Source organism: Chlorocebus sabaeus, unplaced genomic scaffold (assembly GCF_047675955.1).
Source record: "Chlorocebus sabaeus isolate Y175 unplaced genomic scaffold, mChlSab1.0.hap1 unalloc_scaffold_95, whole genome shotgun sequence".
Classification (NCBI taxonomy): domain Eukaryota; kingdom Metazoa; phylum Chordata; class Mammalia; order Primates; family Cercopithecidae; genus Chlorocebus; species Chlorocebus sabaeus.
Genome location: NW_027328314.1, coordinates 189,134 through 332,287, shown reverse-complemented (window position 1 = coordinate 332,287; position 143,154 = coordinate 189,134). Strand labels below are relative to the sequence as shown.

The following is a 143,154-nucleotide window of genomic DNA, read 5'->3' as shown; positions in this document are numbered from 1 at the left end:
CATCATTTGAGCTGGCCCTCAAAGACAAGAGCTCAAGGAGCAAAAGTGCAGATTGGTGTAAATTGTCACAATGTCCTGGAGGGGGCCTCTGAGGTCACTTGGTCAAATGCCCACAGCGTCTTCTGGGGAAACCAGGAGTTGAAGGCTGTGCTGCCTGTGGGTCTCCCCCTCTGCTCTAGTCTCTTGGGGGGTGGGGTGGGGTGAGGAGGTTCCTAATCTGGGTCCTGTCTGGAACCTCTTTCCTTCTGATCACCGGACTCTAGGCCCTGAGTTTGACAGTTTTCCCATCCCGGCAGAGGCTAACAAGACTCCTGCATTCATTTCCACCCAGGATTGGCCTGGACAAGACCCTTCTTTGGTCTTTAAACTTATTCATGTCATTAAGCTCATTTATCTGTTCTCTGCTATGCACACACTCAGTCATGCCACCACCACTCCCGCCATGTCTGCCATCTTAGCAGGGCTGTGCATGCCAGGGCACCTGGGTCTGTGAGGGTGCGGGCACCTCTAGACCATCAAACTCAGCTGCATCTCCCTTTTCCCCACTGGGCTCATCCACATGGCTGCCCACCCCCAATGACAATGGATGCCCTGGCCCCACCCCCAATGACGATGCACGCCCTGGCCCCAGCCCCAACGACGATGCACGTCCTGGCCCCCCACCCCTGGGGGTTTCTTGGGGACATCCTAGGTGTGATCTCACTGGGTCTGGGCTGCCCCCTCCTCACTGCCTCCTAGGAAGCCCCAGTCCCTGCTCACTTTTCAGTCATCAGGCTCCGGCTGCGTCTCCCACACATTCGGAGCCAGCCTCTCCCCTCATCCGCCCGGGGCCCTTCCTCCTTCTGAAACAGTCTCTCCAGCCTGCACCTAGCGTGGGTTTGGACAAAGCCCCTGTATCCTTCTAAGCTCAGGGCCTGCACGGGCCAAAGCCTTGGCCACCCCCGAGGCTGCCCCCTGCTCCCTGCAGTTCTGTGCTGATGGGGCTGCGAGCGTACTGCCACGGCCAGGGTGCTACCATTTCACTCGGACGTGTGGAGGGTGGGGTGTCATCCTCAGGTGTCAGCTCAGGACCACACAGGCCCTGGGACAGCTCCAGGAAGGCCCTGCCTGCCCGGGTCACCCTCATGCAGGTCCCACAATGCAGACATCTGACAGTGACCACGGTGGATCTTGAGGAGACAGGTCGACCTCCCAGCACCCCAGAAACTCGGCCCTGGGAGTGGCTGTGGGTTAGAGGGGAGGGCCTTGCCCACGGGAACATCAGGCCTTGGACACTTTCCCACTGCAGTGCTCCCTGGAGGGCACCTGGGTGTGGCTTTTGAGGTCCCCAGAATCGCACCCACCCTCTGCCTGCAGGTGTTTCCCACCACCCTCCCACGAGCCCCTTCCCCTGAACGTCCCCAGTGCTGTCCTCAGCGGGGCCTCTGCTAATCCTCTCCACAGTCAGTAGGAGCTCCCACCGGGTCCTCCTGGGCCGGCCCTCGCTGCCGCCACGCACCTCACTCTCTTTACTGTCACCAGCCCCCTGCAGTCCATGCTGTTATTATCCCAACGTGACAGATGCGGACACCGAGGCACAGAGAGGCTGGCAGCCTTGCCAAGGGCAGCAGGAGGGAGGCTGGAGTAGCCTGGACCCCACTCCGCTCTCTCGTTCACCGGCACTAGATCTGTCTCTATGGCCACATCCCGGGCTATTTCAGACCAACACGATGGCACAGGTCACTTAAATAAAAAAGAAAACAAACAAATGTAAACACCTGCGCCTATCCCTTGCTGTCCGTGCGCTCCTCTGATTGGGATCGTGGCTCTCTGCTGCCCTCCTGTGGCCGTTGGTTGTCCTGGGTGGGGACGGGCGCTGGCCTCGGACAGCAGCGGATACTGATTCCTCCAGGGTCAGACCTTGGCGCGAAACGTGATCAGGACAGATCTGAGCCCGCGGTTATGGAGAGGCCAGCTTAGCTTTCATACGTGTCACAAACACATACACAGTCGTTCCAAATGGAGGTGTAGAGCAATTTTTAAATTTAAAATTCATGTTTTATGTTTATTTGTTCTAGAGATGGGGTTTCGCCATGTTGCCCAGGCTGGTCTCAAACTCCTGGGCTCAAGTGATCCTCCTGCCTCGGCCTCCCAAAGTGCTGGGACTGCAGACATGAGAAACCCTGCCCAGCTGAAATGGAATATTTCTAATTTGTAGAGATAGGCTCTGTCTGAGCTGCCCTGGCTGGCGTGCAGTGACACTGCAATGTCTGACTCCCGGACTCAAGGGATCCTTGCGCCTCAGCCTCCCATCTTCAGCTGGGATTATAGGAATGAGCTGCCACGCCTGGCTTCAAGCAATTTTTATATTCACACACACAGAACATGGACCTAACTGATTGCCATGAAGATTTTTCACGTCTATGCCCCCAAACTACCCAATACAATGAACGGACAACTTGATGGGAAAGGATTTGGTAAGGCAGTAGGCAAAAAAAACTGGCCTTGAGCATTTTAAACTATCAGTTATAAAAAATGTCAGGTATACACAAAAGTGAAGCAAGTAACAAAAACTCCCACGACCCCTGGCGAGATTCTTGCTGCTTCTACTCTCCTGTGCTCTCACGTCTATTTTCTTTTTACTTTTTGTTTATTTTATTTTATTTTTTTGAGACAGGCTCCTGCTCTGTCTCCCAGGCTGGAGTGCAGTGGCACGATCACGGATGTGTGCCACCACACCAGGCTGATTTTTGTATTTTTCGTAAAGATGGGGTTTTGCCACGTTGCTCAGGCTAGTCTCCAACTGCTGGGCTCAAGCAATCCTCCCACCTTGGCCTCCCAAAGTGGTAGGATTACAGGTGTGAGCTACGGCATCGAGCCCCCTTTCACACGTATTTTCTCTGTGTATATTATTTCCTTACAAATCTCTAACAATTCTAAATCTCTAAGTTTGCAGTCGCTCACACTGAGACTAGTTGTGCAACGCTTGTTTCATAAGGAGCATTGATAGTGAACTGAATTGTGTGCCTGGACATAAGAGGACCCTGTGGAACCTTTTTGTGATCTGGAACTTGCCACATTTCTGGGTGCTGGTAGGTGTTCAGTAGATATTTTTCAACTGAATGCCTGGTCCTTGTGCAGGAAGTGAATTAAGGACACAAAATCAATGCCAATGAAATGCAAGAAAATGAAATAGGAATTATCCCACCATGATTAAGGCAAAGGCTGGTAAAACTTTTGTTTTGGCGATTGTGGTCCAAAATCCTGTGTCCATGAAAGAGGGCTAGATTAAGTTTGCTATAAATTTTCTTCCAGTCTAGAGATTCAGTGGTTATAGATAAACAGTTCTGGTTGGAATACTCAAGATACTTATGGTTTGAGGGGTGCAAAATCCTAGAGAAATCTGAGTGGGCATGAGGTTAATCAGGGATGCTTCCTGGAAGAGCAGAATTTGGGGCAAATTGAAATTTGTACAAGGCAAAAATATATGATGAGAATGAGAATACACAGAAAGAGATTTAAAATTATAGAGCTTATGGCTGGGCATAGTGGCTCATGCCTGTACTCCCAGCACTTTGGGAGGCCGAGGAAGGAAGATCACCTGAGGCCAGGAATTAAAGACCAACCTGGCCAACATGGTGAAAACCCGTCTCTACTAAAAATACAAAATTTAGCCAGGCATGGTGGTGAGCACCTGTAATCCCATCTACTTGGGAAGCTAAGGCAGGAGAATCACTTGAACCCCAGAGCCAAAATCATGCCACTGCACTCCAGCCAGGCGACAAGAGTGAAACTCTGTCTCAAAAAAATATATACAGACAGCTTAAATTAATTTGGTAGGTTGGGCATTACCTAAGTGGTATCAGCAAGAGGTCACAGAATATACCAAGATGCATTTACACAACAGAAAATCTTGCAGCCCCGTGACTAAGGAAAGTTACTTCTATTTTCACCAGTCCTTGGAGACACCTCTTCAGGCAATTAAATGCCCAAGGGAAGGAGCCTCCTGCGAAGTTGTTTGCTCATCTCAGCTGCGGCAAAAAACCCGTGTCTCCCATGGGGAGGTGAAGAGGAAAACCGGATGATGAGGCAGGGACGTACCGATCTGAGCCGCAGCTTCATCTCCTGTAAAATGGACATCATATTTTCACCACAGAATGTTTTCTGTGAGAATTAAGCTGAGTGGACAATCTAAAGTCATCTCCCATGGTAGGCCCTGGGTGCCACCTCCCTCCGCTTCTCTAATGTCCAGCAAACACCTCCCTGGGGTTTGGTCTAATCCTGAGGCCCAGTTCTGGCCTTTTTTCTCTCTGCCTTCAATGGAGATAATTTTTTCCGTGAAAAGAGGATTCTACTGCAAATATATGCAAAGGACAGGTACAGAGCTTGGAAGCATGGATACAAGTCCTGCAAATAGTTCAAACCGAAATACTGAAAATCAGTTTTCAAATAGCAGATGAAATTTTGCCACCATGCTCCAGTCTTCATTCCCCAAAGGGGAAGCAGTTCAGCCAGTTTTCTCCTTACAGAGGCTGAGCTGACACAGAGCGGCGCGCACTGCTAGGGCGTGGTGAGGAGACAGCAGGCTTGGGGGATTTCCACTGAATACACAAGCAAGCAGTTACACAGTGTGAGGGGTGGACACTCTACAAAGAGAACGATGAAGTTTTATTTTCTGCCATCTATAAGTTGTTCACCTAAGACCCTAGTGCTGGGCTATAACTGGTGTGAGACATCATGTAAACAGGTGTCATGATCCTAACCATTAATGAGAAAACCAAGACTGAAAATAAGCAAATTATTCACCTGACAATCCAGAGCCAAGAGATGGCAGAGCCAGGCACTGGATGCCTTGGGTTCAGTGCTGGCTGCCAATCCTGCAGTGGTCCAGCCCCTTCCTCAGTGCCCCCATCACCTCCCGGTTCCTCAAGCTGTAAATGAGGGGGTTGAGCATGGGAGTAAGGACCGTGTAGAAGACAGAGGCCACCTTGTCATGGCTGGGGGCCCGGTAGCGCCTAGGCCTCAGGTACATGAACATGGCTGCCCCATAGAAGAGGGTGACAGCTGTCAGGTGAGAGGAGCAGGTGGCCAGAGCCTTTTTCCAGGCCTGAGCAGAGCGCATTCGCAGCACAGTCCCTAGAATGCAAGCATAGGAGGCCACGATGATGGAGAAGGGGAGGAGAAGCATGAAGACACAGCAAGCAAAGAGGAGGGTGTCAAAAAGGGAAGTGTCTGCACAGGCCAGCTTCAGTAAAGCTGGAACCTCACAGAAGAAGTGATCCACGTTCCTCGAGCCACAGTAAGGTAAGCTCATGGCTGCCACCATCTGAATCACTCCATCGATTATCCCAAAGGCCCAGGAGCTCCCAGTAATCTGGAGACGGACCTTCTGATTCATGAGGATGGGATAGTGAAGTGGGTGGCTAATGGCCACATAGCGGTCATAAGCCATGAGTCCCAGCAAGAGCCCCTCAGAGCCCACGAGAGAGACAAAGAGGCCAATTTGTATCCCACAGCCCACAAAGGAGATGGACTTCCTGCCAGACAGGAAGTTGGCTGCCATCTTTGGCACAATGTTACAGACCAACATGAGGTCCATGAGGGAGAGCTGGCTGAGGAAGAAGTACATGGGGGTGTGAAGTTGAGGGTCCATGTAGATGAGGAAGATGAGGAGGACGTTCCCACCGAGGGCCACTGTGAAGACCACCATCACTGCAGAGAAGAGGACAAGGTCAGTCTGGCTGTGGGAAAAGATGCCCACGAGGATGAAGCCATCTGTGTATGATTGGTTCACCATCTTCCCATGGCGTAGTCGTTCACAGTCACCTGAGAACACAGAGAAATTATGAGACTGAGAGACATGTCTCTATCGTGCTCCAAATTCTTCCGTTCAACAGCATATGCTCCGAGACATGCAGGAGGACACGCTCGTCTTCCTGTGACACAGGTGACAGGACCTCTGCCAGCTCTGGAATTGGACTCCACATGGTTATTCGTGCACGTCCAAACCCAGAGGGTAGAAATGGGATCATTTCATGTGCCCCAGGACTGTTGGACGATTCTCCTTCAGCCAGCAAAGCCCAGGCTTTCCACATAGCTGGGGTCACATGGGTTTGGTCCACTGTCTCTAACGGGCCTTGGACTATTTCATGCCCAAGAGATCATTTACATGTGTTACAAAAAGGAAAGATTATGGAGATGTGAGATGTTCTTTAGTCTTTATTTTGTTCAGGTCAAAAATCCTGGGACCATTTTCAATTTCTCTATTTCTTTAATTCCCTAGGTCCAAACCATCAGAAAGCCCTTTGGCCGTACCCTCAGTGTTTCTCAGAATCTAATTCGCTCTTCCCACCCCCACCTAAACTACCCGAGTCCCAGCCACCCTCCTCTCTCCGATGGGTTATTGGAGCCTCTTCCCCGGTCTCCCAGCTTCTGTCCTTCAACCCTTGAGTCTATTGTCGCAGCATTTGTAGAGAGTCTGCTAAACTGTAAGGCATTTGTGCAACTTTCCTAGTGAAAGTATGTCGATGACATCCTAAATTACTCCAAATAAAGCCCAGGTCTTACAGTGGAAAGTAAAGTCCTACATCACACACACACACTCAGAGACACACACAGACACACACACACATAGATACATATAGACACACAGACACATGGAAATACACACGCACACACATAGACACAGACACACAGATATACACACAGACATATACAGACACATGGAAATACACACACACAGACATATGAAAATATACATGCAGAAATACACAGAAACACACAGACACACACATAGGCACGTGGAAACACACACAGACACACACAGACACAGATACACAGACATATGGAAACACAGTCCCCCGCACGTCCCTCTGAGGTCCCCTGTGGCCCCTCCCTTGCTCACAGAGCTCCCGCGGGTCTCCTGGCCTGGGTGCCCATGCCCTCCGTGCTTTGCTGTTTTCCTAGGTCTTTCCCAGGTCTCCCTCCCTCCCTGCTTCCTGTCTTTCCTCAGACGCTGGTCTTCATAGAGAGCTGTTCTGTGGCAGCGGATGAAAAAGCTGAACGTCTCGCTCTCCCAAGCCCCTTTCTGCTGCCATTTTTCCAGGGCACCGGCGCCATCTGACACGCACACGCTCCCGTATTTGGACTGTGCCCGTCTGTGAGATCCACCAGAGTGAAGGCACCGTTTCCATTCGCCATGACCTTGGCAGCCCCCAGAATGGTGCCTGGCTCATAGCGGGACCTCAACCCATACGTGGTGACTGAATAAAGTCAGACGTGATGGAGTGACCTGTGGCTGCAATCTCCATTTTCTGCAGAAAGGCTCCCACTTCACTGGCCGTGGTCTGAGTGTCACAGGAGTTTGCTGTTTGAATCGTTTCTACCAGAGGACCTGCTCCACATAAGGGCGGCCATTTATCTGTGAGGCCTCTGCACGCTGGTGTATCCACGTCCACCTTACCTCACTGCAAGGCTAAATGCGGCTGCTCCACGGGACGCCACACTCTCTGTGCCAAGACCCCGGGGAATTTCCTAAACTGGGATGGGCCTGCCCAGGCCCAGGACCCTGCAGCTGGCTGCTTGATCTGTGTCCCTAGGTAAGGGAGCTGGTCCTGGTTCGTGCCCAGGAGGGTGTGCCCAGGGGTCCTTGCCACGGATGACCCCTGGAGTGATGTGAAGGGGATTTCTACAGGAGCAGATCTGTTCCCACAGCAACCAAGCACCATCTCAGCCATATCAGCCACAGGTTCCACCAAGCAGTGAAACAAACCGGGTCCCCCCAGATCCCCCAGCAGAAGGGATGCCCAGCCCTACCACCGTGTCCAGAGGCACCAGCCACAGGCACCTCCCAGGATGTGCACTCCCCACTCCCCCTCCCCAAATCTCTTAAACTGCAGTACTACGTGGTTGACTGATGCCATTTCTCCCTCCCTCCTGCGTGGTTCCCCTGCTCTCAGACTCACACCCGCTGTGCACTCAGCATCTCCCCTCAGCTGCCTCACGGGCTTGTTCCACCCGAAGTGGCTTCTCCCCCGGAGATGTGCCTGTTCTCCCCTCTCAGCTCAGTGAGTGGCAGATCTGTCCAGGTTCACAGGTCACAACACTCGCGTCATCCAGGACTCCCGTCCTTCCCTCCACACACATGTCCCAGACATCGGAAACCCCTGCTGGCTGCTCTTACAAAACACACCCCTGGCCAGCACGCACCCCTGCCAGCTCCCGCCTGGCCCCACCACCTCTAGAGCGTCCCTGGAGGGTGGCAATGATCCCGACTGCGTTTGCCTTCCAGTCTACCCTGGCACGCCCCAGCCTGTCCCGGTCTATCTGTCACATAGCCCTGGGGTGGACCCATCTCTGCAAGAATAAAGCCAAAGTACTTCCAGAGGAAATGCAAGACTCCTCAGCAGCCCTCCACCACCACCCACACCTTTCCTTCCCCTCTCCCAGGATTCCCTTCCTGCCCGTCTCCCCAGCCTCCTGGAGCTGCTCCCACGCTGCAGGACAAGGCCAGCCCCAGGGCCTGGACACTTTCTCTCACCTCCGTGCAGAAGGCTCTTCCCAGACCGGCCCTGCCTTGCTCCCTCACCTCCTCCTCCTCACCTTCTCAGCAAGGCCTTCCCTCAGCACCCGTTCAGAGTTGAAACCTTCCTCTGCCTCCCTTCCCCGCCTTGGTTCCCACAGCAGGTCAATGGGCACGGCGGGCCCCAGGCTGCTCACGTGGGTGTCTGTTCTCTGCTTTCCCAACTAGAACCCATGTTCCCCGGCGCCACGGGTGCTCGTGGCGGGATCCCTGGCTCCCGGAACAGTGCCTGGCACGTCTGTTATGTGCTCATTCTCACTGTTGCCCCGGCTGGAGTGGAGCGGCGCCATCTCAGCTCACTGCAACCTCTGTCTCCTGGATTCAAGCGATTCTCGTGCCTCAACCTCCTGATTAGCTGGGATTACAAGCCTGTGCCACCACACCTGGCTAATTTTTATATTTTTAGTAGAGATGGGTTTTGCCACATTGGTGAGGCTAGTGTCAAACTCCTCGCTTCAAGTGATCTGCCCCCTCCGCCTCCCAAAGTGCTGGAATTATAGGCGTGAGCCACCGTGCCGGCCACACTCAGTCAATACATGTTGAATGAATAATAATCGTGTTGGCTGGGTACTGTGGTTCATGCCTGTAATCCCAGCAGTTTCGGAGGCCGAGGCAGAAGGACCACTTGAGGTCAGGCGTTTGAGACCAACCTGAGCAACAAAGCAAGTCCCCGTCTCTATTGTAAAAATAGAAACAGTTATCCGGGCCTGGTGATTCACACCTGTGGTCCCAGCTACTCGGGAGGCTGAGGCAGGAGGATCACTTGAGCCCAGAAGTTCGAGGCTACACTGAGCAGTGATCATGCCGCTGCACTCCAGCCTGGCTAGCAAAGCAATATCATGTCTCAAAAAAAAAAAAAGAAAATGTACTATGAAATACAACAGAATTTATTCTTCCATCTCACTGGCTCACTTTCCTGCTCTCTAACTTCAGACCTTTCGTTTGGGTGTTTAGTTAACGGCTTCACTTTTCTTCCTAGAAACCACAACACAGAAGAAGCCACTGCGTCTCTGCAATATTCTCCCCGGGACGGGAGGACCCCATCCCTTGTCAGCCCCCTCCTTCCTACCCCTTCACCTTCGCTCTCCCCACACATCCATCCTTGTCTTCCTGTTGTGGACCACTCTCCACCCCGGGAACCCAGAGCCCAGTCTCCAACCCAGACAGAGGGAGGGGGACAGGAAAAGGGGAGTAAGACACCAAGGAGAGAGAGAGAGACGTGGGTCAAAGGAAGAGGACGAGAAGAAAGAGTGAGGAGAGACACCACACCAGCAGAGAGATGCCCCTCCAAAAACCCAGACAAAACAATTACACCCTGATGGAGGCAGACAGTAGGAGGAAGAGCAAGTGTTGATGAACAAGACAAATGGGGATGTGAACCAGCAACAGGAGCAGGAGCTGCAGGGAAGAGAGAGGAGGCAACAGGACAAGACCCTCACTCACCTGTGGGTGGGTCCCCTGCAGGGAAACATACTCAGCAGGGACGCCTGCAGAGGAGATCCTAGCATCAGAGTCATGCACTCATCCTCCTGTGTTTGCTCCCACTGGGTCAGGAGACGGGAGGAGCCCCAGCCCCAACCTCCTTCCTCAGCTCTGGCCAACTCCTCGTCAGGCTGCGGAGCCCATGGCACCCCCGACCTCTGGTGGCCCCTCAGGCTCAGAGAGTGTGGTTCACACAGACCACAGCCTCCTCTCAGAGGGAGAAATGGGCTCAGGGAAGGAGCTGGTGCTGGGCAGGAGGGCAGAACCAGTGGCGGTGCCCTGAGCCCACCCAGGATGCCCACCTCCCTACAGGACACCCTGGCTCTGGCCCAGGTGGCAGAACCGCCTCCCACTGCCCACACAGGTACTGAACCCAGACACGGGGTGAGGAGGGGAAGCTGACTTCAGACCTCAGCTCCCAGGGGACCCCACAGACTCCAGCCCTGGAAGGGGCACTCCCAAGATTACAATTAAAAAGACCCACAGAGGGGCCTGGGGACAGGAACAGGACCAGGGTCAGTGGGGACAGTGTGAGGAAACCCAGCTGGGGAAGGAAGGATGCAGGACACAGGAATACAGAAATGCAGAGGACATTCTTGGTGCTCCACATTGCCCCCCACACACACGTCCACTTCCCAGTGACCTCCAGCACCTCCCATGGGGTCTCCATGTCACAGCTGTCCCTTGGGCCCTTGCTGCACCCCCCAGCCCACACCTGTCCTTCACCTGCCCCCATTAAGTCAGCCTACATCTCCCGTGACATGCAAGGCACTGGGTGGGGGGCTCTGGACACAGTCCTTGCTCAAGGGGTTCACAACCTCGTGGGAGGGAAAGAACAGTCCCCCCTTCACGAGAGTCAGGTGGAGCGTGGGGGCCTGGCTGGGGTCATCATAACCCTGAGAGGCGTTTCTGCAGGGTCTGTCCTCATGGTCTGCTGGGGATGGGGCTGAAGTCCACGGTTCTGATGCTGCCACGCGTGCAGGCCTGGGGAGCCCTGCCTTCCACTCTCAAGAGCATTTCACATTGGAGGATGCATTTTATGGTCATCTGTGGCTTTATGTCGCACGGAAGCAGGTCATTTTCTCAGGGGCCAATGTGCTTGAAATCCCCTTGCCACACGGCTCAGACACCAGAGGCGTTTGTTCCTTCTGAATCTCCAGTTCCCCGGTGTCTTTCCTACCACACTTTTGGTGCGTGCCGTCTCCCTGATCCAGCTTCCAGCTACGGCAGGAGTCTGAGGAACATGCAGGCAAGGAGGCCATGAGGGAGACGCAGGAAGACCAGGGACAGACAGAGGTAGACTAGGGAGGAAGGGAATGGCCACCTCGCAGCTGGTGTGGTGCAGGCTGGCTTTTGAGGACTGGACCTGGAGCATCTCCTACTCCTCTCCCATGCCAGCCTTCTCCTCTATCCTCCTATGCACCCAATGCTTTCCACACTCACACTTTTTCTCCAGCCACTTCTCCCCATCAGCATTTCCTCTCTCTTCTTCCTCTGTTACTCTTCAGCCTTATCTAATTCCCCAAGACCCAGCTCAAGCCCACCTCCAGCCAGAATTCCTCCAGAACTCAATCCACCAAGACTTCCGCCTGCCGCGGCTTCCTGTCCGTTCCTCTGGCAGCGTATGTCCACGGCCTGCTGACAGCTCTTGTATTGCCTTTTATCGTATTATTCAGGGGGAACTTTTGATGACATGCAAACAAGGAAACACTTTTATTTTTGTACAGCCACTGCTTTTAAATAAGACATCACAATTCATTCTCCACATCTTCATAACATCTCATGCAGATCAAGAGTTTTCTGGTGACTTTGGGTAGTAAGACAAAGGCTCATTTATATATTCTAAAATCCAGTCCATTGAAAATCAAAATTTGAATCTCACATTCAATTCGGTGTTGGTCCCCTTGACACAGCCTAAATCAAGACTAACTTCGAGCTTGGAGACCCGCAGTAGGGAAGGGAGAAGAGTCTGCTAACAGCAATCATAGTATGCATCCTTTCAGATTTTAAGGGAGGTGGGGATACTCTTTGAAATGTCAGTTTTTCTCAAATAAATTACTAGGATGTCTGAACCGATTTCTTTTACTTGGAGAACTACTTTGCATAAATAGAGGCACTCTCTTTTATATGAGTAGCTTAATTTAAAAATGTTTAATCTGGCGTGGTGGTGCATGTCTGTGGTCCCAGCTACTCCAGAGGCTGAGGTGGGAGGATCACTTAAGCCCAGGAGGTCAAGGCTGCAGTGAACTGAGATCACACCCCTGCACTTCAGCCTGGGCAACAGAGCCAGACCCTGTCTCAAAAAAAATATATATATATATATATAGTCTAGGACATTCAAATTGTCAAACTCCCCTAATTTTTGTACTAAAATGAAAGCAGCAGCTGTCACATTAATATCCAGGAGACGTCATTATTGATGTTTCTCCGGTAAGAATTCTTAAATGCTCATCCTATTATTATGTTTTATTCTTGATAGTTTAGAGAAACCCACTGATGTATCTACTGAGGAAATTATATAATTTCTGAAATTTGTTTGTAGATAATCCAGCTGTGAAGGGGAGAGGGAGAGGTGGGTGGGGTGTAGACGTAACAGTGTTGACCCTGAGCTGCCAATTGCCAGCACTGGGTGGTGAGTGCAGAGAAGTTTATTATACGATGCTTCCAGGCTTTGGATGTGTCTAAAATGCTCTATAACGAGAACTTGGAAGGTCGCTGGACACTGGTTGAGTGAACTATAATGTATCCACATAACAGAGTGCCGTACAACTGTAAAAGGACATCGAGTGTTTCTTCTTCTGCACTGGAGTGATCTTCAGGAGATAATGAGGGGAAAAGCCTGGTGCAGAACAGAACACAGCCTGCTGCCTCCGGTGTGAGAAAGGAGGAAATCTATGAACAAGGCTTTTTTTACATTTTCAAAATCAACTATAAAAGGATAATTGCAAACTAATAAATACGGTTCCATGTTGGAGGAGGGAAGAAATGTGGTACGAGATAGAGACAGAAACTAGTTTTTTTTTTTAAGAGACAGGGTCTTGCTCTGTGGCCCAGGCTGGAGTGCAGCAGTACCATCATGGCTCACTGCAGCATCCAACTCCTGAGGTAAGGGCACTCTCCTGAGCTCCAGAGATCCTCCTGCCTTAGCCCCTGATTAGCTAGGACCACAGGAGCATGCCACCACACCTGGGTGATTCTTTAATTTTTTGTAGAGATGAGTCGTGCTATGTTGCCCAGGCTGGTCTCACACTTCTGGCTTCAAGCAATCATCCCCCCTTCAGCCTCCCATAGTGCTGGGATTACAGGCAAGAGCCGCCACTCCTGGCTAAAACTACACATCTTTAAGTGTGCTTTATTTTATAGTTGGACTTCAGTACATGTTTTGTACAATTAAAAATCAAAATTAAATCAAAAAGTAAAAAAATTTCAGCCACTGTGAACTAGTTTGTATGAGAACAACTTTCATGATAAGAACAATTGGAGAAGTTGGATAAAATCTAAAAATGAAAAATTTTATAAGAGATTATAAAGGTGCCAAAATAGCCACAACTCAAGGGTCTGAGACCCGGGGACATGTTCTCGGCTGAGCTGGACACTACATGGTGCTTTTCCTCTCCAGGCATTTGCTGACTCATCCCCAGCACAGGGCCCAGAGGCTGGGAAGCTGAGCAAAGCCTCTTGTCATCTCACAGATCTGGGAGGGAAAGATTGGGTTTAGAAACCTCAAAAAACACCCAGACATCCGGCTAGGACCCCAGGAACACTACACACTAAAAGTAATTATTAATCAGAAACAGACAGTTCTCACAAAGACTGAACCCAGCTCCACGCAGATCAGCCACAGGTCCACACGGATCAGCCACAGGTCCACGCGGATCAGCTGCAGGTCCACGCAGATCAGCCGCAGGTCCACGCGGATCAGACACAGGTCCACATGCGTCAGCCGCGGGTTCATGCACATCAGCCACAGGTCCACACGGATCAGCCACAGGTCCACACGGATCAGCCACAGGTCCACGCGGATCAGCTGCAGGTCCACGCAGATCAGCCGCAGGTCCACGTGCGTCAGTCACAGCTCCACGTGGATCAGCCACAGCTCCACACGGATCAGCCACAGGTTCACATGGATCAGCCACAGCTCCACGTGGATCAGCCACAGCTCCACGTGGATCAGACACAGGTCCACATGGGTCAGCCACGGGTTCACGCACATCAGTCGCAGGTTCACATGGATCAGCCACGGGCTGCTCATCTAGCTGCCCCACATAAGGAAAGGTAAATCTTCTCTAGAAGAAAAGGGTATTACCCACAGCTTCAGATTATTTGTGTCATTTTCTGCCATTCAAGAAAAAATTACCAGGCATTCCAGGGACAGGATAAAAGGACCAAATTCAAAAGGAAAAAAAGAAACAAACCTAAAGGAGATCCAGATTGGCATTGCCATTCATGAGCTTTAAATTAACTGTTATCACGATGTTCGAGAGAAAAACACCAAGATGAATCATTTCACCAGACATCTGTAACCTTTGAAAAGAATAAAGTGAAACTCTAGAACTGAAAGTATCAAAAACTAAATCAACGACTCAACAGATGAATTTGGCAGTAGTTTAGACACAGATAGTTAGTGAACTGAGTATGAGGTCAGCAGACAAAACCAAGGCTGAAACACAGAGAAAAAAGAACACAAACCATGGAAGGGAGTGTGAGAAACACACGGGCATAGCAAGGTCTCACTTCAATGTTGCTGGAGTCCCAAAAGTAGAGGGGCAGGAAAGAATAGGATGCAAACAATATTTTTTAAAAATATAGACGGAAGCCGAGGGATGGTAAAAGCCAGGTCTCGCGGCTCATGCCTGTAATCTCAGCACTTTGGGAGGCCAAGGCATGAGCATCACTTGAGGCCAGGAGTTGGAGACCAGCCTGAGCAAAATAGAGAGACCCCATCTCTACAAAACATTGAAAACTAAGCCAGGTGCAGTGGTAGGCACCTGTGGACCCAGCTACTTGGGAGACTGAGGCAGGAGGATCACTTAAGCACAGGAGGTTGAGGCTGCAGTGAGCCAAGATTGTGTCACTGCACTCCAGCCTGGGCAAAAGAGTGAGACCCTGTCTCAATTTAAAAAAGAAAAGAAAAGAAAAGAAAAAATATATGGGTGGAGCAATTTTTTTAAAGTGATGAAAGACATCAAGTCACAGATTAAGAAACTATTAACCAATAGCAAGATGAATACAAAGAAGTCCAAGCTAGGCTCACAATAGCATTACAGCTGATAATCAAAACAAAAAGAAAAGTTTTAGCAGTATCCAGAAGAAAAAACAAATTACATTATAAAGTGCAACAAGAAGACTAACAGCAGGCTTTTCAACACACACACACACACACACACACACAACAATGATGAAAGCTAAAATTCCACCTTTAAAGTCTAGGATTAAAATTACCACCCACGTAGAATTATAGTTTCCAACAGAAATATTATTCTAAAATGAAGGCAAATAAAGATGAATTCATGCAAAGAAAAACTTTAGAGTGTTTTCTTTCAGAAGATTTGCATCAAAACAAAACAAAACCACAAAAATGAAAAAAGGAACTGAAACAAAAAGCAAAAGACAAAACCCTAAAAGGAATTCTACAAACAGAAGCAGAAGGAAAATGATCCCACAGGATGGGCATGCAAAGAGGCCTGAAGAACGATAGAAAGGGCAAATGTGTGAGTGAATCCACCTGCATATTGACAATATCAAATCAGGTTAGTTAGGCTGTGTGGGGTTTAAGGTATGTGTAGAATCTAACTGCATATAAACAATGACAAAGAAGGCAGAGCAGTGGGGGAAATAACGTGTTCTAAGGTCCTCATGAAAGCCAGGAAGTAGCAAAAATACATCTTTATACGAGACACTAGTAAGTGAGGTATGTGGGTTGTAATTTCCAGGTCGCCACCTAAAGAATAAAGAAAATAACTAAGTTATTAGAGAAAGAAGAAATAAATGGTAAATACCACTTTTTTTCTTTGAGACAGAGTCTCGCTCTGTCACCCAGGCTGGAGTGAGTGCAGTGGTACAATCTCTGCTCACTGCAACCTCCACCTCCTGGACTCAAGCAATTCTCCTGCCTCAGCTTCCTGAGTAGCTGGGATTATAGGCCTGCACCACCACCCAGCTAATATTTGTATTTTTAGTAGAGAGGGGGTTTCACCGTGTTAGCCAGGCTGGTCTCAAGCTCCTAGCCTCAAGTCACCCTCCTGCTTTGACCTCCCAAAGTGCTGAGATTACAGGCATGAGCCACCAGCACCTGGCCAAATATCACTTTCTTAGTTCTTCTCCTAAGTGCCCCCAAAAAAGGCAGGGAGAGAAAGATAAGCCAAGTAGGACAAGTAAAAATCAAATAGTAAGATTATGGATTCAAACCTAAATATATCAGATATTGGTATGAGCTTAATTGTATCCCTCAAAATTTATATGTTGAAGCCCTAACCCTCAGTACCTCCAAATATGACTATATTTGGTGATGGGTGTAATGGAGGTGATTAAATGAAAATGAGGCTCTTAGGGTGGGCCCTAATCCAAACTGACTTGTTTCCTTGTGAAAAAATAAATTTCTATTATTTAAGCCACTTCGTCTGTGGTACTATGAAAAGTTAGCCCTGGCGAACTGATCCAGACATTATATATACATTAAATGTAAATGGACTAAACACGTCAAATAAGAGATGAAGATATCAGGCTCAATTGTTTTAAAAAGCATAAACTGCATACAAAAATTTCTCTTAAAATTAAGGATATTAACAGGTATAAAACAAAACAATGGACTAATACACACCCTGCCAATAATAACAACAAATGTGATGAAGTAAATGTTAAATTCAGGCAAAGCAGACATAAAAGCATTAAGCCAAACTGGAAAAAAAGGTATTTCACAAAAGGATCACCCACCAAGAAGATATAGCAAAAATATATATATACACACATACATATATAATCTCAAATATACAAAGGGAAACTTGACAGAACTAAAAGTGGAAATAGGCCAGGCACTGGGGCTCACGCCTGTAATCCCAGCACCGAGGTGGGCAGGTCACTCGAGGTCGGGAGTTTGAGACCAGCCTGGCCAACATGGTGAAACCTCATCTCTACTAAAAATACAAAAATAAACCAGGTGTGGCGGTGCAAGCCTGTAATTCCAGCTACTCGGGAGGCTGAGGTAGAAGAATTGCTTTAACTTGAGAGGCTGAGGCAGAAGAATTGCTTTAACCTGGGAGGTGGAGGTTGCAATGAGCCAAGATCACACCACTTCACCCCAGCTTGTGCGACAGAATGAAACTCCGTCTCAAAAAAAAAAAAAAAAAAAAGAGGGTTGGGCACGGTGGCTCACGCCTGTAATCCCAGCACTTGGGAGGCTGAGGCGGGCGGATCTCGAGGTCAGGAGATCGGGACCATCCTGGCTAACACGATGAAACCCCGTCTCTACTAAAAATACAAAAAAAAATTAGCCAGGTGAGGTGGCGGCGCCTGTAGTCCCAACTACTCGGGAGGCTGAGGCAGGAGAATGGTGTGAACCCGGGAGGTGGAGCTTGCAGTGAGCGGAGATCGTGCCACCGCACTCCAGCCCAGGGGACAGAGCGAGTCTCCGTCTCAAAAAAAAAAAAAAAAAAAAAAAAAAAAAGAAGTGGAAGTAGACAAGTTCACAATAACAATGTGAGATTTTGGCCCACATGTCTTTGACACACTGGGGCCTTGCTGACCCTGGAAGGACTGCCCCTCCCAGGCTGGCTCATTCTTAAACACAGTCACAGATGCTCGCGAACTCATCTTTCCTCTGCAGACCAACCAACCCAGAGCCCAGGCCCCAGCTGCCTCCTTACTGGGCTCTCATACTCTGGACTCTGTCCACCTGCCCTACTCACCCCAGGGCAGGTACCAACAGTGAGGAATTGCCCCTATGTCCCAGAGTCCGCAGAACAGTGAGGAACGACCCCATGTCCCAGAGCCCGCAGAACAGTGAGGAATGGCCCCACGTCCCAGAGCCCACAGAACAGTGAGGAACGGCCCCTATGTCCCAGAGCCCACAGAACAGTGAGGAACGGCCCCATGTCCCAGAGCCCGCAGAACAGTGAGGAACGGCCCCTATGTCCCAGAGCCCACAGAACAGTGAGGAACGGCCCCTATGTCCCAGAGCCCACAGAACAGTGAGGAACGGCCCCTACGTCCCAGAGCCCGCAGAACAGTGAGGAATGGTCCCTATGTCCCAGAGCCCACAGAAATTACGGACCGGCAGGTCCTAACCCTTCTTGCCCTGCCTTGCCCATTCCTCCCCACAGAAACCACAATACAGGCTCAGTCCACGTTTCCCAGCTCCCTCTGCCTCCTAGAGGACCCTACTACATCCCCATGTGGCCATTCATGGGGTGCCTTCCTCCCGTTTCTGGGGAATCTGTGAGTGTGCAAAGGCCTGTTCATGGGGGAAGACTGAACTGGGTCCTGGTACACTAAGGCCAACATCCACAGCTAATGATGAGAACATTAGGAATCTACTTTCTTAGCAATTTCAAAGAATACAATACATATATTATATATAATACAATATATTATACATAATATAGTGATTATTAACTATAGTCACTATGCTGTGCAATCGATCTCAAAAACTTATTCCTCCTAACTGAAACTTTATACTCTTTGACCAAAATCTCCCCAGTCCCCCAGCCCCAGCCTGTGATCCACCTTTGTATGCTCTGCCTCCATGAGCGTGTTTTAGATTCTGGATACGAGTGAGATGTGTGGAATGAATCCTCCTGGGCCTGGCTTATTTCACTGAGCATACAGTCCTCCAGGCTCATCTATGTTGTCATGGAGGAGCTCACAGCAGAGGAGGGGGCTGTGGATGGAGTCTTGGGAAGGTTGGAAGAGTAAAGGGGAATTTTAGACGTTTCCCTATAGAGTGGTTAAGTTTCAGTAGGAGGAGACAGAGAAGCAAAGTAAGTTCCCAGGAGAGAAGAGCTTGATGGAAAGTGTGGAGGGGAAACACCAGGCCCCTGCACAGACCCAGGGCAGAGCAGCTGGCTGTGCAGGGATAGCCCAGAGGGAGGCGGGACAGAGGGAGGCCGGGACAGAGGGAGGCCGGGACAGAGGGAGGCTGGGACAGAGGGAGGCTTGGACAGAGGGAGGCTGGGACAGAGGGAGGCTTGGACAGAGGGAGGTGGGACAGAGGGAGGCCGGGACAGAGGGAGGTGGGACAGAGGGAGGCGGGACAGAGGGAGGCTTGGACAGAGGGAGGCAGGACAGAGGGAGGCCGGGACAGAGGGAAGTTGGGACAGAGGGAGGCCGGGACAGAAGGAGCCCGGGACAGAGGGAGGCTGGGACAGAGGGAGGCTGGGACAGAGGGAGGTGGGACAGAGGGAGGTCGGGACAGAGGGAGGCTGGGACAGAGGGAGGCTGGGACAGAGGGAAGTTGGGACAGAGGGAGGCCAGGACAGAAGGAGCCCGGGACAGAGGGAGGCCGGGACAGAGGGAGGCCGGGACAGAGGGAGGTGGGACAGAGGGAGGCCGGGACAGAGGGAGGCCGGGACAGAAGGAGCCCGGGACAGAGGGAGGCTGGGACAGAGGGAGGCCGGGACAGAGGGAGGCTGGGACAGAGGGAGGCTGGGACAGAGGGAGGCAGGACAGAGGGAGGCCGGGACAGAGGGAAGTTGGGACAGAGGGAGGCCGGGACAGAAGGAGCCCGGGACAGAGGGAGGCTGGGACAGAGGGAGGCTGGGACAGAGGGAGGTGGGACAGAGGGAGGCCGGGACAGAGGGAGGCTGGGACAGAGGGAGGCAGGACAGAGGGAGGCCGGGACAGAGGGAAGTTGGGACAGAGGGAGGCTGGGACAGAAGGAGCCCGGGACAGAGGGAGGCTGGGACAGAGGGAGGCTGGGACAGAGGGAGGTGGGACAGAGGGAGGCCGGGACAGAGGGAGGCTGGGACAGAGGGAGGTGGGACAGAGGGAGGCCGGGACAGAGGGAGGCCAGGACAGAAGGAGCCCGGGACAGAGGGAGGCTGGGACAGAGGGAGGCCGGGACAGAGGGAGGCTGGGACAGAGGGAGGCTGGGACAGAGGGAGGCAGGACAGAGGGAGGCCGGGACAGAGGGAAGTTGGGACAGAGGGAGGCCGGGACAGAAGGAGCCCGGGACAGAGGGAGGCTGGGACAGAGGGAGGTGGGACAGAGGGAGGTGGGACAGAGGGAGGCGGGACAGAGGGAGGCCGGGACAGAGGGAGCCCGGGACAGAGGGAGGCTGGGACAGAGGGAGGCTGGGACAGAGGGAGGCTGGGACAGAGGGAGGCAGGACAGAGGGAGGCCGGGACAGAGGGAAGTTGGGACAGAGGGAGCCCGGGACAGAAGGAGCCCGGGACAGAGGGAGGCTGGGACAGAGGGAGGTGGGACAGAGGGAGGCTGGGACAGAGGGAGGCTGGGACAGAGGGAGGCGGGACAGAGGGAGGCCGGGACAGAGGGAGGCTGGGACAGAGGGAGGCGGGACAGAGGGAGGCTGGGACAGAGGGAGGCTGGGACAGAGGGAAGTTGGGACAGAGGGAGGCCGGGACAGAAGGAGCCCGGGACAGAGGGAGGCTGGGACAGAGGGAGGCCGGGACAGAGGGAGGCTGGGACAGAGGGAGGCTGGGACAGAGGGAGGCAGGACAGAGGGAGGCCGGGACAGAGGGAAGTTGGGACAGAGGGAGGCCGGGACAGAAGGAGCCCGGGACAGAGGGAGGCTGGGACAGAGGGAGGTGGGACAGAGGGAGGTGGGACAGAGGGAGGCGGGACAGAGGGAGGCCGGGACAGAGGGAGCCCGGGACAGAGGGAGGCTGGGACAGAGGGAGGCCGGGACAGAGGGAGGCTGGGACAGAGGGAGGCTGGGACAGAGGGAGGCAGGACAGAGGGAGGCCGGGACAGAGGGAAGTTGGGACAGAGGGAGGCCGGGACAGAAGGAGCCCGGGACAGAGGGAGGCTGGGACAGAGGGAGGTGGGACAGAGGGAGGCTGGGACAGAGGGAGGCTGGGACAGAGGGAGGCGGGACAGAGGGAGGCCGGGACAGAGGGAGGCTGGGACAGAGGGAGGCGGGACAGAGGGAGGCTGGGACAGAGGGAGGCTGGGACAGAGGGAAGTTGGGACAGAGGGAGGCCGGGACAGAAGGAGCCCGGGACAGAGGGAGGCTGGGACAGAGGGAGGCTGGGACAGAGGGAGGCCGGGACAGAAGGAGCCCAGGACAGAGGGAGGCCGGGACAGAGGGAGGCTGGGACAGAGGGAGGCTGGGACAGAGGGAGGCAGGACAGAGGGAGGCCGGGACAGAGGGAAGTTGGGACAGAGGGAGGCCGGGACAGAAGGAGCCCGGGACAGAGGGAGGCTGGGACAGAGGGAGGCTGGGACAGAGGGAGGTGGGACAGAGGGAGGCCGGGACAGAGGGAGGCTGGGACAGAGGGAGGCTGGGACAGAGGGAGGCAGGACAGAGGGAGGCCGGGACAGAGGGAATTTGGGACAGAGGGAGGCTGGGACAGAAGGAGCCCGGGACAGAGGGAGGCTGGGACAGAGGGAGGTGGGACAGAGGGAGGCGGGACAGAGTGAGGCGGGACAGAGGGAGGCTGGGACAGAGGGAGGTGGGACAGAGGGAGGCGGGACAGAGGGAGGCCAGGACAGAGGGAGGCTGGGACAGAGGGAGGCTGGGACAGAGGGAGGCAGGACAGAGGGAGGCCGGGACAGAGGGAAGTTGGGACAGAGGGAGGCCGGGACAGAGGGAGCCCGGGACAGAGGGAGGCTGGGACAGAGGGAGGCTGGGACAGAGGGAGGTGGGACAGAGGGAGGCCGGGACAGAGGGAGGCTGGGACAGAGGGAGGCTGGGACAGAGGGAGGCAGGACAGAGGGAGGCCGGGACAGAGGGAATTTGGGACAGAGGGAGGCTGGGACAGAAGGAGCCCAGGACAGAGGGAGGCTGGGACAGAGGGAGGTGGGACAGAGGGAGGCGGGACAGAGTGAGGCGGGACAGAGGGAGGCTGGGACAGAGGGAGGTGGGACAGAGGGAGGCGGGACAGAGGGAGGCCGGGACAGAGGGAGGCTGGGACAGAGGGAGGCGGGACAGAGGGAGGTGGGACAGAGGGAGGTGGGACAGAGGGAGGCGGGACAGAGGGAGGCTGGGACAGAGGGAGGCTGGCACTGTAGGGAGATTCTGTAAAGCCTGCTCTGCTATCCCTGGAACCAGCATGACCAAGGCCTGTTTTCCTAGGTCCGCAGCATCTGCTCCCTACACTGGCCCCTCTCCCCACAATCCATCTCCCCTCAGCCCTCTGATCTGACCGAGGTTCTCTGTCGTTTTGCCTCCAGCTGAAGCCCCCAGTAGCTTTGTACGGCAAGTGAAACACGATTTATTGCTGTTGTGAAAATAAAAGGAAACCAGTAAAATAAAACCAAACAGTTAAAAGGAACAGATGAGTTGGTGATTCTACCATTGGGTTTCGAATGAATTTGCCATTTTGGAAAGAGATCTGTTTCCATGAGACATAAAGCCATGTCCAGAGTGACTGTAAAATGTCTCATCCAACTTGGACACTCTTGAGTGAAAGGCAGCGCAGCCTGTGCCTGCACGGGTGGCAGCATCAGAAACGTGCACGTCAGCCCTGTCCCAGCAACCCACCGAGGCACTGGCCCTGCAGAAATGCCTGTCAGGGGCCGGGCGCGGTGGCTCAAGCCTGTAATCCCAGCACTTCGGGAGGCCAAGACGGGCGGATCAGGAAGTCAGGAGATCGAGACCATCCTGGCTAACACGGTGAAACCCCGTCTCTACTAAAAATACAAAAAACTAGCCGGGCGAGGTGGCGGGCACCTGTAGTCCCAGCTACTCGGGAGGCTGAGGCAGGAGAATGGCGTGAACCCGGGAGGCGGAGCTTGCAGTGAGCTGAGATCCGGCCACTGCACTCCAGCCTGGGTGACAGAGCGAGACTCCGTCTAAAAAAAAAAAAAAAAAAAAAAAAAAGAAATGCCTGTCAGGGTTTGGGATGACCCAAGGCCCACATGCCTCCACTCGACTCCTTTGCATGTGGTGCTGCTCTTTCCCTTCCACGAGGTATGAGATGGAGACCCCATGAGGGCGCTGGGGGTCACTGGGAAGGGCTGAATGTGGGGGTCCTGTAGAACACCAGGAATATCCCCTGCATTCCTGTGTGAAAGGAAAATAAATCCTGGGGCCCTGAGATCACTAAGCTAAAGAAAAGTCAAGCTGGGAACTGCTGAGGGCAAACCTGCCTCCCATTCTATTGAAAGTCACTCATCTGCTCACTGTGGTAAATGCATATCTGGTTGCCTCCTTTGGAGATGCTCATCACAAACTCAAAAGAATGCAACCATTTGTCTCTTATCTACCCATGACCTGGAAGCCCCCTCCGTGCTTCCAGTTGTCCTGCCTTTGTCCCGCCCAGACCAAGCCAATGTTCCTTTTACATATGCTGATTGATGTCTCACGTCTTCTAAAATGCATAAGATCAAACTGTGCCCTGACCACCTTGGCCACGTGTCAGGACCTCCTGAGGCTGTATCACGGGTGCAGGTCTTCAATCTTGGCAAAATAAACTTTCTAAATTAACCAAGACCTATCTCACATATTTGGGGTTCACATTTTGGTAACCATGGGGGGATTCTGAGTGGAGATGCCCCTGACCTTTGACAGATCTCCTATCAGTGCTTGATACCAGCATGAGCCAACTTCATGGCTCAAACCAATAGAACATGCTGAGGTCTGGGAGCATCTCCTCCAGAAAATCCCTGATCTCCCAAAATTTGGTCAAGATCTTAAGTTTATTTTCCTGAATAACTCTCCTTTTTTGGAGTTTTATTTGCTTCCAACAAGAAAGGAAAGATTTCCTGCTTCCATGATGATGGAAGGCAGGTAACGCCTTTAGGGAGCTTGAGCTCGCTCCCAGCAGGGAAGATGAGTTTAAGTTGTTTTTCCTGCTTCTAGGATGGTAAAAAGCGGTCTTCAGCCTCAGACCCATCCCTAGGTAAGTAGGGTAATACCTAACCTTGTTTTAACATGAATAGACTCTCCCTTAGCTACCTAACCTTGTTTTAACATGAATAGACTCTCCCTTAGCTACCTAACCTTGTTTTAATATGAATCCACTCTCCCTTAGCTGAGAAAACCAGACGGACTCCATCTGGCTCTGTCATTTGCAAGACATCAAGGGCTCCTCACCCACCGCCTTCCTCAAGGAGTTAACTTGTGTAAACTGACTCTCCGCATATCAAAGAGTCCCATTAACTGATAAGGTGCCGTGGCGAGCTATGTCTGTAGTTCCCAGGAATTCACTCGGGAGATAGCCCCATAAAGCCCCGTGTGTGTGTCGGGCAGAGACCCCACACCTGTCACCTTGCATTGAATTTAGAGCCCCGGCACCTGGAACTGTTTGTTTTTCCTGGAACCGTTTATCCTTTTAACTTTGTGCATGTTTTTACTTCTGTAGAATTGCTACAGTTAAGCACCTCCTTCCCTCTCTAAACCAAAGTATAAAATCAAGCCCCTTCCTCAGACCGAGAGAATTTTGAGCGTTAGCCGTCTCTCGGTCGCCGGCTAATAAAGGACACCTGAATTCATCTCGAACTGTGGCGTTTCTTTCTAACTCACTCGGGTACAACAGTGGCTGAGTTGGGGTTTTGTCTCGGCTAACGTTTAACGACCAGCTGGTCTGAATTTCTTCTTTTGCCATTACAGCACCGAGTGACCATATTGTTGGGCTTTGTTGTTGTTGTTTGTTCCAGTCTCTCTCCCATCAGATTTGACCAACTCTACCTCACTTGGTCAAATCCAAGTGAGAATTCCAGATTATGGTTGGTAACAATGCCTTTCTAATTTGGCTAAAATTCTCTTGCAGCTGCAAAAGAGGAAAAAGCAAAGCAAAAACAAAACAAAACAAAACAAAACAAACAAACAAAAATGAGCTTGGTTTCTGAGTTTGCTTTCTGTCTTAAAAAATAAATGTTCTTTACTTTACTTTTCTTCCACCTCCTACCCACTTTACCATCAGCAGTACCAAAAAATCTAAAGAAGGCTTCTAATTACTTGAACCCCTTTAAAGAATGCAGAACAAAGGCACCACTCACTCCTTTCGGGGTGTTCTGTTTTCTTTGTGGAGTTTCAAGAGTTGCAGGCAAATTCTTCTTAGATCTAAAGCTGTTTTCCTGTATTGCGTGACCTGACCTCTTTGACTTTGGGGGTACCAGAGATTACCTTATACTGTGAGAGGATTTGACCTTGGTGTGTGTAATGGTGGACAAGAGCTACAAAGCAGGGGCGGCTGAGCACAGTTTAAAGGAAGTGGTCTTGGCTGTTGTTGTGGTTTTTTTCTCTCTCCTAGGAAGCTGTTGTTTAAGGATCCTAAATCTAGTTCGGACATGTATTCTACAGGGTCTACCCTATTGCTTTTTCTCCCAAAATTGATCTCTATTTGGCTTGTCTGTGTCCATTTGCGTGAGAAACTGAACTGCTGTTTTTATAGGTAAATGACAGGCTGAGTTTTCTCAGCTCCAAAGAGAAAGGGCACTTACTCCTCCCAGCCAAAAGGCACCCCTCAGTGGCCGGGAGCCTCTTGTGAGTGTCTGGGGGTTGACCCCCTGTGACATGCAGCAGCCCTACAGGGAAATCCCCAACAATAATTAATTTTTAAAAGGCTCGTCCAGGAAACACATGTAAGGGCTAATCACCCAGCATTTTGAGCCCTCTCAGAGGTCATAAACCGCTGGAGAGAGAAACTGAGACTTGTAAGAGGGTGGAAATGACTCTGTGGTGACATACTGTGGAGTGCTGCCCACAAGCAGCGTGCCTCGATCCACCCCACAAAAACCCTAAGCCACAGCTCAGTTCCTCCTTATGAGAAAAAAAGTGGAAAACAAAAAATCTAAGAACAAGGAGGAAACAAGGAGACTGACCCCCTTTTAAGGACTCTGTAGGTTTTACTTGACAGAATTTATGTAAAATGGAAGTCATATGGCCTTTGTGCACATTTACATTAAGGAAAAAAGCCCTAAAGTCCACCTGCAAACTACAGAGTTCCTAGGTCCTCTTTTTTCTCTATTTTCTTTTCTGGCTGCTTTAAATCTGCTGTTTTTTTTTCTATAAGATTAAAAACCAATGTTTGGATCCAACAGATTTTTTGTTTGCAGGCTGGTGAATTTGTATTTATCTCATGGTTAAAGTTCTGAAGTAAAAGTTATAGGATCATTGTGTGTGTTTGTGTGTGTTTGTGTGTGTGTGTGTGTGTATTTTAAAAGCCTTTATAATTTCTTTTTTTTGTTTGTTTTTTGAGACAGAGTCTCACTCTCTCCCCCAGGCTGGAGTGCAGTGGCGCGATCTCAATTCACTGCAAGCTCCGCCTCCTGGGTTCACGCCGTTCTCCTGCCTCAGCCTCCTGAGTAGCTGGGGCTACAGGTGCCACCCACCACGCCCGGCTAATTTATTTATTTTTTTATTTTTGTACTTTTAGTAGAGATGGAGTTTCACCATGGTCTCGATCTCCTGACCTCGTGATCCACCCGCCTCAGCCTCCCAAAGTGCTGGGATTACAGGTGTGAGCCACTGCACCCAGCCAAGGCCTTTATAATTTCTATAATTTTATGTTTAATTGACAATTAAATCTGTTTTAATTTCCCTCTAGAACACCAGACTTTTTCTCTCTCTGTAACTTATTATGTAAATTTTACTACTTGATTTTCACCTGAGTTGTTTCCCTTAATGTGCAAATTTAAGGCTATGTAACTGACAACTTCCCGGGTAGTGAAACAGGTTATCAAGAATTTGAAAGTCTAAGATAGGAAAAAATGTTCTTTATGAATCTATAAGATGTACTTCAATTGTCACGTCTAATACATCTATGGATTTGTGTGTTGTGTTCACAGTGTTTCACTACTGAAAATGTATAAAAGAGCTCTAATTGGCTTAAGAAAATAAAAATACTTGAATAAAATATTTTATCAGGAAAAAAGAAAAGACTAGTCAAATGCTTTTTCAAGTTTACATAACTTAAGTAAAATCTTTAATAAATAAGCTAGCTTTAAAATTATTGGTAAGGTAATATTAGAAATGTCTTAAGAACTGACAGCATACGTATTTTTGCATTTATTAATCAAGCAATTTTATACTTATCCCTGCCAAATACTATAAGGTGTTAAAATTTGGCATAGGGGTTATAAAACTACAAATCCAGCCCATGACAGAATGATCTTTTCTGATATAATTTTTTAATTTTTAATAAATAAGACGTTGATATTGGTTTCATGAAAATAGCTGTATCTTGAATTTAGTAAGATACCATAATTGCTAATCCTGTGGCTTTAGATGGGCTAGTCCACAGGCAGTAAGATTTGTTTTGGAAAAGGACTGTTATCATCTTTGTTTCAAAGCTAAACCATAAACTAAGTTCCTCCCAAAGTTCAGTCTACACCCAGGAATGAACAAGGACCTTGCAGTTGAGAAGCAAGATGGAGTTGGTTAGGTCAGATCTTTTTCACTGTCTCAATTGTGATTTTGCAATGGTGTTTCCATACCTTTAAATGATGACTACTGTAGTTTTCATAAATAATCTAGTTAAACGATTAAAATAAAATGATTAGGAAAATATAATAGGATAAATACTTGTAAATAAACTCACCACAATTTAAAATCTAAAGTTATATTAAATTAAATAATAGATATTTTAGTATTGGGGTATTTTCCAATTAAAAATCATATTGTAGGAAAACATTCTTTCTAAAAATAAATGTGTGTCTTTTTTAAAAAGGTGAACATTTTTGTCTAATTCAAAGCTTATTTAAATGTTATTTATAAAACAAGGTAAAAAAACAGGAAATAAGAGAGATATAAAGAAAGTTATAAAAATAAAGGGTTTTTTTGTTAGGTAGCTTAAAGAGAAATAATTTTACATGAGAAAGAATCTCATTTAGTCCTAAACGAGGACTAAATTTAGTCCTAGAATAAAATGACTGGTTAAGAAAGGAAGATATTCAGGACAAACCAGAAAGTCCAAGCATATTATGAACAGTCACAATAAGAGGATTTATGTTTTTAAAAAAACAGAAAAAATTACATTACAAGTTGTCTATAATTAGAGGAGAACTATAATGGTCTTTCTAGAGATTGAGCTTGATGTTAAAAAAAATACTTATACACTAAATAATTGGTTAGAAAAATGAAATTTTCTTATGAGATTGTTTTACTCTTAATAAATTATAAGAGACTAATTTTTTTAACACAAAATTCTACTTTTATTGCATCTTGTCATTTTTGGTTTTCTCTCCCCTTTTAAAGGGCATGAAATAGTAACTCTCTTCCTTCAACTCATTTTCAGCTTATATAAGTTTTTTCCTCAAGTTCTGTTTGTTGTGGCCTGATGCTAACAATGTTTTCTTAAAAGTCTAAAAGAAATGTTTTCTTCTGACATAACATTCTGTGCAGTGCAGATGATCTTTTATTTTGCCTTTTGGTAAGTGGCCTAACAGATGGTACAGTTTATCAAAACAATTCCTATGCAATGACAGAATTTCATCTGCTATTTGAAAACTGATTTTCAGTATTTCGGTTTGAACTATTTGCAGGACTTGTATCCATCCTTCCAAGCTCTGTACCTGTCCTTTGTACATATTGGCAGTAGGATTCTCTTTTCAAGGAAAAAAAATCGTCTCCATTGAAGGCAGAGAGAAAAGAGGCCAGAACTGGGCCTCAGGATTAGACCAAACCCCAGGGAGGTGTTTGCTGGGCTTTGGAGAGGGGGAGGGAGGTGGCACCCAGGGCCTACCATGGGAGATGACTTTAGATTGTCCACTCAGCTTAATTCTCACAGAAAACATTCTGTGGTGAAAATATGATGCCCATTTTACAGGAGAGGAAGCTACGGCTCAGATCGGTAAGTCCCTGCCTCATCGTCCAGTTTTCCTCTTCACCTCCCCACGGGAGACACTGGTTTGTCGGTGCAGCTGAGATGAGCAAACAACTTCGCAGGAGGCTCCTTCCCTTGGGGGTTTAACTGCCGGAGGAGGTGTCTCCAAGGATTGGTGAAAATAGAAGTAACTTTCCTTAGTCACGGAACTGCAAGATTTTCCATTAAGTAAATGGATCTTAGTGTATTCTGTGACCACTTGCTGATATCACTTAGGTAATGCTCAACCTACCAAATTAATTTCAACTCTATAATATCAAATATCTTTCTGTGTATTCTCCTCATTCTCATCATATCTTTTTGCCTTGTACAAATTTCAATTTGCCCCAAATTCTCCTCTTCCAAGGCGCGTCCCCAATTGACCTCAGATTTCTCTAGGATTTTGCTCTCCTCAAATCATAAGTACCCTGAGCGTTACAACCAGAACTGTTTATAGCCACGGAACCCCGAGACTGGAAGAAAATTTAGAGCAAACTTAATCCAGCCCCTTCCATAATGCAGAATTTTGGACACAGTCACCCAAGCAAAAGTTTTACCAGCCTTTGCCTTATCCAGTCCCATGATGGGGGAATTCCCATTTCATTTTAATTGCATTTCATTGGCATAGACTTGATGTCCTTAATTCATTTCCCGCACAAGGACCAGGTAATTCCATTGAAAAATATCTACTGAACACCACTAGCACCCAAAAATGTGGTAAGTTCTATGTCACAAAAAGTTTCCACAGGGTCCTCTTCTGTCCAGGCACAGAATTCAATTCACTAACCAATACCTCTTATGAAACAAGAGTTGCATAACTAGTCTCAGTGTGAGCAACTGCAAACTTAGAGATTTGCAATTGTTAGAGATTTGTAAGAAAATAATAAATAGAAAATACGTGTGAGAGGGGACAGGTGTGGTGCACACATCTGTAATCCAAGTGCTTTGGGAGGCTGAGGCCAAGGTGGGAAGATTGCTTGAGCCCAGCAGTTGGAGACCAACCTGGGCAATGTGGTGAAACCCCATCTCTACAAAAAATACAAAAATCAGCCGGGCGTGGTCCCTTGGGAGGCTGAGGTAAGAGGATTGCCTGAGCTTAGGAGGTTGAGGCTGCAGTGACCCATGATTGTGCCACTGCACTCCAGCCTGGGCCACAGAACAGAAGCCTGTCTCAAAAATAAATACGTAAATAAATAAATGAACAAAAAATAAAAAGAAAATACATGTGAAAGCACAAGAGAGTAAAAGAAGCAAGAATCTTGCCAGGGTACCTGGGAGTTTTTGTTACTTGCTTCACTTTTGTGTATGCCTGACATTTTTTATAATTAATAGTTTAAAATGCTCAAGGCCAGTTTTTTTGCCTACTGCCTTACCAAATCCTTTCCCATCAAGTTGCCCGTTCATTTTATTGGGTGATTTGGGGGCATAGATGTGAAAAATCTTCACGGCAATCAGTTAGGTCCATGTTCTGTGTGTGTGAATATAAAAATTGCTTGAAGCCAGGCGTGGCGGCTCATTCCTATAATCCCAGCTGAAGATGGGAGGCTGAGGCGGGAGGATCCCCTGAGTGCGGGAGTCAGACATCGCAGTGTCACTGCACGCCAGCCAGGGCAGCTCAGACAGAGCCTATCTCTACAAATTAGAAAGGTTCCATTTCAGCTAGGCAGGGTTTCTCATGTTTGCAGTCCCAGCACTTTGGGAGGCCGAGGCAGGAGGATCACTTGAGCCCAGGAGTTTGAGACCAGCCTGGGCAACATGGCGAAACCCCATCTCTAGAACAAATAAACATAAAACATGAATTTTAAATTTAAAAATTGCTCTACACCTCCATTTGGAACGACTGTGTATGTGTTTGTGACATGTATGAAAGCTAAGCTGGCCTCTCTATAACCGTGGGGCTCAGATCTGTCCTGATCACGTTGCGCGCCAAGGTCTGACCCTGGAGGAATCAGTATCCGCTGCTGTCCGAGGCCAGCGCCCGTCCCCACCCAGGACAACCAACGGCCACAGGAGGGCAGCAGAGAGCCACGATCCCAATCAGAGGAGCGCACGGGCAGCCTGGGACGGGCGCAGGTGTTTACATTTGTTTGTTTTCTTTTTTATTTAAGTGACCTGTGCCATCGTGTTGGTCTGAAATAGCCCGGGATGTGGCCATAGAGACAGATCTAGTGCCGGTGAAGGAGAGAGCGGAGTGGGGTCCAAGCTACTCCTGCCTCCCTCCTGCTGCCCTTGGCAAGGCTCTGTGCCTCGGTGTCCGCATCTGTCACGTGGGGATAATAACAGCATGGACTGCAGGGGTCTGGTGACAGTAAAAAGAGTGAGGTGCGTGGCGGCAGCGAGGGCCGGCCCAGGAGGACCCGGTGGGAGCTCCCACTGACTGCGGAGAGGATTAGCAGAGGCCTCGCTGAGGACAGCCTGGGGGAGGTGCGGGGAAGGGGCTCGTGGGAGGGTGGTGGGAAACGCCTGCAGGCAGGGGGTGGGTGTGATTGTGGGGACCTCAAAAGCCACACCCAGAGCCAGGGGGCGCTGCAGGGCAGGCGCTGCAGCGGAGAAGTTCCCATGGCCTGAGGTCCCCATGGGCAAGGCCCCCCCCCAAACCCACAGCCATCCCCAGGCCCAACTTTCAGGGGTGCTGGGAGGTCTGCCTGTCTCCCAAAGACCCACTGTGGTCACTGTCAGACTGGGACCTGCATGAGGGTGACCGAGGCAGGCAGGTCTGGGACTCTCTGGAGCAGGCAACCGTGCTCTCAGCAGGTGTGTTCCAGGGCCCTCTGCCTGTGTGGTCCTAAGCTAACACCCGAGGATGATACCCCACCCTTCACACATGTCCGAGTGCAATGGTAACACCCTGGCCATGGCAGCGCACACTCACAGCCCCACCAGCACAGAACTGTAGGGAGCAGGGGGCACACAGGGAGTGGGCAAGGTTTCAGCCTGTGCCAGGCCCTGAGCTCAGAAGGAAGCAGGAGCTTTGCCCAAACCCACGCTAGGTGCAGGCTGGGGAGGCTGCTCCAGGAGGAGGAAGAGCCCCAGACAGATGAGGGGAGAGGCTGGTTCTGAATGTGTGGGAGGTGCAACCAGAGCCTGATGACTGAAAAGCAAGCAGAGGCTGGGGCTTCCTAGGAGGCAGTGAGGAGAGGGCAGCCCAGACCCAGTGAGATCACACCTAGGTGTCCCCAAGAAACCCTCAGGGGTGGGGGCAGGACATGCATCGTCACAGGGGGGGGGGGAGGAGTAGGGCGTGCATCGTCACTGGGGGTGGGGCCAGGATGGGCATTGTCACTGGGGGTGGGCAGCCATGTGGATGAGCCCAGAGACCAGTGGGGAAAAGGGAGATGTTCCCAAGATTGATGTCTAGAGGCGACCACACCCAGGTGCCCTGGCAAGCACAGCCCTGCTCACACAGCAGACGTGGGGAGAGGGAATGACTGAGTGTGCGCACAGCAGGGAACAGCTAAATGAATTTAAAGACATAGATAAGTTTAAAGCTAAAGAAGGGCCTTGTGCAGGCCAATCCTGAGTGGAAATGAATGCAGGAGTCCAGTTACCCCTGCTGAGAGGGGAAAACCAGTGTTTTAAACTCAGGACCTAGAGTCCAGTGATCAGGAAGAAAGAGGTTACAGATAGGACACAGATAAGGAACCTCCTCACCCCACCCCACCCCCCAAGAGACTAGAGCAGAGGGGGAGACCCACAGGCAGCACAGCCTTCAACTCCTGGTTTCCCCAGAAGACGCTGTGGGCATTTGACCAAGTGACCCCAGAGGCCCCCTCCAGGACACTGAAAATTTGTACCAATCTGCCTTTTGCTCCTTGAGCTCTCATCTTTGTGGGCCAGCTCAAATGATGACAATGGCTCTTCTGGCCAACTTACCTAGACTCTATCCTGAGAGGAGTAAGAAGGGCCCAGTCTACCCAGGGCCCTCCCTGTCTTCTGGAACACCCTACGAGTCCTTCTGAGATAGTGGCCAGCTTTGCCCCAGCCCAGAGCAGCTGAGCCAGCGGTGGAATGACTCTAATGACAGACAACTGTGAGCTCCTGCTGTGGCCCAGGCCCAGGGCTCTAGGGGTCAAGGAGTCAGGAAGAAGAGCCATGCCAGGGGGGATGCCGGCAGGTGGGCATTTGGGGGTGGGTGCCCCATCTCAGTCACGTGGGCCACCTTCTCCACCTGTACTGAAGAACAGCCCAGAAAACCGGCTCTTTATCTTGGCTTCACTCACTCTGCTGAGGGGCGGGATATTCAGCAGACATCTTAGAAACAGGACGAATCTCAGGGACAGGAAAGCTGAGAGTTTAGAGCCAGCAGGGACTTTGAGATCATCTCATTCACCCTCATCTTGTTGATGTGAAAACAGGCTGAGATGGGAGTGGCTGGCCTGTGGTCACAGAGCGGGTCCCCAAACTGTGCCCAGGGCCTGGATATGCATCGCCTCCAGAAACACACAACACTGGAAATGAATCCAGATGGCTTTCCAAACGGGCAAAGGCAGCACCAACCCAGTTTCTCCTCCTGGACGCATTGGAACAACCAGTGAAAGAGGACCCAGAAGATCACTTCCTCCCACCTCCAGCCTACAGGTGACACTTTTGAACCCCCCAGAGCCTCCATTTGCAGTTTGGACTCTGCCTTTCTGTTCACCTGGAGATCTCAGGCCTGAAAGGTCTTGTTATGGTGGAATCGTGTTTCCCTCAAAATTCATCTTAGCACTGCAATCCTCTTTACCTCAAAATGTGACCGTATTTGGCCATAGGGCTTTTAAAGAGGTGGTCACACTAAAATGAGTTCACTAGGGTGGACCCCAACCCAACCTGACTGGTGTCCTTAGAAGAAGAGGAAATGTGGACACACGGGACCATCATGGGTGCAGGTGCACAGACAAAGCACCACGTGTGGACACAGAGAGAAGGCGGCCACCGGCAGGCCAACAAGAGAAGCCTCCGCAGAAACAATCCTCCTGGTGCCCTGATCTTGGACTCACAGCCTCAGACCTGGGAGAAAACGACCATCTGTAGTTGAAGCCTCAGACCTGGGAGAAAACGACCATCTGTAGTTGAAGCCCCAGGCTGGGCTATTTTGTTCTGGCAGCCCTAGGAAACTCCTCCAGACGTCTTCACAGACGGCCCTGGCACTCCCAGGCCCATGCCCAGGGTGAAACCTCCAGGAAACCCAAGCCCAGCGAGACCTCCCAGTCACAGGTGAAGGGCTGCCTGGCTGGCTGCTGCCCACACAGGCTCACAGCTCACAGGGAGCCGGGTCTGAAGCCCCATCTGCTCAGAGGCGCCTTCTCCAGAAAGTCCGAGGGAAGATGCCACCACCGCAGCTCTTCACACCGCTGTCCCTCTCTGAGCTCCAGCCTCACCCCATCCAGGACAGAGTTACACTCAGGTGGGTTTGGGAAACCAAGGAGCACGCGGGCTGTCTCTGTGCTCAGACCAGTCCTGAGACGGGATGGCCCCAATGGGTTTCTCCAATAGCTGGCCCATCCGGGGAGGCGGCATCTGAAGCTGGATAAGGGCTGCCCCGACGACAGTACCACCCCCACCCCTGGCAGAGGAGAGGTCCAGAAGAAAGAGGCAGTTCCCGCTCCTGCGAGGGGACAGCGGCACCGCCCTGCGCTCAGGCGCGCCTGGCAGGTCTCCCTGGAGCCGTTGCGGGAAGGTGCAGGGACCCCGGCTTCGGGCCAGCCGCGGAGGCTCCAGGTCCTCTCTCCGGGCGGGCGAGCTGCGAGCGAGCTGGGGCGGCGTCGGCCTGGGGGACTCCCGCGAGCGGACTCGTAGGCTCGGGAAGTTCCTGGGCGCGACCAGGGGACGCGCTGCATTTCCCAAGGGATGTCCCCGCTCCGCGGCAGCCCAGAGGCGGTTCCTTGAATCCCTGATAGAAACTCTCCCGTTACCAAGCCCTGGAGGGAGGCGCCGGCCCTGGAGAGGGAGGCAGAGGCAGCTGCTCCCAAAGCGGGAGCCGAGGACGAGGAGCGGGTGCAGCGCGATCTGCGCTCGCTCCGGAGAGTGGCTGAGACCGGGCTGAGCGCGGGCTTTTCCCGAACACAAACCAGAAGCTGAGGCTGCGGCAAACGGGCCCGCTATCCAGGTTTGTCTCCTTCCTGCCGCTGCTGGGGGTACGCACGGTCCTCGCCCAGCCTCCTGCTCGGCCCCTGCAGCCCCTGCACCCGCCTTTCCCTTGCAGCTCCGTGCGCCCTCGCGCCGCCTCTTCCACATCTCCCTGGGCGGAGGTCCCTCTCCATCGCGCAGTGCCGTCCACCGTTGTCCGCCTGTGATGCCTCGGTCTTCCCTTGTGCCTAACCCCCACCCTTCCCCTCTGGGGAGCAGGATCCGTCCGTTTTGTTTCCTTCATGCTGTGTCCCCTGGGCCTGGAACTGAGCTGCCTTGGCACAGCTGTAAATTCAGTGAGTGTTTCTTCAGTCTTACCTAGTACTAGTGCGTGTGTTAATTGCTCTAACCCTCGTCATCCACCTGTAAGAAAGGCGCTGCTCTTACCGCATTCTACAGAGGAGAAACCAGGACCTCCAGGGGTTGTGTAACTCGCACCCTGGCAGCCAGCGGAGGAGCTGACCCGCCCGGGCGGCCCCTGCAGACAGCCAGCATATTCATCACCACGACCCTCCTGAAGCCTCGAGAGCTCGTCAACAGAAGCCTTTCTCGCCTTAGACTTTTTTTTTTTTTTTTTTTTTTTTTTTTTTTTTTTTTTTTTTTGAGACAAAGTCTTGCTCTGTCGCCCAGGTGGAGTACAGTGGCGCGATCTCGGCTCACTGCTCCGCCTCCCGGGTTCATGCCATTCTCCTGCCTCAGCCTCCCGAGTAGCTGGGACTACAGTTGCCCGCCACTATGCTCCCCTTAGTTTCTGTATTTTTAGTAGAGATGGGATTTCACTGTGTTAGCCAGGATGGTCTCGATCTTCTGATCTCGTGATCCGCCCACCTCAGCCTCCCAAAGGGCTGGGATTACAGGCGTGAGCCACCGCGCCCGGCCTCTCGCCTTAGATTTTAAAAGATAGTTGTGGAAAATGAAAGTGAGTGCGCTGTCCCCGCAAGGACCAGTGCTTTGCACATCACACACAAAACACAGCAGCACTCATTGGCGCTCCTGCAGACACACACTATTGGGTGGACGCACCCGTATTGACCATAAACTGGATCATATGACCGACCTTCATTCCGTTTCTGCAATATGCACTACTTTTCGTTTTTTAAATGCATCTCTTGGCAAGGTCTCCATTCTGGCAGTTTTAGATTGGATGACTTCCATCACTCCCCTCCCAGCCTCAGTTGCCTGTATCCCAGCCCCTTCCGGGGCTGCATTAGAGCATTAAGTATTGCACAATGCAACTGTCACCTGAGCTGTTCCCTGGGAAACACTATCTCATTGTTGTGTATGGGGGTTTGGTTTTATGTTTTAGCATTCTATAACAGCTTTATTGGGGTACAATTCAATACAATGAAATCCACTCATGGGAAGTATACAGCTCAACGATTTTTTAGTCACTGCATAGAGTTCTGCAAGCATCACCACAATCTGCTTTTAGAACAGTTCCCTTGCGGTAAAGATCTCCTGCGTGCCCATCTGCAGCCAATCCTGGCTGTTGTCCTCAGGCCTAGACAACCAGCGATCTGCTTTCTGTCCGTATTGATGTGCCTTTTCTGCAGAATTGCTAGGTTGCAAATTTCACTTTGCTATGCAAAGAGTTAAACACAGGGTTACTATACAATTCATCAATTCCACTCCTAGGTGTACAGACAAGATAACAGAAAACATGTGTTCATGTAAAAAATTGTGCACAAAATGCATATAGTATCATTATTCATCAAAGTAAAAGAAAAAGTGGAAACAAAGGCTAGGCAAGGTGGCTCACACCTGTAATCCCAGCACTCGGGGAGGCTGCAGTGGGTGGATTGCTTGAGGCCAAGAGTTCCAGACCAGCCTGGGCAACATAACAAACCCATCTCTACAAAAAATACAAAAATTAGCCAGGCATGGCAGCATGTGCCTATGGTTCCAGCTACTTGCGAAGATGAGGTGGGAGGGTAACTTGAACTCAGGAGGCAGAGGTTGCAGTGAGCTATGATGACACCACTGTACTCCTGCCTGGGCAAGAGAGTGAGAAATCTGCCTCAAAATAAATAAATTAAAAGTGGAAACAACATAAACGTTCATCCATTGATGAATGGATAAACAAAACACGGTATATTCACATGGTGCAAAATTTTATTTATTTATTTATCTATTTATTTGGACACAGGGATTCACTCTGTCCCCCAAGTTGCAGTGCACTGGTGTGATTACAGTTCACTGCAGCCTTGGCCTCCTGGGTCCAAGCAATCCTCCTGCCTCAGCCTCCTGAGTAGGTGGGACTACAAGCATACACTATCATGCTAACTTTTAAAAATGTGTTCGTAGAGATGTGGACTTGCTATGTCGCCCAGGCTGGTCTCCAACTCCCGGCCTCAAGCAATCCTCCTGCCTCAGCCTACTAAAGTGCTGGGATTACACGGGTGAGCCACCATGCCTGGCCTATCTGAAATCTTTAACTGAAAAGTAAAAATGAACAAAAAATTTGGGCCCACAAAGACAGTTATTTGGTTCTACCAAAGGCGCCAAAGCAATTCAACATGGAAAGGAAAGCCTTTGCACCAAGTGGTTCAGGAACAATGGGGCATCCATAGGAGAAAGAAATTAACCTTAATCCAATCCTCACACCATAACAAAAAATTAATATGAAATAGAATTTACACTTAAACATACAAGATAAAATTTAAAAGTTTTCACAGATAAATGTAGGAGAGTGTCTTTTTTTTTTTTTTTAAACAGAGTCTCACTCTGTTGCCCTGCTGGGGTACAGTGGAACAATCTCGGCTCACTGCAAGCTCCATCTCTCTGGTTCAAGCAATTCTCCTGCCTCAGCCTCCCAAGTAGCTGAGACCACAGGCCGGTGCCACCATGCCCAACTAGTTTTTGTATTTTTAATAGAGATGGGGTTTCACCATGTTGGCCAGGCTTGTCTTGAACTCCTGAACTCAAGTGATCCACCCGTCTCAGCCTCACAAATTGCTGGGATTACAGGCATGAGCCACTACACTTGGGATTTTTTCTGCTGCCTCCATCACCTCTCTATGCAGTCACCACCACATCCTCTCTCAGGACTCCCACGCCCACTTAGGCCACCACACTGGGCATGAAAACTTCCTTTTCTTGGTTCTCTTTTTATCTTTTCTGTCTTTCTTTCTAGACAGGGTCTTGCTCTGTCTTCCAGACTGGAGTGCAGTGGTGTAATTACACCTCAGTGTAGCCTCCACCTACTGGGCTCCAGCCGTCCTCCTGTCTCAGCCTTCTAAGTGCTGAAATGTCCTTTTCTTATGTGCTCATGCCCATTAGTCAGGCTCAAAGGAACCCATGGAAGAAGTGCAGAACTGGTGGCACAAGGGACCCGAGCAGGTTTCCGTAGTGTAGTGGTTATCACGTTCACCTCACACGCGAAAGGTCCCCGGTTCGAAACCGGGTGGAAACAATTTCTTCTACTTTTCACCTTATTGCTTCAAATTTATTACACTGAAGGCTAGCCTAGAACACCCCATCGCTATCTCCACCTTGTTAAGGGGAAAGAGGGTATCTATTCCGTTGCCTTTCCACCTCAACCATTGGCACCTAGGAAGAACTGAAGGTACCTCACTTGCTGTGGACAACGGAGCCAGGGAAGTCCGCACAAAGCCCGTCCACTGGACGGCTGCCAAATGGAATCCGCGACCCAGGGTGTGGACCAAGGCGAGTTCCAACGAATCCACCTTTTGTAAGCCATGAGAGGACAAAATGAAGAAATCACAGCAAGCTGGCAGCGGTGGGATTCGAACCCACGCCTCCGAAGAGACTGGAGCCTTAATCCAGCGCCTTAGACCGCTCGGCCACACTACCTTTCTCCTGGGAGGTATTTATACGTTTTCCTTCGTTATACAACATCCCTAGGGGTCCCTCAGCCAACAAGGCCTTGGGGCGAATCCGCAGGGCATCGCAGAACCACCGCCTTCCAGCAGGATTCGCTGGGCCAGAGGCACCGGCTGGGAAACGACTCCACCAGCGCCCTGGCAGAGAAGATTCGCGAAGCGCAGTCCTCGGGATTTGCTTTGGGGGCCACTCAGAAAGTCACCCGGGACGGCCCTCTTTGGGGAGCCGGCGTGAGAGGAGGGGAAGCCTCCTACACTCTCACTTTACAGAAAGATAAAAACAAATAAACCAGGATAGACCCGTCAGTCGGGCGGCCGCGTAGTCCTGCAGCCGCCGCGCCGCACTCCACAGGCAGCAGCGCAGAGGGCGCGCTTCCGGGGAGAGCCACGGCCCGCGGGGTCCGTCCGTCCTTCAGTCCACAGCCCGGTCCGCTGGAGCGCGGCGCCCGCTCTGCCCGCATCCGCCCCGGCCGGGGGTTCCCGCCAGCCGTCCAGTCCGCCCCGCGGACCCCAGGCAGCCTTGCAGTGCACGGCCCCGCCGGGCTCAGTTCTGGGCTCGCGCTTCCACCGCCCCCGCCTGGCTCCCAGTTTCTTTGTCCGCCGGCGACACCAACCTGGTTCCCCCGAATCTCCGCCTCTTCTTCGCGCCCCCTCCCGCTCCGCCCAGTGCTTTGCTCTCCCCGTTCTCCGCCAGCCCGCAGCTGGGGGAGGCTAGACGAAGGGAGGGGAGGGGAGGGGAGGGGAGGGGAGGGGAGGGGAGAGGAAGCCAGGGCCGCAGCACCCGGGGGGGCGGAGGTCGACCTGAACTTCCAGTCGCTGCGCGGGCGGGAGTTCCGCGGGTCCCACGCGGCCACCTCCAGCCCCGCGCCGTCAGCGCCCACTTCATGAGCAACCTGAGCCCGCTGGAGGACAGCGAGGACTTCCGCGATCGCCGGGACGCCGCCCCCGGGGGCTGTGCCGGGACCTCCAGGGCCCGAGGCGGGCGGCCTGCACTCCTCGCCGCCGCAGCACCCACGCGGGACCCCGCCACCGCCGGGCCGCTCGCGGGGCAGCAGCGCAGGAGCAGCTCGTCCCATCGCAACGCGGGGCGCGACCTGTCCCACGCCGACCTCAGCACCAGGCAGCCCAGAGCTCGGCGGAGAAGCGGCTCGCGCTGTGGCAGGTCTGCGAGTGGATGGTCAAGAGCGTGCCCTGCTTCACGGATGAGGGCGACAGCAACAGCTCTGCGGGCCGGAGGAATTCACGTCCTCATCTTCTGTTCCCACACAGCAAGTTGACTGGCGCGCAGAACGAAGGAACTGGAAAAAGTGCTCGGGGGATGCTCGATCCAGAGGGCGGCAAGGGTGGGAGATGTCTTAGGACAAGAGCTGCATCCACGGACAACAGTAAATGCGCTCAGAGCCTAAGCCGAGCTGCCACGAACAAAGCACCTCTGCAGTCTAGCCAGGGGAATGCCGAGACAGCCCTGGACCCCAGTTTTCCAAATGGCCTGCAAGCCCTGGCTCTCACGGCAATGATGACTTTGATAGCTGGAGTACATTTCGCCCTCGAACTAGCTCAATTGCTAGTACTATTACTGGGAGACTGTCACCCATTATAGCCTAAGGAGACGATCTTGGAGACGGGGACGTGCATCCTGCAGGGTACCCGCCATCTGCGGCAAAGATGCCCCCTTCTCTACCCAGTCTGAGACAAGCAATCCTGAAACATGGAAAACTTTTTGGGTGATCTCAATCTTACCTCGTCACCAACATCATAAACTGTGTTGACCCAGTCGGCACCTGGCACCATGATGCAGCAGACACCATGCTACTCATTTGTGCCACCAAACACCAGTCTGAATTCACCCAGGCAAACTACAAAAAATAGACATAGGGCCGGTCCTCCATGAGCACTTTGTCCCATATGCCTATGCAAATGCTCCAGGACCACAAATCAAGTTTTGGAGCTGTGAGTAAAACTATGCAGTGGGACTCACAGAGGAGCTGCTGACTTCTGACTCTCCTTCCCATGAGATTGTGACACCAGCGGATCCTGGGGTAGCCCAAACCAACAGCCGGGTTCTCAGCCAGAACATCATGATGGGCATTAATGTGGTCATGGTTCTAATTCTGCAGTGGCTATGGCAGAATGAGCCTAGCCTTCTCCACCAGGGGAGGCTCCCAAGTGACTTGGACAGCATGCTCACTGAGCACTGGGATTGTGACATGGAATCCAAATTTTCATTTGGAATAACTTCATGGATGGAGACACACTGAATTTTAACCTTCACAATGTGTTGCCCAACCAAAGCACCCCCCACAGTGTCCAGAGGAGGCCACATAGCTGGGTGTGTTAGGCTGAGAATTAGTGAGCAGGCTATGCTTTTTTTTTCTGAGATGGAGTCTCCCTCTGTCGCCCAGGCTGGAGTGCGGTGGCACGATCTCGGCTCACTGCAGGAGTAGCGCCCAGGGCACTCATCTGCATGGGGTGGGGCAGAGGCACTGGTAAAGGTGTCTTCACTGGGGTCAGGTGGTGCACACCTGAGGTGTGGGGCATGGTGTTTCCCATGTGAGACGGGGCACGGCCATAAACTGCAGACGTCTGCTGAGCATGCCCAGGGTGCATATGGGAGCTGGCATGCCTCATTTTGTATCCAGATGCTTGGCTGACATGGCTGAATTAAGGCCCATCATGATATTCTGGCTCAGAACCTGGCTGTTGAGTTGGGCTACCCCAGGATCCGCTGGTGTCACAATGTCATGGGGAGGAGAGTCAGAAGTCAGCAGCTCCTCCAGGAGTCCGGCTGCACCGTTAGACGCGGACTCACAGCTCCGTAACTTGATTTGTGGTCCTGGAGCGTTTGCATAGGCATCTGGGGCAAAGGGCTCATGGAGGACCGGCCCTATGTCTATTTTTTGTAGTCTGGCTGGTTGAATTCACACTGGTGTTTGGTGGCACAGATGAGTAGCATGGCGTCTGCTGCATCATGGTGCCAGGTGCCGACTGGGTCGACACAGTTAATGATGTTGGTGACGAGGTAAGATTGAGATCACCCAAAAAGTTTTCCATGTTTCAGGATTGCTTGTCTCAGACTGGGTAGAGAAGGGGGCATCTTTGCCGCAGATGGCGGGTACCCTGCAGGATGCACGTCCCCGTCTCCAAGATCGTCTCCTTAGGCTATAATGGGTGACAGTCTCCCAGTAATAGTACTAGCAATTGAGCTAGTTCGAGGGCGAAATGTACTCCAACTATCAAAGTCATCATTGCCGTGAGAGCCAGGGCTTGCAGGCCATTTGGAAAACTGGGGTCCAGGGCTGTCTCGGCATTCCCCTGGCTAGACTGCAGGGGTGCTTTGTTCGTGGCAGCTCGGCTTAGGCTCTGAGCGCATTTACTGTTGTCCGTGGATGCAGCTCTTGTCCTAAGACATCTCCCACCCTTGCCGCCCTCTGGATCGAGCATCCCCCGAGCACTTTTTCCAGTTCCTTCGTTCTGCGCGCCAGTCAACTTGCTGTGTGGGAACAGAAGATGAGGACGTGAATTCCTCCGGCCCGCAGAGCTGTTGCTGTCGCCCTCATCCGTGAAGCAGGGCACGCTCTTGACCATCCACTCGCAGACCTGCCACAGCGCGAGCCGCTTCTCCGCCGAGCTCTGGGCTGCCTGGTGCTGAGGTCGGCGTGGGACAGGTCGCGCCCCGCGTTGCGATGGGACGAGCTGCTCCTGCGCTGCTGCCCCGCGAGCGGCCCGGCGGTGGCGGGGTCCCGCGTGGGTGCTGCGGCGGCGAGGAGTGCAGGCCGCCCGCCTCGGGCCCTGGAGGTCCCGGCACAGCCCCCGGGGGCGGCGTCCCGGCGATCGCGGAAGTCCTCGCTGTCCTCCAGCAGGCCCAGGTTGCTCATGAAGTGGGCGCTGACGGCGCGGGGCTGGAGGTGGCCGCGTGGGACCCGCGGAACTCCCGCCCGCGCAGCGGCTGGAAAACCGGGTCGACCTCCGTCCCCCGGAGCGCTTCGGCCCTGGGGTCCCCTCCTCTCCCGTCCCCTTCAGTCCCCTCCCCAAGCCGCGGGCGAGGCGGGAAGTGGGAGAGCACAGCACGGGGCGTGGCGGGAGGGGGAGAAGAGCTGGCGGAGACTCGCTCGGACTAGGTGGGTTCCGCGGGAGCCGGACAGAAACTGGGAGCCGGGCGGGGGCGGGGGAAGCGCGAGTCCAGAACTGAGCCCGGCGGGGCCGTGCACGGCGAGGCTGATCGGGGTCCGCGGGGCGGACTGGACGGCGGGCGGGAGCCCCGGGCCGGGGCGGATCCGGGCAGAGCGGGCGCCGAGCTCCCGCGGACTGGGCCGCAGACGGAAGGACGGACCCGCGGTGGCTCTACCCGAGGCGCGTCCGCTGCGCTGCTGCCTGTGGAGTGCGGCGCGGCAGCTGCAGGAATACACGGCCGCCAAACTGACGGGATCTGCCTTGGTTTATTTATTTTTATCTTTCTGTAAAGTGAGAATGTGGGAGGTTTCCCCTCCTCTCACCCCGGCTCCCCGAAGAGGGCCAATGTGGGTGACTTTCTGAGTGGCCCCCAAAGCAGATCCCTGCGCTTCGCGAATCTTTTCTTCCAGGGCGCTGGTCGAGCAGTTTCCCAGCCGGTGCCTCTGGCCCAGCGAATCCTGCCGGAAGGCGGTGGTTCTGCGATGCCCTGTGGATTCGCCCCAACGCCTTGTTGGCCCAGGGACCCTGGGGGTGTTGTATAAGGAAGGAAAAGGTGTAGACGGACCCCAGAACGGAGGTAGCGTGGCCGAGCGGTCTAAGGCGCTGGAATAAGGCTCCAGTCTCTTTGGAGGCGTGGGTTCGAATCCCACCGCTGCCAGTTTGTTGTGGTTTCTCCATTTTTGCCTTCATGGTTTACAAAAGAAGGAACTCCCCTTGGGCCCCCGCTTTCTCGGCCGGGAAACTCTCTCGGGTACGCTTCTTCGTCATCGGGAATTCCATTTGGCAGCGTGCATCCACCCATGGGATGGGCTTTGTGGGGAGTTCGTCGCGCTGGTGCCCACAGCAAGCGAGGTGGGTTCAGTTCTTCCCAAGTGCCAATCAATGATTGAGGCAGAAAGGCAATGGTTTAAATACTCTTGATAGCCTTTTCTCCTTATCCAGGTGGAGATAGCGGTGGGGTGTTCTAGTCTTCAGTGTAATAAATTTGAAGCGATGAGGTTAAAAGTAGAAGGAAATGTTTCCGCCCGGTTTCGAACCGGGGACCTTTCGCGTGTGAGGCGAACGTGATAACCACTACACTACGGAAACCAGCACATTTCGTTTTTGCCATCGTAATTAGTCAGCACACAAGGCTGCATTTTATTTCTCATGATAATTCTGAGCTTCTTCCGTGGGTCCCTTTGATCTTGGTAAAGGACGTTTCAGCACTTGGAAGGCTGAGGCGTGAGAATGGCTGGAGCCCAGTAGGTGGAGAGTGCGCTGAGCTATGATGGCAGCACTGGATTCCAGCCTGGGAGACAGAGCAAGACCCTGTCTCCGAAAAGAGAAAAGAGAGAAACAAGACAAGGAAGTGTTCGCGCTGGATGCGGTAGTATAAGTGGGTATAAGTGGGCATGGGAGTCGCGAGAGAGGGTGTAGAGGGACCTCAGAGAGACGTGACAGTGGCAGCGGAACCGCCTGGCGTTGACTGTGGGCATGGGGGTGGCACAGCCGGGATGCGCTGGCACCACTTTCTGAGAGAGGGGACGTTCAGAAGAAGCTGCCTGGGGAATGGGAGGCCATGAGTTCGGGTGTGGAGCTGGAGCTTGCGGGCCTGGAGAAAATGGAGTGGAAATGCAAAAGGAAATATTCTACAACACCGTTTTCATTGTTCTATTGTTTGGAAGAACTCTAACCTATATAAGCAGCCACTTGTGGGACATTTGGATTGTTACCAGGTTTTTTTTTTTCTTTCTTTTTTTCCCAATTGTAAATAATATCGCAAGATTATCCTTGTGGCTCAATCTCTGTATAACATCATAATGATTTCCTTAGGAGAAATATCTAGTGGAATTAATGGGTCAAATTTCTGTAACTTTTAAAGATACACATCAGCAAATCACTCTCCAGAAAGGTATTACCAGTTTCTAGTGATTTATCTTCCCACTTATTCTGGCGTAAGGCTTCATTCACTCAGCATAATGTTTTTGAGATTCCTCTACGTTGTTGAGTTTACCGGCAGCTTGTCCGCGCCCCCACCGCCTTTTTTTTTTTTTTTTTTTTTTTTTTTTTTTTTTTTTTTTGAGACGGAGTCTCACTCTGTCGTGCAGGCTGGAGCGGCAGTGGCGCAATCTCTGCTCACTGCAATCTCTGTCTCCCAGGTTCAATGGATTCTCCTGCTTCAGCCTCCCGAGTAGCTGGGATTAAGTTTGCTCCTTTTAGTTGGGAATAGTATCCCACAATTCCCTCCCTTCCTCCCTCCCTCCTTCCCTCCCTTCCTTCCGTCCTTTCTTCTTTCCTTCCCTCCTCCTTTTATTTTTCTTTTCTTATCTTTTCTTTCTCTTTCTCTCTCTCTCTCTCTCTTTCTTTTGTTCTGGGATCAGTTCTCACCCTGTCACGCAGGCCGGAGTGCAGGGCCCAGGACCAAGGCTCCCTGCAGCGTTGACTTCCCGGGCTCGAGGATCTGACTTCCCACCTCAGCTTCCTGATGAGCTGAAACTACAGGTGAGTGCCCACCGCTCTCTCTCTCTCTCTCTCTCTTTTTAAGAGATGGAGTTTCACCATGTTGCCCAGGCCCCAGGCTGCATTTCTTGTTGGTAGATATTTGGGCTCCACGTTTTTTTTCTTTTTTCTTTTTTTTTTTTTTTGCAATTATGGATAATGCTGCTACGAACATGTGTGCGCAAGTCTTCATGGATATATGCTTTTGGTAAACGCCTAGGAGTAGAACTTCTGCTCACAGAAGATGTGTATGTTTAGTTGGAAAAAAAAAAAACAAAAAAACTTTTGGCTGAGCCCCGTGGCTCACGCCTGTTATCCCAGCACTTTGGGAGGCTGAGGCAGGCGGATCATAAGGTCAGGAGATCGAGACCATCCTGGTGAACACGGTGAAACCCCGTTTCTACTAAAAATACAAAAAATTAGCCGGGCGGGGTGGCGGACTACAGGGTCGCAGCTATTTGGGAGGCTGAGGCAAGAGAATGGCGTGAACCCGGGAGGCGGAGCTTGCAGTGAGCCGAGATCCAGCCACCGCACTCCAGCCTGGGCGACAGAGCCAGACTTTGTCTCAAAAAAAATTTTGCCACAAAGTGGTTGTACTAGGTTGTACTATTTTCCTCCATCAACAATGTCCAAGCATTCTGGTTATTTTTTTAACTTCTAGGTGTTCTTGTGGGTATGTAGCATTTTCCTATGGTTTAAATTTGCATTTAGCTGATGAGGGATGACAATGTGCACGTTTTCATGTGTTTATGGACCATTTGTTTATCTTCCTTTGTGAAGTATCTCTTCAAATATTTTGTCCACTAAACGAACAATCCTCTCCCACTCCCTCAACTGCCAGTAAAACAACTGGCCTGGATAGTGGCTCAGCTTGTAATCCCAACACTTTGGGAGGCTGAGGTGGGCGGCTCCCCTGAGCTCAGGAGTTTGAGACCAGCGTGGGCGACATGGCAAAACCTGGTAGTCCACCTGTAATCCCAGTTACCCTACTGGGGAGGCTGAGGTGGGAGGATCGATTGAGCCTGGGAGGCGGAGGTTTCACTGGGCCAAATTCCCGCCACTGCACTCCAGCCTGGGTGACACAGTAAGACCCTGTCTCTCTCTCACACACACACACACACACACACACACAGAACTGAGTGGTTTAAACTGTATAATTTCAACACTTTGGGAAGCTGAGGCAGGGAGGATCCCTGGAACTCAGGAGTTCTGTGAGACCCCATCTGTACAAAAAATAAAAATAAAAAATTAGCTGAGCATGATGGCCTGGGCCTGTAATTCCTGCTACTTGGGAGGCTGAGGCAGGAGAATCGCTTGAACCTGGAAGGCAGAGGTTACAGTGAGCCGAGATCGTACTCCAGCCTGGGTGACAGGGCAGGACACCATCAAATTAAAAAAAAAAAAGACACTCTTCTGTGTGTGTTTTTTTTTTCCTGAAACTTTTAAATTTTAGCTTCTATGTTTAAGTGTAAATTTTATTTTATATAACTTTTTTGTTTTGGTGTGAGGTTGGGATTAATGTTAATTTCTTTCCCCTATAGTTGTTTCCAAACCATTTGTTGCAAAGACTTTCCTTTCCACATTGAATTGTTTTGGTGCCTTTGGTGAAAATCAAATAACTGTGTATTTGTGGGCCCAAATTATTTTTTTGTTCATTTTTGCTTTTCAATTAAAATTTTCAAATAGGCCAGACATGGTGGCTCACTCTTGCAATCCCAGCACTTTGGGTGGCCAAAGCAGGCAGATCACATGAGCTCACAAGTTGAAGACCAGCCTGGGCAGTATAGCAAAACCCATCTCTACAAAACATAAAAAATTGGCCGGGCATGGTAGTGTGCACCTGCGGTCCCAGATACTCGGGTTACCTGGGAGGCTGACGTGGGAGGATCACTTGAGACTGGGAGGCAGAGGTTGCAGTGAGTCAAGATGGTGCCACTGCACTCCAGCCTGGGTGACAGAGTGCGACCCTGTCACAAACAAACAAACAAACAAAATATAAAAATAAAATAAACCGCCGTAACAAAGAGACCTGAAATACCATAGCTTAAATTAGAAATTAAATAAAAGTTATTTATCCCTTAAAAAAATTCAAATAGGCCAGTCATAGTGGCTGCCCTGTGCAATCCCAGTGCTTTGGTAGGCTGAGGCTGGAGAATCACTTGAGGCCAGGAGTTGGAGACCAGCCTGGGCAATATAGCAAGACCCCATCTCTGCAAGAAAAGGAAAAAAAGTTAGCTGGGCATGCTGATGCATGCTTGTAGTCCCAGCTAGTTGGGAGGCAGAGGCAGAAGGATTGCTTGAGCCCAGGAGTCTAAGGCTGCAGTGAGCTGTAATCGCATCACTGCCCTGCAACCTGGGTGACAGAGTGAGGCCATGTCTCCAAAATAAATAAATAAATAAATAAATAAATAAATAAATAAATAAATGTTTAAAAAGATTTTTAATATACCAGTCACATGGATGTTAGTATAATGAACAACTATAAACCACCAATATTTCACAATCAGTAAAATCTTGTGAATTTAGCTTTACATGTATATTTTTTGCTGAAATGTTTAAAAATAAATATAATCATTATATAATTTCATCCCTAAATATTTCAGTATAGCATCTTTAAAAATGATATAGGCAGGGTGCATTGGCTTACACCTGTAATCCCAGCACTTTGGAAGGCTGAGGTGGGCGGATCACTTGTGGTCAGGAGTTGGAGACCAGCCTGGCCAATGTGGTGAAACCCCGTCTCTACTAAAAATACAAAAGTTAGCCACGTGTGGTGGCGCACGCTGGAATCCCAGCTACTTGGGAGGCTGAGACAGGAAGATCACTTAAACCTGGGAGGTAGAGGTTGCAGTGAGCTGAGATAATGCCACTGTACTCCAGCCTGGGGCCAGAGTGAGACTCCATCTCAAAAAATAATAATAATAATAATAATAAGATACCTTTTCCTACACAGCCACGTTTCAATTATCTTATGTTACAAAACAACCACTTCAATTGATTTTTCAACCTGCACTTTTTGCCTTTACCCACACACAGCCAGTCCAAAGAATACAGAGTACAGTTCAACCACTGGAAAGGAGAGAGTTGCAGAGCCAGAGAGTAGCTCAGAGACACAGCATAGCTAAGTGAATGTGGAGGTTCACTTGAACACAAACACATAGAAACCAATTAGTTGGCTGATTTTCTTGAATACAGGCAAATGTAGGGTTTGTAGAAGAAAAAGAGGAGAAAGGAGAGAAGCACCACAGCCCATCTTGAAACAGGGAGTCTTTTTTCTCCTGTGGGTAAGTTGCTTGGCTAGAGTTTGTCACAAGTTTATGTCTGGGGACTGCCCAGAATGGGTTGGTTGAGCTCGTTGGGAAACGATTTAATTGTTTATAATTTCCCCAAAAATACTTAACTCTGCAATGCTTGCAAAGTGAAGGTTGTGTCTGCACCATTTTTTACCATTATAATTATTCAGAAATTAACATAACCTTTTGATTTTCACTCAAGTGTACAACCAAAGCTACAGAACAGAATTCAGCAGTTTCTTTTATTTCTCAAACACAAAGCAATTTCCAGTTGTTTAAGGGTGGTAATATAGTTTGTATTCATGTCCTCATCAAAATGCATTTTGAAATGTAATTCCCAGTATTGGAGGTGGGGCCTGGTGGGAGGTTATTGGATCATGAGGTTGGATTTCTGATGGATGGTTTAGCACTGTGGCCTTGGTGCTGTCCTCCCAATTATGAGTTCTCCCCGATATGGTTTTTAAAAGTGTGTGGCACCTCCCGTCTCACTCTCTCTTGCTCCGCTCTCACCATGTGATGTGCCTGCTCCCTCTTTGTCTTTTGCTGTGATTGGAAGCTTCCTGAATCCTCGCCAGAAGCAGATGCTGGCGGAATGCTTCCTGCACAGGCTGCAGAGCCATGAGCCAATGAAGCCTCTTTTCTTATCAATTACCCAGCCTCAGGTATTTCTTTATAGCAATGCAAGAACAGCCTAGCACAGGGAGTATTCAGAAATACAAATTAGTTTAGCATATTGATCTTGTACCTTGCAACCTTGCTAAAGTCACCACACACACACACATAATATGCATTCTAGTAGCTCTTTGTAGCTTCCATTGGACTCTGTTAGCTCTAGTATTAGTTCTAGTAGCTCTTGGTAGATTCCATTAGATTTTCTCCATAGATATCATGTCCTTGTGAATAATGACAGTTTTACTTCTTTCTAACCTAGATGCCTTTAATTTCTTTTTCTCACTTATTGCACTGGCTAGAACCTCTAGTGCTATGTTGACTGGAAGTGGCTAGAGTCAGCATCCCTGGCTGGCTCCTGATCTTGGGGAAAAGCGCCCTGTGTTCCACCATTGAGTGCGATGTTAGCTGTAGGATTTTCATTAACGCCTCTTATTGGGTTGAGAAAGTTCACTGCTGTTTCTTGTTACCTGAGAACTTTTATCACAGATGGATATTCAATTTTGTCAAATGCTGCTTTGCGACTGCTGGGATGATCCTATGGCTTTTCTTAGTTTGTTAATATGGTGAATGTCATTGATAGATTTTTCAAATGTTGGACTGACCTTGATCAGTAGCTGAGATCACGTACGTCATGCATTTGTTTCTTTTTTCGGTGCCTGTGTCTCCCATTGGGTGGAGGGCAGGGAGCTTGCTTGATTTGGTCCCGCTGTGCCCCTGGAATGCTGGCAAGAGTGCTGCTCAGTGCCAGCTCCAGGCAGAGCCGGGGCAACGCCTTTATCAGCTGATGAGTGACTCTGGAGGGACAGGGACGGACGGACGCAGCGCAGCACTCGCCACAGTCGCAGGTGGCCTCCGTGCTTCTAAAGCCATGAGCGTTTTCAGTTCCCACCTTTGTCAGTTCCCTGAAGCCTCAACAGAGTGGACCTGAACTATGACACCTCCTCCAGTTCCCTCCTGCCTCCTGAGCCTCAGTCTGACTCTCCTCTTCCTCTACCTTTCTTTTGTTTATTTATTTAATTATGTATGTATGTATGTATGTATGTATGTATGTATGTATGTATGTATTTAATTTATTTATTGAGACAGAGTCTCACTCTGTTGCCCAGGCTGGAGTGCGGTGGCGCCATCTGGGCTCACTGCAAGCTCCGCCTCCCGGGTTCCCGCCATTCTCCTGCCTCAGCCTCCCAAGTAGCTGGGACTATGGGCACCTGCCACCATTCCCAGCTAATTTTTTGTATTTTTAGTAGAGACGGGGTTTCACCGTGTTCGCTAGGATGGTCTCAATCTCCTGACCTCATGATTTGCCCGCCTTGGCCTCCCAAAGTGCTGGGATTACAGGTGTGAGCCACCGTGCCCGGCCTACCTTTCTTAAATGTTGGAATTCCACAGACAAGGGCCTGACCTCTGTTCTCATGGTGCTCTCTCCCTGGGCGGCATCGTCCACCACCGTGGCTGCAAAGACTATCCGTGTCTCTCCCTGTTATCCCTAGCTCCCGTCTCTCACTTGACCTCCTCCCTCCCTACCTTCCTTCTTTATTTCTTCCTTTCCCTTACATATTATTTGTCTGTATGTGTGGTGAGATCAATTAAAATCTACTCTCTTAGCAATTTTCAAGAATACAATATTTTTATTATACTCACCATGTTGCACAACAGATCTCTCTTGAATCTTTTCTTCCTGTCTAACTGAAATTTTGTATCCTGACCATCTTCCTTTATCCACCCCTCCCCACCACCCAGCCTCTGGCAACCACCATTCTATTCTCTGCTTCCATGAGTTACACTTTTTAGCCTCCACATAGGAGTGAGGTCGTGCGGTATGTCACTTAACACGTCCCCCAGGCTCGTCCACGTTGTCACTAGTGACAGGACTATCTTCTTTTTAAGACTGAGTGGTGCTCTGTTGTGCACATCCCCTACATTGCCTCCACCCACTCCTTCTCTGATGGCCACTTGCTTTGCTCACGTATCTGGGCTATTGTGAATAGTGCTGCAGTCAACATGGCGGCATAGACATCTCTTGGGCAAACCGAGGATATGATACGGATACTTCCTCTGTCATTTCCACTCCAATTTCTCCAGGCCCTGAAGCTCCAGCTCCACGCCCAAACTCATGGCCTCCCATTCCTCAAGCAGTTTCTCCCAAATGTCCCCTCCCTCAGAAATGGTGCCAGCACATCCCTGCTGTTCAATCCCCATGCCCACCGTCAACCCCAGACAGTTCCGCTGCCACCGTCTCCCTGTCTGCCATGCCCCCTCGTCAGGTCTCCCATGCCCCCTTATGCTACCACATTGGGCATGAAAACTTCCGTTTCTTTTTTCTCTTTCTTTTCCTTTGAGACAGGGTCTTGCTCTGTCTCGCAGGCTGGAGTGCAGTCATGCAGTCACAGCTCAGTGCAGCATCAACCTCCCGGACTTAAGCAATCCTCCCACCTCAGCCTCTGCAGTAGCTGTGCCTGGGGACAAAGATTCCCGGGCTCAGCCCACTCTCAGATTCATGGGGAGACAGAACTGAGACTGACAGCTGGTTCCTCTCCCTCTCTCGTGAGGACACAGTGAGACGGCAGCTGGGCATAAATCAGGAAGAGGATCCCTACCAAGAACTCCACTGTGCTGCACCCCGATCTAGACTTCCAGCCTGCAAAACTGTGAGAAGTTAGTGTTCATTGTTTCAGCCGCCCAGCACCTGGTATCGTGTTATAGCAACCTGTACCAAGACAAGGGCTCTCAGCTGGGGAGACAGAAACTGATCTGGAGCCTGCACTCCACCCGGGGAGGGGAAGATGCCTGTCGACCTGGACAGAGGGCCAGGACAGAGGCAGCGCCTGGGCTGCAGTGACCCTTGCTTGCCGCTTCTGCTCAGGGGCAGTGGGACAGGATCGCAGAAGGTTCCAGAATGCATGTTGGGCGAGCGGTAGTCCCTGCAGAGTTTGGGGTAACATGCACAGAGGAAGAAATGGTGGAAAAGCAGCAACAGGATGGCTTTAGGGCAGGGAGCTGCTGGGAGGTGGCAGACAGTGGGCAGTGGCACGAGATGGTCCAGCGAGGCGCCCCCTGACATGGGAGTGCCATCATGCGCTGCACAGCGACCTTCCAGGCAAGGAGGGACACATGCAAGACAGTGGTCCGTGATTGTGACGGAGCTGAACAACTCCTATGGCCTCGTGATGTCATAGCCGTACTGTCGTAGAACAGACGTCACTTGGAGTGACGGGCTATGCCACCCAGCCTAGGGGTGCAGGAAGTACACCGTCTAGGCTGGTGTGAGGGCAGTCTGTGATGTTCACGCCAGGAACCACCTAACAACCATTTCTCGGACTCGGACTGCATCCTTGTTAAGGGGCCCGTGACTGTATGTCTCGGGAAGCGACATGTGACTGCTGTCTCGCCCTGCACTGACTGCCCAGCGAGCGCTCAGAATGCATTAGATATGGGGTGGACAGAGGAGGAGGACAGCACCGGCGCCCAGACAACAACAGCCCTTGGAATCACCATTTCCTGGACCAAGGGACCTCCCCAGCCACCCACACCAAAGCCTAAAATCTCATACCTCCTCTCTCTAAAGCTGGGGTCTGCAGGCTTTCTCTGCAATGGCCATGTACAGAAACTTTTCGGTTTTGTCGGAAGGACCCACGTCTGCCCTTTTAGTGCCAAAGCCAGCAAAGATGGCACATAACGAGAGGGAGAGGCTGTGTGCCGACGGAACTTCACTCACAGACACCAACATTGGAATTTCATCTAATTTTCACATGTCATGAAATATTATTCTTTTAATCTTTTTAAGCAGTAAAAAGTGTAAAAAATGTTCTTAGCTCACTGGGCAGTAGAAAAATAGCTTGTAAGCTGGATTTGGCTGGAGGGTAGTTTGCTGACCAAGGGAAAGGGAAAAAAAACAAACTTGCTCCAACCAACCTCTCTCTCCAGTCCCATGCAGTCCCAGTTCCCTTTTTTTTTTTTTTTTTTTTTTGTAACCACACCATTATCCCCACCATTAATTTTTCTCACTTTTGACTTGTTTTTCTGTTACGTAGGTCACTGTTCTCTCCATTGAAACTCCACCATTACCATGTGCTCAATTCCCAAACACATTTGGGTTTCTTTGTGGGTTCTGTGGATTCAGTTCCACTCCATTGATCTTCTTGGTTCTTCCTGCCCCAGAACCAAAGTTATTACAGTTAGTAATACATGGAGGCTTGTCTTTGTGCAGGTATCTTTGTACCGGGATTTTCAGAAGACTTTCCTAGCCCTGGAAGGCTGGTTTAAAAGAAAGGTTTCTTTCCTGTCTGTAGTTCCTCCCAAACTGCCCTCTAGAAGGTGAACCCCTTGTGCTCCCACAAGCGGGGTGCTAGGCCCCCAGTTTCTTGCCCTTGGTGGGTTCTATAAATCATTGCAACGTTGGCAATTGGCTAAGCAAGAAATGTCTTACTACTGTTTTAATTGAGTATATTTTTTATACATCCACTTATTTTGTTCTGTGAATTGCCTGTTCATATCCTTTGCTATTTTCCCCCTATGCAGGTTTTAATGGTTTAACCAATTTTTAGGAGTTCTTTACCCGTATTTAATATGTAAATATAAATATTTACTTATTCTAGACATTTGTTATATTTTATATGTAATGTGTATATTATCTCCTAACCTTTATATGTGTTGCAAATATTTTCACTGAGGTTGTCCCTTACTTTTTTTTTGAGATAAGGTCTCACTCTGTTGCCCAGGCTGGAGTGCAGTGGTGTGATCTGTGCTCACTGCAACCTCTGTCTCCCAGGTTCAAGAGATTCTCCTGCCTCAGCCTCCTGAGTAGCTAGGACTACAGGTGCCCACCACCATGCCCAGCTAATTTTTGTATTTTTAGTAGAGAGAGGTTTCGCCATATTCGCTGTCTGGTCTTGAACTCCTGACCTCAAGTGATCTGCCCACCTTGGCCTCCCAAAGTGCTGGGATTACAGGTGTGAGCCACTGCGCCTGGAAGTCCCTTAATTTTTAACAGTGATAAAGTTAAACTGTAACACCTGGTTTGTCACTGTCTTCTGCCCTTGGCTGTAAGCCTATGACCTGCTGCTCACCTGTCTGCTCACCACTGCACCCCGAGAGCCTGTCTGTCCTTCCTCGTGGCTGCCACAAAAGCCACAGGCCGTGACCAAGGTTTAGATGGGCCACTTGGTGCAATTTCACAGGAATGTCAAGTGATGGACAAGACCATGCAGGGCACCCGGCAGGGGCAGCAGATCCTTCATTCCTTCCTTAGGATTCCTGGGGTGTTGATTCTGGGGCATCACTGCTGTGCCCGCCTCCATGGGTGTCTGTAGGAGCTCCACCTCCTGTCTGTCTCTTTCTGAAGCTGCAGCCCACCCTTCTGAGAGGACACAGCCTCTTCAGGGCTCTGAACAAGTCTATGGGACTTCATTGAGGAAGGGGGGTTGGGGTTTATTATTAGAGATGGGGTCTTGCTGCATTGCCCAGGCTGTACCCTAACTCCTGGGCTCAAGCAGTAGCTGGGGGTACAGGAACGTGCCACCCCACCCCACTGGCTTGTTTGCACTTCATTTTGAACAACTGATCATTAATGAGTAACAGATAAGGGATGACAAAAGCAGGAACATAGAATGCTTCCCGAAGCTTAGGAACCATCGATGCCCTCCAGCCAAAGACCACCAGGGACGCACAGGCAGTTGGTCAAGTTGGGATTATTGCTCATTGCAGTGAAGGAGAACACACACTTCAGGGAATTGTGGGTGTCTCCCGGGAACAGGGTCTTAGAAGGTATTAATAGGATTTGGGCTTTAGCTGGGAATTTGAGGGCAATGTCTGAGTTTGCTTTAAACTGGATGCTGTTAGAAAGTGAGGGTGGTTCCATGACTGGGTGTCTTGATAAATGATACCTAATCTATGAGAAGGGAAGACTAGAGGGAAGAATAAGCTGTAACTGACAAAGAAGAAACAGCCACTGGTTTTGGCTGGGAGTGTTTGGTGCTTTGTGGGTGGTGCAGTGAACTTCTCACATCTGTGCTTAGGTGAAGTGATGAAGTGGCCTGGCTTGGTCTCCTTTCATCTTTGTCTCCAAGTAGCTCTGTCTGGGGCTGGCATTCTGTGGGGCTGCTTATGTTCTGCAGGAGAACAGTATGGTGCGGCTGTGAGCGCCACGCCAGCTTCCCAATGTCAGGGCTGCTCTTTAAAAACTTATTTTTGGGTCGGGCGCAGTGTAATCCCAGCACTTTGGGAGGCTGAGACGGGCGGATCACGAGGTCAGGAGATCGAGACCATCTTGGCTAACACAGTGAAACCCTGTCTCTACTAAAAAATACAAAAAACTAGCCAGGTGTGGTGGCGGGCACCTGTAGTCCCAGCTACTCGGGAGGCTGAGGCAGGAGAGTGGCATAAACCCGGGAGGCAGAGCTTGCAGTGAGCTGAGATCCGGCTACTGCACTCCAGCCTGGGCGACAGAGCGAGACTCCGTCTCAAAAAAAAAAAAAAAAAAAAAAACAACTTATTTTTTTCAGAAGTTGTTGTGGCCCCTGGTTGATCCCTGTGACCTTGTGTCCTGGCTTTCCTAGTATAGGCTCAATGCAAAATATTTTCCTTTTGTTCCATTGGCCAGAATGAATGTGCTGGCATTTGGATCTGAAAATTTACATCCTACAGAAAAAAATCTTGGTGCTTGTTAATGCTAACTGCTCCTTATTTAAGCACCTGCTATATGCCAGGCATTCACAGGGAACTTCCAAACTCTAATCTTAACTAAAACCCCAGGCGGCAGGCTTCATTATCCTTGTGCCCACAATAGAGGCATTTAACTTGCCCGCAGTCACACAGCCAAGAGGTGACTCAAATCCATGTGGGATTCAAGTGCAGGTGTCCCGACTCCAAAACTCAACTGCCTTCCACCAGCTACGTGATCTCTTCTGATTTGAGACTCAAACACTTCATTGTAGGCTGACATTTTGCAAGTTTCTCAACTGCCAGATGGGGTCACCCCTCTCCCAGAAGGCACGATCTGGGTGGAGCTCTAGATGTCTCCTGAGCCCATAGGAGGAGGCTGATTTGAGGGGCGGTTTGCAGCCCTGAGGCCCTCCAGACCCTGGGAGACAGGCTTGCCCTGGAGGAAGCCGCCCTTTCCCAAGCGCTCAGTAGCCCACCCAGTTCCACACACTCCTTCCCAGTCTCCATGTATTTGGCCCTCAATCCAGACCTAGAAAGAAGATTCTAGATCAGCTCATTTGCAGATGAGGAAACCAGGCAGGGTACGAAGTGGGAGGGTCCCACCAGACAGACACTCAGGTACTAGTGCCCCTCACCCCCATGCACCCCTCGTGGCCACGGCCACCTGCCTCTGCGGGACAGTGCCCCTACTTAACCCCAGCTGTCCTGAGTGACTGTTCCCTGGGCCGGCAGGTGCTAACTCCTAGACTCTTCGTGGTCATTGCATGGTAGGTTCTGTTGTCTGTTTCCTGGTGAAGACACTGAGGCTCCCAGGGTGTGCTGGGCTGACCCGGACGCATGCTCAGGTCTGGCTCTGACGACCCACAATGGGAACCTCACGCAGACAACGCCCCAGCGCCATGACTTGCGTGGCACCCCCTGGAAGCTCACGCCGACTCTCAGGTTGGGCTCGCTGGGCTCCCAGCAGATGCCTCTGAAGCGGAGACTTGGTTTTTTGGTTTTGTTTGTTTGTGTTTTTTGGAAGCGTGTTGCTCTGTTGTCCAGACTGGAATGCAGTGGCTCGATCATGGCTCACTGCAGCCTTCTCCTCCTAGACTCAAGCGATCCTCCCACCTCAGCCTTCCCAGTAGCTGAGGCTATAGGTGCACACCACCATGCCATGCTAATTTTTTTTCTGTGTGTGTGTGTGTTTTTTTTCCTGTTGTTGTTGTTTCGTAAATAAGGGGTTTGTCATGTTGCGCAGGCTGGTCTTGAACTCCTGGGCTCAAGCGATCCACCTGCCTTGGCCCTTCAAAGTTGTGGGATTACAGGCGTGAGCCGTGGCATCTGGCCTTGAAGCAGAGCTTTATGCAGGAAGTTTTTGGGGGAGTGCTCTTGGGATCACATCCTCAAGGGAGGGAGGGAGGCATGACTGGGCAGAGGGAGGAGCTGAGCAGCAAGATGGTTACCACTGAGGCCTCAGCCCACCCCAGGGGCGCTGGGAGGAGCCTGCAGGAACTGAGGCTGAGGTGGGAGGGCCTGGCCTTTGTGCCCTATTCCAATCAGTCTTTGGGTTCTGGGTGCTTCCAGGGAGGAGGCGTGGCTCTGGGTGAAGCATTTCCCTCCCCCAGGGCAGTGCCTACTGAGGGGCTCAGTGCAGGCTGTGCTCCCCATCGATCGAGGGGTGCATCTGGTCCAGGTGGAGGGATCTGCATGGGGCACCACAGTACCCACCCTGCTATGGCCACCAAAGACCCGTGCACGGACCTTCCCCCTTGTTTCCCGGGTGGGTCTTGAACCCCTGGCCTCAAGGGATCCTCTGGCCTGGACCTTCCAAATTGCTGGGATTACAGGCATAAGCCACCGTGCCTGGCCTGAGATTTTAAGTATCTTAACACACTCTCAGCCAGGTGCGTGAGTCATGCCTGTAATCCCAGCACTTTGGGAGGCTGAGGCAAGTGGGTCACTTGAGTCCAGGAGTTCAAGACCCACCTGGGCAACATGGGGAGACCCCGGTCTCTACAAAAAATACAAAAATTAGCCAGGTGTGGTGGCAAGCACCTGTGGTCTCAGCTAGTGGGGAGGCTGAGGCAGGAGAATTGCTTGGGCCCAGGAGGTCAAGGCTGTAGTGAGCGGAGATCGCACCACTGCACTCCAGCCTCAGGACAGCCCACTGCAGTAGGGAGGGGGCTGTTGCAGTAGGAGGTCCACCCCTCTGACAGCAAGAACCTCTATCCCCGGCTACAGAGAGGCCTTCACATTTGCAGGGAGGAGTCAGCACGGCTAGAAAGACCTGGCAGGTGGGGTGGGATGAGCAGTGACAGATGGGACAGTGAATCAGGGAGTGTTCTCTTCTGAAATTGAGATTCTGAGGAGGGGCTGTTAGGGGGATTTCTGTGCTGCTCAGGGTGGACCAAGGTCACAGCCTGCGGGGAACCAGGAAGCCTGACTAAAGTACGGACAAGTCAACAGGCATTTTATCCAGATTGTTCAGTGTAGACAGACAGTTCAGCTAGTCACTCATGAGTTGAAGATCGATAATTTGGAGGGTCTGGATCTGGCCTCATCGTTGGTCAACAGGGGTTCACCATGAGCCTTATCCATGTGGCAGGGCAAAGGCCTACAGGAGGGTGGGGCACTTCTTCTATTTTTAATAATTTCAACTTTTTTTTTTCGGATTCAAGGGGTATATGTGCAGGTTTGTTACCTGGGTATACCGTGTGGTGCTGAGGCTTGGGGTATGAACAACTCCCTCACCCAGGTACTGAGCATAGCACTCTATTTAGTTACACAACCCTCCCCTCTCCCTTCCTCCCTCCCGCCTAGTAGTCCCCAGCAGCCCTTGTTGCCATCTTTATGTCCATCACTACCCAGTGTTTAGCTCCCATGTACAAGTGAGAACATGCAGTATTTGATTTTCTGTTCCTTCATTAACTCACTTAGAATGATGGCCTCCAGCTGCACCCATGTTGCTGCAAAGGACGTGATTTCATTCTTTTCTATGTTGTGTCGTATTCCATGGTGTATATGGGCCACACTTTCTTTATGCAATCCACCATGGATGGGCACGTGGCTTTGCTATCGTGAATAGCACTGTGATGAACACAAGTGCCATGTGTCTTTTTGGTGAAACAATTATTTCTTTTGGATGTAAACCCAGTAATGAGATTACTGGGTCAAAGGGTAGTTCTAAGTTCCTTGAAAAATTTCCAAACTGCTTTAGAGTGGAGGATTTCTTAACAGTCGCCGTTTCCCAGGAGCTCAAGGCTCAGGTGAACATTTACTATCGTCAGCATCACACCTTATGTATCCATTCCCCACAGATGGACATCAGGGAAGTTTCCAGTTTGGACTGCTATGCGATAGAACAGTGCTGCTGCCTCAGCCTCCCCAGTAGCTGAGACCACAGGTGCTTGCCACAACACCTGGCTAATTTTTGTATTTTTTGTAGAGACCAGGGTCTCCCCATGTTGCCCAGGTGGGTCTTGAACTCCTGGACTCAAGTGACCCACTTGCCTCAGCCTCCCAAAGTGCTGGGGATTACAGGCATGACTCACACACCTGGCTGACAGTGTGTTAAGATACTTAAAATCTCAGGCCAGGTGCAGTGGCTTATGCCTGTAATCCCAGCAATTTGGGAGGTCCAGGCCAGAGGATCCCTCGAGGCCAGGAGTTCAAGGGAAACAAGGGGAAACCCTAGTACTCTACAAAAAGTAAAAAAAAAAAAAAAAAAAAAAAAACCCTTAGCCACGGCTGCAGTGAGCTATGATCGTGGCACTGCACTCCAGCCTGAGCAACCTGTCTCAAAAAAATAAAACATAAATAAAAAACACCTATCTCTGGGCTCCATCCTCAGAGTCTGTTTGCTGGGTCTGGGCTGGGGTCCAGGAATTTTCATTTCTAACAAGTTCCCAGGAGATGCTGCTGCTGCTATGGAACCTCAGCCACAGGGGAAGGTAGCTTTCTGTGACTTGCTGTTTACTACTTATTAAAACTCACTGAGACATTGGATGATAAGGTGTAGCCTTGTGTGGTGGAGATCCAAATGAGTCTCGTTGTGTATAAAAGATAGCCCAGAAGCTACAGGTTTATTGCCTTGGGATTTATTAACCTGTTTTGTATCAAACTTAGCAGTTATATCTATCCTTCTTCCTCCCTGAGTGTGTAACCCCACTTCTCCAACTCCCTGTGACTCAGACTCACCATCCTGATAATTCCCTCATCATTCAGGTATATGCTTTTGATGTGTTTGCTGTACATGTACATGACATATTGATGAGATACATGGTTTGTATACGTGTTGTTCATGTTTCAAAGATGATGCTTTCATGGCAGAAACATCTATATATATGCTCCAACAAATGTGCGGTTGTTCCTTACATCACTGTACTATAGAAAACCTAGAAGGAAACAATCAGATGTGATCACTAGGAGTGTGGTTACACAGCACATGGTCCATCCACTTTATACACTCAAAAATAGTGAAGTGTGGGCCTCTAGGCCTGGCAGAGGGCAGAAGCTGGCAAATCTGTTCCCACACCCAAAAGTATAAAATAGGACACAATTGTCAAGAGCAATCATTTCAGAGCTCTCAAAATTGACCAAAAGCAAATCATCAAATGGATGATAGCTCATAATATATACTCATAATAATATGAGTATATATTCATAATATACGCTCATATACTCATAATAAAAAACTGCTAGAACTCTAGTTAGAACAGCAGGATTTTGCAGCTTTCTTGCCTGGAGCTGCTGCCATTCTGACACCCCGCCTTGATGTCCTAGGCTGGGCCAGTCTTGAAAACCAGTAGCCTCACCAGTAGCCTCACCCACAAAGGGGCTGATCTAATTTGGAATTGGGGAAAAAACTCAGACTTGCCGATTAGACGGGATTGTTCCCTTGATTTTGGACCCCTTCGTGGGTGGGAACTGGAGAGGCTTGTGTCACTAAGCCTGCCGGGCGGGGCGGGGCGGAGGACACTGCATCTATGAACAAATTTTAGAAACAGCCATGTGTGGTGGCTCCCACTTGTGGTCCCAGCTACTTGGGAGGCTGAGGTGGGAAGAACATTGAGCCCACGAGTTTAAGGTTGCAGTGAACTGTGAGTCCACCCCTGAATTCCAGCCTGAGCAACAGAGTGGGGCCTTCTCTCAAAAAAAAAGTTGCATTGTGTGAATATACTGATATAAAACGTAGAAAGAAATTATTTAGGCAGATAGTAAGGGCAAAAGAGTTCTTGGCAGAATTTCCCTTCCAACAAAAAGCAGCCTCCAAAATCATTTCTTTTCCAACAAAGAGCAGCCTGAAAAACGGAGCTTGAAACAGAGAGAAGCCAGCCTGAAGCTTGCACCGGGGAACGCTGGCAGCCGTGCCAATAGAAAAGAGCCAGACGTGTCCCAGACGGAGGCTCTGTCTTCCCTTTTTTCGTTACCACACGTACAGTAATAAAGAAATGGGCAGCATGCTGTTCTTCTTGTTATCTTTCCTTGGCTACTGTAAAGCATTTAGAGAAGGTCACAGGGAGGGAGCACGTTCTTCCACCTTCTGGGTGCTGCTATCTTTCTGGGAGCAGTGGCCCTGCTGTGCAAAGAGCGAGGGATCACCGTGCTGGGTTCGAACGCGGGATTTGACATCTTGGTGGTAGGCGAATTCAGGGTTCTGGAAATTGTCCAGAAGGGACTACATAAGACAAGTCATCAGAGAACTCGGAGCTCAGGAACGGGGCCTCCTCTTCGGAGTGACCCTTGCTCACCTGCCGAGGGGCTGGGATGCTCTACGTGCCCGGGAGGATCATAGGCACGGCCGCCGGCCTTCCCCGAGGTGGACAACGCGGCCTCCTTTGCTGACAGCCTGCAGGTGAGGGCCGTAAACTACGATTACTGCTGTTCACTGAATGCCCGGCAGGCTGTGTCCCTGGCGACTGTGTTTTGACGGGTCCGTGGGCTGCCTCCCCCTCACCAAGTCCTCAGCGACTGGAGGGTAATTGCACCTGCTACGGAACCAGCGCTCCGGCTCTGCCTCGTCGGCCTAACATGCCTCGCCCTGGGCTCTGAACGCGGCCACAAGAGAAGGATCCTCACTCCGCGCCTGGGATTTCTCCTTATCCCATTTCTCTCCGCAAGGAGCCTGTTCCTCCGAGTGGGCTTCGTGGTCTGGTCGCGGAGCGAGTCCTGTCCCTCCCCAGCGCCGGGCGCCGCTTGCGGCTGACGTTGGGATTCGGAACCCTGAGCAAATGCACGGAGGAAAGAGACTCAGTGCTGCGGTCCTGCTGGGAACCTGGGCGAGGTGCTGGGAACCTGGGCGAGGTGCTGGGAATCTGGGCGAGGTGCTGGGAACCTGGGCGAGGTGCTGGGAACCTGGGTGAGGTGCTGGGGATCTGGGCGAGGTGCTGGGAACCTGGGCGAGGTGCTGGGAACCTGGGTGAGGTGCTGGGAACCTGGGTGAGGTGCTGGGAACCTGGGCGAGGTGCTGGGGATCTGGGCGACGTGCTGGGGATCTGGGCGAGGTGCTGGGGATCTGGGCGAGGTGCTGGGAATCTGGGCGACGTGCTGGGAACCTGGGCGAGGTGCTGGGGATCTGGACGAGGTGCTGGGAATCTGGGCGAGGTGCTGGGAACCTGGGTGAGGTGCTGGGAACCTGGGCGAGGTGCTGGGGATCTGGGCGACGTGCTGGGGATCTGGGCGACGTGCTGGGAACCTGGGCGAGGTGCTGGGGATCTGGGCGAGGTGCTGGGAACCTGGGCGAGGTGCTGGAGATCTGGGCGAGGTGCTGGGAACCTGGGCGAGGTGCTGGGGATCTGGGCGAGGTGCTGGGAACCTGGGCGAGGTGCTGGGGATCTGGGCGAGGTGCTGGGAACCTGGGCGAGGTGCTGGGGATCTGGGCGACGTGCTGGGGATCTGGGCGACGTGCTGGGAACCTGGGCGAGGTGCTGGGGATCTGGGCGAGGTGCTGGGAACCTGGGCGAGGTGCTGGAGATCTGGGCGAGGTGCTGGGAACCTGGGCGACGTGCTGGGGATCTGGGCGAGGTGCTGGGGATCTGGGCGACGTGCTGGGAACCTGGGCGAGGTGCTGGGAACCTGGGCGAGGTGCTGGAGATCTGGGCGAGGTGCTGGGAACCTGGGCGAGGTGCTGGGGATCTGGGCGAGGTGCTGGGGATCTGGGCGAGGTGCTGGGGATCTGGGCGAGGTGCTGGGGATCTGGGCGAGGTGCTGGGAACCTGGGCGAGGTGCTGGAGATCTGGGCGAGGTGCTGGGAACCTGGGCGAGGTGCTGGAGATCTGGGCGAGGTGCTGGGGATCTGAGCGACGTGCTGGGGATCTGGGCGAGGTGCTGGGGTGCAGGGGCCAGGGGCGGAGGGGGAGCGGCTGTGCAGAGGCCCGGTCTGCGTCCTCAGTTCTCAGTTCCCCACAACACTGGCAACAACCTGGCTGAGAAAGGCAACCAGACAGCCGCCAGCAGGTGCCACCGGGAAGCGGTAAGATGAATTCCCAAGTAGGTTCATGCCGTGAATAATCTTGGAAACCGCTTAAAAGAAAGGCACGAGCTACAGGAAGCTGAGGAGCTGCCGTCTTTGGCTGTTCAAACACAGCCAGACTCTGCCGCTGCGCGGACGGATCCAGGCATCCTGCAGAACAGCCTGAAACGGTTGGAAGCCGCAGAGCGAAGTTACCGGAGGGCGATTAAACACAGAAGGAAACACCCAGATTGTCACCACAGCCTCGGGCTCTGTACGCTGATCTCAGTCGCCACGTGGATGCCTTGAATGCGTGGAGAGAGGAGCTGACACCAGAGCACAGCCTGGCCTGGAACACGTGATGGCACTGCTCGGAAATACAGGTAATTTAGCTCAAGCTGAAGCAGTTGGAAGAGAGGCACTGGAATGAACAGCTAATGATCCCTCTGACATGTTCTCGTTGGCAAACGTGCTGGGGAAATCCCAGAAATACAAGGAATCTGAAGCTTTGTTCCTCGAGGCAATGAAAGCAAATCCAGATTCTGCAGGTTACCATGGTAACGTGGCTGTGCCTTGTCACGCTGGGGACACCTAGACTTGGCCAAGAAACACTGAAATCTCCTTGCAGCTTGACCCCAGGACATCAGGAACTAAGGAGAACTACGGTCTGCTAAGAAGAAAGCTAGCACAAATGCAGAAGAAAGACGTCTGATCCTTTTTCCTTCATGTTTTGAGTTTGAGTGTGTGTGTGCGTGAGGCATATCGTTAATAGTATGTGGTTACATTTAACCATTTAAAAGTCTTAGACGTGTTATTTTATTGATTTTTTCTATGAAAACAAAGACATGCAAAAAGATTATGGCACTAGCAATATACTCTTGAATGCTGAATGCTTGATATGATTTTTCATTGAAATTGTGTTTTTTCAGACAACTCAAGTGTAATTCTAAAATTCCAAAATTGTCTTTTTTAATTAAACAGAAAAAGAGAAAAAATTATCTTGAGCAACTTTTAGTAGAATTGAACATACATTTGGGATCTGAGCCTTGTCAGGTATGGACTAGCACTATTAAACTTCAATTATGACCAAGAAAGGATAGACTGACTCCTACACTTTGTATAAACATTGAACGTGTCTATATGTTAGCATTTTTATTTAATGACAAAGCAAATGAAGATTCTTGTTTTTTTAATCTCTCTTTTTTTTTTAAAACAATATGCTGTGAACTTCGCTTGTAAGGAAATATTTATTTGTATTTTTATGTTTGGAATAGGACAAATAATCGAATGAGGAACGGAAATTTTAACATGTAGCCATCTATTTGCTTTTCCCCATAGGAAGAAATTGACTCTTGCAGTAGTTTTTGAATGCTCTGACTTGGGCAGTTTCAATACATAGGAGGTTATGTAATGTAATATTTTACATAAATGATTACTATCAATAGAAGGTTCAAGCCATGCTTTAGGCAAGGGCAGGCAGCCTCACAGCTTTATTTTTGTTACATCCAAGGTGAAGAGGGCAACACATCTGTGTAAGTTGCTTTTTAATGTTTTTAACTGAAAAGCCGTTTTCCATTTTGATTAATGAAACTATAGACATTATTCTATCCAGAAAATGAAAAATTTTCTCTCAAATGGAGCCACATTCGAGGAATTTGTGATATTTTTAAGAATTGAGTTGTTCTTGCTGTTTTTTATTTGATGCAAACAGTGTTTTTGTTTTGTTCTTCTCTGTGCGCTGTTGACCTAATGATTTACACAATCTCTGTAATTTCTTATGCAGTAAAATTATTACAAACTAGCAAAAAAAAAAAAAAAAAATAGAGTAAAGAAAAAAAAAAGGGCAACATGGCGCAGCTCAGGCAGAGAACCCATCTGCATAGTAAAAGATTAGGGTGGGGACTACCAGAGATTCGTGGCCTATGCAAATGGCATGCCTGGTCCAATCAGTTTTTCTTGCCCGATGTAGATCAGACACCACCTGCTCACCAGCTCCTCAATAACTCCCCCTGCATTTCACTGTGGAGCCACAACCCATTTTTCTGAGGCCCCTCTCTGTAGCAGAGAGTTGTTATCTTTCTTTCTCCTATTAAACTTCTGCTCTTGGCCAGGCACGGTGGCTCACACTTGTAATCCCAGCACTTTGGGAGGCCATGACAGGCAGGAGGTCAGGAGTTCGAGACCACCCTGGCCAACATGGTGAAACCCATCTCGATTAAAAATACAAAAACTCACCAGGCGTGATGGCACATGCCTGTAATCCCGGTTACTTGGGAGGCTGAGGCAGGAGAATTGCTCAAACCCGGGAGGCAGAGGTTGCAGTGAGCTGAGATTACACCACTGCATTCCAGCCTGGGCGACAGAGTGAGACTCCATCTCAGAAACAAAACAAAACAAAACTTCTGCTTTTCATCTCACTCTGTGTGTGTTCACATCCTTGATCTTCATGACCATGAGACAATGGACCTCAAGTATTACCCCAGACAACGAGGCCTCTTCAATACACATTTGGTTTATCCATTCATCAACTGATGGACATTTATGTTGTTTCCACTTTTTGGCTATCATGAACAACGATACCATAAACATTTTGAGCACAATTCTTCACATAAACACGTTTTCAGTTCTCTTGTGTATATACCGAGGAGTGGAGTTCTTAGGTTGTATAGTAACCCTATATTTAACCTTTTGGTGTAGCAAAATGAAACTTACAACATAGCAATTCCACTCACATCGTTTCTATGAGTGGAGTTTATATGAAATTTACAGAAAAGGTAGATCAGTACAGACAGACAGCAGGTTGTCTAGGCTGGAGGCTGAGAGCAGGGCTGGCTGCAGATGGGCACGCAGGACATTTTTCTGACAAAGGAACTGTTTTAACAGTGGATTTTTGTGCTGGTTGCAGAACTGTATACAGTGACTAGAAATCACTTACAATGAGTAGATTTTTTCTGGTATTAAATTGTGCCCCAATAAAGCGGTTATGGAATGCTAAAACATAAAAACACACCCCCAAACACAGCAACGAGGCAGTCAGTGTTTCCCAGGGAGCAGCTCAGGTGACAGCTGCATTGTGCAAAGTGATCCCTGTGACCAGAGCAGGCTTAATGTTTACGTAATGCTTTACTGCAGCCTTGGAGGGCAGGTAACTTGCACCTTGAAACTTGAAGTTCTTGCTAGTGTTGCTTGTAATTAAGTTAAGTAGTTATATAACTAATACAGATATGAGTAAATTTAATGAAATGCCAAATAAATGAAGGAGATGAGCAGCCACCACAAGACTGAAGCTGGGAGGGGCATGATGGAAGTCATTCAACCCAAAGCTGCCGGAATGGAGACCTTGCCAATAGATGGGTTTAAAAAAACAAAAAGTGTGTTTTACAGAAACGAAATGAGGACCCACCATAAGATCCAGTTTATGGTCAACATGGGCACATCCCCCCAACTGTGTGTCTGTAGGAGGCGTCAGTGTGTGCTGCTGTGTTGTGTGATGTGGAAAGTCCTGGTGTTTGAGGAGATGGGCATTGGCTTTTATTTTCTACAGCTGTCTTTTATAATCTAAGGAGAGAAAAGCTTCTGTTGATGAGCACGTGGGCCTGCAGGAGGGTTGTGGCGTTGAGTGTCTGGGCCCTCTGCAGGGGCCGCCGGGGCCGGTCAGCTCCTCCACTGGCTCTCAGGGTTTGAGTTTCACAACCCCTGGAAGTCCTGGTTCCTCTTGTGGAGTGGCTCTGTCCAAATTTCCTCTTATAAGGACACCAGTCAAATTGGATTTGGGCCCACCCTAGTGACCTCATTGTGGTATAATCACCTCTTTAAAGACCCTATCTCCAAATACAGTCACATTTTGAGGTCCTAGGGGTTAGAGCTCTGAGATACGAGTTTTCAGGGGGACACAGTTCAGCACTAGCAAGGTCTTTCAGGCCTCAGGACTCCAGCTGAGCAGCGAGGCAGAGTCCAGAAGGCAAAGGGACACTGTGGAGGCTTTCACAAGTGGGACCATCCTGTGCCATTTTAGGCAAAAGCTGGAAGGAAGTGATCTTCTGGGGCTGCTTAGCTGGTTGTTCCAATGAATCCAGAAGAAGCAACCAGGTTAGCTCTGCCTCTGCCCTTTGGAAATCCATTTGGATTCAGTTCCAGTGTTTCCTGGGCCTGGAGGCTGTGCCAGCTGGGTCCTGGGCACAGTTTAGGGACCTGCTCTGTGACCACAGGCCAGCCACTCCCATCCCTGAGCCTGTTTCACGTCAACAAAATGAGAGGGTGAATGAGATGATCTCTAAGGTCCCTGCTCACCTGCAGTCACAGAGCAGGTCCGGGGTTCCATCTGGCAGCCTGCAGCTGTGGAGTGGACGGGCTCTGGGCCGAGGTCATCTGTGCAGTGTCCACTGCAAGTGAGGTGGGCTCAGTTCTTCAAAGGTGCTGATGCTTGATGTGGGAAGGCAATGGTGTAGATGCCTTTTTCTCCTTGTGCCTCTGTAACCAGGTGGAGATAGCAGTGGGATGTTCTAGTCCCTAATGTCAAAAATTCGAAGTAATGAAGGAAAAAGTGTAAGGAGCCGTTTCTACCTGGTTTTGAACCGGGCACCTTTTGCGTGTGAGGCGACATAGGACTTTGTGATACTTGCTTCCCTTTTGTGTGTGCCTGAAATTTTCTATAATAATGGTTTAAAATACGCATAGGCCAGTTTCTTTTTTTTTTCCCCAACTTCCTTACCAAATCTTCTCCCATCAAGTTGTTCATTCAACTTATGGGGAGATTTTGCGTCATACGTGTGACAAATCTTCATTCCAATCAGGTAGGTCAATGTTTCCTGCCTGTGCGAATATGAAAAATTGTTTTAAGCTAGGCATGGTGGCTCATGCCCGTAATCCCAGCTACTTGGAAGGTGGAGGTGAGAGGATCGCTGGAGCCCAGGAGTCTGATGCTGCAGAGAGCTATGACTGCACCACTGCATTCCAGCCTGGGCAACAGACGGAGACCCAATCTGTAAAAATTAAAATATTTTAAATTTCAGCTGGGGAGGATGGCTCACACCTGTAATCCTGTAATTTGTTTGTCTGTTTTTGAGATAGGGTCATGCTTTGTTACCCAGGCTGCAGTGTGGTGGCACAAAACCAGAATACTGCTTATCAGGCAACTGTTTTCTCATTAAGACTCCTCACGTCTCATGCTCACCAAGCCACTTCCAGCTTCTCAAATCCAGATCCTAACACTCCTACACATCTACCCTTGATCTTCCACTTCTGAAATCCTGCTAAAATGTGGTCATGGTGGTGTTTACCTTTACTGCAAAGGAATAAACTTGGCCTTGTTTGATCAGCAGGTTCTCCAGGTGGTCTTTTTTTGAAAAAGTCAATAGAGAATAATTTTAATTCCTAAAAGCTTTGAATATTTTTTCTTCTCCTATGCATGGTTGCTCTGGTAGATGATCACAGGTGCATCTGGGTGAAGGTTGAGAAGACTGACGTATATATTCATTTAAAGATAATTCTAAAATTAATTATCACCCATGACCCAGATGGAAAATTATTTTGCATTATTGTGCAGTTAATCAGATGGTGACTCGAACCACAGTGGCTGTTACAGACGTGCTTATCCTTACTGGAACAAATCGGCATAGCCTTTTATACATAATATTCAGGTTTTTGTTTGTTTGTTTGTTTTGAGATAGAGTCTCTCTCTGTTGCCCAGGCTGGAGTGCGATGGTGCACTCTCTGCTCATTGCATCCTCCGCCTTCCGGGTTCAAGCAATTCACCTGCCTCAGCCTCCGGAGTAGCTGGGATTACAGGCACCTGCCACCACCATGCCCAGCTAATTTTTGTATTTTTAGTAGAGATAGGGTTTCACCATATTGGCCAGGCTGGTCTCAAATTCCTGACCTTGAGCGATTCACCTACTTTGGCCTTTCCAAAGTACTGGGATTGCACATGTAAGCCACCACGCCTGGCCCTAATATGCACTTATCGATATGAAAAAGTATTTTTTTCTCTGTAACAAGTTGCAAGGACCACAAAAAGCGGCTGTGTATATTCCAGGGCCACAACAGTGCATCTCAACAATCTTGCCTCAGAACTCCATCATTTCTCCTCCTGCATAATATAATCTACCGAGATCTTAACCAACTTAACATGCCACAGAACATCGCGTTTTGTGGAACAGCTGGGATGCTTGCGCAATGGACTGTGGACAACGTGGTCACAGTTGTAGGGACAGAGGTTATGCGTAGGTGCACCAATACAGATGTACCCTCACCAAGCCGACCTGGTTACCACCACCACTGAGTGGCCAATCTTCCATCAGCAGAAACTCATTCTGGGCCCCAACATGGCACCTTTCCTTTTGCTACCAGCCTCCTAGAAGCAGGTTTTTAGATCGGATCCCTTTTGTCATGAACGGCATGGCAATTTGACTTCACTGCAATAGACACCTTTTCTAGATTTGAATTTGCCTTCCCTGCCCACGCCCATCTGACAGCACTGCCATCTATGTGCAGAATGCCTCAGATACCCCGGAGTATTCTGCATAGCATCGCTTCTGATCAAGGAACTTCTTTTCTAGCAGAAGAAGGGCAGTGACGGGCTGATGTCTGTGGAGCTGACAGGTCCTGTGTTATTCTGTTGCCCGGAAGCAGGTGTTCTCATTATGACACCAACTCTTTCACAGTGTCAGTTCAGAAACCAGACCCTGGAAAGATGGGGGCAAAAGACACAGGGAATCAAAAATGAAGAAGAAGGTTCTAAATTCCAATGATGTCTTCAAGATCAATTGCCATGTTGAGGGGTGTATGTGTCCCTGTGTGGAAGCTAATTTGTCCTCTCTCCATCCTCTTATTGTTTTACATACCCCTGGTGGTGGAGGCTGCCATTCAGTCAAGATCGTGACTGTACATGAGGGATGACAGTGCCCACAGGCGGTGCCATGGCTGCTGTAGGCCAGTGTTGTGTGGACACCAACACATTCTTAGGAAAAGCAAAATGTCCCTGCTGTTTAATGGAAGTTCAGATGCGAGTGAAATGCTGTGTGGACACTGAATGGCCACGGGAGGGCCCTGCACCCGTTTTTAAGCAGTTGCCTCAGCCCGCAGCCCACACTCCTGTCCTCTGAGTTGTGACGCTGGGGCTGCTTTGCTGTCAGGACCCGTCAGGCTCTGCCAGGAGGGGCACTAGAAGGAGGCTGTCAGCCAGCAAGATGGGAAAGAAACCAGTCCGCATGACTTCCTGTGTTCTCCTGTCCAAATCGTCCCAGCAATGTTTCTTCATCCTGGAAGTTGGCTCCACTTTGCAGATTTTGCTTTCACACTTCTGGTACTCGTCTCATCCTGCCCTTAGGAAAACAAGCACCAGCTGACTGGCCCCCACACTTCAGCAGCCGGGACCTGAGGCCCTCCTCTGAACACCTGGAGTGTCAGGAGCAACCACACAACAGCTGCTCCTTGGAAGCCTGGGCCCAGCTTTGGATGCTTCTTCTCCCCCGTGCTCTGTACCACAGGGTAGGGCCAGGCAGCCCTCCAAGGCCTGGGAGATGCCTCTCCAGGGTCTCTGCCGAGCTCGGAACACCGTGGTCACTGCTTGCCCCCAGATGTTTGAGCTCCAGGGATCCCTAGTGTTCTTGTTTTGGCCATTCATTTCTCCAATATCTGGTTAGCAATTTTATTTAATTTTTGTATTTTTTTAGACATGGGGTCTCGCTGTCACCCAGGCTGGAGTGCAGTCAGTGGTGCAGCCCTGCCTTACTGTAGCCTTGAACTCCTGGGCTCAAGCCGTCCTCCCTCCTTAGCCTCCCAAGTAGCTCGGACTACAGTAGCTAGGACCAGGCTGGTCTTGCACTCCCGGCCTCAAGTAATCCCCCTGCCTCAGCCTCTCAAAGGGCTGGCATTAAAGGCATGAGCCACCATGCCTGGCCAGCAATTCTTCTTCTTCTTTTTTTTTTTTTTTTTTTGAGATGGAGTCTCGCTCTGTTGCCAAGGCTGGAGTGCAGTGGCACGATCTGGTCTCACTGCAAGCTCCGCCTCACGGGTTCACGCCATTCTCCTGTCTCAGCCTCCTGAGTAGCTGGGACTACAGGTGCCGCCACCATGCCCGGCTAATTTTTTGTATTTTTAGCAGAGTCAGGGTTTCACTGTGTTAGCCAGGATGGTCTCGATCTCCTGACCTCGTGATCCTCCTGCCTCAGCCTCCCAGTGTGCTGGGATTACAGGCGTGAGCCACTGCACCCGGCCAGCAATTCTTTACATTAAACTTTCTGTTAAAATAACTGATGTGATTTTGTTCCTAAATGGACCCTGACTGATACACAAGTTTCAAAATAATGACTCAGTTTCTCTCCTTATTTCTCTTCCAGTCTTCATCCTCCAAGAGAGAGATAGTTTTAAACTGTTAAAGAACTTGAGGTACTAAAATGAATCACAGCTGCCACAGCAAGCTTGACATGTGAATAGTGTCAAGTTTTTAAATGCTTCCGTTTATATTACCTCACTTGATGCTCTCTTCTTGCATTCATTCAATAATGTTTTATTGAGCAACTGCTATTTATAAGGCACAGAGTCTGGTACTGTTAATACGCTGTGAACCCCAACATTTGAGACAGGTGTCAGTTTATCTAGAAAGTTTATTTTGCCAAGGTGGAGGATGCGCCCATGACACAGCTTCAGGAGGTCCTAACGACACGTGCCCAAGGTGGTCGGGGCACAGCTTGGTTTTATACATTTTAGGGAAACATGAGACATCAGTCAATATAGGTAAGAAATACACTGGTTCCATCCAGAAAGGCGGGAACAACTTGAAGCAGGGAAGGGGCTTCCAGGTCACAGGTAGGTGGGAGACAAGTGGTTGCATTCTCCGAGTTTCTGATGAGCCTCTCCAAAGGAGGCCATCAGAAGACGCATCTATCTCAGGGAGCAGAGGGTGACTTTGAATAGAATGGGAAGCAGGTTTGCCCTGAGCTGTTCCCAGCCTGAGTTTTCCCTTTATCCTAGCGATTTTGGGGGCCCAAGATATTTTTCTTTCATAACACACAAAAAACAAGATATTCCCCCCGCGAGGATAACTACTAAACTGCAGGGATTTATTTTTATTATTTAAAGGAGGTTTTATAAAGCCTCTAATTGAACACAGAAAAAGGCAAAGAACTGTCCAAGAAGAGTTATATGGACTCAATTTCTGCCGTTTAGAAAGTTTCCACTTAAGATATCCACATTTGTTAGCCTAAGTCATCAATTAAATAATTTAGAAAGAATAGAAAAGGAACAGGAACCTAGAACTTAGCACACATCTGATAAAAGACCGCTATTACCAAGAATTAAGAAATATAGCATTAAATAGCAGAAACATACAAAAAATAAAATAAAGAAAATAAAAAATAGAGTAAATTTAGTCCAAGGAGGTTATAAACAATCCACAATGACAGTAATAGCAAAGGCATTGCTTCTTCATGGAGCTTTAGATTGACACATTGTGATCTTTACAAAATCCCTCAGAGTGCACGTGTCATGATTCTTTTCTTTTTTTCTTTTTTCTTTTTTTTTGTCCAGGAATGTTCAGAGAGGCTTTTCTTACAATGGCCAAAACCTATGAACCACCCAGTGACCATCAGCAGGTGAATGGAAGCAGACACTCACAAAGGTTGAGTGACTTAGCAATGTGACACAGGCAAGAAGTGGCACAGCAGGCACCCGACTCTGGGGTTCAGTGCTGGCTGCCAATCCTGCAGTGGTCCAGCCCCTTCCTTAGTGCCCCCATCACCTCCTGGTTCCTCAAGCTGTAAATGAGGGGGTTGAGCATGGGAGTAAGGACCGTGTAGAAGACAGAGGCCACCTTGTCATGGCTGGGGGGCCGGTAGCGCCTAGGCCTCAGGTAGATGAACATGGCTGCCCCATAGAAGATGGTGACAGCTGTCAGGTGGGAGGAGCAGGTGGCCAGAGCCTTTTTCCAAGTCTGAGCAGAGCGCATTCGCAGCACAGCCCCTAGGATGCAAGAATAGGAGGCCACGATGATGGAGAAGGGAAGGAGAAGCATGAAGACACAGCAAGCAAAGAGGAGGGTGTCAAAAAGGGAAGTGTCTGCACAGGCCAGCTTCAGTAAAGCTGGAACCTCACAGAAGAAGTGATCCACGTTCCTCGAGCCACAGTAAGGTAAGCTCATGGCTGCCACCATCTGAATCACTCCATCGATTATCCCAAAGGCCCAGGAGCTCCCAGTAATCTGGAGACGGACCTTCTGATTCATGAGGATGGGATAGTGAAGTGGGTGGCTAATGGCCACATAGCGGTCATAAGCCATGAGTCCCAGCAAGAGCCCCTCAGAGCCCACGAGAGAGACAAAGAGGCCAATTTGTATCCAACAGTCCACAAAGGAGATGGACTTCCTGCCAGACAGGAAGTTGGCTGCCATCTTCGGCACAATGTTACAGACCAACATGAGGTCCATGAGGGAGAGCTGGCTGAGGAAGAAGTACATGGGGGTATGAAGTTGAGGGTCTATGTAGATGAGGAAGACGAGGAGGACGTTCCCACAGAGGGCCACTGTGAAGACCACCATCACTGCAGAGAAGAGGACAAGGTCAGTCTGGCTGTGGGAAAAGATGCCCACGAGGATGAAGCCATCTGTGTATGATTGGTTCACCATCTTCCCATGGCGTAGTCGTTCACAGTCACCTGAGAACACAGAGAAATTATGAGACTGAGAGACATGTCTCTATCGTGCTCCAAATTCTTCCGTTCAACAGCATATGCTCCGAGACATGCAGGAGGACACGCTCGTCTTCCTGTGACACAGGTGACAGGACCTCTGCCAGCTCTGGAATTGGACTCCACATGGTTATTCGTGCACGTCCAAACCCAGAGGGTAGAAATGGGATCATTTCATGTGCCCCAGGACTGTTGGACGATTCTCCTTCAGCCAGCAAAGCCCAGGCTTTCCACATAGCTGGGATCACATGGGTTTGGTCCACTGTCTCTAACGGGCCTTGGACTATTTCACACCCAAGAGATCATTTACATGTGTTACAAAAAGGAAAGATCAAGCCAGGCGCAGTGGCTTACACCTGTAATCCCAGCACTTTGGGAGGCTGAGGTGGGTGGATCACCTGAGGTCAGAAGTTCAAGACCAGCCTGACCAACCTGGAGAAACCCCTTCTCTACTAAAAATACAAAATTAGCCAGGTGTGGTGGCCCATGCCTGTAATCCCAGCTACTCAGGAGGCTGAGCAGGAGAATCACTTGAACCCGGGAGGCGGAGGTTGCGGTGAGCTGAGATCGCGCCACTGCACTCCAGCCTGGGCAACAAGAGTGAAACTCCATCTCGGGGGGGAAAAAAAAAAAGAAAGAAAAGGAAAGATCATGGCAACGTAAGATGTTCTTTAGTCTTTATTTTGTTCAGGTCAAAAATCCTGGGACCATTTTTAATTTCTCTATTTCTTTAATTCCCTAGGTCCTAACCATCAGAAAGCCCTTTGGCCGTACCCTCAGTGTTTCTCAGAATCTAATTCGCTCTTCCCACCCCCACCTAAACTACCCGAGTCCCAGCCACCCTCCTCTCTCCGATGGGTTATTGTAACCTCTTTCCTGGTCTCCCAGCTTCTATCCTTCAACCCTTGAGTCTATTGTCACAGTGTTTGCAGAGAGTCTGCTAAACTGTAAGGCATTTGTGTAACTTTCCTAGTGAAAGTATGTCGATGACATCCCAAATTACTCCAAATAAAGCCCAGGTCTTACAGTGGAAAGTAAAGCCCTACATCACACACACACACCCAGAGACACACACAGACACACACAGACATAGACACAGAGACAGACACAGACATACAGACACAAACACACACACACACATAGACACAGAGACAGACACAGACATAGAGACACAAACACACACAGACACAGAGACAGACACAGAGACAGACACAGAGACAGACACAGACATACAGACACAAACACACACACACACAGACACAGACACAGACATACAGACACAAACACACACACAGACACAGAGACAGACACAGACATACAGACACAAACACAGACACACACATAGACACAGAGACAGACACAGACATACAGACACAAACACACACACAGACACAGAGACAGACAGAGACATACAGACACAAACACAGACACACACATAGACACAGAGATACAGACAGACACAAATACACCCAGACACAGACATACAGACACACAGGCACAGGGAACTATACACACACAGACACACATACATACACATGAAAACACACACGCAGAAACACATAGATACATGGAGGCACACACACAGCCATACAGAGAAACAAAGACACACACACACAGATACACACCCAGAGACACAGATATGGAAATATACACACAGACACACATAGAAACACATAGGCACACATACATCCATATACAGAACCACAGAGACACACACACACACAGTTATACACAAATACAGACATATACACAGGCACACATAGACACAGTTACACACCGAGACACACAGACACATGGAAACACAGCCCCCCGCACGTCCCTCTGAGGTCCCCTGTGGCCCCTCCCTTGCTCACAGAGCTCCCGCGGGTCTCCTGGCCTGGGTGCCCACGCCCTCCGTGCTTTGCTCATTTTCCTAGGTCTTTCCCAGGCCTCCCTCCCTCCCTGCTTCCTGTCTTTCCTCAAATGCTGGTCTTCATAGAGAGCTGTTCTGTGGCAGCGGATGAAAAAGCTGAACGTCTCGCTCTCCCAAGCCCCTTCCTGCTGCTGTTTCTCCAGGGCACCAGCGCCATCTGACACGCACACGCTCCCGTATTTGGACTGTGCCCGTCTGTGAGATCCACCAGCGTGAAGGCACCGTTTCCGTTCGCCATGACCTTGGCAGCCCCCAGAATGGTGCCTGGCTCATAGCGGGACCTCAACCCATACGTGGTGACTGAATAAAGTCAGACGTGATGGAGTGACCTGTGGCTGCAATCTCCATTTTCTGCAGAAAGGCTCCCACTTCACTGGCCGTGGTCTGAGTGTCACAGGAGTTTGCTGTTTGAATCATTTCTACCAGGGACGGTGAGTGAAAATGGAAGAAACATCTTCAGCTACTTACAAAGAAGAGGACCCGCTCCACATACGGGCGGCCGTTTATCTGTGAGCCTCTGCACGCTGGTGTATCCACGTCCACCTTACCTCACTGCAAGGCTAAATGCGGCTGCTCCACGGGACGCCACACTCTCTGTGCCAAGACCCCGGGAAATTTCCTAAACTGGGATGGGCCTGCCCAGGCCCAGGACCCTGCAGCTGGCTGCTTGATCTGTGTCCCTAGGTAAGGGAGCTGGTCCTGGTTCGTGCCCAGGAGGGTGTGCCCAGGGGTCCTTGCCACGGATGACCCCTGGAGTGATGAGGAGGGAATTTCTACAGGAGCAGATCTGTTCCCACAGCAACCAAGCACCATCTCAGCCATATCAGCCACAGGTTCCACCAAGCAGTGAAACAAACCGGGTCCCCCCAGATCCCCCAGCAGAAGGGATGCCCAGCCCTACCACCGTGTCCAGAGGCACCAGCCACAGGCACCTCCCAGGACGTGCACTCCCCACTCCCCCTCCCCAAATCTCTTAAACTACAGTACTGCCTGGTTGACTGATGCCATTTCTCCCTCCCTCCTGCGTGGTTCCCCTGCTCTCAGACTCACACCTGCTGTGCACTCAGCATCTCCCCTCAGCTGCCTCACGGGCTTGTTCCACCCGAAGTGGCTTCTCCCCTGGAGATGCGCCTGTTCTCCCCTCTCAGCTCAGTGAGTGGCAGATCTGTCCAGGTTCACAGGTCACAACATTCGCGTCATCCAGGACTCCTGTCCTTCCCTCCACACACATGTCCCAGACATCGGAAACCCCTGCTGGCTCCTCTTGCAAAACACACCCCCCGGCCCGCACGCACCCCTGCCAGCTCCCGCCTGGCCCCACCACCTCTAGAGCGTCCCTGGAGGGTGGCAATGATCCCGACTGCATTTGCCTTCCAGTCTACCCTGGCACGCCCCAGCCTGTCCCAGTCTATCTGTCATGTAGCCCTGGGGTGGACCCATCTCTGCAAGAATAAAGCCAAAGTACTTCCAGAGGAAATGCAAGACTCCTCAGCAGCCCTCCACCACCACCCACGCCTTTCCTTCCCCTCTCTGGGGATTCCCTCCCTGCCCATCTCCCCAGCCTCCTGGAGCTGCTCCCACGCTGCAGGACAAGGCCAGCCCCGGGGCCTGGACACTTTCTCTCACCTCCGTGCAGAAGGCTCTTCCCAGACCGGCCCTGCCTTGCTCCCTCACCTCCTCCTCCTCACCTTCTCAGCAAGGCCTTCCCTCAGCACCCGTTCAGAGTTGAAACCTTCCTCTGCCTCCCTTCCCCGCCTTGGTTCCCACAGCAGGTCAATGGGCACGGCGGGCCCCAGGCTGCTCATGCGGGTGTCTGTTCTCTGCTTTCCCAACTAGAACCCATGTTCCCCGGTGCCACAGGTGCTCGTGGCGGGATCCCTGGCTCCCAGAACAGTGCCTGGCACGTCTGTTATGTGCTGGTCAATATTTGTTGAAGGAATAAAAATTTTTTTGGCCAGGTACCCTGGCTCACACGTGTAACCCCAAAACTTTGAAAGGCTGAGGCAGAAAGATAGCTCGAGGTAGGAATTTGAGACCAGCCTGGGCAACATAAACGAGACCTCATCTGTATTTAAAAAACAGAGAAAATTAGCCATCGTGCACACATCTGTAGGCCCAGCTACTCAGGTGGCTGAGGTGAAATGCTGGTTTGAGCCTGAAAGTTCAAGCTGGCAGTGATCTGTGTTCACGCCACTGCACTCCAGCCTGGGTGACAGAGGAAGACTGTCTCCAAAATAAAAATAAAATGATACATTAGCTGGGAATGGTGGTGTGCACCTGTAGTTCCAGCTACTTGGAAGACGGAGGCAGAAGAATTGCTTGAACTCGGGGGCGGAGGTTGCAGTGAGCTACGGTCACAGCACTGCACTCCAGCTGAATGACAGAGCTATGACCTTGTGTGATGTGGAGGGGATTTCTATAGGAGCAAATCTGTTTCCACAGTGACCAAGCACCCTCTCAGCCATATCAGCCACAGGCTCCACCAACCAGCAAAATACACCAGATCCCCCAGGAGAAGAACGGACTCCCCGCCCTACCACCATGTCCAGAGGCACCAGCCACTTGCACCTCCCAGGACACAGACGGCAAGACCCTGTCTCAGAAAAATAAAAATGTATTATGAAATACAACAGAATTTATTCTTGCATCTCACTGGCTCATCTTGGTGCTCTGTAACTTCAGACCTTTCCATTGGGTGTTTAGTTAATAACTTCACTTTTCTTCCTAGAAACCACAACACAGAAGAAGCCACTGCATCTCTGCAATATTCTCCCTGGGACAAGAGGACCCCATCCCTCATCAGCCCCCTCCTTCCTACCCCTTCACCTTCGCACTCCCCACACATCTGTCCTTGTCTTCCTGTTGTGGACCACTCTCCACCCCGGGGACCCAGAGCCCAGTCTCCAACCCAGACAGAGGGAGGGGGACAGGAAAAGGGGAGTAAGACACCAAGGAGAGAGAGAGAGACGTGGGTCAAAGGAAGAGGACGAGAAGAAAGAGTGAGGAGAGACACCACACCAGCAGAGAGATGCCCCTCCAAAAACCCAGACAAAACAATTACACCCTGATGGAGGCAGACAGTAGGAGGAAGAGCAAGTGTTGATGAACAAGACAAATGGGGACGTGAACCAGCAACAGGAGCAGGAGCTGCAGGGAAGAGAGAGGAGGCAACAGGACAAGACCCTCACTCACCTGTGGGTGGGTCCCCTGCAGGGAAACAAACTCAGCAGGGACGCCTGCAGAGAGATCCTAGCGTCAGAATCATGCACTCATCCTCCTGTGTTTGCTCCCACTGGGTCAGGGGGTTAGGAGGAGCCCCAGCACCAACCTCCTTCCTCAGCCCCTGCCGACTCCTTGCCAGGCTGTGGAGCCCACCACAACCTTGGCCTCCAGTGGCTCCTCAGGCTCAGGGAGTGTGGTTCACACAGACCACAACCTCCTCTGGGAGGGAGAAACAGGCTCAGGGAAGGAGCTCGTGCTGGCAGAACTTCCTCCCAGTGTCCACGCAGGTACTTAACACAGACACGGGGTGAGGAGGGGGAGTTGACTTCAGACCTCAGCTCTCAGGGGACCCCACAGACTTCAACCTCAAAGAAACAGAACTTAGGAACAGGACTAGTACTAGGGCCACTGGGAGTCGTGTGAGGAAATACAGGAAGGGAGGGGGCCACAGTGCCCTCAGGCACAGGGATACACAAATGCATTGAAAGTTCCTTGGAACTCTGCCACCTGCTCAGGCAATTGGGCCGCCTTCTCCTCCCAACGTGCTGGGATTAGAGGCATGACCCACCATGCCCGGCCTGTTTTTGTTTTTGTATTTGAGACAGGGTCTTGCTCTGCTGCCCAGGCAGGAGTGCAGTGGCACAATCACGCTTCACTGTCACCTGGACCTCCTGGGCCCCAGCTATCCTCCCACCTCATCCTTCCGTGTAGCTCAGATCACAGGCACACACCACTGCATCTGGTTAATTTTTGTATTTTTGGTAGAGACAGGGTTTCACGATTTTGCCCAGGCTGGTCTCGAACTCCTGGGCTTGGGTGATCTGTCCACCTCAGCCTCCCAAAGTGATGGGATTACAGGCGTGAACCACTGCACCCAGTCAAATCCATCTTTTTTATTTTTTAAGGTTCAAGTCTTTTAGATGACTAAAGTCATTTTTTCCATTCAAAATTTCTTCCAAAACGCAATCCATGGTGACCTCAGCCTCCCACGAACCCCTGCAGATCTATCATCCGTACCTTTGGAGACAGGATGGCCTTGTGACAACTCCTCTACTGACATCATTGTATTTTACAGGATGAACTTGCTCATGTGCAAACAAGGAAACAACCCATACCACACTGTTTTTAAATATGATATCCCAATTCTTCTTTCTCCATCTTTTCATGGTATCTCATGGAGATTTAAGAGTGTTTTGGTCACTTTGAAGGGTAAGATGAAGGCTTATTTGTGCATTCTAAAGACCAGATCATTGAAAATCAAAACTTGGATTTCACATTCTATTCCATGTTTTTCCCCTTGACTCAGCCTAAATCAACACTGCTTGGACTTTGGAGACCCACAGTAGGAAAAGAATAGTCTATTAATAACAATTACATTGTTTATCCTTTAAGATTTTAAAGACAGGGGAGGTGTTTTTGGAATGTCAACTTTTCACAAATAAATTACCAGGAAGTCTGAACTGATGCCTTCTTTTTATTTTGGAGACTACCTTGCATAATAGAGACCTTCTCTTTTATTTTAATGTGTAAGTCTAATTAATTTTTTGATTGGCTAATGGCATTTTAATTTTAGCAGTATAATAAAAGCAGTAACAGTCATAGAAATGTCTATGAGATGTCAATATTGATGTTTCTTTGTTAGAAATGATTTTTAATGCTCATCCTATTATTATTGTTCTTATCTTTTAAAGACAAAACCTTCAAACTGTTCTTCACAGTGATTGTACCAATTTACATCCCCACCAACAGTCTACAAAGGTCCATTTTTCTCCACACCCTTACCAACACTTGTTTGACTTTTTCATAAAAGGCCAAGTGATGTCTCATTGTGGTTTTAATTTGCATTTCTCTGATGATTTGTAATGTTGACCATCTTTTCATATACTGTTTAGCCATTTTTATTTCTTCTTTAGAGAAATGTCGATATGGGTCCCTGCCCATTTTTAATCAAGCTATTTGTTTACTTCCTATTGAGTTGTTTAAGCTTCTTATATATTTTGCGTATCAACCCCTTATGTAATGTATGACTTTTAAGCATTTCATTTCCATCTGCTGACTGCCTTTTCATGTTGTTGATGGTTTCTTTTGCTGTATAGAAGCTTTGTAATTTTGTGTAGTCCAACTTGTTTATGTTAGTTTTTGTCATCTATGCTTTTGGTGAGATATCAAAAAGTTCTTGCCAAGGGCAATAACCAAGAGCTCTCCCCCTATATTTTCTTCCAGAATTTTGATGGTTTCAAGTCTTATGTTTAGGTGTTTAATTCATCTTGTGTTGACTTTGTGTATGGTGTAAGATAAGGTCCAATTTCATGGTTTTGAATGTGGATACTAGGTTTTCCCAGCATCATTTATTGAAGACACTATCCTTTTTCCTCCGTGTCTTCTTGGTGGCCTGGTCAAAAATTAGTTGACCTTGTATGCTTAAGTTAATTTCTGGGATCTCTATCCTGTTCCATTAGTTTATGTGTCTTTTTTTTTTTTTTTTTTTTTTAATGCCAGTACCATACTGTATTGATCACTATTGTTTTGTGATGTGATTGAAAATCAGGAAATGTGATGCCTCCAACTTGGTTTTTCCTTCTCATGACTGTTTTGGCTGCTCAGGGTCTTTTGTTGTTCCATACAAATTTTAGAATTGTTTTTTCTATCTCTGTGAAAAACACCATTGGAATTTTGATAGGAATTGCATTGAATCTGTAGATTGCTTTTGGTAGTATAAACATTTTTACCTCATCTAGTTGGGTAGATGATGGTAAAAAAAGAAAAAATGTATACAACAAAACAGAAAACATTTTTTACAATATTAATTCTTCCAATCCATGAGCGTGGAATATCTTTTGATTTATTTGTGTCTTCTTCAATTTATTTCATCAGTGTTTGAGAATTTTCAGTGTACAGTTCTTTTGCTTCCTTGGTTAAATATATTCCTAAGTATTTTATTATTTTTTATGGTTTTGCAAATGGGATTCTTTTCTTGATTTCTTTCTCAGATTGTTGTTAGTGTAAAGAAATGCTACCAATTTTTGTATGTTGATTTTGTATCTTGCAACTCTACTGAATTCGTTTATTTGTTCTAACAGTTTTTTAGTAGCATGTTTAAGGTTTTCTACATATAGGATTATGTCCTCTGCAAATAGGAATAATTTAATTATTCTTTTCCAATTTGGATGACTTTTACTTCTTTTTCTTTTCTGATTGCTTTTGCTAGTACTTTCAGTACTGTGTTAAATAGAATGGCAATAATGGGCATCCTTGCCTTGTACCAGATCTTAGAGGAAAAGATTTCAGTTTTCCTTCATTGATTATGATATTTGCTGCGGGCTTTTAATGAATGACTTTTTTATGTTTAGGAAATTCCCTTCTGTACCTGTTTTGTTTAGAGCCTTTAAAAAAAAATCACGAATAGGCCAGGTGTGGTGGCTCACGCCTGTAATCCCAGCACTTTGGGGGGCCGAGGTGGGCGGATCACCTGAGGTTGGGAGTTCGAGACCAGCCTGACCAACATGGAGAAACCCTGTCTCTACAAAAATACAAAATTAGCCGGGTGTGGTGGTGCATGCCTGTAATCCCAGCTACTCGGGAGGCTGAGGCAGGAGAATTGCTTGAACCTGGGAAGTGGAGGTTGTGGTGAGCCAAGATGGTGTCATTGCACTCCAGCCTGGGCAACAAGAGCAAAATTCAATCTAAAAAACAAAACAAAACAAAACAAACAAACAAAAAACCATTAATGGATGTTGAATTTTGTCCAATGCTTTTTCTGCATCAATTAAATTAATCATGTGGTTATACTCTGGTGTATCACATGGATTATTTTGCACATGTTAAACTAATCTTGCATTCCAGGGATAGATCTAACTTGGTTGTGGTGTATAATCTTTGATATGTTTCTGAATTTGGTTTGCCAGGTTTTTTTTTTCTTTTGAGACAACATCTTGCTCTGTTGTTCAGGCTGAAGTGCAGTGGTACAAAGGTGTCTCATGGCAGCCTTGATCTCCTGGGCTCAAGCAATCTTCCCATCTCAGCCTCCCAACTAGCTGGGACTACAGGCGTATGCTACTGTATATGGCTTATATTTTTAAATGTTTTTGTAGAGACAGGATCTCACTATGTTGCCCAGGCTGGCCTCAAGCAATCCTCCTGCCTATGCCTCCCAAAGTGCCTAGAATACAGGCGTGAACCACTGCACCTGGCCTGGTTTGCTAGTATTTTATTGAGAATTTTTTCATGTATGTAAATATGGATATTTTTGCAAATGGATATATTTGCAAAATGCTCTATGGAGCAGGCAGGATCCCCACCCTCCTGTGCGGGCTACAGATGCCCAAACTGCAGCTGTGGATCCAAGCCTCCCTGAGCTCTTTGGGAAGGGCCGGGAGCAGTCAGGATCTGCCTTCCGGGTCGGGTGTGGCTGTAGCCGCCCTCCTAGGTGCAGGAGCCGGGCGTCTCTGCGGCCTGTACCCTCGGGGGCCCCAGGAAGGATCCCCCATCCTGCAGGCTCAGGAGTGTCTGCCTGGACTCTCTCTACTCCTGGTGCCTGCTCTGATCTCAGAGCGGGTTGGGGCCGAGCACTGGGGCCATGCATGGCAGCAGGAGGCAGACAGAATCCTGGGTGGAAGGGGGCATGTCCCCAGTAAGGCCGCACCTCCAGGCCAGGGAGCACCTGAAGGCTGGGAGCCCGGGCTGCCACTCCAGCAGACCAGAGTAGGGACTCCTGGTGCCTCTTCTGGGCCCAACATGGCTGCCCATGGGCCAATCAGCACACACTTCCTCCCCTTTGAGGTCCCTAAAAGCCCTGGGCTCATCCAGAGCCGGGTAGAGGATGGCCAGAGGAGGAAAAGGGCAGACAGACCCACGATGGGACTGACAATGAGGACTGGTTGCAGCGAGGAGCACCCTCTCTGCTGAGAGCTTCGGAGACATGCAGAGACATCACGCCTGTGGAGAGCAGAGGAGCCACCCGCTCCAGGGCCTCCTCCAAGCCACCTTGTCCAGGGCCTCCTCCGAGCCACCTTATCCAGGGCCTCCTCCGAGCCACCTTATCCAGGGCCTCCTCCGAGCCACCCTCTGCAGGACATCCTCCGAGCCACCTTATCCAGGGCCTCCTCTGAGCCACCTTATCCAGGGCCTCCTCTGAGCCACCTTATCCAGGGCACCCTCTGAGCCACCTTATCCAGGGCCTCCTCTGAGCCACCTTATCCAGGGCCTCCGCTCTGCTAAGAGCTGAACACAAGGCTGGATGACCCGCCTCCAGAGAGGAACTACTCACTCCTCTTGAGGTGTTTCAATACCAAATACAACTGTTCTTCCTTCTTCACTTGTCTGTGTACCTCATTCTTCCTGGATGCAGGACAACTCCTGCAAAAGCTCCCATCACTCATTGACACCCCAGAGATCCCATTGTAGCAGGATGAGCTGCACACAAAACTCCTCGGACACCGAGTTAAAGAAGGAAGGGGTTTATTCGGCCGGGGGCATTGGCAAGACTCCTGTCTCAAGAGCCGAGCCCCCCAAGTGAGCAATTCCTGTCCCTTTTGAGGGCTCACAACTCTAAGTGGGTGCATGTGAGGGGGTCATGATTGACTGAGCAAGCAGGGTGTAAAGGTAAACTGAGGCTGGAGCCGAACCGGGAACGAAGACACAAGGCAAATGGCAGTGAGAATAGCCTTTATTAGGACTCGCGGGCGAGGTTCCTCAGTTCAAAGGTGCAGGCCGAGGAAGTCGTGCTGAGGGAGGAAGGTAGGGGCTTCTTACAGCCTGAGAGGGAGGGAAGCTGGTTGTGCAAACGGGGCCTGGGGGGTCTTGAAACTACTAGGGCAGGAGTTGAGTAAGGGTCATGAGGAAGGGGTCTTTGGAAACTGTCAACCGAAACTGCTGTTTACGAACTTGTGGAATGCAGGTCATGGGGGAGTGTGGTTGCCCAGCTGGAACTCTGATGTATGTAAGTCTGTGGGTGTGTACAAGGATGAAGGGAGTCTTTAACAAAAGGCCTGCTATGCCGGGTAACGCCGCCATGTTAGGTCTGGATTCCTGCCTAACACAGGGGGTACGTGACTGGGGGCTGCAGGCACCGGTAATTAGATCGGAACAAAACAGGATGGGGATTTTCACAGTGCATTTCTATACAATGTCTGTAATCTATGGAAAACATAACTGATTAGGTCAGGGGTTGATCTTTAGTGGTTAAAGGTAGTTTTAGCAGCACCGGGCTCTGTGCCTGTGGATTTCATTTCTGCCTTTTAGTTTTTACTTCTTCTTTCTTTAGAGGCAGAAATTGGGCATAAGACGATATGAGGGTTGGTCTCCTCCCTTACCATAACATGATGGGACATCTGCTCCTAGTTAGCCCACCTCCAGCACCCCCACAGCCACAGCCTCCCCTCAGAGCACACCTGAGCCTTCTTTTCCACTTGAAAGCTTTTCCTCTTCTCTGACAAAGTACAAGTGGTGGTGGCTGACTCCTTTACTATAGGGAACTCTGGGTAAATAGCCTTTGATTTTCTTATTTGGTTGCTCTTCATTTATTTCCAGAGCGTTCAGTAAGTATTTGTTGAATGAACAGTGAATAACCAATGATTAAGTGCCTCGAAGTACAGGCCATCAACTGGGGACGAGGTCCACGGAGTAACTGACTGCACTGCCCTTCCTGTCAGTCATGCATTAACAAAACTCCAAGTGGAGGCAGATTCTCACGTGACACTCAGCAGGGTCCTGTTGCCTCACAGCCTCCACGAGCGAGAGCCTCCACGAGCGAGAGCCTCCACAAGCGAGAGCCTCCACGAGCGAGAGCCTCCACGAGCAAGGTGAGGGGTACAGGGTGGAAAAAAGTGGCTTCCCTCCACCTTCCTAGGTTCTTTGTCTGCGCTTCAAGTCAAATTGACATACGACCGATTAACAGGAGGAAAAATACATTTAGTTGTATACACATGGGAGATTCATGAGACATGAGACTCAGAGACGGGTCGGACGATTGAGGCGTACACATCCTGAGCTACAGAAGGGAAGAGGAGCGTGGGGCTGTCTGGAGACAAGTTATGGGAGGTGATGATGTGGGAGAAGTTAATTAAGAAATTATTTTAGGCAGATAGTGAGGAAAAGAGGCCCTTGGAAAGTTTTTGTTTTTAACTCAGCTCCAGAAACGTTTCTTGCCTAGCTAAAAAGCTGTGGCTTTTAGAGCTGGGCTGGCAACTTCGATATGCAAATGCCATTAGAAACTGGGTCCACCCAAACATGGCGATTCCCGCGTCCCTCTTGCCTTTGCCCCAACAGTGCCTGGCAACATGGCCACGCCCACGTATCCCCACAGCTGTAGAACATCAAGGCTCCTGCATTTGCATATTAAAAAGCTAGGGTGGGACAGCCAGTTTTTCATGGGCTACCTGAATGTCACACCTGGTCAAACCAAACCCTTGAGCCCTGTGCAAATCAGATGCCGCCTCCTCCAGTCTCTACATATACCTGGCTGGTTTCTACCCCACTCGGGGTCTCCTCTTTCAGCTTTGGAGCCCCCTCCCTCCGTCTCTGTATGGGGAGCTTCTTCCTTCTGTCTTTGTATGGGGGAGCTTCTTCCTTCTGCCTTCTTCCTTCTTTCTTGCCTATTAAACTCTCCGCTCCTTAAAACCACTCCACATGTTTCCGTGTCACTGTATCTAATTCTACTCAAGAAAAGAGGCCTGGTGTTCCTCCAGTCATTGGAGCCAGATCATTTTGGTGCATGGGCCAGGAAAGGAAATTTCATTCCACAGACTGGTGAATATGGAGCGGACCTCAACTTTAAATCTGTCCTTTCATCTCAAGGCTCTCTTCCAGCTCCCCTGTCACTAAACTTTCTTTCTCTTTCTATCCACAGTCTCTTACCCTCTCTGTGTGTGTCTAATGTGCAGGGATCTTTACAGTTCAGGGAAACAGGTCTGTTAGAAAGGATTGGGAATTGCAGCAGGCAGTAACTCAATAAATGGTCTCTCTCTCTACAGTCTCCCTGGTAAGCACATGGAATTTCCAAGCCACCTAGTAGAAATCAGGCTCTGGGCCTTTTCTGGGAACAGGAAGCTTCTGCCTTTAGCAGTTAGGAGTAAGACGTCTTCCGCAGCCAAATTTCAGTCTCGATATTGTCCCCCTGGCAGGAAAACAGCCATTCGGTTCCTACATTCCTTTAAGGCTTAATTGATAAGGGGATTTTAAGTCCAGACGTTAACCAGGACCATTTTTCTACAGGTAGATGCTTTAGTATGGGCCGTAACAGCAGGATGTAGAGTTCAATCTAGCATGCCCCCTCCATTAAACGGGCCGTGCACAATCACGTGGTTTTTCTTGGAATCCATTTTTTGGAAGGCACCCAGGCCACACAACTCTAGGAGGTCAAAGGGAAATAAAAGGCAGAGGACTGACTGCTTAGGGACAGCACGACTGAGGCCCACAAGTTCAGTTCCTCTGGTGCCATGGCTTGGCGGGTCAGGCCTGCAGTCATGGGTGGCACATTTAAACGTGTGCCGGGAATCCAGGAACCACAGATAAAAAATAGTTGGGGGATGCCCTCTACTGTTTTCATCTCCATCCTGGATCACATACCAAACGGAAGAACACTAAAAGGACACTTTTACCCTCACTTCTCTTTCTAAATGGGTAACAGATAACATGCACTCCCCTGCAGTGTATTTTGAAGCACTGGGACCCCTTTGACCTTGAAACTTTGAAGAAAAAGTGACTTATATCCTTTTGCGCAAGGGTATGGCCTTTTAACCAGACCTTTGCCAGTGCTGCAAGATCAACTCAGCTCTTTTAGCAACAATAGTGGGCAGGCCCAGAGAAAACTGCCACTGAGGCTGCAGCCTTGCCAAGGGCGGTGGTCCGGGGAGCTGAGGGGTTTATTTAAAATAAGAGATTAAGTGGAAACTATAGATTGAGTGGCTTCCAGGCACCAGGTATCCTGGGAAACTCCGAACATTCCTTGTCTGATGTCATCCCTACCTTGGCTGATGAGATTTCTGATCAGGACAGCGGGAATGGTAAGATTCCGGTTCTCTGCTTTTCCTTCCTTCTTTCCTTCCTTCCTTCCTTCCCTCCCTCCCTCCCTTCCCTCCCTCCTCTCCTTTCTTTCTTTTTCTTTCTTCCTGTCTCCCTCTCTTTTTTTTTGACAGCGTCTTGCTCTGTTGCCCAGGCTGGAGTACAGTGGTGTGATCTCAGCTCACTGCAACCTTTGCCTTCCCTTCCCAGCTCAAGCCATTCTCCCACCTCAGCCTCCCGAGTAGCTGGGACTACAGGTATACATCCCCATGCCTGGCTAATTTTTATTGTTGGTACAGATGGTTTTCACCATATTGCCCAGGCTGGTCTCGAACTCCTGACCTTGTGATCCACCCGCCTCGGCCTCCCAAAGTGCTGGGAATACAGGCGTGAGCCACTGCACCCGGCCGGTTTTAGCAGTTTCTATTGACATGTCCTCAAGTTCAGTGATTCCTCAGCTGTGTCCAGTTTACTAATGAGACCAAAGGCATTCTTCATTTCAGTTAGTGTTTGAACTCTAGCATTTCTTTCTGATTTTGTTGTAGAATTTTCATGTCTGTGTACATCACCTTCTGTTCTTGCATGCTGTCCACATTTTCCATGAGAGCCTTGGCATATCATTCACAGTTGTTTTAAATTCATGGTCTGCTAATTGTACCATCCCTGACGTATCTGAATTTGGTTCTAATGCTTTGCTCTGTCTCTAAACTGTGCTTTTTGCTTTTTAATGTGCCTTGTAATTTTTGCTGTTGTTGAATAACAAAATGATGTACTACTGGGTAAAAGGAACTCTGGTAAATAGGCTTTTAGTGATGTGGCATTAAAATGTGGGGGACGAGGAGTGTTCTAAAGCTTTGTGGTTGGGTCTCAGTCTTTTTTTTTTTTCTTTCTTTCTTTCTTTCTTTTTTGAGATGGAGTCTTGTTCTGGAGTGCAGTGGTGCGATCTTAGCTCACTGCAACCTCCACCTCCTGGGCTCAAGTGATTCTCCTGCCTCAGCCTTCTGAGTATCTGGACTACAGGCGTGTGCAACTATGCCTGGCTAATTTTTGTATTTTTAGTGGAGACAGGGTTTTGCCATGTTGGCCAGGCTGGTCTCGAACTCCTGACCTCAGGTGATCCACCTGCCTTGGCCTCCCAAATTGCTGAGATTACAGTTGTGAGCCACTGGGACCAGCCCAGGTCTCAGACTTTTAGTGAGCCTGTGCCCTTGGGCTATGAACTTTACCACTGGTTTTCAGTTTCTTCCCACTCTTAGGTGGGACAGGAGGGCTGGGGGGGGGCTGGAATTGGGTATTTCTCTTCCCCCAGGTCAGTTAGGCTCTGGTAAAGTAGTTTCTCTTGAGGACGGGCTGGGTGAAAAGCAGAATGTTCTGGTGTGTTTCAAAATGGCTACGTTTCCCCTCCCGCTACTGTAATGATGAGGGGATTATTCTGTGATCTTCACTGAGAACTCGGTAGAACTGGAGGTGAAATGCATTACAGTGTAGGGACCCTATGACTGAGGCCCCCTGGAGATTTCAACTCACAGACTCGTCTGCAGGGAGCCTCCAGCAATTCTTCAGTTACTGTTCTGTCTTCCGGCCGTGGCTTTGGCGCCCATGAGTTTCTGCTCTGGTAAGTGGTGACTCTTTGTGTCTGCTTGTCTGTCTCATACTTTGGAGGCAGTGGTTTGCCGTGTGACCTCATTTCTCTGGATCTAAGAAGAGTTGTTGGTTTTTTCAGTGCGTTCAGCGTTTTACTTGGTGTTAGGGCCAAGTGATGACTTCCAAGCTCCTTCTGTGGTGGGCCAGAAACTGGAAGTCTGACCACACGCACTCTCCTGAGTTGGGGCAAGGCCTCAGCACCAAGGGACAGAGCTCAGGAGGGCCAGGGGTGGGGTGAGCAGGGCCCTGAGATGATGGGAGCATTGGGTGGACCTACCTCCCTCATGCCAGAGCTTTAACAGGTTTTGTTGGCACAAATGTGTGGGGAGGGGTACGCAAGAGGGTTTTTCATATTTTTTGGCAAGTTTTTACAAGTAGGCCTCACCTGCCCTTGTCTATTTCCTTCTCCATGCCACAACCCTGGAGGAGTTTGTTATGAGGGAAGTTATTGTCTTCCCTTTTACACTCGTATCCCAAGCCCCAGCCCCGTGCCTGATATGGAGGAGGAAATAGATGTCAGGTCAGGTATGATGCCAATGCTGGAATACATAACCAAAAAATATTTTGAAAAACTAGAAATAGAAACAAGAACACACAGGATCCTAGAATAAGAAAGCATGGCGTGGGCACGGTGGCTCATGCTTGTAATTCCAACACTTTGGGAGGCTGAAGTGGGTGGGTCGTTTGAGCCCAGGAATTCAAGACCAACCTGGGTAACATGGCAAAACCTCATCTTTACAAAAACTACAAAAATTGGCCAGGTGTGGTGGCACATGCCTGTAGTCCCAGCTACTTGGGGGTGCTGAGGTGGGAGGCTCATGTGAGCCCAGAAGGCAGAGGCTGCAGTGAGCTGTGAGCGTACCACTGCACTCCAACCTGGGTGGCAGAGTGAGACCCCGTCTCAAAAATAATAAGAATAAAGCATTGTTGGATTCTTGCCAGAGGCTGCCTGCAACACACCTGTAACTCTGCAAGTTTTAACACGTAGTGAAATCTCATTGTTTTAATTTGCAATTCTCTAAGAATGAATGATATCATTATCATTCATTATTATATAATATCATACATATATAAATGAATATCATTGTCATTCATTATATAATAATAAATGATACAAGTTGGGTCTATTCCTTGTTGCGGTGAGGAGGAACTCGCCCCATGGGAACTGTGGGGTATCTCAGTAAGACAGCATTAGGGGAGACTTAGTTTGGGGTTAGGACTCTTGTCAGTGATCTTGGGGAGCGTTGAAGGACGCCGGGCTTTGCTGAGGTCACCTGCTCTTGAAAAGCAGGGCTGATTCTACAATGGTGTGGTGATAAATCCTGTCCAGCAGGGGGCAGACCAGAGCCACTCACATTAGCCAGGGGAGGGATTTGTGGTATTTATATTTTTGTGACTTGCACAGTGACCTTGTTTCTGTCGGTGCTCAGAAAAGATGACAGATTATCTTGTTTTTTACCTCATTTCATCACAATTACAGAGTGGCGTTGTCTGGTGTTGGTGTCCCATGGAACGTTTTATGTTCCACAGGAGCGTACCAAAGCCTAGCTGAAAGCCTGGCTGAGCGAGCCAGGCCGCGTTTGAATGGTCAGGGGTGCTTTTCCCTTTTCCAGTATTTTTCAACATGGTTAATATTAAAATAATGTGCTTACTACTTAGAGAAGAAGCAGACCTCTTTGTTTTTATTTTTTAGAGACAAGGTCTCACTATATTGCCCACGCTGGTCTCAAACTCCTGGCCTTAAGCGATTCTCCTGCCTCGGCCTCCCCAGTAGCTGGGACTCCGGGGGATTTCTAGTGTGCTACCAAGCGCAGCTTTTTTTTTTTTTTTTTTTTTTTTTATGTTTTGTAGACACAGGGATGGGGTGGGGGCTGTCTCCCTATGTTGCCCAGGCTAGTCTTGAACCCCTGCCTCCAGCAATCCTTCTGCCTTGGCCTCCCAAAGTGCTGAGATTTCAAGTGTGAGCTAATGCACCCAGCCAGAAACAGACCTCTTATAAAGAATAAAGAATTTACAGTAAGCAAGTAAGCTGAGGCATATGTTCAATTTCAGTTGATAGGTAAAGATCATTCTAAATGAATGATCTAAAAGGTCATTTCTAAATTAACAAAGAAATCACAAAGATTGGTACTTGAATATAATATCTGTTTATCAAAATATCCAGGCATAAAACAAACGGAGAGAAAAGCCCAATCATCACACATTATGTCAAGTAAGAGCTAAGGAAAGTACAAAACCAAGTTCTTCTGTCTTGTGACCTCTTCCCAGGCCCCCGTGGCCGGTTTCTTGTCCTTGGCCTTCAGCCCTCACATCTCCTCAAGGCTTCTACTTGGTGATATCCATCCCACCCTCCTCCTCTCCCTGCCCCTGCTCTCCTTGTAATCGGTCCACCTTTCTCCAACAGCACAGACCTCATCCTGCATTCTGGGCACATGCTGCAGGGACCTAGTTTCCCTTGCCTGTATCTCACCTTCCACTTACTGGATGCAGAGTCCTATTACCGCTGCTGACTAGGAGGGGCAGTGGGCATCTTCCTCAGCTCTTTTTCTTGGGGCAAAAAAATCTCCAATGGAGGGGACGGAAGAAAAGGAGAAGGGAGAGCCCTTTCCGTGGAGTTGACACCCAACAGCCCATCGTCTGGCCCTGGCAGCTCCTGAGATTTTCTGATTCTTGTTCTGAAACTCCACACAGCAGGTTTAACAATAGATAAGTAAATACTAGCCCTTAGCACTGATCCCCCAGGACCGACACGGGCAGGAGTCCTTGTAGCTCAAAGAGCAGCAGCTGGCAGGGCTGAGTAAGGCCATTTTGGAGGGGAAGACTGGACTGGGAAGTCAGGGAGCCTCGCATTGCATTGCAGCTGGAAAACAGGTGCAAATGGAGAACTGAGCGGGCTGAAAGAAGCAATAATCTGCTCCAGAAAAGTGACGGGAGGATCAGGTGCCACTCACTGAGTCTTCACTGGGAGGCACACAATATCCTCACTCGCACATAGTGCCAGAGACTGTGGTGCCACATCCGGACCTCTGTCTAGCACGGCTGCCCTTTGGCCTTGTTCTTTCTTCCCTGTCTACACTCCCGCACATCCCCCACTGCCCCCAGCTCCCCAGAACTGTGAGGAAATGTGCAGTGGTGATGACTCTCAGCCCCTCACCCTTCTCCCTGCAGCTTCTAACAGAGTCCACCTGAGTCAGACTCGCCCAGACCCTGTTACACCTGCGGGTTCCAGGACTCCACCCAGGACCACCTAAATAAGTATCTGGGGTGCAGCCCAGGATCCGTGTTTATGACAAGATCTCACACGATATGGATGTGCCCTCAGTGTGAAGACCAGGCTTGAGTGCCGCCTGCTGCTGGTGTTTCCCAAGCTCTGCCCGCCCTGGCTGTGCCCACCCGCCACCTGTCCTGGAGCCTTGCCTACCGAATTTCTTGCTGTCGCTCTGTGGCTGGAAGTCCTTGACAGCAGCTTCATTTTGGTGCCCAGTGCCTGGCACTCAGTGGGCCCTGAGTCAGTGTTCGCCTTTCCTGCCTGTGTGTGGGGGAGGTGGGCTGGTGGGGGAGCACAGGGAGCTGTATTTTTGTGACTGGTCAACTCACACAGTGGCTCAGGGCCCTGCTGGAGGCGATCCATCCCACTCCACAGTCTGGAGGAGATGCTGAGCCTGCAAATAAAACATGTCAGTGACAGCCCTTGGGGCGGGACAGGGCCCCATTTGAAAGCAGAAACAGAATTCCTGGTGAAAGTGGTTTAAATTGGAGAAGAGTGTGCTGGAATTCAGTGTAGGATTCCACGTGGCTGTAAAACCAGCTGAACATCCTCAGGATGGCAGGAAGTAGGATTCTGTGCCCAGAGTAGGATTGTAGTACACGTTCCACTTGAGCCGAGGGACAGGCCTTTTGCTGTGCCTCAAACAGAATTATCAAACTCCCCAGTGTAAATCTGGGCAGCACTGACCAGCGTGCATCCTGAATGGTTTTGGAATGACGTGATGACCATTCCGCTTTATTCTACAGAGGCTTAAGGTGTCAGGGGTCCCACAAGCTCTGAGGGATGGTGCATCCAAGTGGATTTAGCCTGGGGTGGGCTGGGAGACCAGCTGGGAGCTAGTGCTGCAGTCCAGGTGCAAATGATGGTATCTTGGACCAGGTGATAAGAAGTGACCTCCTGAACTTACTTGGAAGGTAGAGCTGGCAGAATTTGCCAACAGTCTAGATTGGGGTGTGACAAAGGCATGAAGGATGACACCAAGGCCGTGTGTGTCCTGAGCGATGGGAAGAATGACGTGAGTTACCGTTACCCACAAGGGTGAGGAGCAGGCTGGTTGGGGAGGGAGCAGCAGGGCCTACTTGTATGCAGGTTAGGCTTGCAATGCCGCTTAGACATCCTAGCTACTCTTGCCGCCCTCTCCGAGCCACTATCCCCTGCTGCCTATGCCTGAGAAATGACCTAACCCCTCTCCCCACACTCACTTTTTTACATCCAACCAGTTCATGTTCTAACTTCTGTATTCTGAAAGAGTGCTCAAAAGTCAAAGTCTGATTCGAATTGCGGGTGTGGCCAATCTTCCATGGTCTCCTGTTGCTCTTGAGGGAATGCCTGGCTTCCTTCTTGTGGCTCACAGACCTCCTTAGTCCAGCGTTGCTGTGACTTCAGCTTCTTTCTGCATTTCCTTCCTCTCCGGCACTGATTGCATCTCCCTGTCCCTGGCGCTTTCTCCACATTGAGCTAACTCCTCGTTCTTCAGGCCTCTCATCCTCCCGGGACCCTCTCTGTCCCCACTCGGTCCCCCACTCAGGTAGGGATCCTGTCGCATTGTGCACCCTTCACCCCCCAGTTTCGAGCCCGCAGGCTTCTGCTGTTTCAGCAGTTGGTGTCTGGTCTGTGTTCACACTGGATCCTTGGCCCCCAGGCACAGGGCTTGATGCTTTCTAGGCTTTGGGAACCCAAGTTCTCAAACAGATGGATTTGCTGAGTACCTGCCGCTAGGTGAAGCCTCTTCTCTGAAGGTAGGAGCCAAGTGGTCCACCAGGGCCTCTGCTGTGTCTGAGGTCTGGTGAGGACGGCGGCACTGTGTCTACCCTGCCAGATTCTTCAGAGCTGTTTGAGCTGCCACATGGCTCCCTGCGGTTCCTCTCCCTTTGTAGTCAGAATCACTGCCATGTTTCTCTCAGAATTCTGTAGTGACCCCTCTCCCCATAGTTCGGGAACTATTTATGAGTGGTTGTCAGTACGGGGCCATGGGATTCAAGCCCTCCTTCCTCTAAGTTTTTGGAAACCTGCTTTCCCCAAAGTTGGCTACCATTTGTCTTATTAATAGACTTCATTTTCTAGATAACTTTTGGGTTTACAGAAAATTGAGCTGACAGTACAGAAAGTTCCTATTTACGCTGTATTCCCACAACTCCCAGTTTTCCATTATTAACATCTTGATTTAGCATGGTACTTTCATGACGACTGATGAACCTGCGTTGATATCCTAGTATGAACTAAAGTAGTGTTAACTAAACTCTGTGGTTTCCATTAGGGTTTATTCTTTTTCTTACAAAGTCTTTTGCTAAGTGCAAAATGCCATGTATCCACCGTTATAGTATCACGCAGAATAGTTTCAATGCTCAGAACATCTCTTGCACTGCACCTATTGTCCCTCCATTTTCCCTGAACCCAGGCAACCACGGATCTTTCACTATTTCCATAATTTTGTGTTTTCCAGTATTTCATGTAAGTGAAACTATACAGCATGCAGTTTTTAGACTGGCTTCTTTCCCTTAGTAACATGCATTTATGGTTCCTCCATGTCTTTTCGTAGCTTTGTGGATCATTAATTTTATTGCTGAATAACATTCCGTTATGAGGATAGAGCCCGATGTGTTGATTTATTCACCTTTTGAAGGATATCTGGTTACCTCCAGTTTTTGGCAATTATGAATAAAGTTACAATAAGCATTCATGTTCAGATGCTTAGGTGGGCAAACGTTTCAACTCATTTGAGCAAATACCTAGGAGCATAACTGCTGGATCATATGGTAAGGTTATGTTTGGCTGTGTAAGAAGCTGTCAAACTGTCTTTTCAGGTGACTATCACTTGCCCTGTGTCCTTGTCAGCATTTGGTGTTTGTCATTGTTTTAGATTTTAGCCATTTTAACATGCAGTAAAATCTCATTGTTTTAATTTGCAATTCTCTAATAATGAATGATATCAAGCATCTTTTCATATGTTTATTTGCCATCTGTACATTTTCTTTGGTGAGATGTCTCTTCAGATCTTTTGATCATTTATTTTTATTCTTTGAGAGAGAGTCTTGCTTTGTTGCCCAGACTGGAGAGCAGTGGTGTAATCATAGCTCACTGTAGCCTCCAATTCCGGGGCTCAGGCGATCCTCCCTACTCAGCCTCCTGAGTATCTGGGACCACAGCCATGTGCCACCATGCCCAGTTAATTTTTTATTTTTTGTAGACCTGGGGTCTTGCTGTGTTTTGCAGGCCAGTCTCAAACTCCTGGCTTCGAGCAATCCTCCCACCTCAAAGTGCTGGGATTATAGGTGTGAACCACCACACCAGCCTGCATATTTTTTAATTGAATTGTTTGTTTTCTTATTGTTCAGTTTTTGTTTGTTTGTTTTATTTTTTGAGACAGAATCTTGCTCTTTCACCCAGCTTGAAGTACAGTGGCATGATCATGGCTTGCCACAGCTTCCTACTCCCGGGCTCAAGTGTTCCTCCTGCCTCAGCCTCCTGAGTAGCTAGGACTATAGGCAAGTGTCACCACACACAGCACATTTGAAAAAAAAAAATTTTCTCCCTATGTTTCTCAGGCTGATCTCGAACTCGTGGGGTCAAGTGAACCTTCCATCTCAGCCTCCCAGAGTGCTGGTGTTGCTGGTTAAGACAAGTGCCTCATTAGATATGCATTCAGCAAATATTCTCTCCTCGTCTGTGCTCTGTCATTCCATTTTCCTAACAGTGTCTTTGCAGAGCAGAAGTTTTTACGTTCAGTGAAGTCCAACATACCAGTTTTTCTTCAGAGATCATGGATCACGCTTTGAAAAACTTTCCCAGATTTTCCCCGGGGTTGTCTTCTAAAAGTTTTGTAGTTTTGCATGTTAAATTTAGGTCTCTAATCCATTTTGAGTTAATTTTTGTGAGAGGTGTAAGATCAGTATCTAGATTCATGTTTTTTTCCTTTTTTTTTTTTTTTTTTTGGCATGTGCATGCCTAAACATTCTAGTGTCATTTCTGGAAAAGGCCATACATTATCTGTTGAATTGCTTTTAATTCGTGTCAGAATATCAGTTAACTATATTTGTGTGGATCTGTTTGTTCTTTGTTCTTCTTCACTGATCTAGTTGTCTGTTCTTTGGCCAACACTATACTTTATTGATTATTGTAGCTTTATAGTAAGCCTTTAGGCAGTATTAGTCTTCCAACTTGTATCTTCTTCAATATTGTGTTGGCTATCTTCGGTCTTTTGCCTTTTCATACAATGTGTAGAATCAGTTTGTCAGTATTTACAAAGTAACCTGCTGGGATTTTGATTGGATTACATTGAATCTATAGATTAAATTAGGAAGAATTGGCGTCTTTAAAAGATTGAGCCTTCCTATCCATAAACATGGAATATCTTTCCATTTACTTAGAACTTTTTCTGATTTCATTAGATTTCCTTATATGGACCTTGTACCCATTTTTTTTTTTAATTACTAAGTACTTTTTAAGTGCTAATGTTCAGTGTTATTGTATTTTTAATTTTTAAATCCCAATTGTTTATTGCTGGCATATAGAAAAGTAATTGACTTGTTTATTAACTTTGCATCCTGTATTTAAAACTTACGATCTTTAAGTAAGATGGAGAGCAACCCTTCAATGATTAAGAGAGACACAAAATAGAAATAAAGATTTTATTACTTACAGGTTCTGGTAGTAGATGACATGCTTGAAGGCCCGCCACACAGAGGTTAGGTCAGGGAGTATAGGCAGGAGAAAGAGTGCAGAAATTAGCAGTATATATTGGAGAATACTGTGTGGGTGACTTTAAGTTCAAGGGCAAATACCTGAATGGTCCATTTAAAGGAAGTGGTGGACAAGTGGGGACTATCATCTAGGCAGAAGAGATTCCTCCAAGGTTTTCATCCTTGGCCACTGGCTTTTGGGCCATTTGGGTGTGGTGTTCTACTTCTAATACATAGGCAGCAACCTCTGCTGTGTCAATACCATTGAAATTGACCCTGGAATGTCTGGGCATTAGACCTTGTGCCTTATCATGGGTGCTATTTGAGTAGCAGAGACACTAAAGGCTCCTGGAGAAACCTGAGTCAGCCACCTAGTAAGGCATCTGATGAGCATAGTTAAACAAACAAGCAGTCCGAAGGCACCCACTATGACTTGAAATCTCATGTGCAGCCATCCGTCCCACTACATAGAGTATGCAGGGCTAGTCGAGTGGGCTGTATGTAGCTGTCCCATGTGGAGGTGGGCACCGGGAGGCAGTTGTGCAAAGACTGACCACCTTGAGGAACTGGGAGGAGATGTAGAACCTGAAAACTGTGTCAAGGGTGACTGAGCTCTCCTTCTGGCATAGGAAAGTTAAACTTCCCTTAAAAATGGGTGCTGAGGCAACACAAAATTACGATAATTCACTACATTGTAATCTTGCTATAATCTGGCTGGTGCAGTGGCTGATGCCTGTAATCCCAGCACTTTGGGAGGCCGAGGCGGGTGGTTCAGTTGAAGTCAGGAATTCGTGTCCAGCCTTGCCAACATGGTGAAACCTGGTCCCTGCTAAAATTAGAAAAATTAGCTGGACATGGTGGCTCATGCCTGTAATCTCAGCTACTCTGGAGGCTGAGGCAGGAGAATCACTTGAACGCAGGAGGCAGAGGTTGCGGTGAGCCGAGATCGAGCCACTGCACTCCAGCCTGGGCAATACAGTGAGACTCCATCTCAAAAATAAAAAAAAAAAAAAAGAAAAGAAAAGAAAAAGAAAAGAGGAGAAAAAATCTTGCTATAATCATCTATTCGTTCAGGAGTTTTTGGTCAATACTTTGGTATTTTCTACATAGACAATCATGTCATCTATGAAGAAAGACAGTTTCTTTTTTCCCCCCCGATCTGTATAGCTTTAATTTCCTTTTTAAAATCTTCCTGCATTAGTTAGGACTTGAGTACAATGTTGAGTAAGATTGATAGTACGGGATATCCTTGCTGCTCATCCCAGGGAGAAAACACCTAGTTTCTCACTAACCATTAAGTATGATGTTAGCTAGTTTTTTTCTGTAGATGTTTGTGTGTGTGTGTGTGTCTTTTAGAGATGGAATCTCTCTATGTTGCCCAGGCTGATCTCAAGCTCCTGGCCTCAAGCAATCCTTCTGCCTTGGCCTCCCACAGTGCTGGGATTGTAGGCATGAGCCAGCATGCTCGGCCTGTAGATGTTCTTTATCAGATTGAGGAATTCCCTCTGTCCTAGTTTGCTGAGAGTTTGTATCATAACTAGGTGTTGAATTTTGTCAAATGCTTTTCTGCATCTATTTATGTGATCATATGATTTTTCTTGCTTAGTCTGGTGAGGGCATGAATTACATCGTTTTTTTTTTTTGTTTGTTTGTTTTCAGACAGGGTCTCACTCTGTCGTCCAGGCTGGAATGCAGTGGCACGATCAGGACTCACTGCAGCCTCGGTCTCCCAGGCTCAAGACATCCTCCTGTCTCAGCCCGCTGAGTAGCTGGGACCACAGGGATATGTCATCATGTCTGGCTAATGTTTTGTATTTTTAGTAGAGATGGGATTTTGCCATGTTGGCCAGGCTGGTCTTGAACTCCTGAACTCAGTGATCTGACTGCCTCAGCCTCCCAAAGTGCTGAGATTATAGGTGTGAACCATCGTGCCCGGCCTTGATATGATTTAATACATATGAGTCTTTTCATATTGTCTCTTTTCTTAGTGTGAATTTCAGTAGATTGTATCTTTTAAGGAATTAGTCTATTTCATCTAAGTTACCAAATTTGTGAGCATAGTTGTTGAACATATTTTATTATATTTTTAATGTCCTTGAGATCAGTAGTAATGTCCCATTTTTCATTTCTGTTATTAGCAATTTATGTCCTTTCTCTTTTTTTTGTTAGCCTCGCTGTAAGTTACCAATTTTATTGATCTTTTCAAAGAACCAGCTTTTGATTTTATTGATTTTTTTGCTATTTGTCTTTGTTTTCAATTTCATTGATTTTTGCCCTAATTTTTATTATTTATTTTTTTCTGTTTTTCCAGGCTTACAGTATGCTTTTCTCTCTAGTTTTCTCTCTAGTTTTCTAATATGGAAGCTTAGATTATTGATTTTAGATCTTTGTTCCTTTCTAATATAGGTGTTTAATGCTATAAATTTTCCTTTTAGCACTGCTTTCACTACGTCCTATAAATTTTAGTAAGTTCTATTTTCATATTTCATTCAGGTTAAAACATTTTTAATTTATCCTGAGACTTTGACCTGTGTATTATTTAGAAGTGTCTTATTTTAATCTTCAAATATTTGAGAAACTTTCAGCTATCTGTTACTGATTTCTAGTTTTTATCCATTGTGGTGCAAGAGCATACTTTGTATGATATTTTTCTTTTAAATGTTTTGAGGTGTCTTTTATGGACCAGAATGTGATTTATCTTCTGAATATTCTGTGTAAACTTGAAAAGAATGTGTATTCTGCTCTCAGTGGATGAATATTCTATAATTGTCAAGTTCAGTTGTTTGATGATTGAGTTCAACTACGGTTGCATTGTTTGAGATATTAGCTTCTGCCTCATGTATTTGGATAATCTCTTGTTAGGGGAACACATGTCAAGAATTGTTGTGTTTTCATGGAAACTGACCTCTTTGCAATGTCATGCTTCTATTTATCCCTGATAATTTTTGTTCCGAAGTCTGCCTTGTTTGAAATTAATATGGCTATTCCAGGATTTTCTTGATTAGTGTTAGCATTATATATTTTCATCCATCCCTTTATTCTTTATCTGTGTCTTTATATTTAAAGTGGATTTCTTGTAGACAACATGTAGTTGAGTCTCATTATCTACTCCGTGAGTCTCTGCCTTTTAACTGGTGTATTTAAACCGTTTATATTTAAAGTGGTTATTGATATAGTTGGATTAATATCTACCACATTTGTAACATTTTATTCATTCACTTGTTCCTCACTTCTTTTTTTAAAAAAAGCTTTCTTTCCTTCTGTCTTCCGGTTTTAACTGAGCATTTTGTATTATTTTATTTTCTCTCATCTCTTAGCATAGCAATTAAACTTCTTTTAAAAATGATTTAGGCTGGGTTTGGTGGCTCATGCCTAGAATTCCAACACTTTGGAAGATTAAGGGAGGAAGCTGGCTTGAACCCAGGAGTTCAAGACCAGCCTGGGCAATACAGCGAGACCCTATCTATTTTAAAAAATTAAGACTTCCTTAGGGTTTTCAGGATACTTTTGCAACTAATTTATAGGTAATTTTTGTTGTTTATTTTTGAGATAAGGTCTTGCTCTGTCACCTAGCCTTGAGTGCAGTGGTGCGATAATAGCTCACTGCAGCCTTGAACTCCTGGACTCAAGCAGCCCTCTCACTTCAGCCCTTCAAGTAGCTGAGACTAAGGTATGCACCACCACGCCCAGCTAATTTTTTTAAAACAATATTTGTACAGATGGGGTCTCATTACGTTGCCCAGGATGGTCTCAAACTCCTGGGCTCATGCAGTTTTCCTGCTTTGGCCTCCCAAATTGCTGAGATTCCAGGCATGAGCCTGGAATCACGAGCCACTGCACCTGGCTAGTTTATAAGTAATTTAAATCCATTCTCAAATCCACTTCATGGGTAGCGTGGGTACCTTGTAACAGAAGCATTCACATTGCTGTCATTCATTTAACTTATCCATAAGCTGTATTTACCCAGTACATTTTTGCTATTATTATTTTGAAGCTATCTATTAGGTCAATTAATAATAAGAAAAATTAAGGTTTTATTTTACCTTCATTTATTCTTAATCTAACATACTTCCCTTCTTTATGTAGCTCCAAGTTTCAGAAATATAACATTTACCTTCTCTCTGAATAACTTTAACACTTCTTACAATGTGGGTCTACTGGCAACAAATTCCCTCAGTTTTTCTTTGTGTGGTTTTTGTTTGTCCAAGAAAGCCCTTAATTCTCCTTCATTTTATAAAAATTTCTATTTATTTTCTATTGTATATATTTCAGGCATACAACACAATGTTTTCATATATACAAACACAGTGAAACGATTTACTGTAGTCAAGCAAATGAACACACCATCACTTTACATAGTTACATTTTGTATGATAAGAGCACCTAAAATCTACTCTTAGCAAATTTTCAGCATACAAGGTTATTAAATGTAGTCCTCATATAGTCTGTTAGATATTTAGACTTGTTTTATATAACTATAAGTTTGTACCCTTTGACCAACGTCTCCCAATTTTCTCCCACCTCTCAGCCCCTGGTAACCACTGTTCTGCTTTTCGTTTCTATGTGTTTGACTTCTTTTAAGATTCCACCTATACATAAGATCATTTAGTATTTTTATTTCTGTGTCTGACTTATTTCACGTAGCATAACGTCCTTCAGGTTCATCCATGTTGTGGCAAACGGCATATATCCTTCTCTTTTAAGGCTGAATAATATTCATATGTATGTATTTCTCACAATTTCTTTATCCACTCACCCACTGATGAGCCCTTAGGTTGTTTCTATATCTTGGCTGTGGTGAGTAATGCTGCAGTGAATATGGGAACACAGATCTGGCTACAAGATACTGGATTCATTTCCTTTGGGTATACATGCACCAGAGGGATCACTGGGTCATATGGTGGTTCTATATTTGATTTTTATGAAGAACCTGTATGCTACTTCCCATAATGGCTATACCAATTTACATTCCCACCAACAGCATATAGGGGTTCCTTTTCCTCCAGACCCTCACCAACACTTACCTTCCGACTTATTTATTCCTTTCTTTAGTTTTAGAGACAGTTTCACTCTGTCACCAGGGAGAGAGTGCAATGGTGTGATCATAGTTCACTCCAACCTTGAATTCCTGGGCTTAAGTGATCCTCTGGCCTCAGCTTCCTGAGTAGCTATGACTACAGGTATGTATCACCACATCTGGCTGATTATTATTTTTTATTTTTTGTAGAGATGGGGGTCCCACTATGTCACTCAGACTGGTTCTGATCTCCTGCCCTCAAGTAATCCTCCCACCTTGGCATCCCAAAGTGTTGGGATTACAAGTGTGAGCCACCATGCCTGGTCATCTTGTCTTTTTGATAACAGCCATTCTGACAGGTATGAAGTGATACTTCATTGTGGTTTGATTTGCATTTCTCTGGTGATTAGTGATGTTGAGCACCTTTTCATATACCTGTTAGCCATTTGTGTGTCGTCTTTGGGAAAATTATTCAGGTCCTTTGCCTGTTTTTTATTTTTTATTTTTTTGCTATTAAGTTGTGTGAGTTCCTTGTATATTTTGGATATTAAGCCCTTATCTAATACATGGTTTACAAATATTCTCTTCCAATCCATATGTTGCCTTTTCATTTTGTTGCTTATTTCCTTTGCTATGCAGAATCTCTTTTTTTGATGTGGTCCTACTTGTTTTGTTTTTGCTTTTGTTGCCTGAGCTTTTGGTGAGAAATCCAAAAATTCATTGCCAAGGCCAATCAATATCAAAGAGCTTTTCACCTTTGTTTTCTTCTAGGGGCTTTACAGTGTCAGTTCTTACGTTTAGATCTTTAATTCATTTTGAGTTGATTTTTGTATATGGTGAGAGATAAAGTCTAATCTCATTCTTTTGCACATACAGTTGTTTCAACATCATTTATTGAAGAGATTGTCCTTCCCCATTGTGAGTTCTTGGCATCTTTGTTGAGAATCAATTGATTGTAAATATATAAATTTATTTCAAGGCTGACTATTCAGTTCAATATGTCTGGTTTTATGTCAGTACTATTCTGTTTTGATTACTACAGCTTTGTAATATGTTTTGAAGTCAGGTAGTGTGATGCCTCTAGCTTTGTTCTTTTTGCTTAAGATTCCTTTGGTTATTTGGGGTCTTTTGTGGTTCCATATGAATTTTAAGATTTTTTTCTATTTCTGTGAAGAATGTTATTGGAATTTTTATAGGAATTATATTGAATCTGTAGATCACTTTGGGTAGTATAATAATTTTCACAATGTTCTTCTAATTCATGAACCCAGGATATCTTTTTATTTCTGTAGTCTTTATTTCATCAATGTTATATAGTTTATGTACAGATCTTTCACTTCCTTGGGAAAATTTATTTTATGTATTTTGGGGGATAGCTATTGTAAATGGCTTGATTTCCTTTTTTGACAGTTTATTGTCAATCTATAGAAATGCTGTTGATTTCTGCCGGGCGCGGTGGCTCATGCCTGTAATCCCAGCACTTTGGGAGGCCAAGGTGGGTGGATCATGAGGTCGGGAGATCGAGATCAGCCTGACCAACATGATGAAACCGTGTCTCTACTGAAAATACAAAAGTTAACCGGGCATGGTGGTGCACACCTGTAATCCCACCTACTCGGGAGGCTGATGCAGGAGAATCACTTGAACCCAGAAGGCGGAGGTTGCAGTGAGCCAAGATCACACCACTGCACTCCAGCCTGGGCAACAGAGCGAGACTCTATCTTAAAAAAAAAAAAAAGAAAAAGAAATGCTGTTGATTTTTTTATGTGGTAGCCTACAAGTCTACTGAATTTATTTATTAGTTCTAGCCATTTTTTAGTGATGTCCTTAGGGTTTTCTACATATAGAATATGTCATCTACATACAGGGATAACTTAATTCTGGGACTACAGGTGCCCACCACCACGCCTGGCTTATTTTTTGTATTTTTAGTACAGACAGGGTTTCATCGTGTTAGCCAGGATGGTCTCGATCTCCTGATCTCGTGATTCGCCTGCCTCAGCCTCCCAAATTGCTGGGATTACAGGCGTGAGCCACCACACCCAGCCCACTGAGTATAATGTTTACTGTGGGGTTTTCTTATATGGTTTTTATTACGTTGAGTTAGTTTCCTTCTATTCCTAGTTCATTCAGTGTTTCTATCATGAAAGGGTATTGAGTTTTGTTAAATGCTTTTTCTCCATCAACTGAGATAATCACATGATTTGGTTTTTTCCTTTTCATGTGGTGTATTACGTCAACTAATTGTTGTATGCTGAATCATCTTTGCATTCTGGGAATAAATCCCACTAGGTCATAGTGTGAAATCTGTTTAATATGCTGCTGAATTTAGTTTGCTAGTATTTTGTTAAGCGTTTTTTTTAATCAATGTTCATAAAAAATATTGGTCCATAGTTTTCTTGTAGTGTCTTTAACTTCTTTTTATTTAACACATTTTATGAATGGCAATTATCGAGGCTATTAGAAACTGAGACCCAGAAGGTAAATAATACTTGGATGTCTAACAAGAACTCCAACCGACAGCAGGTAAGACGTGTGCTCTCTGTATCCTCCACCTTACAGGTGCAGCTAAGTGACATTACACGCCATTAACCATGACACAAATACAACAAATAAAAACTTACCTAATCTGAAGGTCCAAAATAATTTGCCTTTTGTCTACATTTTCAGTGTATACCTTAACACCATTGATCCTGAGGGGCTGAAATAAGAAGTAGCTTATTTTAAAATACAGAGGTTAAAAAAAAAAAAAAAATCAAACCTTGTAACAGCATAGAGATAAAGAGAACAAGCTTTAAATTTCAGACTACAACAGGAATTAAAATTCTGCCTTCATAACAGAGTGTGGCTTGATTTTCGGCTATTTAACCCCTGTTCCTCAGCTTCCTCACCTGTGATCTGCAGAAAAACAACGGCCTCTGTTTCATGAGATTACTGTGAAATTAGGCAACAAAATAAATGTCAAGACAGTAGTGCATGCCTTGCCCACAGCAGTTAATAAGCACTGGGCATGACTGCTGTTGTCAGCACATGTAACGATACATATGTGCTCTTTTCAAGCCTCTTACTCTCGTCTCTTCACATCTAACTTGACCCTTTTCCAGTACTCCATCCTAGTACTACCATGTTTGAAACATAACTTCCTTTCATTTATTCTTTATGTCTCATAATTTTTCATTTCTTAAGACTTTCATGTCCCGGCGTGGCAGCTCAGGTCTGTAATTCCAACACTTTGGGATACCAAGGCAGAGGATTGCTTGAAGTCAGGAGACTGAAACCAGTCTGGGCAACACGGTGAAACCCTATCTCTACAAAAAGTAAAAAAAAAATAGCTAAGATGGGAACGCACGCCTGTGGTTCTAGCTACTTAGGAGGCTGAGATGGGGTGACTGCTTGAGAGCAGGAGTTTGAGGCTACAGTGAGCTATGATTGTGCCACTGTACTTCAGACTAGGCAACAGAGTGAACTCCCATCTCTTAAAAAAAACAAAACAAACAAAACGCTGGGCACGATGGCTCAGAGCTGTAATCCCAGCACTTCAGCAGGCTGAGGTGAAAGAATCACTTGAGCCTAAGTGTTTGAGACGAGCCTTAGTGGAGACCCAGGCGTGGGGACACGCACCTGTAGTCCCAGCAACGCAGGAGGTTGTGGTAGGGGGAATCCCTTAAGCCCGGGAGGTTGAGGTTGCAGTGTGTGGTGATCACGCCCCTGTACTCCAGCCTGGGTGACAGAGTGAGACCCTGTCTCAAAAATGAAAGAAGCACTTTACTTTTAGAGAACTACTGCTTACTCTGACAAGTTTGCATGTATTAAAATCACACCTCTCACCTAGCTGTCGAACCAAACTCTAAGCTTTTACCTGAGAGTCTAGACACCTCCTATGCTCCCAAGTTCCCAGGCTTTTTCTTTATGGCACTAGCTAAGCCATGTACAGACTGCACTAAAAACATCACCACCACATTATGCTAGTAAGTGAAAATGGGGCAGGCATGATGTACATCAGATAACATACTCCCCAAATGACACTGAGATGAAGGGACCAACCCCACTCCAGATGACTGGGCATTACCTAACGAAGGACAAACACCAGAAGGCAACACTGCCCAGCTGCCCGAGGTCTTGGTCAGCACACAGTCTGGCCAAGGGCCCTGCACAGGACTCCGCATGCCATTCTATCCGTCCCTTCACCAGAAAGCCTGGGTTTGCCACTTGTAAGACATTGGTACAGTAGGTGAAAATGCCAAAGTTATCTTTATTGAATCAGCACTCCTCTTAATACTCTTGCTATTCTCCAAGGACCTTCTTATTCAGCTGGTATCAGACTTAACGTGTGTGTGAAGGAACTCAAACATAATAAAATTATTCCTAAAATAAACCCAGGTGAGCTTGGAATTTTAAATATCCACAAACATGAACATGCTGTAACTTAGGGAATAACAGGCTAAACGTGGCCCTTGGCCTGACTCTACAGCCCTGGAGCTAGGATGGTTTTCACTTGGCTAAAGGGCTGTGAAAGAAGGGAGGGAGAGACAGCAGAACAGTGTGCCACAGAGACTTAAGGTGGAGTCAGAGCTAAAACGTGTATGACCTGGCCATGTACAGACAGAGCATGCAGCCCCTGCTTTACAGCATTTAACCTGTCACTGGGATTTTAACCTGCACTCACACGGCACTTTAACTTGTAATTGTGTTTTTCCCCATCTGTGGTTACCATTTTAGGTGTTGAAGGTAAAGTCAACAATGAAAGTGTACTACAGGCATCCTGTGTAGAGACACGGGCTCGTCCCGCAGGCGTCCTGCGTAGAGACAAGGGTTCGTCCCGCAGGCGTCCTGCGTAGAGACACGGGCTCGTCCCGCAGGCGTCCTGTGTAGCGACATGGGCTCTTGCACAGGATGGCCACGCCTCAGGCATGTCACAAGAAAAGCAGCAGCACACACAGGCAGGTGTCACATGTAAGGCTGCACAGGAGGCCCTGCGTCTGGAGTAACTGCTCCTGAGACAGAGCGTTCTCTGCACACACACAGTCAGCTCTGATGGAGAAAGGTGGCCAGCAGCCTGGAGAGCATGGGGTGGACACGGGTGCCCACTAACAGGTGGCAAATACACAGTGGCCATGCCAGACCCTCCCGCAGCCACATCTACCACAACCCTGAACCACACTGTGCGGGGATGTCTGTGTGCTTACTCTGCTGTGCGTGCACCAACGTGTACGGACTGTGTGTGTGTTTATAAGAACTCTCACGTTCTGAGTCTTCAGGCATATAAATGTTACCTTGGACTGTTGCTACTTAAACACTAATTTAAAAATACAAAATAAAAAGAAAAACTTCCCATGATCAACTAAATGTACTCTTGAGGCTTTTACAAGAAGTGGTATTAGGAAGTAGAGCTTTCCTTTTTACATAATGTGACTCCGTTAACAAAATCCGTCTTTCCTTCCACCTACGTAATGAATGGTGTACCTACCTTACCAGCATTAGAGTCATTAGTAGTTTTGTTTTTTAACATCCCGAGAGGGGTAAACACCTTAAACATGTCAATTACTGCACATTTAGCATGAATTCACATATCAAACTCTCTCACAGGAAAGACTACTTAAAACTAGCGCGAAAAGGGCATGCTGACAGAAGAATGTGGAGCAGAAAGACATGTGAGGGGAAAAAAGTCAGTGTTAAAGAGAAGCCATGCGATGGAGGCTGACATGGCCAAGAGAGCACCTCGGACAAGAAGGCAGCAGGACGGCCTCCCGGCAGATGGGAAGGGGCAGTGAGGGTGAGAGGGAAGCAGGATGGCCTTCCGGCAGAGATGGGAAAAGGCACCGTGGCAGGAGGCAGAGCCTGAGTGACAAGAGACGGGAAGGGGCACGGCAGGTCAGAGGGCAGCAGGACGGCCTCCAGACAGAGATGGGCAAAGGCACCATGGCTGGAGGCAGAGCCTGAGTGACAGAGATGGGAAGGGGCACCATGGGCAAAAGGGCAGCAGGACGGCCTCCTGACAGACTGGAAAAGGCACCAAGGGCGAGAGGGCAGCAGGACAGCAGGACAGCCTCCTGACAGACAGGAAGGGGCACGGCAGGCGAGGGCAGCAGGACAGCCTCCTGACAGATAGGAAAAGGCACCGCGGCTAGAGGTAGAGCCTGAGTGGGAAATGCAGGTACACCCGGTAGACCTTCTTGGTGAACAATTTTCCTCAGAACATAATTTGAACCTGTCTGGTTTTTGAAATAGGGTCTCACTCTGTCACTCAGGCTGGAATGCAGTAGTGCGATCATGGCTCACCGCAGTCTCGACCTCCTGGGGCTCAAGTGACCCTCCTGCCTCAGCCTCCCGTGTAGTCCGGACCACACACGTGCACCACCACACCCAGCTAACTTTGGAACTTTTTTGCAGACGGGGTCCCACTTCGTTGCCTAGGCTGGTCTCTAGCTCAGGTCTCCCAAAGTGCTGGGATCATAAGCATGAGCCACTGGGCTCATTGAAGTTGTTTAAAAAACATATACCCAGCTAGTTGGGAGCCTGAGGCAGGAAGATCACTTGAGCCTAGGAGTCTGAGGCCAGGTAGGGCAACATAGTGAGGTCCCCATCTGGAAAAAAAAAATGGAAAGAAAATGTGTTTTTTGGCCGGGCGCAGTGGCACACGCCTGTAGTCCTAGTACTTTGGGAAGCCGAGGTGGGCGGATCACGAGGTCAGGAGATCGAGACCATCCTGCTAACATGGTGAAACTCTGTCTCTACTAAAAATACAAAAAATTAGCCGGGCGTGGTGGCAGGCGTCGGTAGTCCCAGCTACTCAGGAAGCTGAGGCAGAAGAATAGTGTGAACCTGGGAGGCGGAGCTTGCAGTGAGCCCAGATTGTGCCACTGCACTCCAGCCTGGGCAACAGAGCAAGACTCCGTCTCAAAAAAAAAAAAGAAAGAAAAGAAAAAAAAAAAAAAAAAGAAAATGTGTTTTTCATGTTTTCACAGCAGTCTGTGTGCACATGTGAGGATACTTAAGAGAACACCACTGACCTCCTGGCCCACGTCGACCTTCGTGAAACTAAAGGTGCTAAGGTGGGTGTTTGCTCCCCGCACAGCTGGTTCTATAGTTTCTCGAAACAACTTCTCTATAAATTGGCAAATGAAAGGCCACATGTGTTTTACAGTCTGGAAAGGAAAAAGAACTCAGTGTAAACAAAATGCTATAATGCATGACACACACGAGTGCTCGTGAGAAACTCTCGCAATGGACCAAACCTGGTTTTGAAAATAAAGAGGGGGAAGGATCTTCTTGTTATGCAAAATCAACATGATCTAAATTCTAAAAAGTTATTAGAAAAACCAACTACTGATTACCTAATATGTTGCAGGAACTAGTTATTCTAGTTAAATATTCTGTTTAAGTATGTCAGCACATTTAAAGATTTCTAAAAGTCCTGTGGTTTCAACTTGTTGCTGAAAACAACTGTAATATTTATAGTTCTTCAACTGTATAAATATTAATAAGCACCTATATTTTTAATGACAAATGAACTTCCAGCACTTTAAAGTGATCATTATCAACATCTGAGTTCACTGTGTAGCCCTAAAGATGTATGAAACACAGAGATAAAACAGATCTAATTCAAGGTATACCGTTCTAAAAACATAACCTTTAAAAAAAAGATTGCTGGCTGGGTGCAGGGGCTCACGCCTGTAATCCCAGCCATTTGGGAGGCTGAGGCGGGCGATCATCTGAGGTCGGGAGTTCGAGACCAGCCTGACCAATATGGAGAAACTCCATCTCTACTAAAAATACAAAATTAGCTGGGCGTGGTGGCGCATGCCTGTAATCCCAGCTACTCGGGAGGCTGAGGCAGGAGAATCACTTGAACCCGGGAGGTGGCGGTTGTGGTGAGCTGAGATCGCACCATTGCACTCCAGCCTGGGCAACAAGAGTGAAACTCCATCTCAAAAAAAAAAAAAAAAAAAAAAAAAAAGGGTTGTTATTGATTATTCAGTTTCTTGTAAGTTATTTCTTTCTTTACAATGTTTCTTAAAACTTATGATTATTATAAAACAGATTTGAGCCCTGGCTGTTCAGAAAAGAAGACACATGGCCAGAGATATAAATATGCAAATGCCTATACTTTTCTCAAGTCAAAGAGACAGTTCTCACTCTCTGGAAAGAAAAGAAATGCATTAGTTATGACTGAGGTCTTTGGGGAGCAGAAGCCAACCCACTAAAGTCCAAACGAGCTCAAATGTTACCAACATGCAAATTCCCAAATATGGAAAGATGGTATCTCATCCTCCAATTCCACTGATAGACAGTATTTGGTATACTCTAATCTTACCTTATTTAGCCATTCTGCTCTTTCAGTGTCTGGAAAATGAACCTAGGAGGAAAATACACACATATGACTTATTAACTCCCAACAACTGTAAATAAAATGTCAAGCAGGCAATTTCATATTCCGATCATATGTCCTATGTTTACATGATGCTTCTTTAAAACACTCTGCTCTAAAGCTTTGGAAACTGGTCTCCAAGGAGGGAAAGTGAAATGCACGGCACCCCAGCTCTTTACATTCTGAGAACATGATGAGCAGAAAAGTCGAGTGTGGAAAATGCCGTCAGAGTCTTCCCTGCACCCCACTGTCCAGAGGAAATTCACTGGAATCTGAAACATCATAGATTATACAAAACTGACCTTTACCTTGTTTAAAAACACACGCTTCTCATCTGTTAGTATATTATCATCATGTCCTGGAAATCTAGGCTGAGCCTCTACCCTGCCCAGGTCAGCCATGGTGGCGCAAACCTGCAAGTCCCAGGTACTCGGGAGGCTGAGGTGGGAGGATCCCTTGAGCCCAGGAGCTTGTCTGCAATGTGCTACAATCAAGCTTGTGATTAGTGCTGCACCCTAGTCTGGACAACATAATGAGACTCCACAAAATAAAGTAACAAAATATAAACTAAAATAAAATTCACTCTTTCCTTTTGCTTTTCTCTTTTGGCCCAAACCAGCCAAGAGACGCTCTTCCTTACTTGGCTCCCCTCTGTACCATCTCCCACCTTCACCCAGATGGGGATCCCCCTTAAAATTCTGCAGGTAGGGCCTGATACTGGAGAAGGGTTTGTACAGGAGAAAAGAAACCTATTTAGGGCCAGGTATGGTGGCTCATTCCTGCAATCCCAACATTTTAGGAGGCTGAGGCGGGTGGATTACTTAAAGCCAGGAGTTCAACACCAGCCTGGCCAACATGGGGAAACCCCGTCTCTACTAAAAATACAAAAATTAGCAGTGTGGCGGTACCCGCCTGTAATCCCAGCTACTTGGGAGGCTGAGGCAGGAGAATCGCTTGAACCTGGGAGGTGGAGGTTGTAGCTAGTCGAGATCGTGCCACTGCACTCCAGCCTAGATGACAGAGGGAGAGTCTGTCTCAAAAAAAAAAAAAAAAAAAAGGAAAACCTATTAAAAAAAAAAAACGTAGACTGGGCGCGGTGGCTCACACTTGTAATTCCAACACAGTGGGAGGCTGAGGCAGGAGGACTGCTTGAGGCCAGATGTTCAAGACAAGCCTAGGCAACACAGTAAGATTCTGTCTCTAAAAAAAATGGTGGTGCACACCTGTAGTCCCAGTCCCAGCTACTCAGAAGCTGAGACAGGAGGATCACTTCAGTCCAGAAGTTCCAGGCTGCAGTGAGCCATGATTGAACTACTGTTCTCCAGCCTGAGTGACAGAGTGAGACCCTCTCTCTGGATTGGAAAAAAAGAGAAAGAAAATATTTTCTCTGCCATTGGGGCTAAAATAAAACATCCTTGGCCAGGCGCGGTGGCTCACGCCTGCAATCCCAGCACTTTGGGAGGCTGAGGCGGGCGGATCACAAGGTCAAGAGATCAACATGGTGAAACCCTGTCTCTACTAAAAATACAAAAATTAGCCAGGCATGGTGGCATGCGCCTGCAATCCCAGCTACTCAGGAGGCTGTGGTAGGAGAACCCGGGAGGCAGAGGTTGCAGTGAGCCGAGATCGTGCCGCTGCACTCCAGGAGCCTGGGACAGAGTGAGACTCCATCTCAAAAAAAAAAAAAAAAAAAAAAATTAAGAGGCCATATAGTTTTAAAAACATTGTACACATATGCATGTGTATAGAAACATGTTCTAATGTAAGTTACACATGCTAATAAATGCATACAAAAGACGTCTGCAAGAATATGTACAAAATTAGTAATAAGGAAACTCAGCTCTTACATTTCCCTCTGTATTTCTACTTTTGAAATCCTCATAAGCATGAACTAATTCTGTAATTTAGGATTAAAATTAAGAAAATGTTTCTAATACAGGAGTACTATTTTTATATAACAAATGACCAAAATTATGTGAAAGTGCAATTTTCATTAATTAAACCATAATTTAATGATATTAGATGAAAACGATACTTGGAAACAGGATTATCTTACACCAAGTAATCTACTCCAAATTTGATTTGTAAAGGAAAAAAAAAAAAAAAAAAAATTTTTTAGGGAGGGGGGAGGGATTGCATTGGGAGTTATACCTGATGTAAATGACGAGTTGATGGGTGCAGCACACCAACATGGCACAAGTATACATATGTAGCAAACCTGTACGTTGTGCACATGTACCCTACAACTTGAAGTTTAATAATAATAAATAAATTAAAAAAAAAAAAAAAAAAAAAAAGAAAAAAAAAAAGAAAAATTTTTTGGAACATCAAGTTTTAAAGATAAATATCATAAAATGACTCCTGTAAAAAATGTTCCAAAATGAAAACATTCTTCCTTCTCTAACATTAGATGTCTCTAAGTTTACTGGTACTTCTCAAATTTGGTCTGACAGTATGCTAGTAAACTCCTACTCATCCTGTCATCCTTAACGCCTGCCTGAGCAACACCTTAAAGCTAAACATACCAGTACCAGAATCACCTACAGAATTATACTTATGTAACAATAATAAAGCTTCTCTACTCAGTCATATATCAGAGCAAAAATAAGGTGAGTTCTGATTTTATTAGTCACTGGGCTGTACTTAATCTCCTGCACATGTGTTGACTGTTCTGTTGAAGAATCTATTTATCAAGCACTTCCTCCAGATCCAGCGGGAATGAGACCTGCTGCTGTCCTTGTCGCTGGAGGAGGGGCTGGTGTGGGAGGCGTGGCCGCCAGCCAGGGAGGGAGAACAGTGCCGGCACAGGAAGGAGAGTCTGCTGCTGCCTGGAAGGGTCCATGGAAGATTCAGAAAGAGGCCGTAGGCCAGGTGCCGTGGCTCACGCCTGTAATCCCAGCACTTTGGGAGGCCAAGGAGGATGGATCACGAGGTCAGGAGTTCGCGACCAACCTGGCCAGGATGCAGAAACTCAGTCTCTACTAAAAATACAAAAAAATTAGCCAGGCGTGGTAGTGCACACCTGTAGTCCCAGCTACCCAGAAGGCTGAGGCAGAATTGCTTGAACCCAGCAGGCGGAGGTTGCAGTGAGCTGAGATTGCGCCACTGCATTCCAGCCTGGGACTCTGTCTCAAAAAAAAAAAAAAAAAAAAGAAAGAAAGAAAGAAAGAAACTAGCCGTATATGAGCTGGGGCTGGCCAGATGTGAAATAACAAGAAATACATATATTTGGTCTCTGCCCCCAGTACTTAACATAGAACTCCTAAAACCCTTTGTAGGTAGGAGTGCTAGGAGAATCTTTTGTTCTAACATTTGGTCTCTCATCCCTGATTCCCCACACAAAGGTACTAAATCTCTTGGAATTTCTTGGGTGGTAGGAACAGCTTTTGTTCTAATGAGGCGTCTCTTGGTGGGCTCCTGGACAGTCTCAGGATGGACAGGAGCATGGGAGGAAGCAGCACCCACGCCTGCAGTGAGGCAGTGACGGACAGGAGAATGAGTGAAGCTGGCACCCACGCCTGCAGTGACGCAGTGACGGACAGGAGCATGGGAGGAGGCGGCACCCACGCCTGCAGTGAGGCACTGATGGGCAGGAGCATGGGAGGAGGTGGCACCCACGCCTGCAGGGAGGCAGTGATGGGCAGGAGAGTGGGAGGAGGCGGCACCCACGCCTGCAGTGAGGCAGAGTTGCAGGAGGAGCATGGGAGGAACTGCCGGTAGTGCCCCATTCTGTTCTGGAACGAATAGAGAAACCCTCTGCCCATAAGGTTTGAATACAAGTGAACTGGCTTGTATTAGAATTTAACTGGCTTGTGTTAGAATTTGCACAATCAAGCTGTCTCTTAGTAGTGGTATCCCAAGACATTCAGGAGTTCTGAGGTTTTCATTTATGAGTGATTATTCCAATGTGCCAAAGAAAATGAGAAAGAGAATATATCAAATTTGAACAAAGTAAATCTGTTACATTTTAAAATCTGTTCACTAAGTCAAACTCTGCTTCTCACTAATACATATTCATAAACATTTGCTTATGTTGCATAAAACAGAATCTAAAGTAGCAAAAACATCACAGAGAAAGACTGGGACACACAGGGATCATAGAAAACACAGTCCTCAGTCACATAGGAACACATATTCAGCTTTAAATCTTATCTTTCAGCTTAAAAAGAAAGACTCAAATCTCTTTTAAGTTCTAATTATAAAACAAATTTCTATATTTATATTATCTCCATGAACTAGAAATAATCATTGTACGATTATTCAAGTTTCTATTATATTTGAGTTGATACCCCGCAAACATCTCTTTAGTGTTACCTTTTAAAAGAACAAAGGCATATTTTAGATTCTAATATGCTGCTGCTATTACCAAAGTTGTTTTGTTTAGAAAAATTAAACCAAATATACAAAGAGCATTTAACTGTGCTCCAGGAACTCTACATACAATATTTTGTTTAATCCTCACCAGAACCTCTGAACAATTAGTGGCTCCATCTAACAGACAACAGAATGCCTCGGGGGAACAGGTAGAATAAAGAGATCCAGACCCAAAGGACTCCAGAGGCCTTCCTGTTACGCCCTGCTGAAGTATACAGGATGGAATTGACATAAACGGTCAAAATTTTCTTGCCAATTAAATCATATTCTTCCCATTTCCAAACATAAAAAAATTGAAAGCTAACATTCAAAACAAAAATTTAATAAAAGGAATGTCTTCCTTCAAACAACATTCTCCTTGAAGACCAGTATTAACAATCAGAACTTGCACAGGATTTTATTGTTCATAAATTCCACGTCCTATGCACGATATAAGCATTTTTGTTTTTATTTTTGAGATGGAGTCTAACTCTTGTCACTCAGGCTGGAGTGCAGTGGCACGATCTCAGCTCACTACAACCTCCGCCTCCCAGGTTGAAGCAATTATCCTGCCTAGGCCTCTGGAGTAGCTGGGACTACAGGTGCCCGCCACCACAAGTGGCTAATTTTTGTAGTTTTAGTACAGACAGGGTTTTGCCATGTTGGCCATGGTGGTCTCAAACTCCCGGCCTCAAGTGATCCATCTGCCTCGGGCTCTAAAAGTGCTGGGATTACAGGCATGAGTCATCTACCGCACCAGGCTGATACAAGCATTTTTAATTACCAAAAGAAGTACAGCAGGCACTTGACAGGGAATGTAGAGGCCATTAGCATTGGCCGGGCGCGGTGGCTCATGCCTGTAATCCCAGCACTTTGGGAGGCTGAGGAGGGGAGATCACGAGGTCGGGAGATCGAGACCATCCTGGCTAACATGGTGAAACCCCGTCTCTACTAAAAATACAAAAAATTAGCCGGGCGAGGTGACAGGCGCCTGTAGTCCCAGCTACTCGGGAGGCTGAGGCAGGAGAATGGCATGAACCAAGGAGGCGGAGCTTGAAGTGAGCTGAGATTGCGCCACTGCACTCCAGCCTGGGCGACAGAGTGAGACTCCATCTCAAAAAAAAAAAAAAAAAAAAAAAAAAAAAAAAAAAAAAAAATTCCATTAGCATTAGTAACACTGAAACATGCAGTAGCAATTCTGCTGACTCATTCCTTTTTAAAAATAAAAACCTAGAATAACTTTAGACAGGTAATGTCTCAGAAAATATTAAGAAAGATGCTATACCTGAGGCATTGCTGATTTAATACCTTTAAGGAAAATTTTAAAGATAAATGGATAAAATGATTCTGTTAGAAACAAAATGCCACTAAACATGAAATCATGAACTTGCCAATCAAGTTCATTTATTCAAGATTCTTCCTCATTCCAAGAAGGATTTGAGCTTTGCTCAATGCTGCGTAACGCTTTAGGCACTATTTTAAAAAGGAAAAAACAAAATACACAAAATTCTTACTGGAAGCAATGGCTGGGTGCAGGGAAGAATTCTTTCCCTCTCTTAGACCACAACTAAAGGGGAAGGAAGAAGGAATGTGAGTCACTGGCACAGCAATCGAGAGTGTGCCCTGGAGCAGGCCCCACCAGCACAGGTGGGGCCCAACCCCGCCATGCCTCAGAAGGCACCTAAGTGACAGGGTCACCCGTTCATTGGCCATCTGAAAACACCAACCTTCCTACACCATGTGGCTAGTTCTATGTTAGGCCTATGAAATGAAAAAAATCTAAGCAGGTAGCTTTGTTTCCTTGTCTAAAATCAACACAATCTCAAAAATGGAACAGATAAGGCAAAAAGGACAGGAGAACCACCGTTCTACAAGAACATGAGACGCCTCTTCCTTATTAGTTACATCACAAGAGTAATCAGAAACTGGTTTCTAGAAGCGTTTAGGCAAGCAATACACCTTTACTTGGAAGCACTCAGCATACTACAGGTTTACCTAAGCAGATGTGGCCTGCATTCAAATAATCCAGTCTGCGGAAATACTAAAAACGTTAAATATTTAAAATGTTTTATATTGTTCTCTCTGCATATGAATTAAAGTCAGTGCAAATGGTCAGAAAGACGTGCAGAAAGTTAAAACTGCCCAGAAAATTTTGGTTCACACTCAGCACGACCAAAGGGAGTCCAAGGTTCTAATACACACAGAGGTGGGGCCCATGAGAACCCAAGCCCCCATTCAGTGCTTTCCAAGAAGACTGGCGCTCTGTACTGGAGGGAAGAGAAGCACTTCTGTGGGGCCTGGGGAAAAGTAACTCAGAACCACGTCTTCGTATTATCAGATTACCATGAGAAAAAGTATTAGGGACAATATTCCTGACAGTGGACGAGACTTCCAGGCACACGGCGTTTACATGTTTAGAACTGTAAGGCACGAGGATCTGACGGAGCACTTGTTACCTCTCCACACCAGTGGGGATCTCTGCTCGTCCCCACAGCTGGGCTGCTCAACTTAGCAGGAGAGTGACTAAAATATAATTTGGTACCAACACAAATTTGTGCCTTCTGATCTTTGTATAATCAAGTATCTACTCATATCCCAAACTATCTGTCCCTCCTCAAGATCCTCAAATCCTACGTGCCCATCTCCCGTCTTCTCTAGAGACTTTGGTCAGTATTCATGGAAACTGAAAAAGCAGGTCAGAAATCTTAATAATTAAATGGTATTTTTTTCAAAGATACTAGGATGCTTTATCCAAATAGTTGCTTCTACAAAGAAAGTACTCAAGGTTAAAAAGGTAGAGAGGAATCTAAAACATCTGTCAACCCTGTAATAAACTGTCACAGTATGGTCAAATTACTACTTCGAATAGTAAAAGGAAATTGCACAAGATAACCATTTTTATCTATTTCTAGTCTACATAAAAAGCAGGCAATCAATTAATTCACACAGTAAATAAAGCAATTGATCTTTTCCAAAATCCACAAGATTGTAATTTTCTCTGTGGTTTACGGGCTTCGATTACTGCAACAGAGTAACTGGATACCCCAATGCTTTGGTGCAATGACAGTGCTTAAAAATCCATCTGTTTAAGGTCATTTCTTACCAGAAAGCACTTTCAAAATTCTCCCCAGGTGTTTTGTACATTAACGAGAAATTTCACTAGGAAGTCCGAAAAGACACTAACGTCCCTGAAGTTTTTAACTGAGACCACACGTAGTGATCACAGTCACTCCTTTTCTCACCACAAATCCAACGGTGTTGTCTACCAGAGCTATGGCAAATTGTTGCTTTCTTATGTCACCTAAACTCTTAACAGTTTAAAATAAGGACTCTTGCCACGACAGGGGTGACGGCTGAGCCTCAGCTGTGACCACCATGGGCCCCAGGGGCACAAGGCTCTTCTGGGCTGAAGGTGGACGGTGGCAGCCGAGCCGGCGCTGATGCACACTGCGTAGGAGGCACTGGCCTAGAGAGGGCTTCCTCACTATTTCTTCATTATACAAGTGACCATTATCTATTTTGGTAGATCAGAAAACAGAGTAAAAGAATTTAAAAACTAGGTTCATCCCAGCATACCTTTCGTAACAAAGCTGCCTAAATCACTTGAAATCCAAGTCTTAGTTTTAATTCATAAGAGAACGTACCCTGAATTTCATATGTTACATCTGACATATACTCTTCCTCTATCCATTTATTTTTTAAGGGGTTAAGCCCCCTTTTAGTGCACGCGTGAAATTATAGGAGAATTTAAGCCAGGACTAATATTCAATGGCAGAGTTAAAATAGGGACGCCTCACAGCTTCTACTCAGGAGAACAACAGGGTAACCCTTCATGGAAACACGAGTATCAACAGACTTATTTACACATAAACACATGGCCATGAAGAATAGTTTTCAAAGATTTGAACCATGTTCTCACAAAATTCTAAAGTCCTTTAGACATTCTCCTGTTTCCGCTAAAAGAAAGAAAAGTCACATAATTATTTGGTAATCGTGATTTAAGCTGAAGTCCTGGCATGAGTCACATCAACAAATTAAAACGAGTCCAAGGGTAGGAAATCTGTCTTCTCATCTCCTTCACTAAAACACCTAAGACAATCTGGTTGTTTTTATTTTAAATTTAAATCAAATGAATATTAATTCAAATATACACGCTTATGTTTTAACTGGAATGGATTAAAAGATAGATGGGGAATTGTAGCACTGAATTAATTGCACATATTCTGTATACTATTTAAATGAATCCAGCTTTATGTGACTATATATATAGTATATATAGTTTATTCTAATATGTATGAGAAACTATATGAGATTGGAAAAACAGGGTTATTTGCAACCCTGTCTCTACTAAAAATACAAAAAAATTAGCCGGGCGTGGTGGTGGGCACCTGCAGTCCTAGCTACTCGGGAGGCTGAGGCAGGAGAATGGCATGAACCCAGAAGGCAGAGTTTGCAGTGAGCCAAGATTGCGCCACTGCACTCCAGCCTGGGCGACAGAGCGAGACTTCGTCCCAAAACACAACAAAACAAAAAAGATTTACAGAAGTGACTGGAATACTAAAAATCTATCTACATGGACTAAGAAGTAAGATCGGATTTAAAATGGATCTGTGAATTTTACGTTTTCAAGAAATAAGTTTATATATCTCCTAGGAGCTTAACTTTATTCTCATGCAGATAGTAACTATCGTGACTTATGAGGAGGAGGATGGAAATGTACCACCCTAAAACTTACTGTTTCCTTTTTAATTATTTATTTGTACACAATGAAGAAACAGTAAATAATCAGACATGTGAAAACACTAGTACTTTTTTCCTGAATATGATCATTACCTTCACTGGACGTTTGATACCAAGGTTCCAGAACATCTTTCCCAATTATAGCCTGTGTGCCTCACTGCTGTTGGATGTTACACATTCCCCATAAAGGGTCAGACAGGAGATACCTGGGGCACTTGTGGGCCGTGAGGTCTCTGTCACAACCACTCAACCACAGTTGGCGTATGAACTAATGAGCATGGCTGTGTTCCAACAGAACTTTAATATGGTCACTGAAATTTGAATTTCATAACATTTTCACCTGCCACTTTCTTCCAGCCATTAAAAAATGTAAAAGCTGTTCACTGGCCACAAAAACAAACAGGAGGACAGGCCATGAGCCGAGGCTTGCTGCCCACCGAGCGGGACGCGCACAGGAGGCCGGGCCATGAGCCGAGGCTTGCTGCCCACCGAGCGGGACGCGCACAGGAGGACAGGCCATGAGCCGAGGCTTGCTGCCCACTGAGTGGGACCCACACAGGAGGACAGGCCATGAGCTGAGGCTTGCTGCCCACCGAGCGGGACCCGCACAGGATGGCACCACAGGATAGGGCCGTCCAGCCTCTCTCCAGAGAGCAGACCCCACAGCTCCAGGCGCAGAAAAATGTCTGCGACACATTCCTTTTTTATTGCAAATACCCCAAATCTTAAAACTGGGGTAAAGAGTTTGAAAACCGAACCCACTGACCTCCAATTTGTTAGCTACTACAGAAATCCCCTACTTATTGGCAGTTCCACGTTCTGTGATTTCCATTACCTGCAGTCAACCAAGGTCAGAAAATATTAAATGGAAACTTCCAGAAAGTCAGTTTTAAACTGCATGCTGTTCTGAGTACGGCGATGAAATCTCACTCCGTCCCGCTCGAGACACGAGCCCCGCTCTGTCCGACACGCCCTGAGCATGCTCCCGCCCACTCACCTGTGCTGTCTGGATCGTCACCTCAGGTGTCGTGGGATCACCGTGCTCGTGTCAAGTCACCTTTACTTTACTCAATAATGGCCCAAAACACACCAATAGTGATGTTGGTCATTCAGATATGCCAAAGAGAAGCCATAAAGTGCTTCCTTTAAGTGAAAAGCTGAAAGTTCTCGACTTAAGGAAAGTATCATACCCTGAGGTTGCTAAGGTGTAAGAACACATCTTCCATCTGTGAAACTGAAGAAGGAAAATAATTTCATGCTAGTTTTGCTGTCACATGTCAAACTTTAAGATGGAAAACACATTAAATTTGTGGCTGGGACCTGGCACGGGGACTCACACCTGTAATCCCAGCACTTTGCCTATAATCCCAGTACTTTGGGAGGCTGAGGCCGGCAGATCACTTCAAGACAGGAGTTCAAGACCAGGCTGGCCAACATGCTAAATCCCACCTCTACTTAAAAAAAAAAGAAAAAACCTGGTGTGGTGGTGGGCGCCTGTCGTCCCAGCTACTTGGGAGGGGCTGAGCCACAAGAATTGCTTGAATCCGGGAGATGGAGTTTGCAGTGAGCTGAGACTGCGCCATTACACTCCAGCCTGGGTGACAGGGAGAGAGTCTATCTCAAAAAAACAAAAACAGAAAAAAACCCCAAACACTCAACAAACAAGCAAGTAAGTTTGTGGGTAGAAGACAAAACAGCTGTTCTGATTGACAGCAACTGGGTTTGGCACTATCCGTTTCACTGGGGGTCTTGGAAAATATCCCCCACAGATAGGAGGCGGCTACTGTAGTAAACTTTGGATCACATTAAACCAATTAAAAAATGGGCAAAAGTGGCTGGACGTGGTGGTTCACGCCTGTAATCCCAGCACTTTGGGAGGCGAAGGTGGATGGATCACGATGTCAAGAGATCAAGATCATCCTGGCCAACATGGTGAAACCCTGTCTCTACTAAAACTACAAAAAGCTGGGCATGGTGGCGGGTGCCTGTAGTCCCAGCGACTCGGGAGGCTGAGGCAGGAGAATCACTTGAACCCAGAAGGCGAAGGTTGCAGTGAGCCGAGATCGCACCACTGCACTCCAGCCTGGCGACAGAGTGAGACTCTGTCTCAAAAAAAAAAAGGCGGGGGGGGTGGGGGGGTGGGCAAAAGTATTTGTATATAAACACTTCTCCAAAGAGGATATAAAAGTGGCCAATAAGCACATGAAAAGATGCTCAACATGATCAGTTAGAGAAATACAAATCAAAATCACAATGAGATATCACTTCATGTCCACTAGGATGGTTAAAATACAGACAATGTTAAATTAAGTTCAGCCTAAAGCTGTCTCCTTAACATACTGTAAGTTTCAGCCTGAAGGTTTCCTAACTGGATGTGTGAAGAGACTGGAGCCTACTCTTAGGCCAACCATCAGGTTTTGGCCAATCACAGGCAGCCAGCTGTTCAAACCACGTCCAAATAAGGCCAGTGCAGAACTGCAGCCTGGCTGGTTGTTTCTGTAGCTCACTTTCTTTTTTCTGCTCATAAATGTTCTTTCACTACATGGATGCACTGGAGCCTCTTTGAACCTATTCTGGTTCAGGGACTGCCCAATTCGTGAATCATTCTTTGCTCAATTAAACTATATTAAACTTAATTTGAGATTTTCCTTTTAACCACAAGTTTTGGTGAAGACATGGGGAAATCGGAACTCTCATTTGATGCCAGTGGTAATGTAAAATGATGTAGGCCCTTTGAAAATCAATTTTGCAAATCCTCAAAATATGTAAACATAGAGGTACCATATGACCCATTCTACCCACAAGTATATATGCAACAGAAAGGAAAACACACATCCACACAAACACCTGTACATGAAAGCTCACAGCAGCATGATTTATATTCGCCTAAAAGTTGAAAAAGCTCAAAGGATCATTACTTGGTAAATGGCTAAACAAAATGTAGCCTTTTCATACAACAGAATTATTTGTCAATACAAGGAAAGGAAACACTAATATGTGTCACACTGTCTAGTAAGTGAAAGAAGCAGGCTGGGCATGGTGTGTCTCACATCTGTGATCCCAGCACTGTGGAAAGCTGAGAGGCAGGAGGATCACTTGAGCCTAGAAGTTCAAGATCAGCTCAACACAGTGAGGCCCCATCTCTACAAAACAACTAAAAATTAGCTGGGCATGGTGGTGCATGCCTGTGGTCCCAGCTGCTCAGGAGGCTGAGATGGGAGGATCACTTGAGCCTGGGAGGTGGAGGCTGCAACGATCACATCACTGCACTTCAGCCTGGGTGACAGAGCGAGACCTTGTCTTGGGGAAAAAAAAAAAAAAAAAGCTCATCGCAAAGACTACGTGTTGTAATATGTCATTTACACGGGATGTCCAGAAGGTGTCCTCCTATAGAGACGAAGTGAATTAGTGGGTGGCTAGGGTGGGCGTGACAGGGAGAGCAGTGGAGGGGTCTGAGGGTTGAGGGCTGATGGGTATAGGGTTTCTTCATGCAAGACAAAAGGTTCTAATAAGAGATTTCGGTGATGGGTGCACAATCCTGAGAATATACTGTAAAACAGTGAATTGTATAGTTTAAATGGCTGGATTGTATGGTATGTGAATTATAGCTCAATACAGCTGCTAAAAAAAATAAAAGGGGTAAGGCACAGTGGCTCAAGCCTATAATCCCAGCACTCTGGGACGCCAAGGTGGGAGGATCACTTGAGCCCAGGAGGTCAAGACTGTGGTAAGCCATGATTGCACCACTGCACTCCAGCGTAGCAACAGAATGAGACTCTGTCTCTCAAAAAATAAAAATTAAAAAAAAAATTAAAATTAAGAACAAAAAATAAGTATGTCAATCTATAAAACACATACTGCTTTTACCATGGCCCATTTATTTTAATCAGACACTTCCCCAAATAATAACAGAACCAAATAAGTAAAGCCAGAGGACCCAAAGTAAATCAGTGGCCTAAGTCAGAGCTCCTTGTTCGTGGCTTAACCAACCAACAAAGGTACCCCAGTGAGCTATTTGGTCCTTAAAGAGCCCATGGCTCAGCTCAGTGATAAATGAGGGGCAAAGTCATTCCACTGTGGGTCCCAAATTATCTGCCAAATTAGTTAAACACTGAGAAATACATCAGAATGGAAATATTTGTTGAGACCATAAAGATGAACCATGCACGTTCACAGGACACACAGCCGCCTGAACACACGCTCCTGCACACCTGCACAGCGACACACAGGCGCCTGAACACAAGCTCCCACACACCTGCACAGGGACACACAGGCGCCTGAACACAAGCTCCCGCACACATGCACAAGAACACACAGGCGCCTGAACACAAGCTCTCGCACACCTGCACAGGGACCACAGGCGCATGAACACACGCTCCCGCACACGTTCACAGGAACACACAGGTGCCTCAACACAAGCTCCCACACACCTGCACTGGAACACACAGGCGCATGAACACACACTCCCGCACACGTTCACAGGAACACACAGGCGCCTAAACACAAGCTCCTGCACACGTGCACAGGCCGCCACAGCTCACACACACACCTGGAAACGCTGCAGGATTCAGGGGAGGTGGAGACCACAGAGCGGGGAGTCAACTTTCTATGGCTGTTCTCCTTCAAGGTTGTGCTACAAGAGGGTGAGAAATCCAGAGAAATGTGGTTGGGATTCAAAGAAGCCAACAGGGTTTATGGACGTCTCAGGAGATTGGCGGGACAAGAACTGGAGTCTGGGTCAGCTAAACAACCAGAACCTGAGGGGCCAAGATCCCTGAGAGAGGGAAGGGGGAAGAAGGGTACAGTCTCTTTCAAGAGGAATTCGCTGAATTCCTGAGCTACCCAGGGCAAGAAGCTGGCCTCGAAGTAGCAAAATAGAGCTTTTGGCAAGCATGCTGTACTGAGAAAGCACAAACTGGACTTTGGGACAGACCAGGGGGCACTCAGGAAGCACTGCAGACTCCTAGTCACAACATCTGGAGGGCTGGGCCTTAGAGCACCGAGGATCAGAGGCAGCCAGAGCTTCCCCCTGCCACACAGCCACAGGCCGGCTCAGAACCACTCTGGAGAGGCCAGCCTGCACCCGCCCTGCCTTCCAGAGGACGGGGAGCCTCTCTGGAGAAGTACACGCTTCAGAGCAGGGATGGGCTTGGGCTGGCTCCTGCTCACAGCCACGTCGCTGAGACTGCTAACTTCCGAGGTGTGAATATTCCCACCATGGCCAATTTCAAGCTACCGAACGGCCTAACTGAATGTGGAGGTGGAAGAAATGTACGACATCATCTCAAGGTGGCACCAGTCAGTCATCAGGCAGATGTAAGTCAGAGCCACAGTGACTTCCACTTTACATCACCAGGACAGCAACAACAATAAAAACAGAAACACAAGTGAGGGCAAGGATGTGGAGGAATTCAACCTCCGTGCATTGCTGGGGAGAATGTAAAGTGGTACAGGCATTGTGAAAACAGTCTGGCATTCCTCAAAATGTTAAACACAGACCCCACAATTCTATTCCTAGGTATATACTCAAAAGAATTGAAAATGGGTATTCAAACAAAAATGTCTACATGAATCGTCACAGCAGCACCATTCACAACAGCCAAAGGGTGGAAACAACTCGAATGGCCATTGTGGATGAACGGATAATCAAACTGTGGTTCAGTCACGTACCGGAATATTCAGCCTTAAAGAGATGATACACTGGTATATGCCACAATGCAAATGAACCTCAAAACTATGCTAATTGAAAGAGGCCACACATAAAAGATCACACACATATTACATGTCTCCGTTTACAGGAAATATCCAGGACAGGTAAACCCACAGAGACAAAGCAGATGTGGTTGCCATGGGTTGGGCGAGGGGAAACAGGGTGCGACTGCAAATGGGCACAAAACAAGGTTCCTTTTGGGGCAGAGAAAATGTTTTGGAACCTGAGACAGGTGATGATTACACTACAGGTAAAGGTACTAAACGGCACGGAATTGTGTCCTTTAAAATGGTTTTATGTTATTTGAATTTCTTGCAATAAAAATGAAAGAAATGAGCTATCAAGAAATGAAAAGACACAGAAGAACCTAAAATGCATATTTCTAGGTGAAATAAACCAATCTGAAAAGGCCAATACTCTATAATTCCAATATATGACATTCTAGAAAGGGCAAAACTGTGTAGAAAGATCAGTAAGCACAGGCAGACGGAGAGGAAGAGTGGAAGCACAGAAGATTTTTAGGGCAGCGAAACTATTTCGTACGACACTGTAATAGCTGATACATGACATTATCCATTTGTCAAGATCCACAGAATGTACAACACAGAGAATGAGCCGTACTGTAAACTGTGGGCTTCGGTTAGGGTTAAATATATCAACGCGGGCTCATTAGTTGTGACAGACATAGCACAGGAAACTGTAAGAAGGGATGTGGGGGCTCTGCATTATCTGCTCAATTTTTCTGGAAATCCAGAATTGTTTGAAAAAATGAAGTCTATTAATGTAGGAAAGTGAAAGGGAAATAAATACCTTTCCAGACAAAAATTGAGAAAATCCATTGCTAGCAGACTTGCAGTAAAATAAATACTAAAGTAAGTTCTTCAGGCAGGAGGAAAATCATGCCAGACAAAACGTGTAACAGTAAGAAGGAAACAAAGACCAAGGGAGAGCACCTCTGTTCCTCGTCCCGATTACTCTCACAGATCAAAACTGTTTTAAAAATATACGTTCCTCGTCCCGATTACTCTCACAGATCAAAACTGTTTTAAAAATATACGTTCCTCGTCCCGATTACTCTCACAGATCAAAACTGTTTTAAAAATATATGTTCCTCGTCCCGATTACTCTCACAGATCTAAAACATTTAAAAACATACATTACTTGTCCCGATTACTCTCATATATGTAAAACATTTAAAAATATACCCCGGTCTGGCTGTCACCTCCTAACGTACTTAAGAATGCTAATAGTACATAAACTTAAAACCCAGAGAAGCTCCCACCGGCTAACAAGGTAGTGGGTCATTCACTTGCGTTGGTTTTGCTTTTCTGGGAACAGTAACCCGCCACCACCCTGGCATCTCTGGTGCCTTCCGCAAGCACAGGTTTTATGAGCTGGGCCCAGCTCTCAGGGCACTGAGTATGGCCAGGAGGGGACACCTGACTTCTACTGGGGTGACTGCAGAGTCTCTCAGACCTTAGCCCCTCCTCTGAAAAGCAGAAATGACATATACTTCTCTTGGGGTTGTAAAAATGACTAGATTAGATGGGGCCAAAATCCCCAGGGCCTCCTCTACTGCCATCAAGAGAGAGGAGCGAGCATAGAACGCACGGCAGTGCACAGACCTCACAGGTCAAGGGCTGCCTGTGCTCACCTCTGACATTAGCAGAACTTGTTTCCTTAACTTTAAAACAAAGGTGGCAGGTGAGCTGTGAGGTTTCAATGACTTCCATGTCAAGAGTTAGAACACAGCCTGCAATGAGTGCTAGGCACAGTCACCGTTTGTTTTCTCATGTGATTTCTGTTACACTCCTCCGAGTGCAGAGAGGCAGCCCTTGTGAAGCTATCCACACAGTCTTCCTCCTCTCGCTGGCCTGTCACCTGTCTCTCCAGCGAGGCGCCGGCTGCTGTTGGGCTGAGTCCTCTTGGAACTTCCTTGGGTTTCTTAAACCAACGTTAAGGACTGAAGTAATCTCCCACCCCAGCCCCAGCCTCAAACTACTGCTCCTATTGTTCCAGCATCATTTCTGCACCCTGGGGTTGTTGTTTACATTCCCAGCTCACTCATCTATCCACCTTCCTCCCCAAAGCTATTCCCCTGACATTCAGGTGCTCCCTCCCCTCATGCTTAGATCTGTGTCCCCAGTCCCTCTGGATATCCCTGCCGAATGTATCTTGCTAAACCCCCGTTTTAAAACTGGACACATCCCTCTAGTGGTATCTGGATGCTGCCCTGTGTCTAGGGATCAAGCCCAACTCTTCCAGTTGTGTAACCTACAGTGCTGCTTCCTGTGGTCATCTCAGTTCCCACAGTTCCTAACCCTTCTTCCCACTGCACAGCTCCTCCTCATCCCAGCTCTGAAAGAACACACCCTACCTCAGACACCAGGGCTACAGCCAGAAATGGAAAAAGACCTCAGTATTGAATCCAAGATGTGATCAATTATAAGCTGCACTATGTGCCACTGAGAGCACCGTCCGTTAACAATAACACACCCTTGTAAAATAAACCTGATTTCTGAGATGTCAAGGCACAGGGAAAGTGCTGGAACAGCCTTCCTGGCTCCTGAATACTCCAAGATACAGGGTAGTGTGGGAAGCTGAGTAACAGCCCTCAAAAGGTGGTCACGTCCTAATCTCTGGAATTTGTGAGTGTCACTTTACATGGTAAAAAGAACGTTGCAGATGTGATGAAGGATCTTCCGGGGAGGAGGATTATCCATAGACACCCTAAATGCCATCTCCAGGATCCTTAAAAAGGGAGGAAGTCCAGCCTGGGCAACACAGTGAGATTCCGTCTCTACAAAAAATTTTTAAAATTAGCGAATTCGCTCGGTGTGGTGGTACAGGCCTGTAGTCCCAGATACTCGAGAGGCTGAAGTGGAAGGGTTGCTTGAGTCCAGGAGGTCGAGACTGCAGTGAGCTATGATCACACAACTGCACTCCAGCCTGGGTGCAAACGGCTCACTGCAGCCTCAACCCTTGTCTAAGGAAAAGAAAGAAAAGAGGGAGGAACAGAGGTTTGACAAAACAGAAAGCAGAATGGCCCCATGAGGACGGAAGCAGCTGCTGGCTCTGAAGGGAGAAGAGCCTGCAGCCATGGACATGGAATGCGGCTGCCAAGCGAGAAAAGCAGGAAAAGCTTCTCCCCAGGAGCCTCCAGCCTGCACACCCTGCCCACCCCTTAGTTTTAGCCCAGAGGAACTGATTTCCGACTGCTGGCCTCCAGAATCGTTAAAAGGTAAGTGTGTTGTTTGAAGCCAAAAGTCGATGGCACTTTGCCACGGGCCCTAATGCATCAGCCATGTCGTCCTTTCCCGACTGCTCCAGCAATGACACTGACATCCACGGAGCATTTCTTCTAAAACTTTGCTTCACACATGGCACTATTCGTGAATAAGTAAAATCAATTCTTTCTACTAGTTACTGGATAAATTCCAAGATCTTTATATGTGTGGAAAAAATAAGTAGGAAGAGCATTGTTACTTTGTATTGGATTAAATTTGGGGTTTTGGTTTCAAAATTCCAGCACGCAGACATTAACGTAGACGGTGTTAACAAATTTTAGGTATGCACTTACTAGCCATTTAAAGATTTGTAGCACAAATGAAATGAAATAATGATCTCAGTAGGCAATTCACTTCTAATTGTGTATGAATATCAACACCAGCTTTATATAACATTTTACAAACTGGGTACAAAGTATAAACCAAAAACAAAATTCTAAGTTCCCAACTATCTGAACAGCTCCTCCTCTCTGCCAGGAGCTTTCCAAAGTTAACCTGTAAAACCACGTCAGGCCATGATGGGGGGTGGGGCCTCGGACACACCTCATTACCACCAACACGGACCTTAAGACTGACAGACTCTTTAAGTCTGACAGGAAACATTTACCATCTATTCTCTCTGAAGCCTGCTACCTGGAGGCTTCATCTGTACGATAAAACCTTGGTCTCCACAAGGTAATCCAGACATTGTTTTCTATTGATTCCAGGTCTCTAGATAGTAACTTAACCAACTGCCAATCAGAAAAAACTCTGAGTCCAGCTATGATCTGGAGCGTGCCCCACACTAACCCGCTTCCAGCTGTCCCACCTTTCTGAACCAATATACCCGCTTCCAGCTGTCCCACCTTTCTGAACCAACGTACCCCCTTCCAGCTGTCCCACCTTTCTGAACCAACGTACCCCCTTCCAGCTGTACCACCTTTCTGAACCAATATACCCGCTTCCAGCTGTACCATCTTTCTGAACCAACGTACCCTCTTCCAGCTGTCCCACCTTTCTGAACCAACGTACCCGCTTCCAGCTGTCCCACCTTTCTGAACCAACGTACCCCCTTCCAGCTGTACCACCTTTCTGAACCAATATACCCGCTTCCAGCTGTACCATCTTTCTGAACCAACGTACCCTCTTCCAGCTGTCCCACCTTTCTGAACCAACATACCCCCTTCCAGCTGTCCCACCTTTCTGAACCAACGTACCCTCTTCCCGCTGTCCCACCTTTCTGAACAAATGTGCAGCTTACATGCATTGACTGATGTCTTACGTATCCCTAAAACTTACAGGTCAACCGCCTTGGGCACAAGTCTTGAGACTATGTCACCAGCATCCTTTAACCCTGGCAAATAAAATACTAAATTAATTGAGACTTGTCTCAAATACTTTTGGTTTACAGATTAAACTAAATGCTTTAACAAATATGCAACAAAGTCTCATAAGAAAATGGAAGGTGAAAGTATCATTCAGATTAATAATTTTTAGCAATTTGATACTGGTTCTCGAAACGTGAGCAGCATAACCAAAAACTAGCATATAATATGTGTTCCAGTACAATATTTATGGCATGAAGCAAGTTAAATAATGTTCTCCTCCCACATCACTGGATGTATTTTCTACAGAGCCACCTTACTCTGGGAAACTTAAAACGTGTCAATTCCTCAGACATAAACAGAAGGAAACAAGTCCACATAGAATACACTAACCAGCACTTACTCACACAAGGAAGTTAATGAATATTTGAATAATTAAATGTTATATGCACAAAATGTAAAATTAACGATCATTATCTATGGCATCAGGGTGACTCCTGGAAGTGGAGTCAAGAAAGATCAGCCATGTCCTTGGAACAATATTTGTTTTAAGTAAGAAGATACACAGCAAATCAAGACAAGGAAGAGGAGTGACAACGTAGGCTCCTTGGATATTATTTTAGGGATATACAGAGAGGAAGAGAGAGAAAGTGAAATTTTAAGGCATACACACTTGCAAGTGTTAATAATAACAAAGCATCATGGTAGATAAATTCTTATCAACAGTGTAAACAAACCACAGTGGAACAGAAACAAAGAAAAACCCCGGGGCTCATCTGTTCCATTTCAGTAGCAGTGGGGGAGGGAGGTGGCAAAGGCCACACCAGGACTTGCCTGCAAGTGGAGCACTGGTCACAGCTGTGCATCTCCGGGCCTGTGACTCAGATGGCTGACCCGAGGACATGCCTCGCTGCCCGCCCATGTCCAGTGTGCTCACTGGCCTCTCCCCATTCCAACCTCACAGCCGCAGCACAGAGTCAGGCTCAACCCCCATCAAACCGAAGAGGAAACAAGGTTCTAAGAGTTGTGCCTGACTCACCCAAGGGCAGAGAGTTAGGAAGGGGTGGGTCTCAGGGCGCAACCCACACCCACCAGAGCCAGAGCCTGAGCCGTGGGCTCTGCGAGATGGTGGGAGTCTCAAAGCTAACCAGAGGCCAGTGGCCACACCTCAGCACACCCTACAGGGATGAAGGGCAGCCCACTCACACGGGCACTGGCCACATGACAGGTCACGTCCAGGCAAGGACACACCAGTTCAGCAAGTCATCACGGGAACCTCAAAGTAGCCATCACTCAATTGTGCTACACGAAACCACTGCAGTTAAAAATACTTGTAACTGTTAGCAAACTTTAATATACCAACACAGCACAGGGGAAGAAAAGCAATCCGAAGTTGTGACTCATTATGGAGGGAATGCTTTCTTCCAAAGGTTATTCAGATAAAAAGAGACAGGAATAAATCTTCTGTCTTTTAACATCATACCATGCAAAAACAAACACTGCCTTCCATGGCCAGACTTTTGCTTATACAATTATCATGTCAGTCTAATGAGTTCAAAAATAATTCATATATCCTAGACACAGATCTAATAAATAACTCAAGTAAATACGTTTTCGTAACTTAAAAAGAGCAGGAAATTAAATATCTCAAATTCTATTTTTATCGCTTCTCATTATATCATATCTCACAATCTAGTTTTTCAAATGTCTATCAGACATCATTTAAATAAAGTCTGGTAGTTCCACAAGACAGATGATATTGCAATAGTCAAAGTCATATTTCTGAAGAATAACATAATGTCCATAATATAGCACTTAAGAAAGGAGGATACTGTACACACACATATATATCCAAACATATCATTAAAAGATTAACAAAATCCACAAAATGTTGCTAACTGTTATCACCAGTTAGTAGAATTGTAGGTAACTTTTTTCTTCTTTATTCTTCTCCAAAGCTGCTTCTTCAATGAGTATACTTTCTTCTTTAAATCAGAAAAAATATGTTTTTGAAACCTGTCCAGCCATAAGAAATGAAGAAAAACACAACTGCATGTTCATTAAATATAGAAAGATAAAGGGGGACTTCACTGTGTAACTGAATAAATTTAAAAAAAGAATCAAATTCAGTTTCAATGACAATTTTACAAGTAATAAAGAAAGCATAATGAAAACCATCATATTAGTATTTCCACATCTGCCGTTGGTGTGGTTATCACTAATGCCAGTACGCAATCACCAGGCACAAAACTAAAGCTGTTATCCAAAAGGACACTGCTGCCACCATACACAAGTGGATACACAAGTGCACGTGGGATGCGCTTCTAACTTCGTATTGATACTTTCATCCAGTCACGGCCACAATCCATTAAACCCTATTCAATTTATACTTTTCTACCAACTACCATTATGGATGGTTTGGTATTATGAATGATCTTTTTCATATATTTTTTCCTGGATTTTAAAAAAAATGAACATGTATTACTTTTACTAGAAGAATGAGGGAGAGTCTAGAGAGATGTAAGGCAATGGATAAAACATTTCAGTTATAAGGAATAAGTTCAAGACATCTATTGTACAACACTAACTAGCCGGGCGCGGTGGCTCAAGCCTGTAATCCCAGCACTTTGGGAGGCCAAGACGGGCGGATCACGAGGTCAGGAGATCGAGACCATCCTGGCTAACACGGTGAAACCCCATCTCTACTAAAAATACAAAAAAACCCTAGCCGGGTGAGGTGGCGGGCGCCTGTAGTCCCAGCTACTTGGGAGGCTGAGGCAGGTGAATGGCGTAAACCTGGGAGGCGGAGCTTGCAGTGAGCTGAGATCCGGCCACTGCACTCCAGCCTGGGTGACAGAGCGAGACTCCGTCTCAAAAAAAAAAAAACAAAAAAAAAAAACACTAACTATAGTTAGCAACAATGTAATATATTCTTGAAAAAATCACTAAGAATAGATTTTCTAGTGTTCCACCACAAAAGAACGGTAAGCCCATGACATAATGCATTTGTTAATTAGCTCGATTTAGCACATTCTACAATGCATACATGTTTCAAAACATGTTGAACACAATAAAAATAATACTTTTATCAGTTAAAAAAATAACAACAGCCAGGTGCAGTGACTCACGCCTGTATTACCTCCCATGTCTTTGGGAAGTAGACCGGGACGATCGCTTGAGCCCAGGAGTTCAAGACCAGCCTGGGTACCATGGGGAGACCGCCCCTGCCTACAAAAAAATTTTAAAAATTAGCGAGATTAGTGGCACATGCCTGTAGTCCAAGCTACTGGGAGGCTGAGGTGGGAGGGGTGACTGAGCCAATAGGTTGAGGCTGCAGTGAGCCATGACTGTGCCACTGCACTCCAGTCTGGGCAACAGAGCAAGACCTTGTGTCAAAAATAAATAAATAAAAAGAATTGAAAAAAACCCACCAATTCATACTATGACTAATGCTAGGATTAAACAGATTTGTTGTGTTATTGCAAGCTAGTAAATTTCTGAGTTTAAGGCCTTGTCTCACATATATTTTGTGTCACTAGCACCTAGCATAGTACCTAGAACATAGCAAATGCCTAATAAATGTCCATAAATTCATCAAGACTCATTTTTAATCCTTACATATAAATTGGATTAGTTTCTTAAAATATGATCCAGGAAAAAATTCACAAAAATAAATAGTTTGCTTTAACAAACATTACAGAACTTTAAAAACAGTTAAGAAAAATAAATGAAGAAAAAAATCAGTGACAGGGAGAAAGACTCTGGAAAAACCTCTGTAAATAAAAGATGCTTTATGGAAAAATGATCCCATGCAAAAGACAACTACCAGCATATTCACCATCTGTGTAAGAACTATGCCCCACCCAATTCCAAAACAACAGAAGGTGACTCAGTGTTCAAGACACAATAAGATCATTGAGAGTAAAAGAAGATCGTCTGTTTGAAGAAAAGTGCGACAGGTACTCCCAGCTGTTACAGCAGTACAGGGCCCAACAATCCAGCAATCATTTTGGCTGTGAGTTTTCTGGTAGCTACAGCAAGAATAGAAGTATACTGCATTGCACAGTAGCTTTCCTTTTCTGATTTCACAAGCTTAGATCTGAAGACATCACTACTTTCACCCCATCATGTCCAAACTGTCTGAAAAGTACGACAGTAATCACGCCCACATCCCTGCACCCTGTAAATCAGAACTGCCCTGAAGGCCTGGGCCAGGCATCCAGAAGGAGCACTTGTACTCCTCACCCGTGGGGACCTGGGCTGGGGTCTAGTGGGACCACTTCCATTCCTCACTGCTGGGCCCAGAGTAAGTCCCAAGCTGAGCGCAGCCTTCTACCAGGTGGAGGAGTTACAACCCTATCAGAACTTCTGTGGAGTTCCCTCCAGATAAGACGGCCCAGAAATCCACCTTTGCAACTGTCCTCCACACGCTCGTACCGTTGCCACTGAACAGAAGGCCCCATACCCTTCAATAAGAATAAAATCTCTTCCCTAACATGTCCGTAAGTTTATAACACACCCCCTTACTTACCATCAAGCCCTCCCTGTTCCTTTCTTCTGAACCACCGTGACGGGGCACCATCATCACAGCCGCCTCCCAGGTGCTATTCTAACTACTCTGAGAAGAGTCTAAATATGAAGACAGGATGACTTCTTACACTTTTGTTGGCATAACACTCTGCATACAGTGGGTCCTTACATCTCTAAATGAAGAAATAAAATTCCTCCGAGACAGAATTGTCATGAAAACTAAAAAAGATAATGACTTGCCAAACCACAACAAAATGCAAGAGACCACAAAAGACCACAACGTATTATATAATACATGATAAAATTATGTTCTGATAGAATATACCTAGTATAAAACAAACCAATCCATAAGCTAAACTACTCAAACATAGGTGGTGAATATATACTGATACCTTGAATCACAGTTAAGAGTTTGGCATAACTCACAGAAACACAGATTTAAGTTTTTCATATTTTTGAAACATGATTTCTATTGTTATGCAATTAAAATTAATATTTGTTTAAGCCAATATAGTATAGTATCAGTGTTTAAAGGACTATTATAGGCCAGATGTGGTGGCTCACACCTGTAATCAGAGCACTTCGGAAGTGCTGAGATGGGAGGATCACTTGAGCCCAGGAGTTTGAGACCAGCCTGGACAACAAAGCAAGACCTTGGCTCTACTACAAGTATTAAAAAATGTTCAAATAAGTTTATAAAATTTAAAAATAAATAAAAATAAAGTAATATTAGAACTGGGTACAATGGTTCACACCTGTAGTCCCAGCTACTCAGGAGGCTGAGGCAGGAGGATCCCTCAAGCCTAGGAGTTCGAGGCCAGCCTGGGTAACACAGTGAGACCCCAGCTCAAAAAGTAAATAAAGTAGTATTAGGTTTAAGTTAAAAACATTTACCTAGTTAAAAACATTTACTGTACTCCAGCCTGGGCAACAGAGCGAGACTCCATCTCAAAAAAATAAAATAAAAATAGACACGGGATTTTTTTTTTTTTTTTAAAGAGATGGAGTGTCTCTCTGTCACCCAGGCTGGAGTGCAGTGGTGCAATCTCAGCTCACTGCAAGCTCCGCTTCCCAGGTTCCCGCCATTCTCCTGCCTCAGCCTCCCGAGTAGCTGGGATTACAGGTACCCGCCACCATGCCCGGCTAGTTTTTTGTATTTTTAGTAGAGACGGGGTTTCACCGTGTTAGCCAGGATGGTCTCCATCTCCTGACCTCGTGATCCACCGGCCTCGGCCTCCCAAAGTGCTGGGATTACAGGCGTGAGCCACCGCGCCCAACCCCTGATGTCTATATTTTTTTAACAGTGCTATTGAGATATAATTAACATACTAGTCAATTCACTCATTTAAAGTATACAATTTGATGGTTTTTAGTATATTCACCACGCCTACTTCAAGGTTAAAGGCTGTGACCAATGAGGAAATCACGAAAGCCCACAAGAAAGATCGCAGGTTCACCAGGTCTAACAATAACACTGTTCCACAGCTGATCTTCACAGGACGGAAATTTACATGTATGAATACATACTTACAAAATATATTATAAGTGTATATATTCATATAAAGTATTTATATGTCAGTCCTAGCTCCATATCCTCCCATCCTTAAATGTAGAATGATAATACTAATCTTAATAGAAGTTTTACTAAATCCACAACATACAGGCTGATGGATGCAAATATCCTAAATTTAAATCTATTTTTTAGCTTAAACTAAAAGCCAGATATTTACTGCTTTAATTTTAGCCATCTTGGGGCATTAATGTTCTAACTGAATGAGGCTCTCAGACCACAGAACTGAAGCAACACAACGGTCACATCCTTTCCCTTCTGTGTCGCAGCCGCAGTGTGGGTGTAAACAAGAAACCCCAGGCAGCACCCCCATCCTATCTGCAGCACGACGAGGACTCAACACTTCTTCAACCACATGATCGCTTGGATTCAGGTACTAAAGCAGCACTTGTTTAAAATAGCGAAGTTGTGGCTCCTGAATTAGCTATGCCAACTATTTTCAGTTACAAGTCTTCACAACATTTTATTAAAGTATTAAGTGAAGATTAACACAAAGAATAAAAATATAAATATTTGCCCTTTCTTTACATAAGACCACAGTGCATTATTTTCTTTTGTTCATCTGGTTCGCAGACTACACATACCATATTTTGGCTAGAGTTAAATTTTCCTGAACTTCCCAGAAGGGCAATGGGAAGAAAGCTCTCCCCAGAGAAAGCTCGTATACGAAAGTACAGAACAACATAACCAAGAAAGCTAATATGCTTTAATTCTCAATAATCCAAGTATGAGGTGATAAAAGACCGACTGTCAGAACAGTTGAGTAGTATTATCCATGACAGTATTATCCATGGCAGCCACAGAATCAGCATTTAGTGGCAATAGTAAAAGCAGGATAGAGTCAGACTTTATCCTATCAAGATCTAATATTTTCAAATAAATAAAAATAGCAATGAAAAATTGCCCTTATTCATCTCTATGAAAACTCTTCAAGCATCTTCCTCACAGTCCTGAGCATGGTGGCATGCACCTGTAATCCCAGCTACTTGGGAGGCTCACATAGGTGGTTTACTTGAGTCTAAGAGTTCAAGACCAGCCTGGGTAACACAGCAAGAACTTCCTCTCTTTAAAAAATAAAAAAGGCTGGACGCGGTGATTCACACCTGTAATCTCAGCACTTTGGGAGGCCGAGGCTGGTGGATCACCTGAGGTCAAGAGTTTGAGACCAGCCTGACCAACATGGTGAAACCCTGTCTTTACTAAAAACACAAAAATTAGCCAGACGTGGTGATGGGCACCTGTACTCCCAGCTACTTGGGAGGCTGAGGCAGGAGAGGTTGTGGTGAGCCGAGACCATGCCACTGCCCTCCATCCTGGGCAACAGATTGAGACTCCATCTCAAAAATAAATAAATAAATAAATAAAATAATAAATAAATAAATAAATCTTCTCTTCTCCACCCAGAGTAGTCTAATTTTCCAGGGCCCATTAACACTGGGTAGACATTTAAACAACAAAAAGCCCTGTCCTCAATTCATCCAGCCTGCCAAGTCTTTCCCCTAAACAGTTGGAACATAACTGTTTATGGGAAAATAAGTGAAGAAAAATAACACTTTATTTTAAAGCTGTAGGACCAAACTTACAGAATTATCACAGTTAAGTGAAAGCCATTTTTCACATCCTAATAGCCTAAATCAGGAAGAGTATATATTTTTTCTCAAAGTATTAACACTCTTTATCTCGTTTCCATATCCAGTTTCAGTTTCTACTCAGTAAGAAGAAGAAAAGCTGCCAGTGAATATATACAAAAGTGAAGTGAGGAAATCAGTATCTCATTAATTCATGTTTTCCTATGTTTCCACTCTGCTATGAATTAATGGTTGTCAACGACATACTATGAAAACGAGTACAGTCTTTGGGATATACAAATATATCTTGTTCAAGGCAAAATATCAGCCCAAAGTTCAGAAACCCCAAGAATCAATGTATGTATGGTAAAAATCAAAGTACTAGTAATATTGGCCAGGCATGGTGGCTCACACCCGTAATCCCAGCACTTCAGGAAGTCTAAGTGGGAGGATCCCTTGAGGCCAAAAGTTTGAGAACAGCCTGGACAACATGGTAAGAACTCATCTCTAGAAAAATAAAAACAAAAACAAACCCAAAGTGCAGGTAATATTGAAATCTTAACTTTTCTTATTCGTAGTTTCTTCTATTATTGATGTGCTTTGACCTCCCCCCTCAAAACCCCTGCCACACAGCAGAATTTCAGGCACATTTCGAGACCATGTAACCTGCTGGTTTTATGATGAAAACAAAGTATATTATACTTTTAATAAATATCGTAAAATAGATACATAAGTATACTTTAAAAGATATTTTTAAAATCTCTCTAAAACTGTGAACACAATCACTGTCAAGTTTCATGTGAATCCTTCAAGAAATGTCTTAAGCAACCTAGGCATATTGAAGTCTGTATGTGTGGGATTATGAGCTCAGGTACAAATTTGGAATCACAAGTAAAACATTCTGGAGAAAAAAAAAAAAAAAAAAAAAAAAAACGAAAAAGAAAACATTCTGGAGAAAATATAAATTCTTCATGAGGTGAACACCATGGTTCATCAGTTTAAGTCACACAGATTAAAAACTCAAAAAGAATCTTTGGCTAAATTACATTTGTATTCTGTTTTTTTCTTATGTTTTTTTGGGACGGAGTCTCGCTGTCGCCCAGGCTGGAGTGCAGTCGCTGGATCTCAGCTCACTGCAAGCTCCGCCTCCCAGGTTCACACCATTCTCCTGCCTCAGCCTCCTGAGTAGCTGGGACTACAGGCACCCACCACCTCGCCCAGCTAGTTTTTTGTATTTTTTAGTAGAGACGGGGTTTCACCGTGTTCGCCAGGATGATCTCGATCTCCTGACCTCGTGATCCGCCCGTCTCGGCCTCCCAAAGTGCTGGAATTACAGACTTGAGCCACTGCACCCGGCCTGTATTCTGTTTTTTTCCTAAAAAAAAGGAATTTCAGGCTAGGCACGGTAGCTCACGCCTGTAATCCTAGCACTTTAGGAGGCCGAGGCAGGCGGATCACGACGTCAAGAGATCGAGACCATCCTGGCCAACATGGTGCAAACTCGTCTCTACTAAAAATACAAAAATTAGCTGGGCGTGGTGGTGCATGCCTGTAATCCCAGCTACTCGGGAGTCTGAGGCAGGAGAATGGCTTGAACCCGGGACGCCGAGGTTGCAGTGAGTTGAGATCGTGCCACTGCACTCCAGCCTGGCGACAGAGCAAGACTCCGTCTCCAAAAAATAAAAATAAAATAAAAGAATTTCAGTTCTTCAATATGGCAGCAATTGCATCTGTTTATTTATCACAAGAAAACAGTCTGTGTGGCCAGGTGCGGTGGGTCACGTCTGTAATCCCAGCACTCTGGGAGGCCAAGGCAGGCGGATCACCAGGTCAGGAGTTCGAGACCAGCCTGGCCAACATGGTGAAATCCTGTTTCTACTAAAAATACAAAAATTAGCTGGGCGTGGTGGCGCGCCTGTAATCCCAGCTACTCGGGAGGCTGAGGCAGGAGAATCGTTTGAACCCTGGAAGCGGAGGTTGCAGTGAGCCAAGATCATGCCATTGAATTCCAGCCTGGGGGACAGGGAGAGACTCTATCTTAAAAAAAAAGAAAAGAAAAGAAAATCTGTGTTTCACAAAGATTTTTAACAAGCGAATTTGATATTGGCCAATAACCAAGTTCTATGAAAGTCAGCATCATCACTTCCTGCAAATTTCAGCATTGATTACGTTGCTGTTTTGGTAATGGATGGTAATGGACTCTATTTTTAGCTACTTTTTAATATTATGCATCGTAGTGTAATATAGACACAAAATGTCACTTTAAAGTCCTTTTCCATTTCCAAAGTGCACCTCTTCTTAAGTTTTTCCCACCTCGGTTCCTCTAACTTCCCGTTTTCTACACGACCCTCGATTTTTCCCACTGCTAGCAAAAAGCTGTACCATGCCAGTTACCTTGGTTCTCCAAATACGACTGTACCTCATGCTCACCACGCATCGGTAGAACTGTGTATTCCCAAGTCCCTTACATTATATTCTTACTTCAGTTGCAATCTGTCGTCACAAAGTAGCATCTACTATCTTCTTGTCCTGGGCACGCCTCCTTTCTAATTCTTGTTTGCCATCTGTGTCATGCTTTACTTCTCACTGGAAACAGGGACCTTTTCTCCTCTAAGGGAAAATGACCCTTCCGAAACCCACTGCTGGCCACCTTCACCCCAAAGTTTACATTAAGCCTAATGGAAGCATCATTAAAATCCTCTTTCTTGCAGTGTGAAACTGTGACGCCAAGTCATGGCTAAGAAAGAATTAGGGAACGACCAGAAAAAGATATGAAGCCAACTCTTCGTGTCTATAGTCCATAAATATATGAGGTAAAGAACTGCCAGAGTTAAAAATGAAATAACATTATGACTCTTGCTATTGCTGCAACTCTTCCAAAACTTCGTGCCACACACACACATTCACACTGGATTCAGGTCGACCCCATATAAAAATGCTCAGTCTCACAATTATACTTGCAAAAAAGTGAAACAATCTTTCAATTATCTAATATCTCCACATCTTTCGGGAGATACTCATTGCCCTTTAAATGCGTCAGAAACAACCAAGACATGAGTGAGTCCTCTCCGGGTAGAAGAAAAAGTTAACTTCTCCCCCACCAGCTGTCATTACATTTTTTTTTAAACCGAGAGCAGGAAAAGCTGAAGCCACCTGGAGCATTTCCAGGCCGGCAGGGCGTTGGGAAGGAGCACGAGAATCGCGCTGGGCGCTCTGAGAGCCGAACCGGCCGCTCAGGCCCCTAAGGAGACCCCGCGGGCGGCACCAGAAGGAAGGGCGCGTTCCTGCAGCGCCGCGGCCGAAGAGGGGGCGCCACGCCCGGTACCTGCCGCTGGCGCTCGGGGTCCGCAGGCCGGGGGAGGGCAGCGGGCTTTGTGAGGAGGAGTCTCCAGGAAGCCGCGCGGGACAGCGAGGGCAGACGCGCCCCGGACCCGGAGCCTGGGCGGGCGGGGAAGCGGAGACGGGGGACGCCCGACTCGGAGGGCGGGAAGGCACGGAGCACTCAGGACTCGGGCGGGAGCGGAGGGCGGCGGCCCCAGGCGGACAGGTTGGCAGGGAGTGGGCCGGAGGCTGGGGCGGGGCTGGGGTCTGCACTCGCCCGAGTGGGCAGGTCGCGGGCAGGGGAGCGCCTGCGTGGACACGCTGGGAGTCGGGGCTGGGGGTCGGGGCGGGGCGGTGTCTGCAGTCACCTAGGCTGGCAGGTCGCAGGAACAGCGCCGGGGGTCGGGGCTGGGGTCTGCAGTCGCCCAGGCGGGAGGGGAGCGCCTGCCTGGACCGGGGTGGGTGGGGGACTACGAAGGCGGGAGTCGGGGCGGGGCTGGGGTCTGCACTCGCCCAGGCGGCAGGTCGCGGGAAGGGGAGCGCCTGCCTGGACGAGGAGGGATCGGGACCGGGGGCCGGGGGTCGGGGCGGGCAGGGGTCTGCACTCACCCAGGCGGGCAGGTCGCAGGCGCGCACCCCCAGGCGCACGGCGCGCTCCTCGTCCTCCAGCAGCGCCAGCGCGCGGCACAGGCGCAGGGCCTTGAGGCCGCGGCTGCGGCGGCACCAGGCGAGCAGGGCGAGCGCCAGCAGCACCCAGCTGAAGCTGAGCCCCAGGTAGCCCAGCGCGTACACGGGCAGCAGCAGCGCGAAGCTCGGCGCCAGCTGCGCCAGCAGCCCGGGCAGCTCCAAGCTCAGCACGCCCCCGGGGTTCTCAGGCGCCGCGCGGCCCCCAGCCCCGCCGGCGCCCGCCTCCGGGCCCTCGCCCCGGGCGCCGCTCATCGCCCCGCCGTGCCGCGCTGCCCTCCCGGCCGAGGCGGGCTGGGTGCTCGCGCTAATCCCAGGCGGCTCAGCCCCGCGCCAGCGCCCCTCTGAGGGGACGCGGCTCCGCCGCACGCCCGCCTCTTCCCGGGACGGCGACGTCATCACGCGGGGCGGGAGCGGCGTGGGCCTGAGGCTGGCACGTCACCGGGAGTGGGCGGGGTGGATGTGACGTCATCGCGCGAGGCGGGCCGTGGGCCGGGTCGACGACTACTGGAGTGGGCGGGGCAGGCGCACGACGTCATCACGCGGGGCGCTGTGTCTCGGCTGGCGGGAGTCGGGACCAGGAAGGAGAATGCTCGTTGCGTGGGTCGGGAGCACCTGCGTCCTCTCCGAGCCCCAGCCCCACAGGGCACCCTCCCCGCTCGCCGGTG

General features: G+C 47.8%; 2 protein-coding genes, 1 long non-coding RNA gene, 4 other non-coding genes and 3 pseudogenes across 12 annotated transcripts; 5 read left to right on the top strand and 5 right to left on the bottom strand.

The window, feature by feature from the left end:
• Positions 1–4,673: 4,673 nt before the first annotated feature.
• LOC119621939 (olfactory receptor 2V1) lies at positions 4,674–6,009 on the bottom strand. The gene has a single exon (XM_073014346.1). The coding sequence runs from the start codon at positions 5,774–5,776 to the stop codon at positions 4,838–4,840; it is 939 nt and encodes a 312-aa protein (XP_072870447.1). The 5' UTR covers positions 5,777–6,009; the 3' UTR covers positions 4,674–4,837.
• A 32,403-nt stretch (positions 6,010–38,412) lies between these two features.
• On the top strand, positions 38,413–38,485 carry TRNAV-CAC (transfer RNA valine (anticodon CAC)). The gene has a single exon. It is a non-coding gene; the product is annotated as a tRNA-Val (tRNA).
• A 319-nt stretch (positions 38,486–38,804) lies between these two features.
• On the bottom strand, positions 38,805–38,886 carry TRNAL-AAG (transfer RNA leucine (anticodon AAG)). The gene has a single exon. It is a non-coding gene; the product is annotated as a tRNA-Leu (tRNA).
• A 913-nt stretch (positions 38,887–39,799) lies between these two features.
• LOC140711400 (forkhead box protein O1 pseudogene) lies at positions 39,800–41,173 on the top strand (annotated as a pseudogene).
• Positions 41,174–41,273: 100 nt separating this feature from the next.
• LOC140711399 (forkhead box protein O1-like) lies at positions 41,274–43,853 on the bottom strand (annotated as a pseudogene).
• Positions 43,662–43,743, top strand: TRNAL-AAG (transfer RNA leucine (anticodon AAG)). The gene has a single exon. It is a non-coding gene; the product is annotated as a tRNA-Leu (tRNA).
• Positions 43,854–44,101: 248 nt separating the features above from the next.
• Positions 44,102–44,174, bottom strand: TRNAV-CAC (transfer RNA valine (anticodon CAC)). The gene has a single exon. It is a non-coding gene; the product is annotated as a tRNA-Val (tRNA).
• A 17,461-nt stretch (positions 44,175–61,635) lies between these two features.
• Positions 61,636–64,338, top strand: LOC140711398 (protein O-mannosyl-transferase TMTC4 pseudogene; annotated as a pseudogene).
• Positions 64,339–72,214: 7,876 nt separating this feature from the next.
• LOC119623816 (olfactory receptor 2V1) lies at positions 72,215–142,913 on the bottom strand. 6 transcript variants are annotated; one of them, XM_073014347.1, is made up of 6 exons: positions 142,412–142,913; positions 111,366–111,407; positions 110,062–110,196; positions 105,676–105,752; positions 97,995–98,017; positions 72,215–74,276 (listed from the first exon to the last, which is right to left on the bottom strand). In XM_073014347.1, exons 1-6 carry the CDS (start codon positions 142,883–142,885, stop codon positions 73,309–73,311), a joined length of 1,719 nt encoding a protein of 572 aa, XP_072870448.1. In that variant the 5' UTR covers positions 142,886–142,913; the 3' UTR covers positions 72,215–73,308. The 6 variants fall into 6 exon arrangements, with proteins under 6 accessions (XP_072870448.1, XP_072870449.1, XP_072870450.1 ...); XM_073014348.1 differs by lacking the exon at positions 142,412–142,913 and adding an exon at positions 131,648–133,439; XM_073014349.1 differs by lacking the exons at positions 110,062–110,196; positions 111,366–111,407; positions 142,412–142,913 and adding an exon at positions 106,673–108,385.
• On the top strand, positions 108,716–111,721 carry LOC140711397 (uncharacterized). Its single transcript, XR_012092575.1, has 3 exons — positions 108,716–108,824; positions 110,020–110,103; positions 111,092–111,721. It is a non-coding gene; the product is annotated as an uncharacterized lncRNA (long non-coding RNA).
• Positions 142,914–143,154: the final 241 nt, after the last annotated feature.

Bases quoted from the DNA above. Each gene is read 5' to 3' on its own strand.
- LOC119621939 (XM_073014346.1), bottom strand. From the start codon at position 5,776: ATGGTGAACCAATCATACACAGATGGCTTCATCCTCGTGGGCATCTTT.
- LOC119623816 (XM_073014347.1), bottom strand. From the start codon at position 142,885: ATGACGTCGCCGTCCCGGGAAGAGGCGGGCGTGCGGCGGAGCCGCGTC. The intron at 110,197-111,365 runs GTAAGATTAGAG...TTTCCTTTCCAG, and splicing joins GAGCAGAATGGCTAAATAAG to ACTGTAAAACACATGTGGCC. The intron at 105,753-110,061 runs GTCAGTGGTGTT...TTCTTATTTCAG, and splicing joins AGGTCGACGTGGGCCAGGAG to CCCCTCAGGATCAATGGTGT.